Source organism: Pan troglodytes, chromosome 23, assembly GCF_028858775.2.
Source record: "Pan troglodytes isolate AG18354 chromosome 23, NHGRI_mPanTro3-v2.0_pri, whole genome shotgun sequence".
Taxonomy (NCBI): Eukaryota; Metazoa; Chordata; class Mammalia; order Primates; family Hominidae; genus Pan; species Pan troglodytes.
In genome coordinates, this window is record NC_086016.1 from 54,387,395 (window position 1) to 54,531,573 (window position 144,179).

Consider the following 144,179-nt stretch of genomic DNA (forward strand, 5'->3'; position numbering starts at 1 on the left):
CAGATAGCGCTGTAGATATTTCCATGTTTATACAGATCGCGTTGTAGATATTTCCATGTTTATACAGATAGCGGTGTAGTTATTTCCATGTTTTTACAGATATTGGTGTAGATATTTCCATGTTTACACAGATTGCGGTGTAGATATTTCCATCTTTCTACAGATGGCATTGTAGATATTTCCATGTTTATACAGATGGCGGTGTAGATATGTCCATGTTTATATAGATGGTGGTGTAGATATTACCATGTTTATACAGATAGCGGTGTAGATATTTCCAGGTTTATACAGATAGCGGTGTAGATATTTCCATGTTTATACAGATGGCGGTGTAGATATTTCCATGTTTATAGAGATGGCGGTGTAGATATTTCCATGTTTATACAGATATCGTTGTAAATATTTCCATGTTTATACAGATCACGGTGTAGGTATTTCCATGTTTATACAGATAGCGATGTATATATTTCCATGTTTATACAGATAGCGGTGTAGATATTTCCATGTTTATACAGACCACGGTGTAGATATTTCCATGTTTATACAGATAGCGGTGCAGATATTTCCATGTTTGTACAGATGGCGGTGTTGATATTTCCATCTATACACAGATGACCGTGTAGATATTTCCCTGTTTATACAGATGGCGGCGCAGATATTTCTATGGATATGTAGATGGCGGTGTAGATATTTCGATGTTTATAGAGATAGTAGTGGAGATATTTCCATGTTTATAGAGATAGCGGTGTAGATATTTCCACGTTTATACTGATCGCGGTGTAGTAATTTCCATGTTTATAGAGATAGCGGTGTGGATATTTCCATGTTTATACAGATAGGGGTGTAGATATTTCCATGTTTATAGAGATGGCGTTGTAGATATTTCCATGTTTATACAGATCACGGTGTAGATATTTCCTTGTTTATGCAAATAGCGGTGTAGTTATTTCCATGTTTATACTGATAGCGGTGTAGATATTTCCTTGTTTATACAAATAGCAGTGTAGATATTTCCATGTTTATACAGATCACAGTGTAGATATTTACTTGTTTATACAAATAGCGGTGTAGTTATTTCCATGTTTATACAGATAGCGGTGTAGATATTTCCATGTATATACAGATGGCTGTGTAGATATTTCCATGTTTATACAGGTGGCTGTGTAGATATTTCCATGTTTATACAGATGACTTGTAGGTATTTCCATGTCTATACAGATGGCGGTGTAGATATTTCCATGTTTATAGAGATAGCTGTGTAGATATTTCCATGTTTCTACAGATAGCGGTGTAGATATTTCCATGTTTATACAGATCGCGTTGTAGATATTTCCATGTTTATTCAGATCGCGGTGTAGATATTTCCATGTTTCTACAGATAGCGGTGTAGATATTTTCATGTTTATACAGATCGCGGTGTAGATATTTCCATGTTTATGCAGATCGCGGTATAGATATTTCCATGTTTATACAGATAGCGGTGTAGATATTTCCATGTTTTTACAGATATTGGTGTAGATATTTCCATGTTTACACAGATTGCGGTGTAGATATTTCCATCTTTCTACAGATGGCATTGTAGATATTTCCATGTTTATACAGATGGCGGTGTAGATATTTCCATGTTTATATAGATGGTGGTGTAGATATTACCATGTTTATACAGATAGCGGTGTAGATATTTCCAGGTTTATACAGATAGCGGTGTAGATATTTCCAGGTTTATACAGATGGCGGTGTAGATATTTCCATGTTTATACAGATGGCGGTGTAGATATTTCCATGTTTATAGAGATGGCGGTGTAGATATTTCCATGTTTATACAGATATCGTTGTAAATATTTCCATGTTTATACAGATCACGGTGTAGGTATTTCCATGTTTATACAGATAGCGATGTATATATTTCCATGTTTATACAGATAGCGGTGTAGATGTTTCCATGTTTATACAGACCACGGTGTAGATATTTCCATGTTTATACAGATAGCGGTGCAGATATTTCCATGTTTGTACGGATGGCGGTGTTGATATTTCCATCTATACACAGATGACCGTGTAGATATTTCCATGTTTATACAGATGGCGGCGCAGATATTTCTATGGAAATGTAGATGGCGGTGTAGATATTTCGATGTTTATAGAGATAGTAGTGGAGATATTTCCATGTTTATAGAGATAGCGGTGTAGATATTTCCACGTTTATACTGATCGCGGTGTAGTAATTTCCATGTTTATAGAGATAGTGGTGTGGATATTTCCATGTTTATACAGATAGGGGTGTAGATATTTCCATGTTTATAGAGATGGCGTTGTAGATATTTCCATGTTTATACAGATCACGGTGTAGATATTTCCTTGTTTATGCAAATAGTGGTGTAGTTATTTCCATGTTTATACAGATAGCGGTGTAGATATTTCCTTGTTTATACAAATAGCAGTGTAGATATTTCCATGTTTATACAGATCACAGTGTAGATATTTACTTGTTTATACAAATAGCGGTGTAGTTATTTCCATGTTTATACAGATAGCGGTGTAGATATTTCCATGTATATACAGATGGCTGTGTAGATATTTCCATGTTTATACAGGTGGCTGTGTATATATTTCCATGTTTCTACAGATGACTTGTAGGTATTTCCATGTCTATACAGATGGCGGTGTAGATATTTCCATGTTTATAGAGATAGCTGTGTAGATATTTCCATGTTTCTACAGATAGCGGTGTAGATATTTCCATGTTTATACAGATCGCGTTGTAGATATTTCCATGTTTATTCAGATCGCGGTGTAGATATTTCCATGTTTCTACAGATAGCGGTGTAGATATTTTCATGTTTATACAGATCGCGGTGTAGATATTTCCATGTTTATGCAGATCGCGGTATAGATATTTCCATGTTTATACAGATAGCGGTGTAGATATTTCCATGTTTTTACAGATATTGGTGTAGATATTTCCATGTTTACACAGATTGCGGTGTAGATATTTCCATCTTTCTACAGATGGCATTGTAGATATTTCCATGTTTATACAGATGGCGGTGTAGATATTTCCATGTTTATATAGATGGCGGTGTAGATATTACCATGTTTATACAGATAGCGGTGTAGATATTTCCAGGTTTATACAGATAGCGGTGTAGATATTTCCATGTTTATACAGATGGCGGTGTAGATATTTCCATGTTTATAGAGATGGCGGTGTAGATATTTCCATGTTTATACAGATATCGTTGTAAATATTTCCATGTTTATACAGATCACGGTGTAGGTATTTCCATGTTTATACAGATAGCGATGTATATATTTCCATGTTTATACAGATAGCGGTGTAGATATTTCCATGTTTATACAGACCACGGTGTAGATATTTCCATGTTTATACAGAAAGCGGTGCAGATATTTCCATGTTTGTACAGATGGCGGTGTTGATATTTCCATCTATACACAGATGACCGTGTAGATATTTCCATGTTTATACAGATGGCGGCGCAGATATTTCTATGGATATGTAGATGGCGGTGTAGATATTTCGATGTTTATAGAGATAGTAGTGGAGATATTTCCATGTTTATAGAGATAGCGGTGTAGATATTTCCACGTTTATACTGATCCCGGTGTAGTAATTTCCATGTTTATAGAGATAGCGGTGTGGATATTTCCATGTTTATACAGATAGGGGTGTAGATATTTCCATGTTTATAGAGATGGCGTTGTAGATATTTCCATGTTTATACAGATCACGGTGTAGATATTTCCTTGTTTATGCAAATAGCGGTGTAGTTATTTCCATGTTTATACAGATAGCGGTGTAGATATTTCCTTGTTTATACAAATAGCAGTGTAGATATTTCCATGTTTATACAGATCACAGTGTAGATATTTCCTTGTTTATACAAATAGCGGTGTATTTATTTCCATGTTTATACAGATAGCGGTGTAGATATTTCCATGTATATATAGATGGCTGTGTAGATATTTCCATGGTTATACAGATGGCTGTGTAGATATTTCCATGTTTATACAGATGACTTGTAGGTATTTCCATGTCTATACAGATGGCGGTGTAGATATTTCCATGTTTATAGAGATAGCTGTGTAGATATTTCCATGTTTCTACAGATAGCTGTGTAGATATTTCCATGTTTATACAGATCGCGTTGTAGATATTTCCATGTTTATTCAGATCGCGGTGTAGATATTTCCATGTTTCTACAGATAGCGGTGTAGATATCTTCATGTTTATACAGATCGCGGTGTAGATATTTCCATGTTTATGCAGATCGCGGTATAGATATTTCCATGTTTATACAGATAGCGGTGTAGATATTTCCATGTTTTTACAGATATTGGTGTAGATATTTCCATGTTTACACAGATTGCGGTGTAGATATTTCCATCTTTCTACAGATGGCATTGTAGATATTTCCATGTTTATACAGATGGCGGTGTAGATATTTCCATGTTTATATAGATGGTGGTGTAGATATTACCATGTTTATACAGATAGCGGTGTAGATATTTCCAGGTTTATACAGATAGCGGTGTAGATATTTCCAGGTTTATACAGATAGCGGTGTAGATATTTCCATGTTTATACAGATGGCGGTGTAGCTATTTCCATGTTTATAGAGATGGCGGTGTAGATATTTCCATGTTTATACAGATATCGTTGTAAATATCTCCATGTTTATACAGATCACGGTGTAGGTATTTCCATGTATATACAGATAGCGATGTATATATTTCCATGTTTATACAGATAGCTGTGTAGATATTTCCATGTTTATACATACCACTGTGTAGATATTTCCATGTTTATACAGATAGCGGTGCAGATATTTCCATGTTTGTACAGATGGCGGTGTTGATATTTCCATCTATACGCAGATGACCGTGTAGATATTTCCATGTTTATACAGATGGCGGCGCAGATATTTCTATGGATATGTAGATGGCTGTGTAGATATTTCGATGTTTATAGAGATAGTAGTGGAGATATTTCCATGTTTATAGAGATAGCGGTGTAGATATTTCCACGTTTATACTGATCGCGGTGTAGTAATTTCCATGTTTATAGAGATAGCGGTGTGGATATTTCCATGTTTATACAGATAGGGGTGTAGATATTTCCATGTTTATAGAGATGGCGTTGTAGATATTTCCATGTTTATACAGATCACGGTGTAGATATTTCCTTGTTTGTGCAAATAGCGGTGTAGTTATTTCCATGTTTATACAGATAGCGGTGTAGCTATTTCCTTGTTTATACAAATAGCAGTGTAGATATTTCCATGTTTATACAGATCACAGTGTAGATATTTACTTGTTTATACAAATAGCGGTGTAGTTATTTCCATGTTTATACAGATAGCGGTGTAGATATTTCCATGTATATACAGATGGCTGTGTAGATATTTCCATGTTTATACAGATGGCTGTGTATATATTTCCATGTTTATACAGATGACTTGTAGGTATTTCCATGTCTATACAGATGGCAGTGTAGATATTTCCATGTTTATAGAGATAGCTGTGTAGATATTTCCATGTTTCTACAGATAGCGGTGTAGATATTTCCATGTTTATACAGATCGCGTTGTAGATATTTCCATGTTTATTCAGATCGCGGTGTAGATATTTCCATCTTTCTACAGATAGCGGTGTAGATATTTTCATGTTTATACAGATCGCGGTGTAGATATTTCCATGTTTATGCAGATCGCGGTATAGATATTTCCATGTTTATACAGATAGCGGTGTAGATATTTCCATGTTTTTACAGATATTGGTGTAGATATTTCCATGTTTACACAGATTGCGGTGTAGATATTTCCATCTTTCTACAGATGGCATTGTAGATATTTCCATGTTTATACAGATGGCGGTGTAGATATTTCCATGTTTATATAGATGGTGGTGTAGATATTACCATGTTTATACAGATAGCGGTGTAGATATTTCCAGGTTTATACAGATAGCGGTGTAGATATTTCCATGTTTATACAGATGGCGGTGTAGATATTTCCATGTTTATAGAGATGGCGGTGTAGATATTTCCATGTTTATACAGATATCGTTGTAAATATTTCCATGTTTATACAGATCACGGTGTAGGTATTTCCATGTTTATACAGATAGCGATGTATATATTTCCATGTTTATACAGATAGCGGTGTAGATATTTCCATGTTTATACAGACCACGGTGTAGATATTTCCATGTTTATACAGATAGCGGTGCAGATATTTCCATGTTTGTACAGATGGCGGTGTTGATATTTCCATCTATACACAGATGACCGTGTAGATATTTCCATGTTTATACAGATGGCGGCGCAGATATTTCTATGGATATGTAGATGGCGGTGTAGATATTTCGATGTTTATAGAGATAGTAGTGGAGATATTTCCATGTTTATAGAGATAGCGGTGTAGATATTTCCACGTTTATACTGATCGCGGTGTAGTAATTTCCATGTTTATAGAGATAGCGGTGTGGATATTTCCATGTTTATACAGATAGGGGTGTAGATATTTCCATGTTTATAGAGATGGCGTTGTAGATATTTCCATGTTTATACAGATCACGGTGTAGATATTTCCTTGTTTATGCAAATAGCGGTGTAGTTATTTCCATGTTTATACAGATAGCGGTGTACATATTTCCTTGTTTATACAAATAGCAGTGTAGATATTTCCATGTTTATACAGATCACAGTGTAGATATTTACTTGTTTATACAAATAGCGGTGTAGTTATTTCCATGTTTATACAGATAGCGGTGTAGATATTTCCATGTATATACAGATGGCTGTGTAGATATTTCCATGTTTATACAGGTGGCTGTGTAGATATTTCCATGTTTCTACAGATGACTTGTAGGTATTTCCATGTCTATACAGATGGCGGTGTAGATATTTCCATGTTTATAGAGATAGCTGTGTAGATATTTCCATGTTTCTACAGATAGCGCTGTAGATATTTCCATGTTTATACAGATCGCGTTGTAGATATTTCCATGTTTATTCAGATCGCGGTGTAGATATTTCCATGTTTCTACAGATAGCGGTGTAGATATTTTCATGTTTATACAGATCGCGGTGTAGATATTTCCATGTTTATGCAGATCGCGGTATAGATATTTCCATGTTTATACAGATAGCGTTGTAGATATTTCCATGTTTTTACAGATATTCGTGTAGATATTTCCATGTTTACACAGATTGCGGTGTAGATATTTCCATCTTTCTACAGATGGCATTGTAGATATTTCCATGTTTATACAGATGGCGGTGTAGATATTTCCATGTTTATATAGATGGTGGTGTAGATATTACCATGTTTATACAGATAGCGGTGTAGATATTTCCAGGTTTATACAGATAGCGGTGTAGATATTTCCAGGTTTATACAGATGGCGGTGTAGATATTTCCATGTTTATACAGATGGTGGTGTAGATATTTCCATGTTTATAGAGATGGCGGTGTAGATATTTCCATGTTTATACAGATATCGTTGTAAATATTTCCATATTTATACAGATCACGGTGTAGGTATTTCCATGTTTATACAGATAGCGATGTATATATTTCCATGTTTATACAGATAGCGGTGTAGATATTTCCATGTTTATACAGACCACGGTGTAGATATTTCCATGTTTATACAGATAGCGGTGCAGATATTTCCATGTTTGTACGGATGGCGGTGTTGATATTTCCATCTATACACAGATGACCGTGTAGATATTTCCATGTTTATACAGATGGCGGCGCAGATATTTCTATGGACATGTAGATGGCGGTGTAGATATTTCGATGTTTATAGAGATAGTAGTGGAGATATTTCCATGTTTATAGAGATAGCGGTGTAGATATTTCCACGTTTATACTGATCGTGGTGTAGTAATTTCCATGTTTATAGAGATAGCGGTGTGGATATTTCCATGTTTATACAGATAGGGGTGTAGATATTTCCATGTTTATAGAGATGGCGTTGTAGATATTTCCATGTTTATACAGATCACGGTGTAGATATTTCCTTGTTTGTGCAAATAGTGGTGTAGTTATTTCCATGTTTATACAGATAGCGGTGTAGCTATTTCCTTGTTTATACAAATAGCAGTGTAGATATTTCCATGTTTATACAGATCACAGTGTAGATATTTCCTTGTTTATACAAATAGCGGTGTAGTTATTTCCATGTTTATACAGATAGCGGTGTAGATATTTCCATGTATATACAGATGGCTGTGTAGATATTTCCATGTTTATACAGATGGCTGTGTATATATTTCCATGTTTATACAGATGACTTGTAGGTATTTCCATGTCTATACAGATGGCGGTGTAGATATTTCCATGTTTATAGAGATAGCTGTGTAGATATTTCCATGTTTCTACAGATAGCGGTGTAGATATTTCCATGTTTATACAGATCGCGTTGTAGATATTTCCATGTTTATTCAGATCGCGGTGTAGATATTTCCATCTTTCTACAGATAGCGGTGTAGATATTTTCATGTTTATACAGATCGCGGTGCAGATATTTCCATGTTTACGCAGATTCCGGTGTAGATATTTCCATCTTTCTACAGATGGCATTGTAGATATTTCCATGTTTATACAGATGGCGGTGTAGATATTTCCATGTTTATATATATGGTGGTGTAGATATTACCATGTTTATACAGATAGCGGTGTAGATATTTCCAGGTTTATACAGATAGCGGTGTAGATATTTCCAGGTTTATACAGATAGCGGTGTAGATATTTCCATGTTTATACAGATGGCGGTGTAGATATTTCCATGTTTATAGAGATGGCGGTGTAGATATTTCCATGTTTATACAGATATCGTAAATATTTCCATGTTTATACAGATCACGGTGTAGGTATTTCCATGTTTATACAGATAGCGATGTATATATTTCCATGTTTATACAGATAGCGGTGTAGATATTTCCATGTTTATACAGACCACGGTGTAGATATTTCCATGTTTATACAGATAGCGGTGCAGATATTTCCATGTTTGTACAGATGGCGGTGTTGATATTTCCATCTATACACAGATGACCGTGTAGATATTTCCATGTTTATACAGATGGCGGCGCAGATATTTCTATGGATATGTAGATGGCTGTGTAGATATTTCGATGTTTATAGAGATAGTAGTGGAGATATTTCCATGTTTATAGAGATAGCGGTGTAGATATTTCCACGTTTATACTGATCGCGGTGTAGTAATTTCCATGTTTATAGAGATAGCGGTGTGGATATTTCCATGTTTATACAGATAGGGGTGTAGATATTTCCATGTTTATAGAGATGGCGGTGTAGATATTTCCATGTTTATACAGATCACGGTGTAGATATTTCCTTGTTTATGCAAATAGCGGTGTAGTTATTTCCATGTTTATACAGATAGCGGTGTAGATATTTCCTTGTTTATACAAATAGCAGTGTAGATATTTCCATGTTTATACAGATCACAGTGTAGATATTTACTTGTTTATACAAATAGCGGTGTAGTTATTTCCATGTTTATACAGATAGCGGTGTAGATATTTCCATGTATATACAGATGGCTGTGTAGATATTTCCATGTTTATACAGGTGGCTGTGTAGATATTTCCATGTTTATACAGATGACTTGTAGGTATTTCCATGTCTATACAGATGGTGGTGTAGATATTTCCATGTTTATAGAGATAGCTGTGTAGATATTTCCATGTTTCTACAGATAGCGGTGTAGATATTTCCATGTTTATACAGATCGCGTTGTAGATATTTCCATGTTTATTCAGATCGCGGTGTAGATATTTCCATCTTTCTACAGAAAGCGGTGTAGATATTTTCATGTTTATACAGATCGCGGTGTAGATATTTCCATGTTTATGCAGATCGCGGTATAGATATTTCCATGTTTATACAGATAGCGGTGTAGATATTTCCATGTTTTTACAGATATTGGTGTAGATATTTCCATGTTTACACAGATTGCGGTGTAGATATTTCCATCTTTCTACAGATGGCATTGTAGATATTTCCATGTTTATACAGATGGCGGTGTAGATATTTCCATGTTTATATAGATGGTGGTGTAGATATTACCATGTTTATACAGATAGCGGTGTAGATATTTCCAGGTTTATGCAGATAGCGGTGTAGATATTTCCATGTTTATACAGATGGCGGTGTAGATATTTCCATGTTTATAGAGATGGCGGTGTAGATATTTCCATGTTTATACAGATATCGTGGTAAATATTTCCATGTTTATACAGATCACGGTGTAGGTATTTCCATGTTTATACAGATAGCGATGTATATATTTCCATGTTTATACAGATAGCGGTGTAGATATTTCCATGTTTATACAGACCACGGTGTAGATATTTCCATGTTTATACAGATAGCGGTGCAGATATTTCCATGTTTATACAGACCACGGTGTAGATATTTCCATGTTTATACAGATAGCGGTGCAGATATTTCCATGTTTGTACAGATGGCGGTGTTGATATTTCCATCTATACACAGATGACCGTGTAGATATTTCCATGTTTATACAGATGGCGGCGCAGATATTTCTATGGATATGTAGATGGCTGTGTAGATATTTCGATGTTTATAGAGATAGTAGTGGAGATATTTCCATGTTTATAGAGATAGCGGTGTAGATATTTCCACGTTTATACTGATCGCGGTGTAGTAATTTCCATGTTTATAGAGATAGCGGTGTGGATATTTCCATGTTTATACAGATAGGGGTGTAGATATTTCCATGTTTATAGAGATGGCGTTGTAGATATTTCCATGTTTATACAGATCACGGTGTAGATATTTCCTTGTTTATGCAAATAGCGGTGTAGTTATTTCCATGTTTATACAGATAGCGGTGTACATATTTCCTTGTTTATACAAATAGCAGTGTAGATATTTCCATGTTTATACAGATCACAGTGTAGATATTTACTTGTTTATACAAATAGCGGTGTAGTTATTTCCATGTTTATACAGATAGCGGTGTAGATATTTCCATGTATATACAGATGGCTGTGTAGATATTTCCATGTTTATACAGGTGGCTGTGTAGATATTTCCATGTTTCTACAGATGACTTGTAGGTATTTCCATGTCTATACAGATGGCGGTGTAGATATTTCCATGTTTATAGAGATAGCTGTGTAGATATTTCCATGTTTCTACAGATAGCGCTGTAGATATTTCCATGTTTATACAGATCGCGTTGTAGATATTTCCATGTTTATACAGATAGCGGTGTAGTTATTTCCATGTTTTTACAGATATTGGTGTAGATATTTCCATGTTTACACAGATTGCGGTGTAGATATTTCCATCTTTCTACAGATGGCATTGTAGATATTTCCATGTTTATACAGATGGCGGTGTAGATATGTCCATGTTTATATAGATGGTGGTGTAGATATTACCATGTTTATACAGATAGCGGTGTAGATATTTCCAGGTTTATACAGATAGCGGTGTAGATATTTCCATGTTTATACAGATGGCGGTGTAGATATTTCCATGTTTATAGAGATGGCGGTGTAGATATTTCCATGTTTATACAGATATCGTTGTAAATATTTCCATGTTTATACAGATCACGGTGTAGGTATTTCCATGTTTATACAGATAGCGATGTATATATTTCCATGTTTATACAGATAGCGGTGTAGATATTTCCATGTTTATACAGACCACGGTGTAGATATTTCCATGTTTATACAGATAGCGGTGCAGATATTTCCATGTTTGTACAGATGGCGGTGTTGATATTTCCATCTATACACAGATGACCGTGTAGATAATTCCCTGTTTATACAGATGGCGGCGCAGATATTTCTATGGATATGTAGATGGCGGTGTAGATATTTCAATGTTTATAGAGATAGTAGTGGAGATATTTCCATGTTTATAGAGATAGCGGTGTAGATATTTCCACGTTTATACTGATCGCGGTGTAGTAATTTCCATGTTTATAGAGATAGCGGTGTGGATATTTCCATGTTTATACAGATAGGGGTGTAGATATTTCCATGTTTATAGAGATGGCGTTGTAGATATTTCCATGTTTATACAGATCACGGTGTAGATATTTCCTTGTTTATGCAAATAGCGGTGTAGTTATTTCCATGTTTATACAGATAGCGGTGTAGATATTTCCTTGTTTATACAAATAGCAGTGTAGATATTTCCATGTTTATACAGATCACAGTGTAGATATTTACTTGTTTATACAAATAGCGGTGTAGTTATTTCCATGTTTATACAGATAGCGGTGTAGATATTTCCATGTATATACAGATGGCTGTGTAGATATTTCCATGTTTATACAGGTGGCTGTGTAGATATTTCCATGTTTATACAGATGACTTGTAGGTATTTCCATGTCTATACAGATGGCGGTGTAGATATTTCCATGTTTATAGAGATAGCTGTGTAGATATTTCCATGTTTCTACAGATAGCGGTGTAGATATTTCCATGTTTATACAGATCGCGTTGTAGATATTTCCATGTTTATTCAGATCGCGGTGTAGATATTTCCATGTTTCTACAGATAGCGGTGTAGATATTTTCATGTTTATACAGATCGCGGTGTAGATATTTCCATGTTTATGCAGATCGCGGTATAGATATTTCCATGTTTATACAGATAGCGGTGTAGATATTTCCATGTTTTTACAGATATTGGTGTAGATATTTCCATGTTTACACAGATTGCGGTGTAGATATTTCCATCTTTCTACAGATGGCATTGTAGATATTTCCATGTTTGTACAGATGGCGGTGTAGATATTTCCATGTTTATATAGATGGTGGTGTAGATATTACCATGTTTATACAGATAGCGGTGTAGATATTTCCAGGTTTATACAGATAGCGGTGTAGATATTTCCAGGTTTATACAGATGGCGGTGTAGATATTTCCATGTTTATACAGATGGCGGTGTAGATATTTCCATGTTTATAGAGATGGCGGTGTAGATATTTCCATGTTTATACAGATATCGTTGTAAATATTTCCATGTTTATACAGATCACGGTGTAGGTATTTCCATGTTTATACAGATAGCGATGTATATATTTCCATGTTTATACAGATAGCGGTGAAGATGTTTCCATGTTTATACAGACCACGGTGTAGATATTTCCATGTTTATACAGATAGCGGTGCAGATATTTCCATGTTTGTACGGATGGCGGTGTTGATATTTCCATCTATACACAGATGACCGTGTAGATATTTCCATGTTTATACAGATGGCGGCGCAGATATTTCTATGGAAATGTAGATGGCGGTGTAGATATTTCGATGTTTATAGAGATAGTAGTGGAGATATTTCCATGTTTATAGAGATAGCGGTGTAGATATTTCCACGTTTATACTGATCGCGGTGTAGTAATTTCCATGTTTATAGAGATAGCGGTGTGGATATTTCCATGTTTATACAGATAGGGGTGTAGATATTTCCATGTTTATAGAGATGGCGTTGTAGATATTTCCATGTTTATACAGATCACGGTGTAGATATTTCCTTGTTTATGCAAATAGCGGTGTAGTTATTTCCATGTTTATACAGATAGCGGTGTAGATATTTCCTTGTTTATACAAATAGCAGTGTAGATATTTCCATGTTTATACAGATCACAGTGTAGATATTTACTTGTTTATACAAATAGCGGTGTAGTTATTTCCATGTTTATACAGATAGCGGTGTAGATATTTCCATGTATATACAGATGGCTGTGTAGATATTTCCATGTTTATACAGGTGGCTGTGTAGATATTTCCATGTTTATACAGATGACTTGTAGGTATTTCCATGTCTATACAGATGGCGGTGTAGATATTTCCATGTTTATAGAGATAGCTGTGTAGATATTTCCATGTTTCTACAGATAGCGGTGTAGATATTTCCATGTTTATACAGATCGCGTTGTAGATATTTCCATGTTTATTCAGATCGCGGTGTAGATATTTCCATGTTTCTACAGATAGCGGTGTAGATATTTTCATGTTTATACAGATCGCGGTGTAGATATTTCCATGTTTATGCAGATCGCGGTATAGATATTTCCATGTTTATACAGATAGCGGTGTAGATATTTCCATGTTTTTACAGATATTGGTGTAGATATTTCCATGTTTACACAGATTGCGGTGTAGATATTTCCATCTTTCTACAGATGGCATTGTAGATATTTCCATGTTTATACAGATGGCGGTGTAGATATTTCCATGTTTATATAGATGGTGGTGTAGATATTACCATGTTTATACAGATAGCGGTGTAGATATTTCCAGGTTTATACAGATAGCGGTGTAGATATTTCCAGGTTTATACAGATGGCGGTGTAGATATTTCCATGTTTATACAGATGGCGGTGTAGATATTTCCATGTTTATAGAGATGGCGGTGTAGATATTTCCATGTTTATACAGATATCGTTGTAAATATTTCCATGTTTATACAGATCACGGTGTAGGTATTTCCATGTTTATACAGATAGCGATGTATATATTTCCATGTTTATACAGATAGCGGTGTAGATGTTTCCATGTTTATACAGACCACGGTGTAGATATTTCCATGTTTATACAGATAGCGGTGCAGATATTTCCATGTTTGTACGGATGGCGGTGTTGATATTTCCATCTATACACAGATGACCGTGTAGATATTTCCATGTTTATACAAATGGCGGCGCAGATATTTCTATGGAAATGTAGATGGCGGTGTAGATATTTCGATGTTTATAGAGATAGTAGTGGAGATATTTCCATGTTTATAGAGATAGCGGTGTAGATATTTCCACGTTTATACTGATCGCGGTGTAGTAATTTCCATGTTTATAGAGATAGCGGTGTGGATATTTCCATGTTTATACAGATAGGGGTGTAGATATTTCCATGTTTATAGATTTGGCGTTGTAGATATTTCCATGTTTATACAGATCACGGTGTAGATATTTCCTTGTTTGTGCAAATAGCGGTGTAGTTATTTACATGTTTATACAGATAGCGGTGTAGCTATTTCCTTGTTTATACAAATAGCAGTGTAGATATTTCCATGTTTATACAGATCACAGTGTAGATATTTCCTTGTTTATACAAATAGCGGTGTAGTTATTTCCATGTTTATACAGATAGCGGTGTAGATATTTCCATGTATATACAGATGGCTGTGTAGATATTTCCATGTTTATACAGATGGCTGTGTATATATTTCCATGTTTCTACAGATGACTTGTAGGTATTTCCATGTCTATACAGATGGCGGTGTAGATATTTCCATGTTTATAGAGATAGCTGTGTAGATATTTCCATGTTTCTACAGATAGCGGTGTAGATATTTCCATGTTTATACAGATCGCGTTGTAGATATTTCCATGTTTATTCAGATCGCGGTGTAGATATTTCCATCTTTCTACAGATAGCGGTGTAGATATTTTCATGTTTATACAGATCGCGGTGTAGATATTTCCATGTTTATGCAGATCGCGGTATAGATATTTCCATGTTTATACAGATAGCGGTGTAGATATTTCCATGTTTTTACAGATATTGGTGTAGATATTTCCATGTTTACACAGATTGCGGTGTAGATATTTCCATCTTTCTACAGATGGCATTGTAGATATTTCCATGTTTATACAGATGGCGGTGTAGATATTTCCATGTTTATATAGATGGTGGTGTAGATATTACCATGTTTATACAGATAGCGGTGTAGATATTTCCAGGTTTATACAGATAGCGGTGTAGATATTTCCATGTTTATACAGATGGCGGTGTAGATATTTCCATGTTTATAGAGATGGCGGTGTAGATATTTCCATGTTTATACAGATATCGTTGTAAATATTTCCATGTTTATACAGATCACGGTGTAGGTATTTCCATGTTTATACAGATAGCGATGTATATATTTCCATGTTTATACAGATAGCGGTGTAGATATTTCCATGTTTATACAGACCACGGTGTAGATATTTCCATGTTTATACAGATAGCGGTGCAGATATTTCCATGTTTGTACAGATGGCGGTGTTGATATTTCCATCTATACACAGATGACCGTGTAGATATTTCCCTGTTTATACAGATGGCGGCGCAGATATTTCTGTGGATATGTAGATGGCGGTGTAGATATTTCGATGTTTATAGAGATAGTAGTGGAGATATTTCCATGTTTATAGAGATAGCGGTGTAGATATTTCCACGTTTATACTGATCGCGGTGTAGTAATTTCCATGTTTATAGAGATAGCGGTGTGGATATTTCCATGTTTATACAGATAGGGGTGTAGATATTTCCATGTTTATAGAGATGGCGTTGTAGATATTTCCATGTTTATACAGATCACGGTGTAGATATTTCCTTGTTTATGCAAATAGCGGTGTAGTTATTTCCATGTTTATACAGATAGCGGTGTAGATATTTCCTTGTTTATACAAATAGCAGTGTAGATATTTCCATGTTTATACAGATCACAGTGTAGATATTTCCTTGTTTATACAAATAGCGGTGTAGTTATTTCCATGTTTATACAGATAGCGGTGTAGATATTTCCATGTATATACAGATGGCTGTGTAGATATTTCCATGTTTATACAGGTGGCTGTGTAGATATTTCCATGTTTATACAGATGACTTGTAGGTATTTCCATGTCTATACAGATGGCGGTGTAGATATTTCCATGTTTATAGAGATAGCTGTGTAGATATTTCCATGTTTCTACAGATAGCGGTGTAGATATTTCCATGTTTATACAGATCGCGTTGTAGATATTTCCGTGTTTATTCAGATCGCGGTGTAGATATTTCCATGTTTCTACAGATAGCGGTGTAGATATTTTCATGTTTATACAGATCGCGGTGTAGATATTTCCATGTTTATGCAGATCGCGGTATAGATATTTCCATGTTTATACAGATAGCGGTGTAGATATTTCCATGTTTTTACAGATATTCGTGTAGATATTTCCATGTTTACACAGATTGCGGTGTAGATATTTCCATCTTTCTACAGATGGCATTGTAGATATTTCCATGTTTATACAGATGGCGGTGTAGATATTTCCATGTTTATATAGATGGTGGTGTAGATATTACCATGTTTATACAGATAGCGGTGTAGATATTTCCAGGTTTATACAGATAGCGGTGTAGATATTTCCATGTTTATACAGATGGCGGTGTAGATATGTCCATGTTTATATAGATGGTGGTGTAGATATTACCATGTTTATACAGATAGCGGTGTAGATATTTCCAGGTTTATACAGATAGCGGTGTAGATATTTCCATGTTTATACAGATGGCGGTGTAGATATTTCCATGTTTATAGAGATGGCGGTGTAGATATTTCCATGTTTATACAGATATCGTTGTAAATATTTCCATGTTTATACAGATCACGGTGTAGGTATTTCCATGTTTATACAGATAGCGATGTATATATTTCCATGTTTATACAGATAGCGGTGTAGATATTTCCATGTTTATACAGACCACGGTGTAGATATTTCCATGTTTATACAGATAGCGGTGCAGATATTTCCATGTTTGTACAGATGGCGGTGTTGATATTTCCATCTATACACAGATGACCGTGTAGATATTTCCCTGTTTATACAGATGGCGGCGCAGATATTTCTATGGATATGTAGATGGCGGTGTAGATATTTCGATGTTTATAGAGATAGTAGTGGAGATATTTCCATGTTTATAGAGATAGCGGTGTAGATATTTCCACGTTTATACTGATCGCGGTGTAGTAATTTCCATGTTTATAGAGATAGCGGTGTGGATATTTCCATGTTTATACAGATAGGGGTGTAGATATTTCCATGTTTATAGAGATGGCGTTGTAGATATTTCCATGTTTATACAGATCACGGTGTAGATATTTCCTTGTTTATGCAAATAGCGGTGTAGTTATTTCCATGTTTATACAGATAGCGGTGTAGATATTTCCTTGTTTATACAAATAGCAGTGTAGATATTTCCATGTTTATACAGATCACAGTGTAGATATTTACTTGTTTATACAAATAGCGGTGTAGTTATTTCCATGTTTATACAGATAGCGGTGTAGATATTTCCATGTATATACAGATGGCTGTGTAGATATTTCCATGTTTATACAGGTGGCTGTGTAGATATTTCCATGTTTATACAGATGACTTGTAGGTATTTCCATGTCTATACAGATGGCGGTGTAGATATTTCCATGTTTATAGAGATAGCTGTGTAGATATTTCCATGTTTCTACAGATAGCGGTGTAGATATTTCCATGTTTATACAGATCGCGTTGTAGATATTTCCATGTTTATTCAGATCGCGGTGTAGATATTTCCATGTTTCTACAGATAGCGGTGTAGATATTTTCATGTTTATACAGATCGCGGTGTAGATATTTCCATGTTTATGCAGATCGCGGTATAGATATTTCCATGTTTATACAGATAGCGGTGTAGATATTTCCATGTTTTTACAGATATTGGTGTAGATATTTCCATGTTTACACAGATTGCGGTGTAGATATTTCCATCTTTCTACAGATGGCATTGTAGATATTTCCATGTTTATACAGATGGCGGTGTAGATATTTCCATGTTTATATAGATGGTGGTGTAGATATTACCATGTTTATACAGATAGCGGTGTAGATATTTCCAGGTTTATACAGATAGCGGTGTAGATATTTCCAGGTTTATACAGATGGCGGTGTAGATATTTCCATGTTTATACAGATGGCGGTGTAGATATTTCCATGTTTATAGAGATGGCGGTGTAGATATTTCCATGTTTATACAGATATCGTTGTAAATATTTCCATGTTTATACAGATCACGGTGTAGGTATTTCCATGTTTATACAGATAGCGATGTATATATTTCCATGTTTATACAGATAGCGGTGTAGATGTTTCCATGTTTATACAGACCACGGTGTAGATATTTCCATGTTTATACAGATAGCGGTGCAGATATTTCCATGTTTGTACGGATGGCGGTGTTGATATTTCCATCTATACACAGATGACCGTGTAGATATTTCCATGTATATACAGATGGCGGCGCAGATATTTCTATGGAAATGTAGATGGCGGTGTAGATATTTCGATGTTTATAGAGATAGTAGTGGAGATATTTCCATGTTTATAGAGATAGCGGTGTAGATATTTCCACGTTTATACTGATCGCGGTGTAGTAATTTCCATGTTTATAGAGATAGCGGTGTGGATATTTCCATGTTTATACAGATAGGGGTGTAGATATTTCCATGTTTATAGAGATGGCGTTGTAGATATTTCCATGTTTATACAGATCACGGTGTAGATATTTCCTTGTTTATGCAAATAGCGGTGTAGTTATTTCCATGTTTATACAGATAGCGGTGTAGATATTTCCTTGTTTATACAAATAGCAGTGTAGATATTTCCATGTTTATACAGATCACAGTGTAGATATTTACTTGTTTATACAAATAGCGGTGTAGTTATTTCCATGTTTATACAGATAGCGGTGTAGATATTTCCATGTATATACAGATGGCTGTGTAGATATTTCCATGTTTATACAGGTGGCTGTGTAGATATTTCCATGTTTATACAGATGACTTGTAGGTATTTCCATGTCTATACAGATGGCGGTGTAGATATTTCCATGTTTATAGAGATAGCTGTGTAGATATTTCCATGTTTCTACAGATAGCGGTGTAGATATTTCCATGTTTATACAGATCGCGTTGTAGATATTTCCATGTTTATTCAGATCGCGGTGTAGATATTTCCATGTTTCTACAGATAGCGGTGTAGATATTTTCATGTTTATACAGATCGCGGTGTAGATATTTCCATGTTTATGCAGATCGCGGTATAGATATTTCCATGTTTATACAGATAGCGGTGTAGATATTTCCATGTTTTTACAGATATTGGTGTAGATATTTCCATGTTTACACAGATTGCGGTGTAGATATTTCCATCTTTCTACAGATGGCATTGTAGATATTTCCATGTTTATACAGATGGCGGTGTAGATATTTCCATGTTTATATAGATGGTGGTGTAGATATTACCATGTTTATACAGATAGCGGTGTAGATATTTCCAGGTTTATACAGATAGCGGTGTAGATATTTCCAGGTTTATACAGATGGCGGTGTAGATATTTCCATGTTTATACAGATGGCGGTGTAGATATTTCCATGTTTATAGAGATGGCGGTGTAGATATTTCCATGTTTATACAGATATCGTTGTAAATATTTCCATGTTTATACAGATCACGGTGTAGGTATTTCCATGTTTATACAGATAGCGATGTATATATTTCCATGTTTATACAGACCACGGTGTAGATATTTCCATGTTTATACAGATAGCGGTGCAGATATTTCCATGTTTGTACGGATGGCGGTGTTGATATTTCCATCTATACACAGATGACCGTGTAGATATTTCCATGTTTATACAGATGGCGGCGCAGATATTTCTATGGAAATGTAGATGGCGGTGTAGATATTTCGATGTTTATAGAGATAGTAGTGGAGATATTTCCATGTTTATAGAGATAGCGGTGTAGATATTTCCACGTTTATACTGATCGCGGTGTAGTAATTTCCATGTTTATAGAGATAGCGGTGTGGATATTTCCATGTTTATACAGATAGGGGTGTAGATATTTCCATGTTTATAGATTTGGCGTTGTAGATATTTCCATGTTTATACAGATCACGGTGTAGATATTTCCTTGTTTGTGCAAATAGCGGTGTAGTTATTTACATGTTTATACAGATAGCGGTGTAGCTATTTCCTTGTTTATACAAATAGCAGTGTAGATATTTCCATGTTTATACAGATCACAGTGTAGATATTTCCTTGTTTATACAAATAGCGGTGTAGTTATTTCCATGTTTATACAGATAGCGGTGTAGATATTTCCATGTATATACAGATGGCTGTGTAGATATTTCCATGTTTATACAGATGGCTGTGTATATATTTCCATGTTTCTACAGATGACTTGTAGGTATTTCCATGTCTATACAGATGGCGGTGTAGATATTTCCATGTTTATAGAGATAGCTGTGTAGATATTTCCATGTTTCTACAGATAGCGGTGTAGATATTTCCATGTTTATACAGATCGCGTTGTAGATATTTCCATGTTTATTCAGATCGCGGTGTAGATATTTCCATCTTTCTACAGATAGCGGTGTAGATATTTTCATGTTTATACAGATCGCGGTGTAGATATTTCCATGTTTATGCAGATCGCGGTATAGATATTTCCATGTTTATACAGATAGCGGTGTAGATATTTCCATGTTTTTACAGATATTGGTTTAGATATTTCCATGTTTACACAGATTGCGGTGTAGATATTTCCATCTTTCTACAGATGGCATTGTAGATATTTCCATGTTTATACAGATGGCGGTGTAGATATTTCCATGTTTATATAGATGGTGGTGTAGATATTACCATGTTTATACAGATAGCGGTGTAGATATTTCCAGGTTTATACAGATAGCGGTGTAGATATTTCCATGTTTATACAGATGGCGGTGTAGATATTTCCATGTTTATAGAGATGGCGGTGTAGATATTTCCATGTTTATACAGATATCGTTGTAAATATTTCCATGTTTATACAGATCACGGTGTAGGTATTTCCATGTTTATACAGATAGCGATGTATATATTTCCATGTTTATACAGATAGCGGTGTAGATATTTCCATGTTTATACAGACCACGGTGTAGATATTTCCATGTTTATACAGATAGCGGTGCAGATATTTCCATGTTTGTACAGATGGCGGTGTTGATATTTCCATCTATACACAGATGACCGTGTAGATATTTCCCTGTTTATACAGATGGCGGCGCAGATATTTCTGTGGATATGTAGATGGCGGTGTAGATATTTCGATGTTTATAGAGATAGTAGTGGAGATATTTCCATGTTTATAGAGATAGCGGTGTAGATATTTCCACGTTTATACTGATCGCGGTGTAGTAATTTCCATGTTTATAGAGATAGCGGTGTGGATATTTCCATGTTTATACAGATAGGGGTGTAGATATTTCCATGTTTATAGAGATGGCGTTGTAGATATTTCCATGTTTATACAGATCACGGTGTAGATATTTCCTTGTTTATGCAAATAGCGGTGTAGTTATTTCCATGTTTATACAGATAGCGGTGTAGATATTTCCTTGTTTATACAAATAGCAGTGTAGATATTTCCATGTTTATACAGATCACAGTGTAGATATTTCCTTGTTTATACAAATAGCGGTGTAGTTATTTCCATGTTTATACAGATAGCGGTGTAGATATTTCCATGTATATACAGATGGCTGTGTAGATATTTCCATGTTTATACAGGTGGCTGTGTAGATATTTCCATGTTTATACAGATGACTTGTAGGTATTTCCATGTCTATACAGATGGCGGTGTAGATATTTCCATGTTTATAGAGATAGCTGTGTAGATATTTCCATGTTTCTACAGATAGCGGTGTAGATATTTCCATGTTTATACAGATCGCGTTGTAGATATTTCCGTGTTTATTCAGATCGCGGTGTAGATATTTCCATGTTTCTACAGATAGCGGTGTAGATATTTTCATGTTTATACAGATCGCGGTGTAGATATTTCCATGTTTATGCAGATCGCGGTATAGATATTTCCATGTTTATACAGATAGCGGTGTAGATATTTCCATGTTTTTACAGATATTCGTGTAGATATTTCCATGTTTACACAGATTGCGGTGTAGATATTTCCATCTTTCTACAGATGGCATTGTAGATATTTCCATGTTTATACAGATGGCGGTGTAGATATTTCCATGTTTATATAGATGGTGGTGTAGATATTACCATGTTTATACAGATAGCGGTGTAGATATTTCCAGGTTTATACAGATAGCGGTGTAGATATTTCCAGGTTTATACAGATGGCGGTGTAGATATTTCCATGTTTATACAGATGGCGGTGTAGATATTTCCATGTTTATAGAGATGGCGGTGTAGATATTTCCATGTTTATACAGATATCGTTGTAAATATTTCCATGTTTATACAGATCACGGTGTAGGTATTTCCATGTTTATACAGATAGCGATGTATATATTTCCATGTTTATACAGATAGCGGTGTAGATGTTTCCATGTTTATACAGACCACGGTGTAGATATTTCCATGTTTATACAGATAGCGGTGCAGATATTTCCATGTTTGTATGGATGGCGGTGTTGATATTTCCATCTATACACAGATGACCGTGTAGATATTTCCATGTTTATACAGATGGCGGTGCAGATATTTCTATGGATATGTAGATGGCGGTGTAGATATTTCGATGTTTATAGAGATAGTAGTGGAGATATTTCCATGTTTATAGAGATAGCGGTGTAAATATTTCCACGTTTATACTGATCGCGGTGTAGTAATTTCCATGTTTATAGAGATAGCGGTGTGGATATTTCCATGTTTATACAGATAGGGGTGTAGATATTTCCATGTTTATAGAGATGGCGTTGTAGATATTTCCATGTTTATACAGATCACGGTGTAGATATTTCCTTGTTTGTGCAAATAGCGGTGTAGTTATTTCCATGTTTATACAGATAGCGGTGTAGCTATTTCCTTGTTTATACAAATAGCAGTGTAGATATTTCCATGTTTATACAGATCACAGTGTAGATATTTCCTTGTTTATACAAATAGCGGTGTAGTTATTTCCATGTTTATACAGATAGCGGTGTAGATATTTCCATGTATATACAGATGGCTGTGTAGATATTTCCATGTTTATACAGATGGCTGTGTATATATTTCCATGTTTCTACAGATGACTTGTAGGTATTTCCATGTCTATAAAGATGGCGGTGTAGATATTTCCATGTTTATAGAGATAGCTGTGTAGATATTTCCATGTTTCTACAGAGAGCGGTGTAGATATTTCCATGTTTATACAGATCGCGTTGTAGATATTTCCATGTTTATTCAGATCGCGGTGTAGATATTTCCATCTTTCTACAGATAGCGGTGTAGATATTTTCATGTTTATACAGATCGCGGTGTAGATATTTCCATGTTTATGCAGATCGCGGTATAGATATTTCCATGTTTATACAGATAGCGGTGTAGATATTTCCATGTTTTTACAGATATTGGTGTAGATATTTCCATGTTTACACAGATTGCGGTGTAGATATTTCCATCTTTCTACAGATGGCATTGTAGATATTTCCATCTTTATACAGATGGCGGTGTAGATATTTCCATGTTTATATAGATGGTGGTGTAGATATTACCATGTTTATACAGATAGCGGTGTAGATATTTCCAGGTTTATACAGATAGCGGTGTAGATATTTCCATGTTTATACAGATGGCGGTGTAGATATTTCCATGTTTATAGAGATGGCGGTGTAGATATTTCCATGTTTATACAGATATCGTTGTAAATATTTCCATGTTTATACAGATCACGGTGTAGGTATTTCCATGTTTATACAGATAGCGATGTATATATTTCCATGTTTATACAGATAGCGGTGTAGATATTTCCATGTTTATACAGACCACGGTGTAGATATTTCCATGTTTATACAGATAGCGGTGCAGATATTTCCATGTTTGTACAGATGGCGGTGTTGATATTTCCATCTATACACAGATGACCGTGTAGATATTTCCATGTTTATACAGATGGCGGTGCAGATATTTCTATGGATATGTAGATGGCGGTGTAGATATTTCGATGTTTATAGAGATAGTAGTGGAGATATTTCCATGTTTATAGAGATAGCGGTGTAGATATTTCCACGTTTATACTGATCGCGGTGTAGTAATTTCCATGTTTATAGAGATAGCGGTGTGGATATTTCCATGTTTATACAGATAGGGGTGTAGATATTTCCATGTTTATAGAGATGGCGTTGTAGATATTTCCATGTTTATACAGATCACGGTGTAGATATTTCCTTGTTTATGCAAATAGCGGTGTAGTTATTTCCATGTTTATACAGATAGCGGTGTAGATATTTCCTTGTTTATACAAATAGCAGTGTAGATATTTCCATGTTTATACAGATCACAGTGTAGATATTTCCTTGTTTATACAAATAGCGTTGTAGTTATTTCCATGTTTATACAGATAGCGGTGTAGATATTTCCATGTATATACAGATGGCTGTGTAGATATTTCCATGTTTATACAGGTGGCTGTGTAGATATTTCCATGTTTCTACAGATGACTTGTAGGTATTTCCATGTCTATACAGATGGCGGTGTAGATATTTCCATGTTTATAGAGATAGCTGTGTAGATATTTCCATGTTTCTACAGATAGCGGTGTAGATATTTCCATGTTTATACAGATCGCGTTGTAGATATTTCCGTGTTTATTCAGATCGCGGTGTAGATATTTCCATGTTTCTACAGATAGCGGTGTAGATATTTTCATGTTTATACAGATCGCGGTGTAGATATTTCCATGTTTATGCAGATCGCGGTATAGATATTTCCATGTTTATACAGATAGCGGTGTAGATATTTCCATGTTTTTACAGATATTCGTGTAGATATTTCCATGTTTACACAGATTGCGGTGTAGATATTTCCATCTTTCTACAGATGGCATTGTAGATATTTCCATGTTTATACAGATGGCGGTGTAGATATTTCCATGTTTATATAGATGGTGGTGTAGATATTACCATGTTTATACAGATAGCGTTGTAGATATTTCCAGGTTTATACAGATAGCGGTGTAGATATTTCCAGGTTTATACAGATGGCGGTGTAGATATTTCCATGTTTATACAGATGGCGGTGTAGATATTTCCATGTTTATAGAGATGGCGGTGTAGATATTTCCATGTTTATACAGATATCGTTGTAAATATTTCCATGTTTATACAGATCACGGTGTAGGTATTTCCATGTTTATACAGATAGCGATGTATATATTTCCATGTTTATACAGATAGCGGTGTAGATATTTCCATGTTTATACAGACCACGGTGTAGATATTTCCATGTTTATACAGATAGCGGTGCAGATATTTCCATGTTTGTACGGATGGCGGTGTTGATATTTCCATCTATACACAGATGACCGTGTAGATATTTCCATGTTTATACAGATGGCGGCGCAGATATTTCTATGGATATGTAGATGGCGGTGTAGATATTTCGATGTTTATAGAGATAGTAGTGGAGATATTTCCATGTTTATAGAGATAGCGGTGTAGATATTTCCACGTTTATGCTGATCGCGGTGTACTAATTTCCATGTTTATAGAGATAGCGGTGTGGATATTTCCATGTTTATACAGATAGGGGTGTAGATATTTCCATGTTTATAGAGATGGCGTTGTAGATATTTCCATGATTATACAGATCACGGTGTAGATATTTCCTTGTTTGTGCAAATAGCGGTGTAGTTATTTCCATGTTTATACAGATAGCGGTGTAGCTATTTCCTTGTTTATACAAATAGCAGTGTAGATATTTCCATGTTTATACAGATCACAGTGTAGATATTTCCTTGTTTATACAAATAGCGGTGTAGTTATTTCCATGTTTATACAGATAGCGGTGTAGATATTTCCATGTATATACAGATGGCTGTGTAGATATTTCCATGTTTATACAGATGGCTGTGTATATATTTCCATGTTTATACAGATGACTTGTAGGTATTTCCATGTCTATACAGATGGCGGTGTAGATATTTCCATGTTTATAGAGATAGCTGTGTAGATATTTCCATGTTTCTACAGATAGCGGTGTAAATATTTCCATGTTTATACAGATCGCGTTGTAGATATTTCCATGTTTATTCAGATCGCGGTGTAGATATTTCCATCTTTCTACAGATAGCGGTGTAGATATTTTCATGTTTATACAGATCGCGGTGTAGATATTTCCATGTTTACGCAGATTGCGGTGTAGATATTTCCATCTTTCTACAGATGGCATTGTAGATATTTCCATGTTTATACAGATGGCGGTGTAGATATTTTCATGTTTATATAGATGGTGGTGTAGATATTACCATGTTTATACAGATAGCGGTGTAGATATTTCCTTGTGTATGCAAATAGCGGTGTAGTTATTTCCATGTTTATGCAGATCGCGGTGTAGATATTTCCATGTTTATACAGATAGCGGTGTAGATATTTCCATGTTTTTGCAGATATTGGTGTAGATATTTCCATGTGTACACAGATTGCGGTGTAGATATTTCCATCTTTCTACAGATGGCATTGTAGATATTTCTATGTTTATACAGATGGCGGTGTAGATATTTTCATGTTTATATAGATGGTGGTGTAGATATTACCATGTTTATACAGATAGCGGTGTAGATATTTCCTTGTGTATGCAAATAGCGGTGTAGTTATTTCCATGTTTATACAGATAGCGGTGTAGATATTTCCTTGTTTATACAAATAGCAGTGTAGATATTTCCATGTTTATACAGATCACGGTGTAGATATTTCCTTGTTTATACAAATAGCGGTGTAGTTATTTCCATGTTTATACAGATAGCGGTGTAGATATTTCCATGTATATACAGATGGCTGTGTAGATATTTCCATGTTTATACAGATGGCTGTGTAGATATTTCCATGTTTATACAGATGACTTGTAGGTATTTCCATGTCTATACAGATGGCGGTGTAGATATTTCCATGTTTATAGAGATAGCTGTGTAGATATTTCCATGTTTCTACAGATAGCGGTGTAGATATTTCCATGTTTATACAGATCGCGGTGTAGATATTTCCATGTTTATTCAGATCGCGGTGTAGATATTTCCATGTTTCTACAGATAGCGGTGTAGATATATTGATGTTTATACAGATCGCTGTGTAGATATTTCCATGTTTATGCAGATCGCGGTATAGATTTTTCCATGTTTATACAGATTGTGGTGTAGATATTTCCATCTTTCTACAGATGGCATTGTAGATATTTCCATGTTTATTCAGATCGCGGTGTAGATATTTCCATGTTTCTACAGATAGCGGTGTAGATATTTTCATGTTTATACAGATCGCGGTGTAGATATTTCCTTGTTTATACAGACCACGGTGTAGATATTTCCATGTTTATACAGATAACGGTGCAGATATTTCCATATTTGTACAGATGGCGGTGTTGATATTTCCATCTATACACAGATGACCGTGAAGATATTTCCATGTTTATACAGATGGCGGCGCAGATATTTCTATGGATATGTAGATGGCGGTGTAGATATTTCGATGTTTATAGAGATAGTAGTGGAGATATTTCCATGTTTATAGAGATAGCGGTGTAGATATTTCCATGTATATACAGATGGCTGTGTAGATATTTCCATGTTTATACAGATGGCTGTGTAGATATTTCCATGTTTATACAGATGACTTGTAGGTATTTCCATGTCTATACAGATGGCGGTGTAGATATTTCCATGTTTATAGAGATAGCTGTGTAGATATTTCCATGTTTCTACAGATAGCGGTGTAGATATTTCCTTGTTTAAACAAATAGCAGTGTAGATATTTCCATGTTTATACAGATCACGGTGTATATATTTCTTTGTTTATACAAATAGCGTTGTAATTATTTCCATGTTTATACAGATAGCGGTGTAGGTATTTCCATGTATATACAGATGGCTGTGTAGATATTTCCATGTTTATACAGATGGCTGTGTAGATATTTCCATGTTTATACATATGACTTGTAGGTATTTCCATGTCTATACAGATGGCGGTGTAGATATTTCCATGTTTATAGAGATAGCTGTGTAGATATTTCCATGTTTCTACAGATAGCGGTGTAGATATTTCCATGTTTATACAGATCGCGGTGTAGATATTTCCATGTTTATGCAGATCGCGGTATAGATATTTCCATGTTTATAAATATAGCGGTGTAGATATTTCCATGTTTTTACAGATATTGGTGTAGATATTTCCATGTTTACACAGATTGCGGTGTAGATATTTCCATCTTTCTACAGATGGCATTGTAGATATTTCCATGTTTATTCAGACCGCGGTGTAGATATTTCCATGTTTCTACAGAGAGCGGTGTAGATATTTTCATGTTTCTACAGATCGCGGTGTAGATATTTCCATGTTTATGCAGGTCGCGGTATAGATATTTCCATGTTTATAAAGATAGCAGTGTAGATATTTCCATGTTTTTACAGATATTGGTGTAGATATTTCCATGTTTACACAGATTGCGGTGTAGATATTTCCATCTTTCTACAGATGGCATTGTAGATATTTCCAAGTTTATACAGATAGCGGTGTAGATATTTCCATGTTTATATAGATGGTGGTGTAGATATTACCATGTTTATACAGATAGCGTTGTAGATATTTCCAGGTTTATACAGATGGCGGTGTAGATATCTCCATGTTTATAGAGATGGCGGTGTAGATATTTCCATGTTTATACAGATATCGTTGTAAATATTTCCATGTTTATACAGATCACCGTGTAGGTATTTCCATGTTTATACAGATAGCGATGTATATATTTCCATGTTTATACAGATAGCGGTGTAGATATTTCCATGTTTTACAGACCACGGTGTAGATATTTCCATGTTTATACAGATAGCGGTGCAGATATTTCCATGTTTGTACAGATGGCGGTGTTGATATTTCCATCTATACACAGATGACCGTGTAGATATTTCCATGTTTATACAGATGGTGGCGCAGATATTTCTATGGATATGTAGATGGCGGTGTAGATATTTCCATGTATATACAGATAGCAGTGTTGTTATTTCCATGTTTATATGGAGAGCGGTGTAGATATTTCCATATATGTACACATGGCTGTGTAGATATTTCCATGTTTATACAGATAACTTTGTCAGTATTTCCATGTTTATACAGATGGCGGTGTAGATATTTCGATGTTTATATAGATAGTAGTGCAGATATTTCCATGTTTATAGAGATAGCGGTGTAGATATTTCCACGTTTATACTAATCGCGGTGTAATTATTTCCATGTTTATAGAGATAGCGGTGTGGATATTTCCATGTTTATACAGATAGGGGTGTAGATATTTCCATGTTTATAGAGATGGCGTTGTAGATATTTCCATGTTTATATAGATCACGGTGTAGATATTTCCTTGTTTATGCAAATAGCGGTGTAGTTATTTCCATGTTTATACAGATAGCGGTGTAGATATTTCCTTGTTTATACAAACAGCATTGTAGATATTTCCATGTTTATACAGATCACGGTGTAGATATTTCCTTGTTTATACAAATAGCGGTGTAGTTATTTCCATGTTTATACAGATAGCGGTGTAGATATTTCCGTGTATATACAGATGGCCCTGTAGATATTTCCATGTTTATACAGATGGCTGTGTAGATTTTTCCATGTTTATACAGATGACTTGTAGGTATTTCCATGTTTTTACAGATGGCGGTGTAGATATTTCCATGTTTATAGAGATAGTTGTGTAGATATTTCCATGTTTCTACAGATAGCGGTGTAGATATTTCCATGTTTATACAGCTCGCGGTGTAGATATTTCCATGTTTATACAGATCGCGGTGTAGATATTTCCATGTTTCTACAGATAGCGGTGTAGATATTTCCATATTTATACAGATCGCGGTGTAGATATTTCCATGTTTATGCAGATCGCGGTGTAGATATTTCCATGTTTATACAGATAGCGGTGTAGATATTTCCATGTTTTTGCAGATATTGGTGTAGATATTTCCATGTGTACACAGATTGCGGTGTAGATATTTCCATCTTTCTACAGATGGCATTGTAGATATTTCTATGTTTATACAGATGGCGGTGTAGATATTTTCATGTTTATATAGATGGTGGTGTAGATATTACCATGTTTATACAGATAGCGGTGTAGATATTTCCTTGTGTATGCAAATAGCGGTGTAGTTATTTCCATGTTTATACAGATAGCGGTGTAGATATTTCCTTGTTTATACAAATAGCAGTGTAGATATTCCCATGTTTATACAGATGACGGTGTAGATATTACCGTGTTTATACAGATAACTTTGTAAGAATTTCCATGTTTAAACAGATGGCGGTGTAGATATTTCGATGTTTTTAGAGATAGTAGTGGAGATATTTCCATGTTTATAGAGATAGCGGTGTAGATATTTCCACGTTTATACTGATCGCGGTGTAGTTATTTCCATGTTTATAGAGATAGCGGTGTGGATACTTCCATGTTTGTACAGATAGGGGTGTAGATATTTCCATGTTTATAGAGATGGCGTTGTAGATATTTCCATGTTTATACAGATCACGGTGTAGATATTTCCTTGTTTATGCAAATAGCGGTGTAGTTATTTCCATGTTTATACAGATAGCGGTGTAGATATTTCCTTGTTTATACAAATAGCAGTGTAGATATTTCCATGTTTATACAGTTCACAGTGTAGATATTTACTTGTTTATACAAATAGCGGTGTAGTTATTTCCATGTTTATACAGATAGCGGTGTAGATATTTCCATGTATATGCAGATGGCTGTGTAGATATTTCCATGTTTATACAGATGACTTGTAGGTATTTCCATGTCTATACAGATGGCGGTGTAGATATTTCCATGTTTAAAGAGATAGCTGTGTAGATATTTCCATGTTTCTACAGATAGCGGTGTAGATATATCCATGTTTATACAGATCGCGTTGTAGATATTTCCATGTTCATTCAGATCGCGGTGTAGATATTTCCATGTTTCTACAGCTAGCGGTGTAGATATTTTCATGTTTATACAGATCGCGGTGTAGATATTTCCATGTTTATGCAGATCGCGGTATAGATATTTCCATGTTTATACAGATAGCGGTGTAGATATTTCCATGTTTTTACAGATATTGGTGTAGATATTTCCATGTTTACACAGATTGCGTTGTAGATATTTCCATCTTTCTACAGATGGCATTGTAGATATTTCCATGTTTATACAGATGGCGGTGTAGATATTTCCATGTTTATATAGATGGTGGTGTAGATATTACCATGTTTATACAGATAGCGGTGTAGATATTTCCAGGTTTATACAGATAGCGGTGTAGATATTTCCATGTTTATACAGATGGCGGTGTAGATATTTCCATGTTTATAGAGATGGCGGTGTAGATATTTCCATGTTTATACAGATATCGTTGTAAATATTTCCATGTTTATACAGATCACGGTGTAGGTATTTCCATGTTTATACAGATAGCGATGTATATATTACCATGTTTATACAGATAGCGGTGTAGATATTTCCATGTTTATACAGACCACGGTGTAGATATTTCCATGTTTATACAGAAAGCGGTGCAGATATTTCCATGTTTGTACAGATGGCGGTGTTGATATTTCCATCTATACACAGATGACCGTGTAGATATTTCCATGTTTATACAGATGGCGGCGCAGATATTTCTATGGATATGTAGATGGCGGTGTAGATATTTCGATGTTTATAGAGATAGTAGTGGAGATATTTCCATGTTTATAGAGATAGCGGTGTAGATATTTCCACGTTTATACTGATCCCGGTGTAGTAATTTCCATGTTTATAGAGATAGCGGTGTGGATATTTCCATGTTTATACAGATAGGGGTGTAGATATTTCCATGTTTATAGAGATGGCGTTGTAGATATTTCCATGTTAATACAGATCACGGTGTAGACATTTCCTTGTTTATGCAAAAAGCGGTGTAGTTATTTCCATGTTTATACAGATAGCGGTGTAGATATTTCCTTGTTTATACAAATAGCAGTGTAGATATTTCCATGTTTATACAGATCACAGTGTAGATATTTACTTGTTTATACAAATAGCGGTGTATTTATTTCCATGTTTATACAGATAGCGGTGTAGATATTTCCATGTATATACAGATGGCTGTGTAGATATTTCCATGTTTATACAGATGGCTGTGTAGATATTTCCATGTTTATACAGATGACTTGTAGGTATTTCCATGTCTATACAGATGGCGGTGTAGATATTTCCATGTTTATAGAGATAGCTGTGTAGATATTTCCATGTTTCTACAGATAGCGGTGTAGATATTTCCATGTTTATACAGATCGCGTTGTAGATATTTCCATGTTTATTCAGATCGCGGTGTAGATATTTCCATGTTTCTACAGATAGCGGTGTAGATATTTTCATGTTTATACAGATCGCGGTGTAGATATTTCCATGTTTATGCAGATCGCGGTATAGATATTTCCATGTTTATACAGATAGCTGTGTAGATATTTCCATGTTTTTACAGATATTGGTGTAGATATTTCCATGTTTACACAGATTGCGGTGTAGATATTTCCATCTTTCTACAGATGGCATTGTAGATATTTCCATGTTTATACAGATGGCGGTGTAGATATTTCCATGTTTATATAGATGGTGGTGTAGATATTACCATGTTTATACAGATAGCGGTGTAGATATTTCCAGGTTTATACAGATAGCGGTGTAGATATTTCCAGGTTTATACAGATAGCGGTGTAGATATTTCCATGTTTATACAGATGGCGGTGTAGATATTTCCATGTTTATAGAGATGGCGGTGTAGATATTTCCATGTTTATACAGATATCGTTGTAAATATTTCCATGTTTATACAGATCACGGTGTAGGTATTTCCATGTATATACAGATAGCGATGTATATATTTCCATGTTTATACAGATAGCTGTGTAGATATTTCCATGTTTATACATACCACTGTGTAGATATTTCCATGTTTATACAGATAGCGGTGCAGATATTTCCATGTTTGTACAGATGGCGGTGTTGATATTTCCATCTATACACAGATGACCGTGTAGATATTTCCATGTTTATACAGATGGCGGCGCAGATATTTCTATGGATATGTAGATGGCTGTGTAGATATTTCGATGTTTATAGAGATAGTAGTGGAGATATTTCCATGTTTATAGAGATAGCGGTGTAGATATTTCCACGTTTATACTGATCGCGGTGTAGTAATTTCCATGTTTATAGAGATAGCGGTGTGGATATTTCCATGTTTATACAGATAGGGGTGTAGATATTTCCATGTTTATAGAGATGGCGTTGTAGATATTTCCATGTTTATACAGATCACGGTGTAGATATTTCCTTGTTTATGCAAATAGCGGTGTAGTTATTTCCATGTTTATACAGATAGCGGTGTAGATATTTCCTTGTTTATACAAATAGCAGTGTAGATATTTCCATGTTTATACAGATCACAGTGTAGATATTTACTTGTTTATACAAATAGCGGTGTAGTTATTTCCATGTTTATACAGATAGCGGTGTAGATATTTCCATGTATATACAGATGGCTGTGTAGATATTTCCATGTTTATACAGGTGGCTGTGTAGATATTTCCATGTTTCTACAGATTACTTGTAGGTATTTCCATGTCTATACAGATGGCGGTGTAGATATTTCCATGTTTATAGAGATAGCTGTGTAGATATTTCCATGTTTCTACAGATAGCGGTGTAGATATTTCCATGTTTATACAGATCGCGTTGTACATATTTCCATGTTTATTCAGATCGCGGTGTAGATATTTCCATGTTTCTACAGATAGCGGTGTAGATATTTTCATGTTTATACAGATCGCGGTGTAGATATTTCCATGTTTATGCAGATCGCGGTATAGATATTTCCATGTTTATACAGATAGCGGTGTAGATATTTCCATGTTTTTACAGATATTCGTGTAGATATTTCCATGTTTACACAGATTGCGGTGTAGATATTTCCATCTTTCTACAGATGGCATTGTAGATATTTCCATGTTTATACAGATGGCGGTGTAGATATTTCCATGTTTATATAGATGGTGGTGTAGATATTACCATGTTTATACAGATAGCGGTGTAGATATTTCCAGGTTTATACAGATAGCGGTGTAGATATTTCCAGGTTTATACAGATGGCGGTGTAGATATTTCCATGTTTATACAGATGGCGGTGTAGATATTTCCATGTTTATAGAGATGGCGGTGTAGATATTTCCATGTTTATACAGATATCGTTGTAAATATTTCCATATATATACAGATCACGGTGTAGGTATTTCCATGTTTATACAGATAGCGATGTATATATTTCCATGTTTATACAGATAGCGGTGTAGATATTTCCATGTTTATACAGACCACGGTGTAGATATTTCCATGTTTATACAGATAGCGGTGCAGATATTTCCATGTTTGTACGGATGGCGGTGTTGATATTTCCATCTATACACAGATGACCGTGTAGATATTTCCATGTTTATACAGATGGCGGCGCAGATATTTCTATGGATATGTAGATGGCGGTGTAGATATTTCGATGTTTATAGAGATAGTAGTGGAGATATTTCCATGTTTATAGAGATAGCGGTGTAGATATTTCCACGTTTATACTGATCGCGGTGTAGTAATTTCCATGTTTATAGAGATAGCGGTGTGGATATTTCCATGTTTATACAGATAGGGGTGTAGATATTTCCATGTTTATAGAGATGGCGTTGTAGATATTTCCATGTTTATACAGATCACGGTGTAGATATTTCCTTGTTTGTGCAAATAGCAGTGTAGTTATTTCCATGTTTATACAGATAGCGGTGTAGCTATTTCCTTGTTTATACAAATAGCAGTGTAGATATTTCCATGTTTATACAGATCACAGTGTAGATATTTCCTTGTTTATACAAATAGCGGTGTAGTTATTTCCATGTTTATACAGATAGCGGTGTAGATATTTCCATGTATATACAGATGGCTGTGTAGATATTTCCATGTTTATACAGATGGCTGTGTATATATTTCCATGTTTATACAGATGACTTGTAGGTATTTCCATGTCTATACAGATGGCGGTGTAGATATTTCCATGTTTATAGAGATAGCTGTGTAGATATTTCCATGTTTCTACAGATAGCGGTGTAGATATTTCCATGTTTATACAGATCGCGTTGTAGATATTTCCATGTTTATTCAGATCGCGGTGTAGATATTTCCATCTTTCTACAGATAGCGGTGTAGATATTTTCATGTTTATACAGATCACGGTGTAGATATTTCCATGTTTACGCAGATTGCGGTGTAGATATTTCCATCTTTCTACAGATGGCATTGTAGATATTTCCATGTTTATACAGATGGCGGTGTAGATATTTCCATGTTTATATATATGGTGGTGTAGATATTACCATGTTTATACAGATAGCGGTGTAGATATTTCCAGGTTTATACAGATAGCGGTGTAGATATTTCCAGGTTTATACAGATAGCGGTGTAGATATTTCCATGTTTATAGAGATGGCGTTGTAGATATTTCCATGTTTATACAGATCACGGTGTAGATATTTCCTTGTTTATGCAAATAGCGGTGTAGTTATTTCCATGTTTATACAGATAGCGGTGTAGATATTTCCTTGTTTATACAAATAGCAGTGTAGATATTTCCATGTTTATACAGATCACAGTGTAGATATTTACTTGTTTATACAAATAGCGGTGTAGTTATTTCCATGTTTATACAGATAGCGGTGTAGATATTTCCATGTATATACAGATGGCTGTGTAGATATTTCCATGTTTATACAGGTGGCTGTGTAGATATTTCCATGTTTCTACAGATGACTTGTAGGTATTTCCATGTCTATACAGATGGCGGTGTAGATATTTCCATGTTTATAGAGATAGCTGTGTAGATATTTCCATGTTTCTACAGATAGCGGTGTAGATATTTCCATGTTTATACAGATCGCGTTGTAGATATTTCCATGTTTATTCAGATCGCGGTGTAGATATTTCCATGTTTCTACAGATAGCTGTGTAGATATTTTCATGTTTATACAGATCGCGGTGTAGATATTTCCATGTTTATGCAGATCGCGGTATAGATATTTCCATGTTTATACAGATAGCGGTGTAGATATTTCCATGTTTTTACAGATATTCGTGTAGATATTTCCATGTTTACACAGATTGCGGTGTAGATATTTCCATCTTTCTACAGATGGCATTGTAGATATTTCCATGTTTATACAGATGGCGGTGTAGATATTTCCATGTTTATATAGATGGTGGTGTAGATATTACCATGTTTATACAGATAGCGGTGTAGATATTTCCAGGTTTATACAGATAGCGGTGTAGATATTTCCAGGTTTATACAGATGGCGGTGTAGATATTTCCATGTTTATACAGATGGCGGTGTAGATATTTCCATGTTTATAGAGATGGCGGTGTAGATATTTCCATGTTTATACAGATATCGTTGTAAATATTTCCATATTTATACAGATCACGGTGTAGGTATTTCCATGTTTATACAGATAGCGATGTATATATTTCCATGTTTATACAGATAGCGGTGTAGATATTTCCATGTTTATACAGACCACGGTGTAGATATTTCCATGTTTATACAGATAGCGGTGCAGATATTTCCATGTTTGTACGGATGGCGGTGTTGATATTTCCATCTATACACAGATGACCGTGTAGATATTTCCATGTTTATACAGATGGCGGCGCAGATATTTCTATGGATATGTAGATGGCGGTGTAGATATTTCGATGTTTATAGAGATAGTAGTGGAGATATTTCCATGTTTATAGAGATAGCGGTGTAGATATTTCCACGTTTATACTGATCGCGGTGTAGTAATTTCCATGTTTATAGAGATAGCGGTGTGGATATTTCCATGTTTATACAGATAGGGGTGTAGATATTTCCATGTTTATAGAGATGGCGTTGTAGATATTTCCATGTTTATACAGATCACGGTGTAGATATTTCCTTGTTTGTGCAAATAGCAGTGTAGTTATTTCCATGTTTATACAGATAGCGGTGTAGCTATTTCCTTGTTTATACAAATAGCAGTGTAGATATTTCCATGTTTATACAGATCACAGTGTAGATATTTCCTTGTTTATACAAATAGCGGTGTAGTTATTTCCATGTTTATACAGATAGCGGTGTAGATATTTCCATGTATATACAGATGGCTGTGTAGATATTTCCATGTTTATACAGATGGCTGTGTATATATTTCCATGTTTATACAGATGACTTGTAGGTATTTCCATGTCTATACAGATGGCGGTGTAGATATTTCCATGTTTATAGAGATAGCTGTGTAGATATTTCCATGTTTCTACAGATAGCGGTGTAGATATTTCCATGTTTATACAGATCGCGTTGTAGATATTTCCATGTTTATTCAGATCGCGGTGTAGATATTTCCATCTTTCTACAGATAGCGGTGTAGATATTTTCATGTTTATACAGATCACGGTGTAGATATTTCCATGTTTACGCAGATTGCGGTGTAGATATTTCCATCTTTCTACAGATGGCATTGTAGATATTTCCATGTTTATACAGATGGCGGTGTAGATATTTCCATGTTTATATATATGGTGGTGTAGATATTACCATGTTTATACAGATAGCGGTGTAGATATTTCCAGGTTTATACAGATAGCGGTGTAGATATTTCCAGGTTTATACAGATAGCGGTGTAGATATTTCCATGTTTATAGAGATGGCGTTGTAGATATTTCCATGTTTATACAGATCACGGTGTAGATATTTCCTTGTTTATGCAAATAGCGGTGTAGTTATTTCCATGTTTATACAGATAGCGGTGTAGATATTTCCTTGTTTATACAAATAGCAGTGTAGATATTTCCATGTTTATACAGATCACAGTGTAGATATTTACTTGTTTATACAAATAGCGGTGTAGTTATTTCCATGTTTATACAGATAGCGGTGTAGATATTTCCATGTATATACAGATGGCTGTGTAGATATTTCCATGTTTATACAGGTGGCTGTGTAGATATTTCCATGTTTCTACAGATGACTTGTAGGTATTTCCATGTCTATACAGATGGCGGTGTAGATATTTCCATGTTTATAGAGATAGCTGTGTAGATATTTCCATGTTTCTACAGATAGCGGTGTAGATATTTCCATGTTTATACAGATCGCGTTGTAGATATTTCCATGTTTATTCAGATCGCGGTGTAGATATTTCCATGTTTCTACAGATAGCGGTGTAGATATTTTCATGTTTATACAGATCGCGGTGTAGATATTTCCATGTTTATGCAGATCGCGGTATAGATATTTCCATGTTTATACAGATAGCGGTGTAGATATTTCCATGTTTTTACAGATATTCGTGTAGATATTTCCATGTTTACACAGATTGCGGTGTAGATATTTCCATCTTTCTACAGATGGCATTGTAGATATTTCCATGTTTATACAGATGGCGGTGTAGATATTTCCATGTTTATATAGATGGTGGTGTAGATATTACCATGTTTATACAGATAGCGGTGTAGATATTTCCAGGTTTATACAGATAGCGGTGTAGATATTTCCAGGTTTATACAGATGGCGGTGTAGATATTTCCATGTTTATACAGATGGCGGTGTAGATATTTCCATGTTTATAGAGATGGCGGTGTAGATATTTCCATGTTTATACAGATATCGTTGTAAATATTTCCATATTTATACAGATCACGGTGTAGGTATTTCCATGTTTATACAGATAGCGATGTATATATTTCCATGTTTATACAGATAGCGGTGTAGATATTTCCATGTTTATACAGACCACGGTGTAGATATTTCCATGTTTATACAGATAGCGGTGCAGATATTTCCATGTTTGTACAGATGGCGGTGTTGATATTTCCATCTATACACAGATGACCGTGTAGATATTTCCATGTTTATACAGATGGCGGCGCAGATATTTCTATGAATATGTAGATGGCTGTGTAGATATTTCGATGTTTTTAGAGATAGTAGTGGAGATATTTCCATGTTTATAGAGATAGCGGTGTAGATATTTCCACGTTTATACTGATCGCGGTGTAGTAATTTCCATGTTTATAGAGATAGCGGTGTGGATATTTCCATGTTTATACAGATAGGGGTGTAGATATTTCCATGTTTATAGAGATGGCGTTGTAGATATTTCCATGTTTATACAGATCACGGTGTAGATATTTCCTTGTTTATGCAAATAGCGGTGTAGTTATTTCCATGTTTATACAGATAGCGGTGTAGATATTTCCTTGTTTATACAAATAGCAGTGTAGATATTTCCATGTTTATACAGATCACAGTGTAGATATTTCCTTGTTTATACAAATAGCGGTGTAGTTATTTCCATGTTTATACAGATAGCGGTGTAGATATTTCCATGTATATACAGATGGCTGTGTAGATATTTCCATGTTTATACAGGTGGCTGTGTAGATATTTCCATGTTTATACAGATGACTTGTAGGTATTTCCATGTCTATACAGATGGCGGTGTAGATATTTCCATGTTTATAGAGATAGCTGTGTAGATATTTCCATGTTTCTACAGATAGCGGTGTAGATATTTCCATGTTTATACAGATCGCGTTGTAGATATTTCCATGTTTATTCAGATCGCGGTGTAGATATTTCCATCTTTCTACAGAAAGCGGTGTAGATATTTTCATGTTTATACAGATCGCGGTGTAGATATTTCCATGTTTATGCAGATCGCGGTATAGATATTTCCATGTTTATACAGATAGCGGTGTAGATATTTCCATGTTTTTACAGATATTGGTGTAGATATTTCCATGTTTACACAGATTGCGGTGTAGATATTTCCATCTTTCTACAGATGGCTTTGTAGATATTTCCATGTTTATACAGATGGCGGTGTAGATATTTCCATGTTTATATAGATGGTGGTGTAGATATTACCATGTTTATACAGATAGCGGTGTAGATATTTCCAGGTTTATGCAGATAGTGGTGTAGATATTTCCATGTTTATACAGATGGCGGTGTAGATATTTCCATGTTTATAGAGATGGCGGTGTAGATATTTCCATGTTTATACAGATATCGTTGTAAATATTTCCATGTTTATACAGATCACGGTGTAGGTATTTCCATGTTTATACAGATAGCGATGTATATATTTCCATGTTTATACAGATAGCGGTGTAGATATTTCCATGTTTATACAGACCACGGTGTAGATATTTCCATGTTTATACAGAGAGCGGTGCAGATATTTCCATGTTTGTACAGATGGCGGTGTTGATATTTCCATCTATACACAGATGACCGTGTAGATATTTCCCTGTTTATACAGATGGCGGCGCAGATATTTCTATGGATATGTAGATGGCGGTGTAGATATTTCGATGTTTATAGAGATAGTAGTGGAGATATTTCCATGTTTATAGAGATAGCGGTGTAGATATTTCCACGTTTATACTGATCGCGGTGTAGTAATTTCCATGTTTATAGAGATAGCGGTGTGGATATTTCCATGTTTATACAGATAGGGGTGTAGATATTTCCATGTTTGTAGAGATGGCGTTGTAGATATTTCCATGTTTATACAGATCACGGTGTAGATATTTCCTTGTTTATGCAAATAGCGGTGTAGTTATTTCCATGTTTATACAGAGAGCGGTGTAGATATTTCCTTGTTTATACAAATAGCAGTGTAGATATTTCCATGTTTATACAGATCACAGTGTAGATATTTACTTGTTTATACAAATAGCGGTGTAGTTATTTCCATGTTTATACAGATAGCGGTGTAGATATTTCCATGTATATACAGATGGCTGTGTAGATATTTCCATGTTTATACAGGTGGCTGTGTAGATATTTCCATGTTTATACAGATGACTTGTAGGTATTTCCATGTCTATACAGATGGCGGTGTAGATATTTCCATGTTTATAGAGATAGCTGTGTAGATATTTCCATGTTTCTACAGATAGCGGTGTTGATATTTCCATGTTTATACAGATCGCGTTGTAGATATTTCCATGTTTATTCAGATCGCGGTGTAGATATTTCCATGTTTCTACAGATAGCGGTGTAGATATTTTCATGTTTATACAGATCGCGGTGTAGATATTTCCATGTTTATGCAGATCGCGGTATAGATATTTCCATGTTTATACAGATAGCGGTGTAGATATTTCCATGTTTTTACAGATATTGGTGTAGATATTTCCATGTTTACACAGATTGCGGTGTAGATATTTCCATCTTTCTACAGATGGCTTTGTAGATATTTCCATGTTTATACAGATGGCGGTGTAGATATTTCCATGTTTATATAGATGGTGGTGTAGATATTACCATGTTTATACAGATAGCGGTGTAGATATTTCCAGGTTTATGCAGATAGCGGTGTAGATATTTCCATGTTTATACAGATGGCGGTGTAGATATTTCCATGTTTATAGAGATGGCGGTGTAGATATTTCCATGTTTATACAGATATCGTTGTAAATATTTCCATGTTTATACAGATCACGGTGTAGGTATTTCCATGTTTATACAGATAGCGATGTATATATTTCCATGTTTATACAGATAGCGGTGTAGATATTTCCATGTTTATACAGACCACGGTGTAGATATTTCCATGTTTATACAGAGAGCGGTGCAGATATTTCCATGTTTGTACAGATGGCGGTGTTGATATTTCCATCTATACACAGATGACCGTGTAGATATTTCCCTGTTTATACAGATGGCGGCGCAGATATTTCTATGGATATGTAGATGGCGGTGTAGATATTTCGATGTTTATAGAGATAGTAGTGGAGATATTTCCAAGTTTATAGAGATAGCGGTGTAGATATTTCCACGTTTATACTGATCGCGGTGTAGTAATTTCCATGTTTATAGAGATAGCGGTGTGGATATTTCCATGTTTATACAGATAGGGGTGTAGATATTTCCATGTTTATAGAGATGGCGTTGTAGATATTTCCATGTTTATACAGATCACGGTGTAGATATTTCCTTGTTTATGCAAATAGCGGTGTAGTTATTTCCATGTTTATACAGAGAGCGGTGTAGATATTTCCTTGTTTATACAAATAGCAGTGTAGATATTTCCATGTTTATACAGATCACAGTGTAGATATTTACTTGTTTATACAAATAGCGGTGTAGTTATTTCCATGTTTATACAGATAGCGGTGTAGATATTTCCATGTATATACAGATGGCTGTGTAGATATTTCCATGTTTATACAGGTGGCTGTGTAGATATTTCCATGTTTATACAGATGACTTGTAGGTATTTCCATGTCTATACAGATGGCGGTGTAGATATTTCCATGTTTATAGAGATAGCTGTGTAGATATTTCCATGTTTCTACAGATAGCGGTGTTGATATTTCCATGTTTATACAGATCGCGTTGTAGATATTTCCATGTTTATTCAGATCGCGGTGTAGATATTTCCATGTTTCTACAGATAGCGGTGTAGATATTTTCATGTTTATACAGATCGCGGTGTAGATATTTCCATGTTTATGCAGATCGCGGTATAGATATTTCCATGTTTATACAGATAGCGGTGTAGATATTTCCATGTTTTTACAGATATTGGTGTAGATATTTCCATGTTTACACAGATTGCGGTGTAGATATTTCCATCTTTCTACAGATGGCATTGTAGATATTTCTATGTTTATACAGATGGCGGTGTAGATATTTCCATGTTTATATAGATGGTGGTGTAGATATTACCATGTTTATACAGATAGCGGTGTAGATATTTCCAGGTTTATACAGATAGCGGTGTAGATATTTCCAGGTTTATACAGATGGCGGTGTAGATATTTCAATGTTTATACAGATGGCGGTGTAGATATTTCCATGTTTATAGAGATGGCAGTGTAGATATTTCCATGTTTATACAGATATCGTTGTAAATATTTCCATGTTTATACAGATCACGGTGTAGGTATTTCCATGTTTATACAGATAGCGATGTATATATTTCCATGTTTATACAGATAGCGGTGTAGATGTTTCCATGTTTATACAGACCACGGTGTAGATATTTCCATGTTTATACAGATAGCGGTGCAGATATTTCCATGTTTGTACGGATGGCGGTGTTGATATTTCCATCTATACACAGATGACCGTGTAGATATTTCCATGTTTATACAGATGGCGGCGCAGATATTTCTATGGATATGTAGATGGCGGTGTAGATATTTCGATGTTTATAGAGATAGTAGTGGAGATATTTCCATGTTTATAGAGATAGCGGTGTAGATATTTCCACGTTTATACTGATCGCGGTGTAGTAATTTCCATGTTTATAGAGATAGCGGTGTGGATATTTCCATGTTTATACAGATAGGGGTGTAGATATTTCCATGTTTATAGATTTGGCGTTGTAGATATTTCCATGTTTATACAGATCACGGTGTAGATATTTCCTTGTTTGTGCAAATAGCGGTGTAGTTATTTACATGTTTATACAGATAGCGGTGTAGCTAATTCCTTGTTTATACAAATAGCAGTGTAGATATTTCCATGTTTATACAGATCACAGTGTAGATATTTCCTTGTTTATACAAATAGCGGTGTAGTTATTTCCATGTTTATACAGATAGCGGTGTAGATATTTCCATGTATATACAGATGGCTGTGTAGATATTTCCATGTTTATACAGATGGCTGTGTATATATTTCCATGTTTCTACAGATGACTTGTAGGTATTTCCATGTCTATACAGATGGCGGTGTAGATATTTCCATGTTTATAGAGATAGCTGTGTAGATATTTCCATGTTTCTACAGATAGCGGTGTAGATATTTCCATGTTTATACAGATCGCGTTGTAGATATTTCCATGTTTATTCAGATCGCGGTGTAGATATTTCCATGTTTCTACAGATAGCGGTGTAGATATTTTCATGTTTATACAGATCGCGGTGTAGATATTTCCATGTTTATGCAGATCGCGGTATAGATATTTCCATGTTTATACAGATAGCGGTGTAGATATTTCCATGTTTTTACAGATATTGGTGTAGATATTTCCATGTTTACACAGATTGCGGTGTAGATATTTCCATCTTTCTACAGATGGCATTGTAGATATTTCCATGTTTATACAGATGGCGGTGTAGATATTTCCATGTTTATATAGATGGTGGTGTAGATATTACCATGTTTATACAGATAGCGGTGTAGATATTTCCAGGTTTATACAGATAGCGGTGTAGATATTTCCATGTTTATACAGATGGCGGTGTAGATATTTCCATGTTTATAGAGATGGCGGTGTAGATATTTCCATGTTTATACAGATATCGTTGTAAATATTTCCATGTTTATACAGATCACGGTGTAGGTATTTCCATGTTTATACAGATAGCGATGTATATATTTCCATGTTTATACAGATAGCGGTGTAGATATTTCCATGTTTATACAGACCACGGTGTAGATATTTCCATGTTTATACAGATAGCGGTGCAGATATTTCCATGTTTGTACAGATGGCGGTGTTGATATTTCCATCTATACACAGATGACCGTGTAGATATTTCCCTGTTTATACAGATGGCGGCGCAGATATTTCTATGGATATGTAGATGGCGGTGTAGATATTTCGATGTTTATAGAGATAGTAGTGGAGATATTTCCATGTTTATAGAGATAGCGGTGTAGATATTTCCACGTTTATACTGATCGCGGTGTAGTAATTTCCATGTTTATAGAGATAGCGGTGTGGATATTTCCATGTTTATACAGATAGGGGTGTAGATATTTCCATGTTTATAGAGATGGCGTTGTAGATATTTCCATGTTTATACAGATCACGGTGTAGATATTTCCTTGTTTATGCAAATAGCGGTGTAGTTATTTCCATGTTTATACAGATAGCGGTGTAGATATTTCCTTGTTTATACAAATAGCAGTGTAGATATTTCCATGTTTATACAGATCACAGTGTAGATATTTACTTGTTTATACAAATAGCGGTGTAGTTATTTCCATGTTTATACAGATAGCGGTGTAGATATTTCCATGTATATACAGATGGCTGTGTAGATATTTCCATGTTTATACAGGTGGCTGTGTAGATATTTCCATGTTTATACAGATGACTTGTAGGTATTTCCATGTCTATACAGATGGCGGTGTAGATATTTCCATGTTTATAGAGATAGCTGTGTAGATATTTCCATGTTTCTACAGATAGCGGTGTAGATATTTCCATGTTTATACAGATCGCGTTGTAGATATTTCCATGTTTATTCAGATCGCGGTGTAGATATTTCCATGTTTCTACAGATAGCGGTGTAGATATTTTCATGTTTATACAGATCGCGGTGTAGATATTTCCATGATTATGCAGATCGCGGTATAGATATTTCCATGTTTATACAGATAGCGGTGTAGATATTTCCATGTTTTTACAGATATTGGTGTAGATATTTCCATGTTTACACAGATTGCGGTGTAGATATTTCCATCTTTCTACAGATGGCATTGTAGATATTTCCATGTATATACAGATGGCGGTGTAGATATTTCCATGTTTATATAGATGGTGGTGTAGATATTACCATGTTTATACAGATAGCGGTGTAGATATTTCCAGGTTTATACAGATAGCGGTGTAGATATTTCCAGGTTTATACAGATGGCGGTGTAGATATTTCCATGTTTATACAGATGGCGGTGTAGATATTTCCATGTTTATAGAGATGGCGGTGTAGATATTTCCATGTTTATACAGATATCGTTGTAAATATTTCCATGTTTATACAGATCACGGTGTAGGTATTTCCATGTTTATACAGATAGCGATGTATATATTTCCATGTTTATACAGATAGCGGTGTAGATGTTTCCATGTTTATACAGACCACGGTGTAGATATTTCCATGTTTATACAGATAGCGGTGCAGATATTTCCATGTTTGTACGGATGGCGGTGTTGATATTTCCATCTATACACAGATGACCGTGTAGATATTTCCATGTTTATACAGATGGCGGCGCAGATATTTCTATGGATATGTAGATGGCGGTGTAGATATTTCGATGTTTATAGAGATAGTAGTGGAGATATTTCCATGTTTATAGAGATAGCGGTGTAGATATTTCCACGTTTATACTGATCGCGGTGTAGTAATTTCCATGTTTATAGAGATAGCGGTGTGGATATTTCCATGTTTATACAGATAGGGGTGTAGATATTTCCATGTTTATAGATTTGGCGTTGTAGATATTTCCATGTTTATACAGATCACGGTGTAGATATTTCCTTGTTTGTGCAAATAGCGGTGTAGTTACTTACATGTTTATACAGATAGCGGTGTAGCTATTTCCTTGTTTATACAAATAGCAGTGTAGATATTTCCATGTTTATACAGATCACAGTGTAGATATTTCCTTGTTTATACAAATAGCGGTGTAGTTATTTCCATGTTTATACAGATAGCGGTGTAGATATTTCCATGTATATACAGATGGCTGTGTAGATATTTCCATGTTTATACAGATGGCTGTGTATATATTTCCATGTTTCTACAGATGACTTGTAGGTATTTCCATGTCTATACAGATGGCGGTGTAGATATTTCCATGTTTATAGAGATAGCTGTGTAGATATTTCCATGTTTCTACAGATAGCGGTGTAGATATTTCCATGTTTATACAGATCGCGTTGTAGATATTTCCATGTTTATTCAGATCGCGGTGTAGATATTTCCATCTTTCTACAGATAGCGGTGTAGATATTTTCATGTTTATACAGATCGCGGTGTAGATATTTCCATGTTTATGCAGATCGCGGTATAGATATTTCCATGTTTATACAGATAGCGGTGTAGATATTTCCATGTTTTTACAGATATTGGTGTAGATATTTCCATGTTTACACAGATTGCGGTGTAGATATTTCCATCTTTCTACAGATGGCATTGTAGATATTTCCATGTTTATACAGATGGCGGTGTAGATATTTCCATGTTTATATAGATGGTGGTGTAGATATTACCATGTTTATACAGATAGCGGTGTAGATATTTCCAGGTTTATACAGATAGCGGTGTAGATATTTCCATGTTTATACAGATGGCGGTGTAGATATTTCCATGTTTATAGAGATGGCGGTGTAGATATTTCCATGTTTATACAGATATCGTTGTAAATATTTCCATGTTTATACAGATCACGGTGTAGGTATTTCCATGTTTATACAGATAGCGATGTATATATTTCCATGTTTATACAGATAGCGGTGTAGATATTTCCGTGTTTATACAGACCACGGTGTAGATATTTCCATGTTTATACAGATAGCGGTGCAGATATTTCCATGTTTGTACAGATGGCGGTGTTGATATTTCCATCTATACACAGATGACCGTGTAGATATTTCCATGTTTATACAGATGGCGGCGCACATATTTCTATGGATATGTAGATGGGGGTGTAGATATTTCGATCTTTATAGAGATAGTAGTGGAGATATTTCCATGTTTATAGAGATAGCGGTGTAGATATTTCCACGTTTATACTGATCGCGGTGTAGTAATTTCCATGTTTATAGAGATAGCGGTGTGGATATTTCCATGTTTATACAGATAGGGGTGTAGATATTTCCATGTTTATAGAGATGGCGTTGTAGATATTTCCATGTTTATACAGATCACGGTGTAGATATTTCCTTGTTTATGCAAATAGCGGTGTAGTTATTTCCATGTTTATACAGATAGCGGTGTAGATATTTCCTTGTTTATACAAATAGCAGTGTAGATATTTCCATGTTTATACAGATCACAGTGTAGATATTTCCTTGTTTATACAAATAGCGGTGTAGTTATTTCCATGTTTATACAGATAGCGGTGTAGATATTTCCATGTATATACAGATGGCTGTGTAGATATTTCCATGTTTATACAGGTGGCTGTGTAGATATTTCCATGTTTCTACAGATGACTTGTAGGTATTTCCATGTCTATACAGATGGCGGTGTAGATATTTCCATGTTTATAGAGATAGCTGTGTAGATATTTCCATGTTTCTACAGATAGCGGTGTAGATATTTCCATGTTTATACAGATCGCGTTGTAGATATTTCCATGTTTATTCAGATCGCGGTGTAGATATTTCCATGTTTCTACAGATAGCGGTGTAGATATTTTCATATTTATACAGATCGCGGTGTAGATATTTCCATGTTTATGCAGATCGCGGTATAGATATTTCCATGTTTATACAGATAGCGGTGTAGATATTTCCATGTTTTTACAGATATTCGTGTAGATATTTCCATGTTTACACAGATTGCGGTGTAGATATTTCCATCTTTCTACAGATGGCATTGTAGATATTTCCATGTTTATACAGATGGCGGTGTAGATATTTCCATGTTTATATAGATGGTGGTGTAGATATTACCATGTTTATAGAGATAGCGGTGTAGATATTTCCAGGTTTATACAGATAGCGGTGTAGATATTTCCAGGTTTATACAGATAGCGGTGTAGATATTTCCATGTTTATACAGATGGCGGTGTAGATATTTCCATGTTTATAGAGATGGCGGTGTAGATATTTCCATGTTTATACAGATATCGTTGTAAATATTTCCATGTTTATACAGATCACGGTGTAGGTATTTCCATGTTTATACAGATAGCGATGTATATATTTCCATGTTTATACAGATAGCGGTGTAGATATTTCCATGTTTATACAGACCACGGTGTAGATATTTCCATGTTTATACAGATAGCGGTGCAGATATTTCCATGTTTGTACAGATGGCGGTGTTGATATTTCCATCTATACACAGATGACCGTGTAGATATTTCCATGTTTATACAGATGGCGGCGCAGATATTTCTATGGATATGTAGATGGCTGTGTAGATATTTCGATGTTTATAGAGATAGTAGTGGAGATATTTCCATGTTTATAGAGATAGCGGTGTAGATATTTCCACGTTTATACTGATCGCGGTGTAGTAATTTCCATGTTTATAGAGATAGCGGTGTGGATATTTCCATGTTTATACAGATAGGGGTGTAGATATTTCCATGTTTATAGAGATGGCGTTGTAGATATTTCCATGTTTATACAGATCACGGTGTAGATATTTCCTTGTTTGTGCAAATAGCGGTGTAGTTATTTCCATGTTTATACAGATAGCGGTGTAGCTATTTCCTTGTTTATACAAATAGCAGTGTAGATATTTCCATGTTTATACAGATCACAGTGTAGATATTTAGTTGTTTATACAAATAGCGGTGTAGTTATTTCCATGTTTATACAGATAGCGGCGTAGATATTTCCATGTATATACAGATGGCTGTGTAGATATTTCCATGTTTATACAGGTGGCTGTGTAGATATTTCCATGTTTATACAGATGACTTGTAGGTATTTCCATGTCTATACAGATGGCGGTGTAGATATTTCCATGTTTATAGAGATAGCTGTGTAGATATTTCCATGTTTCTACAGATAGCGGTGTAGATATTTCCATGTTTATACAGATCGCGTTGTAGATATTTCCATGTTTATTCAGATCGCGGTGTAGATATTTCCATGTTTCTACAGATAGCGGTGTAGATATTTTCATGTTCATACAGATCGCGGTGTAGATATTTCCATGTTTATGCAGATCGCGGTATAGATATTTCCATGTTTATACAGATAGCGGTGTAGATATTTCCATGTTTTTACAGATATTGGTGTAGATATTTCCATGTTTACACAGATTGCGTTGTAGATATTTCCATCTTTCTACAGATGGCATTGTAGATATTTCCATATTTATACAGATGGCGGTGTAGATATTTCCATGTTTATATAGATGGTGGTGTAGATATTACCATGTTTATACAGATAGCGGTGTAGATATTTCCAGGTTTATACAGATAGCGGTGTAGATATTTCCATGTTTATACAGATGGCGGTGTATATATTTCCATGTTTATAGAGATGGCGGTGTAGATATTTCCATGTTTATACAGATATCGTTGTAAATATTTCCATGTTTATACAGATCACGGTGTAGGTATTTCCATGTTTATACAGATAGCGATGTATATATTTCCATGTTTATACAGATAGCGGTGTAGATATTTCCATGTTTATACAGATCACGGTGTAGATATTTCCATGTTTATACAGATAGCGGTGCAGATGTTTCCATGTTTGTACGGATGGCGGTGTTGATATTTCCATCTATACACAGATGACCGTGTAGATATTTCCATGTTTATACAGATGGCGGCGCAGATATTTCTATGGATATGTAGATGGCGGTGTAGATATTTCGATGTTTATAGAGATAGTAGTGGAGATATTTCCATGTTTATAGAGATAGCGGTGTAGATATTTCCACGTTTATACTGATCGCGGTGTAGTAATTTCCATGTTTATAGAGATAGCGGTGTGGATATTTCCATGTTTATACAGATAGGGGTGTAGATATTTCCATGTTTGTAGAGATGGCGTTGTAGATATTTCCATGTTTATACAGATCACGGTGTAGATATTTCCTTGTTTATGCAAATAGCGGTGTAGTTATTTCATTGTTTATACAGATAGCGGTGTAGATATTTCCTTGTTTATACAAATAGCAGTGTAGATATTTCCATGTTTATACAGATCACAGTGTAGATATTTCCTTGTTTATACAAATAGCGGTGTAGTTATTTCCATGTTTATAGAGATAGCGGTGTAGATATTTCCATGTATATACAGACGGCTGTGTAGATATTTCCATGTTTATACAGATGGCTGTGTATATATTTCCATGTTTATACAGATGACTTGTAGGTATTTCCATGTCTATACAGATGGCGGTGTAGATATTTCCATGTTTATAGAGATAGCTGTGTAGATATTTTCATGTTTCTACAGATAGCGGTGTAGATATTTCCATGTTTATACAGATCGCGTTGTAGATATTTCCATGTTTATTCAGATCGCGGTGTAGATATTTCCATCTTTCTACAGAGAGCGGTGTAGATATTTTCATGTTTATACAGATCGCGGTGTAGATATTTCCATGTTTACGCAGATTGCGGTGTAGATATTTCCATCTTTCTACAGATGGCATTGTAGATATTTCCATGTTTATACAGATGGCGGTGTAGATATTTCCATGTTTATATAGATGGTGGTGTAGATATTACCATGTTTATACAGATAGCGGTGTAGATATTTCCAGGTTTATACAGATAGCGGTGTAGATATTTCCAGGTTTATACAGATAGCGGTGTACATATTTCCATGTTTATACAGATGGCGGTGTAGATATTTCCATGTTTATAGAGATGGCGGTGTAGATATTTCCATGTTTATACAGATATCGTTGTAAATATTTCCATGTTTATACAGATCACGGTGTAGGTATTTCCATGTTTATACAGATAGCGATGTATATATTTCCATGTTTATACAGATAGCGGTGTAGATATTTCCATGTTTATACAGACCACGGTGTAGATATTTCCATGTTTATACAGATAGCGGTGCAGATATTTCCATGTTTGTACAGATGGCGGTGTTGATATTTCCATCTATACACAGATGACCGTGTAGATATTTCCATGTTTATACAGATGGCGGCGCAGATATTTCTATGGATATGTAGATGGCTGTGTAGATATTTCGATGTTTATAGAGATAGTAGTGGAGATATTTCCATGTTTATAGAGATAGCGGTGTAGATATTTCCACCTTTATACTGATCGCGGTGTAGTAATTTCCATGTTTATAGAGATAGCGGTGTGGATATTTCCATGTTTATACAGATAGGGGTGTAGATATTTCCATGTTTATAGAGATGGCGTTGTAGATATTTCCATGTTTATACAGATCACGGTGTAGATATTTCCTTGTTTGTGCAAATAGCGGTGTAGTTATTTCCATGTTTATACAGATAGCGGTGTAGCTATTTCCTTGTTTATACAAATAGCAGTGTAGATATTTCCATGTTTTTACAGATCACAGTGTAGATATTTACTTGTTTATACAAATAGCGGTGTAGTTATTTCCATGTTTATACAGATAGCGGCGTAGATATTTCCATGTATATACAGATGGCTGTGTAGATATTTCCATGTTTATACAGGTGGCTGTGTAGATATTTCCATGTTTATACAGATGACTTGTAGGTATTTCCATGTCTATACAGATGGCGGTGTAGATATTTCCATGTTTATAGAGATAGCTGTGTAGATATTTCCATGTTTCTACAGATAGCGGTGTAGATATTTCCATGTTTATACAGATCGCGTTGTAGATATTTCCATGTTTATTCAGATCGCGGTGTAGATATTTCCATGTTTCTACAGATAGCGGTGTAGATATTTTCATGTTCATACAGATCGCGGTGTAGATATTTCCATGTTTATGCAGATCGCGGTATAGATATTTCCATGTTTATACAGATAGCGGTGTAGATATTTCCATGTTTTTACAGATATTGGTGTAGATATTTCCATGTTTACACAGATTGCGTTGTAGATATTTCCATCTTTCTACAGATGGCATTGTAGATATTTCCATATTTATACAGATGGCGGTGTAGATATTTCCATGTTTATATAGATGGTGGTGTAGATATTACCATGTTTATACAGATAGCGGTGTAGATATTTCCAGGTTTATACAGATAGCGGTGTAGATATTTCCATGTTTATACAGATGGCGGTGTAGATATTTCCATGTTTATAGAGATGGCGGTGTAGATATTTCCATGTTTATACAGATATCGTTGTAAATATTTCCATGTTTATACAGATCACGGTGTAGGTATTTCCATGTTTATACAGATAGCGATGTATATATTTCCATGTTTATACAGATAGCGGTGTAGATATTTCCATGTTTATACAGATCACGGTGTAGATATTTCCATGTTTATACAGATAGCGGTGCAGATGTTTCCATGTTTGTACGGATGGCGGTGTTGATATTTCCATCTATACACAGATGACCGTGTAGATATTTCCATGTTTATACAGATGGCGGCGCAGATATTTCTATGGATATGTAGATGGCGGTGTAGATATTTCGATGTTTATAGAGATAGTAGTGGAGATATTTCCATGTTTATAGAGATAGCGGTGTAGATATTTCCACGTTTATACTGATCACGGTGTAGTAATTTCCATGTTTATAGAGATAGCGGTGTGGATATTTAAATGTTTATACAGATAGGGGTGTAGATATTTCCATGTTTATAGAGATGGCGTTGTAGATATTTCCATGTTTATACAGATCACGGTGTAGATATTTCCTTGTTTATGCAAATAGCGTTGTAGTTATTTCCATGTTTATACAGATAGCGGTGTAGATATTTCCTTGTTTATACAAATAGCAGTGTAGATATTTCCATGTTTATACAGATCACAGTGTAGATATTTCCTTGTTTATACAAATACCGGTGTAGTTATTTCCATGTTTATAGAGATAGCGGTGTAGATATTTCCATGTATATACAGACGGCTGTGTAGATATTTCCATGTTTATACAGATGGCTGTGTATATATTTCCATGTTTATACAGATGACTTGTAGGTATTTCCATGTCTATACAGATGGCGGTGTAGATATTTCCATGTTTATAGAGATAGCTGTGTAGATATTTTCATGTTTCTACAGATAGCGGTGTAGATATTTCCATGTTTATACAGATCGCGTTGTAGATATTTCCATGTTTATTCAGATCGCGGTGTAGATATTTCCATGTTTCTACAGATAGCGGTGTAGATATTTTCAGGTTTATACAGATCACGGTGTAGATATTTCCATGTTTATGCAGATCGCGGTATAGATATTTCCATGTTTATACAGATAGCGGTGTAGATATTTCCATGTTTTTACAGATATTGGTGTAGATATTTCCATGTTTACACAGATTGCGTTGTAGATATTTCCATCTTTCTACAGATGGCATTGTAGATATTTCCATGTTTATACAGATGGCGGTGTAGATATTTCCATGTTTATATAGATGGTGGTGTAGATATTACCATGTTTATACAGATAGCGTTGTAGATATTTCCAAGTTTATACAGATAGCGGTGTAGATATTTCCATGTTTATATAGATGGCGGTGTAGATATTTCCATGTTTATAGAGATGGCGGTGTAGATATTTCCATGTTTATACAGATATCATTGTAAATATTTCCATGTTTATACAGATCACGGTGTAGGTATTTCCATGTTTCTACAGATAGCGATGTATATATTTCCATGTTTATACAGATAGCGGTGTAGATATTTCCATGTTTATACAGACCACGGTGTAGATATTTCCATGTTTATGCAGATGGCGTCGCAGATATTTTTATGGATATGTAGATGGCGGTGTAGATATTTCGATGTTTATAGAGATAGTAGTGGAGATATTTCCATGTTTATAGAGATAGCGGTGCAGATATTTCCACGTTTATACTGATCGCGGTGTAGTAATTTCCATGTTTATAGAGATAGCGGTGTGGATATTTCCATGTTTATACAGATAGGGGTGTAGATATTTCCATGTTTATAGAGATGGCGTTGTAGATATTTCCATGTTTATACAGATCACGGTGTAGATATTTCCTTGTTTATGCAAATAGCGGTGTAGTTATTTCCATGTTTATACAGATAGCGGTGTAGAGATTTCCTTGTTTATACAAATAGCAGTGTAGATATTTCCACGTTTATACAGATCACAGTGTAGATATTTACTTGTTTATACAAATAGCGGTGTAGTTATTTCCATGTTTATACAGATAGCGGTGTAGATATTTCCATGTATATACAGATGGCTGTGTATATATTTCCATGTTTATACAGATGGCTGTGTATATATTTCCATGTTTATACAGATGACTTGTAGGTATTTCCATGTCTATACAGATGGCGTTGTTGATATTTCCATGTTTATTCAGATCGCGGTGTAGATATTTCCATGTTTCTACAGATAGCGGTGTAGATATTTTCATGTTTATACAGATCGCGGTGTAGATATTTCCATGTTTATGCAGATCGCGATATAGATATTTCCATGTTTATACAGATAGAGGTGTAGATATTTCCATGTTTTTACAGATATTGGTGTAGATTTTTCCATGTTTACACAGATTGCGGTGTAGATATTTCCATCTTTCTACAGATGGCATTGTAGATATTTCCATGTTTAAACAGATGGCGGTGTAGATATTACCATGTTTATATAGATGGTGGTGTAGATATTACCATGTTTATACAGATAGCGGTGTAGATATTTCCAGGTTTATACAGATAGCGGTGTAGATATTTCCATGTTTATACAGATGGCGGTGTAGATATTTCCATGTTTATAGAGATGGCGGTGTAGATATTTCCATGTTTATACAGATATCGTTGTAAATATTTCCATGTTTATACAGATCACGGTGTAGTTATTTCCATGTTTATACAGATAGCGATGTATATATTTCCATGTTTATACAGATAGCGGTTTAGATATTTCCATGTTTATACAGACCACGGTGTAGATATTTCTATGTTTATACAGATAGCGGTGCAGATATTTCCATGTTTGTACAGATGGCGGTGTTGATATTTCCATCTATACACAGATGACCGTGCAGATATTTCCATGTTTATACAGATGGCGGCGCAGATATTTCTATGGATATGTAGATGGCGGTGTAGATATTTCGATGTTTATAGAGATAGTAGTGGAGATATTTCCATGTTTATAGAGATAGCGGTGTAGATATTTCCACGTTTATACTGATCGCGGTGTAGTAATTTCCATGTTTATAGAGATAGCGGTGTGGGTATTTCCATGTTTATACAGATAGGGGTGTAGATATTTCCATGTTTATATAGATGGTGGTGTAGATATTACCATGTTTATACAGATAGCGGTGTAGATATTTCCAGGTTTATACAGATAGCGGTGTAGATATTTCCATGTTTATACAGATGGCGGTGTAGATATTTCCATGTTTATAGAGATGGCGGTGTAGATATTTCCATGTTTATACAGATATCGGTGTAAATAGTTCCATGTTTATACAGATCACGGTGTACATATTTCCATGTTTATTGAGATGGCGGTGTATATATTTCCATGTTTATACAGATAGCGGTGCAGTTATTTCCATGTTTGTACAGATGGCTGTGTTGATATTTCCATCTATACACAGATGACCGTGTAGATATTTCCATGTTTATACAGATGGCGGCGCAGATATTTCTATGGATATGTAGATGGCGGTGTAGATATTTCCATGTATATACAGATAGCGGTGTAGTTATTTCCATGTTTATATAGATAGCGGTGTAGATATTTCCATATATGTACACATGGCTGTGTAGATATTTCCATGTTTATACAGATGGCGGTGTAGATATTTCCATGTTTATACAGATAACTTTGTAAGTATTTCCATGTTTATACAGATGGCGGTGTAGATATTTCGATGTTTATAGAGATAGTAGTGGAGATATTTCCATGTTTATAGAGATAGCGGTGTAGATATTTCCACGTTTATACTGACCGTGGTGTAGTTATTTCCATGTTTATAGAGATAGCGGTGTGGATATTTCCATGATTATACAGATAGGGGTGTAGATATTTCCATGTTTATAGAGATGGCGGTGTAGATATTTCCATGTTTATACAGATCACGGTGTAGATATTTCCTTGTTTACGCAAATAGCGGTGTAGTTATTTCCATGTTTATACAGATAGCGGTGTAGATATTTCCTTGTTTATACAAATAGCAGTGTAGATATTTCCATGTTTATACAGATCACAGTGTAGATATTTCCTTGTTTATAGAAATAACGGTGTAGTTATTTCCATGTTTATACAGATAGCGGTGTAGATATTTCCATGTATATACAGATGGCTGTGTAGATATTTCCATGTTTATACAGATGGCTGTGTATATATTTCCATGTTTATACAGATGACTTGTAGGTATTTCCATGTCTATACAGATGGCGGTGAAGATATTTCCATGTTTATAGAGATAGCTGTGTAGATATTTCCATGTTTCTACAGATAGCGGTGTAGATATTTCCATGTTTATACAGATCGCGTTGCAGATATTTCCATGTTTATTCAGATCGCGGTGTAGATATTTCCATGTTTCTACAGATAGCGGTGTAGATATTTTCATGTTTATACAGATCGCGGTGTAGATATTTCCATGTTTATGCAGATCGCGGTATAGATATTTCCATGTTTATACAGATAGCGGTGTAGATATCTCCATGTTTTTACAGATATTGGTGTAGATATTTCCATGTTTACACAGATTGCGGTGTAGATATTTCCATCTTTCTACAGATGGCATTGTAGATATTTCCATGTTTATACAGATGGCGGTGTAGATATTTCCATGTTTATAGAGATGGCGGTGTAGATATTTCCATGTTTATACAGATATCGTTGTAAATATTTCCATGTTTATACAGATCACGGTGTAGGTATTTCCATGTTTATACAGATAGCGATGTATATATTTCCATATTTATACAGATATCGCTGTAGATATTTCCATGTTTTTACAGACCACGGTGTAGATATTTCCACGTTTATACAGATAGCGGTGCAGATATTTCCATGTTTGTACAGATGGCGGTGTTGATATTTCCATCTATACACAGATGACCGTGTAGATATTTCCATGTTTCTACAGATAGCGGTGTAGATATTTCCATGTTTATATAGATGGTGGTGTAGATATTACCATGTTTATACAGATAGCGTTGTAGATATTTCCAGGTTTATACAGAAAGCGGTGTAGATATTTCCATGTTTATACAGATGGCAGTGTAGATATTTCCATGTTTATAGAGATGGCGGTGTAGATATTTCCATGTTTATACAGATAGCGGTGCAGATATTTCCATGTTTGTACAGATGGCGGTGTTGATATTTCCATCTATACACAGATGACCGTGTAGATATTTCCATGTTTATACAGATGGCGGCGCAGGTATTTCTATGGATATGTAGATGGCGGTGTAGATATTTCCATGTATATACAGAGAGCGGAGTAGTTATTTCCATGTTTATATAGAGAGCGGTGTAGATATATCCATATATGTACACATGGCTGTGTAGATATTTCCATGTTTATACAGATGGCGGTGTAGATATTTCCATGTTTATACAGATAACTTTGTAAGTATTTCCATGTTTATACCGATGGCGGTGTAGAAATTTCGATGTTTATAGAGATAGCAGTGGAGATATTTCCATGTTTATAGAGATAGCGGTGTGGATATTTCCACGTTTATACTGAGCACGGTGTAGTTATTTCCATGTTTTTAGAGATAGCGGTGTGGATATTTCCATGTTTATACAGATAGGGGTGTAGATATTTCCATGTATATACAGATGGCTGTGTAGATATTTCCATGTTTATACAGATGGCTGTGTAGATATTTTCATGTTTATACAGATGACTTGTAGGTATTTCCATGTTTATACAGATGGCGGTGTAGATATTTCCATGTTTATAGAGAAAGCTGTGTAGATATTTCCATGTTTCTACAGATAGCGGTGTAGATATTTCCATGTTTATATAGATGGTGGTGTAGATATAACCATGTTTATACAGATAGCGTTGTAGATATTTCCAGGTTTATACAGAAATCGGTGTAGATATTTCCATGTTTATACAGATGGCAGTGTAGATATTTCCATGTTTATAGAGATGGCGGTGTAGATATTTCCATGTTTATACAGATATCGTTGTAAATATTTCCATGTTTATACAGATCACGGTGTAGGTATTTCCATGTTTATACAGATAGCGATGTATATATTTCCATGTTTATACAGATAGCGGTGTAGATATTTCCATGTTTTTACAGACCACGGTGTAGATATTTCCATGTTTATACAGATAGCGGTGCAGATATTTCCATGTTTGTACAGATAGCGGTGTTGATATTTCCATCTATACACAGATGACCGTGTAGATATTTCCATGTTTATACAGATGGCGGCGCAGATATTTCTATGGATATGTAGACGGCGGTGTAGATATTTCCGTGTATATACAGAGAGCGGTGTAGTTATTTCCATGTTTATATAGAGAGCGGTGTAGATATATCTATATATGTACACATGGCTGTGTAGATATTTCCATGTTCATACAGATGGCGGTGTAGATATTTCCATGTTTATACAGATAACTTTGTCAGCATTTCCATGTTTATACAGATGGCGTTGTAGATATTTCGATGTTTATAGAGATAGCAGTGGAGATATTTCCATGTTTATAGAGATAGCGGTGTGGATATTTCCACGTTTATACTGATCATGGTGTAGTTATTTCCATGTTTTTAGAGATAGCGGTGTGGATATTTCCATGTTTATACAGATAGGGGTGTAGATATTTCCATGTTTATAGAGATCGCGTTGTAGATATTTCCATGTTTATACAGATCACGGTGTAGATATTTCCTTGTTTATGCAAATAGCGGTGTAATTATTTCCATGTTTATGCAGATAGCGGTGTAGATATTTCCTTGTTTATACAAATAGCAGTGTAGATATTTCCATGTTTATACAGATCACAGTGTAGATATTTACTTGTTTATACAAATAGCGGTGTAGTTATTTCCATGTTTATACAGATAGCGGTGTAGATATTTCCATGTATATACAGATGGCTGTGTAGATATTTCCATGTTTATACAGATTGCTGTGTATATATTTCCATGTTTATACAGATGACTTGTAGGTATTTCCATGTCTATACAGATGGCGGTGTAGATATTTCCATGTTTATAGAGATAGCTGTGTAGATATTTCCATGTTTCTACAGATAGCGGTGAAGATATTTCCATGTTTATACAGATCGCGTTGTAGATATTTCCATGTTTATTCAGATCGCGGTGTAGATATTTCCAAGTTTCTACAGATAGCGGTGTAGATATTTTCATGTTTATACAGATCGCGGTGTAGATATTTCCATGTTTATGCAGATCGCGGTATAGACATTTCCATGTTTATACAGATAGCGGTGTAGATATTTCCATGTTTTTACAGATATTGGTGTAGATATTTCCACGTTTACACAGATTGCGGTGTAGATATTTCCATCTATCTACAGATGGCATTGTAGATATTTCCAAGTTTATACAGATGGCGGTGTAGATATTTCCATGTTTATATAGATGGTGGTGTAGATATTACCATGTTTATACAGATAGCGGTGTAGATATTTCCAGGTTTATACAGATAGCGGTGTAGATATTTCCATGTTTATACAGATGGCGGTGTAGATATTTCCATGTTTATAGAGATGGCGGTGTAGATATTTCCATGTTTATACAGATATCGTTGTAAATATTTCCATGTTTATACAGATCACGGTGTAGGTATTTCCATGTTTATACAGATAGCGATGTATATATTTCCATATTTATACAGATAGCGGTGTAGATATTTCCATGTTTTTACAGACCACGCTGTAGATATTTCCATGTTTATAGAGATAGCGGTGCAGATATTTCCATGTTTGTACAGATTGCGGTGTTGATATTTCCATCTATACACAGATGACCGTGTAGATATTTCCATGTTTATACAGATGGCGGCGCAGATATTTCTATGGATATGTAGATGGCGGTGTAGATATTTCCATGTATATACAGAGAGCGGTGTAGTTATTTCCATGTTTATATAGAGAGCGGTGTAGTTATTTCCATATATGTACACATGGCTGTGTAGATATTTCCATGTTTATACAGATGGCGGTGTAGATATTTCCATGTTTATACAGATAACTTTGTTAGTATTTCCATGTTTATACAGATGGCGGTGTAGATATTTCGATGTTTATAGAGATAGCAGTGGAGATATTTCCATGTTTATAGAGATAGCGGTGTGGATATTTCCACGTTTATACTGATCACGGTGTAGTTATTTCCATGTTTTTAGAGATAGCGGTTTGGATATTTGCATGTTTATACAGATAGGTGTGTAGATATTTCCATGTTTATAGAGATGGCGTTGTAGATATTTCCATGTTTATACAGATCACGGTGTAGATATTTCCTTGTTTATGCAAATAGCCGTGTAGTTATTTCCATGTTTATACAGATAGCGGTGTAGATATTTCCTTGTTTATACAAATAGCATTGTAGATATTTCCATGTTTATACAGATCACGGTGTAGATATTTCCTTGTTTATACAAATAGCGGTGTAGTTATTTCCATGTTTATACAGATAGCGGTGTAGATATTTCCATGTATATACAGATGGCTGTGTAGATATTTCCATGTTTATACAGATGACTTGTAGGTATTTCCATGTTTACACAGATGGCGGTGTAGATATTTCCATGTTTATAGAGATAGCTGTGTAGATATTTCCATGTTTCTACAGATAGCGGTGTAGATATTTCCATGTTTATACAGATCGCGGTGTAGATATTTCAATGTTTATACAGATCGCGGTGTAGATATTTCCATGTTTCTACAGATAGCGGTGTAGATATTTCCATATTTATACAGATCGCGGTGTAGATATTTCCGTGTTTATGCAGATCGCGGTGTAGATATTTCCATGTTTATACAGATAGCGGTGTAGATATTTCCATGTTTTTACAGATATTGGTGTAGATATTTCCATGTTTACACAGATTGCAGTGTAGATATTTCCATCTTTCTACAGACGGCATTGTAGATATTTCCATGTTTATACAGATGGCGGTGTAGATATTTCCATGTTTATATAGATGGTGGTGTAGATATTACCATGTTTATACAGATAGCGGTGTAGATATTTCCAGGTTTATACAGATGGCGGTGTAGATATTTCCATGTTTATAGAGATGGCGGTGTAGATATTTCCATGTTTATACAGATATCAGTGTAAATAGTTCCATGTTTATACAGATCACGGTGTATATATTTCCATGTTTATAGAGATGGCGGTGTATATATTTCCATGTTTATACAGATAGCGGTGTAGATATTTCCATGTATATACAGACCACGGTGTAGATATTTCCATGTTTATACAGATGGCGGCGCAGATATTTCTATGGATATGTAGATGGCGGTGTAGATATTTCCATGTATATACAGAGAGCGGTGTAGTTATTTCCATGTTTATATAGAGAGCGGTGTAGTTATTTCCATATATGTACACATGGCTGTGTAGATATTTCCATGTTTATACAGATGGCGGTGTAGATATTTCCATGTTTATACAGATAACTTTGTTAGTATTTCCATGTTTATACAGATGGCGGTGTAGATATTTCGATGTTTATAGAGATAGCAGTGGAGATATTTCCATGTTTATAGAGATAGCGGTGTGGATATTTCCACGTTTATACTGATCACGGTGTAGTTATTTCCATGTTTTTAGAGATAGCGGTTTGGATATTTGCATGTTTATACAGATAGGTGTGTAGATATTTCCATGTTTATAGAGATGGCGTTGTAGATATTTCCATGTTTATACAGATCACGGTGTAGATATTTCCTTGTTTATGCAAATAGCCGTGTAGTTATTTCCATGTTTATACAGATAGCGGTGTAGATATTTCCTTGTTTATACAAATAGCATTGTAGATATTTCCATGTTTATACAGATCACGGTGTAGATATTTCCTTGTTTATACAAATAGCGGTGTAGTTATTTCCATGTTTATACAGATAGCGGTGTAGATATTTCCATGTATATACAGATGGCTGTGTAGATATTTCCATGTTTATACAGATGACTTGTAGGTATTTCCATGTTTACACAGATGGCGGTGTAGATATTTCCATGTTTATAGAGATAGCTGTGTAGATATTTCCATGTTTCTACAGATAGCGGTGTAGATATTTCCATGTTTATACAGATCGCGGTGTAGATATTTCAATGTTTATACAGATCGCGGTGTAGATATTTCCATGTTTCTACAGATAGCGGTGTAGATATTTCCATATTTATACAGATCGCGGTGTAGATATTTCCGTGTTTATGCAGATCGCGGTGTAGATATTTCCATGTTTATACAGATAGCGGTGTAGATATTTCCATGTTTTTACAGATATTGGTGTAGATATTTCCATGTTTACACAGATTGCAGTGTAGATATTTCCATCTTTCTACAGACGGCATTGTAGATATTTCCATGTTTATACAGATGGCGGTGTAGATATTTCCATGTTTATATAGATGGTGGTGTAGATATTACCATGTTTATACAGATAGCGGTGTAGATATTTCCAGGTTTATACAGATGGCGGTGTAGATATTTCCATGTTTATAGAGATGGCGGTGTAGATATTTCCATGTTTATACAGATATCAGTGTAAATAGTTCCATGTTTATACAGATCACGGTGTATATATTTCCATGTTTATAGAGATGGCGGTGTATATATTTCCATGTTTATACAGATAGCGGTGTAGATATTTCCATGTATATACAGACCACGGTGTAGATATTTCCATGTTTATACAGATAGCGGTGTAGATATTTCCATGTTTTTACAGATATTGGTGTAGATATTTCCATGTTTACACAGATTGCGGTGTAGATATTTCCATCTTTCTACAGATGACATTGTAGATATTTCCATGTTTATACAGATGACGGTGTAGATATTTCCATGTTTATATAGATGGTGGTGTATATATTACCATGTTTATACAGATAGCGTTGTAGATATTTCCAGGTTTATACAGATAGCGGTGTAGATATTTCCATGTTTATACAGATGGCGGTGTAGATATTTCCATGTTTATACAGATGGCGTTGTAGATATTTCCATGTTTATACAGATATCGTTGTAAATATTTCCATGTTTATGCAGATCACGGTGTAGGTATTTCCATGTTTATACAGATAGCGATGTATATATTTCCATGTTTATACAGATAGCGGTGTAGATATTTCCATGTTTTTACAGACCACGGTGTAGATATTTCCATGTTTATACAGATAGCCTGGCAGATATTTCCATGTTTGTACAGATGGCTGTGTTGATATTTCCATCTATACACAGCTGACCGTGTAGATATTTCCATGTTTATACAGATGGCGGCCCAGATATTTCTATGGATATGTAGATGGCAGTGTAGATATTTCCATGTATATACAGATAGCGGTGTAGTTATTTCCATGTTTATAAAGAGAGCGGTGTAGATATTTCCATATATATACACATGGCTGTGTAGATATTTCCATGTTTATACAGATGGCGGTGTAGATATTTCAATGTTTATACAGATAACTTTGTAAGTATTTCCATGTTTATACAGATGGCGGTGTAGATATTTCGATGTTTATAGAAATAGCAATGGAGATATTTCCATATTTTTAGAGATAGCGGTGTAGATATTTCCACATTTATACTGATCACGGTGTAGTTATTTCCATGTTTTTAGAGATAGCGGTGTGGATATTTCCATGTTTATACAGAAAGGGGTGTAGATATTTCCATGTTTATAGAGATGTCGTTGTAGATATTTCCATGTTTATACAGATCACGGTGTAGATATTTCCTTGTTTATGCAAATAGCGGTGTAGTTATTTCCATGTTTATACAGATAGCGGTGTAGATATTTCCGTGAATATACAGATGGCTGTGTAGATATTTCCATGTTTATACAGATGGCTGTGTATATATTTCCATGTTTATACAGATGACTTGTAGGTATTTCCATGTCTATACAGATGGCGGTGTAGATATTTCCATGTTTATAGAGATAGCTGTGTAGATATTTCCATGTTTCTACAGATAGCGGTGTAGATATTTCCATGTTTATACAGATCGCGTTGTAGATATTTCCATGTTTATTCAGATCGCGGTGTAGATATTTCCATGTTTCTTCAGATAGCGGTGTAGATATTTTCATGTTTATACAGATCGCGGTGTAGATATTTCCATGTTTATGCAGATCGCGGTATAGATATTTCCATGTTTATACAGATAGCGGTGTAGATATTTCCATGTTTTTACAGATATTGGTGTAGATATTTCCATGTTTACACAGATTGCGGTGTAGATATTTCCATCTTTCTACAGATGGCATTGTAGATATTTCCATGTTTATACAGATGGCGGTGTAGATATTTCCATGTTTATATAGATGGTGGTGTAGATATTACCATGTTTATACAGATGGCGGTGTAGATATTTCCATGTTTATGGAGATGGCGGAGTAGATATTTCCAAGTTTATACAGATATCGTTGTAAATATTTCCATGTTTATACAGATCACGTGTAGGTATTTCCATGTTTATACAGATAGCGATGTATATATTTCCATATTTATACAGATAGCGGTGTAGTTATTTCCATGTTTTTACAGACCATGGTGTAGATATTTCCATATTTATACAGATAGCGGTGCAGATATTTCCATGTTTGTACAGATGGCGGTGTTGATATTTCCATCTATACACAGATGACCGTGTAGATATTTCCATGTTTATACAGATGGCGGCGCAGATATTTCTATGGATATGTAGATGTCGGTGTAGATATTTCCATGTATATACAGATAGCGGTGTAGTTATTTCCATGTTTATATAGAGAGCGGTGTAGATATTTCCATATATGTACACATGGCTGTGTAGATATTTCCATGTTTATACAGATGGCGGTGTAGATATTTCCATGTTTATACAGATAATTTTGTAAGTATTTCCTTGTTTATACAGATGGCGGTGTAGATATTTCGATGTTTATAGAGATAGCAGTGGAGATATTTCCATGTTTTTAGAGATAGCGGTGTAGATATTTCCACATTTATACTGATCACGGTGTAGTTATTTCCATGTTTTTAGAGATAGCGGTGTGGATATTTCCATGTTTATACAGAAAGGGGTGTAGATATTTCCAGGTTTATAGAGATGTCGTTGTAGATATTTCCATGTTTATACAGATCACGGTGTAGATATTTCCTTGTTTATGCAAATAGCGGTGTAGTTATTTCCATGTTTATACAGATAGCGGTGTAGATATTTCCTTGTTTATACAAATAGCATTGTAGATATTTCTATGTTTATACAGATCACAGTGTAGATATTTCCTTGTTTATACAAATAGCGGTGTAGTTATTTACATGTTTATACAGAGAGCGGTGTAGATATTTCCGTGAATATACAGATGGCTGTGTAGATATTTCCATGTTTATACAGATGGCTGTGTATATATTTCCATGTTTATGCAGATGACTTGTAGGTATTTCCATGTCTATACAGATGGCGGTGTAGATATTTCCATGTTTATAGAGATAGCTGTGTAGATATTTCCATGTTTCTACAGATAGCGGTGTAGATATTTCCATGTTTTTACAGATCGCGTTGTAGATATTTCCATGTTTATTCAGATCGCGTTGTAGATATTTCCATGTTTCTACAGATAGCGGTGTAGATATTTTCATGTTTATACAGATCGCGGTGTAGATATTTCCATGTTTATGCAGATCGCGGTATAGATATTTCCATGTTTATACAGATAGCGGTGTAGATATTTCCATGTTTTTACAGATATTGGTGTAGATATTTCCATGTTTACACAGATTGCGGTGTAGATATTTCCATCTTTCTACAGATGGCATTGTAGATATTTCCATGTTTATACAGATGGCGGTGTAGATATTTCCATGTTTATATAGATGGTGGTGTAGATATTACCATGTTTATACAGATAGCGGTGTAGATATTTCCATGTTTATACAGATGGCGGTGTAGATATTTCCATGTTTATGGAGATGGCGGAGTAGATATTTCCTAGTTTATACAGATATCGTTGTAAATATTTCCATGTTTATACAGATCACGGTGTAGGTATTTCCATGTTTATACAGATAGCGGTGTAGATATTTCCATGTTTATACAGATCGCGGTGTAGATATTTCCATGTTTCTACAGATAGCGGTGTAGATATTTCCATATTTATACAGATCGCGGTGTAGATATTTCCATGTTTATGCAGATCGCGGTGTAGATATTTCCATGTTTATACAGATAGCGGTGTAGATATTTCCATGTTTTTACAGATATTGGTGTAGATATTTCCATGTTTACACAGATTGCAGTGTAGATATTTCCATCTTTCTACAGACGGCATTGTAGATATTTCCATGTTTATACAGATGGCGGTGTAGATATTTCCATGTTTATATAGATGGTGGTGTAGATATTACCAGGTTTATACAGATAGCGGTGTAGATATTTCCAGGTTTATACAGATAGCGGTGTAGATATTTCCATGTTTATACAGATGGCGGTGTAGATATTTCCACGTTTATAGAGATGGCGGTGTAGATATTTCCATGGTTATACAGATATCGGTGTAAATAGTTCCATGTTTATACAGATCACGGTGTACATATTTCCATGTTTATAGAGATGGCGGTGTATATATTTCCATGTTTATACAGATGGCGGCGCAGATATCTCTATGGATATGTAGATGGCGGTGTAGATATTTCCATGTATATACAGATAGCGGTGTAGTTATTTCCATGTTTATGTAGAGAGCGGTGTAGATATTTCCACATATGTACACATGGCTGTGTAGATATTTCCATGTTTATACAGATAACTTTGTCAGTATTTCCATGTTTATACAGATGGCTGTGTAGATATTTCGATGTTTATAGAGATAGTAGTGGAGATATTTGCATGTTTATAGAGATAGCGGTGTAGATATTTCCACGTTTATACTGATCGCGGTGTAGTTATTTCCATGTTTATAGAGATAGCAGTGTGGATATTTCCATGTTTATACAGATAGGGGTGTAGATATTTCCATGTTTATAGAGATGGCGTTGTAGATATTTCCATGTTTATACAGATCACGGTGTAGATATTTCCTTGTTTATGCAAATAGCGGTGTAGTTATTTCCATGTTTATACTGATAGCGGTGTAGATATTTCCTTGTTTATACAAATAGCCGTGTAGATATTTCCATGTTTATACACATCACGGTGTAGATATTTCCTTGTTTATACAAATAGCGTTGTAGTTATTTCCATGTTTATACAGATAGCGGTGTAGATATTTCCATGTATATACAGATGGCTGTGTAGATATTTCCATGTTTATACAGATGGCTGTGTAGATGTTTCCATGTTTATACAGATGACGTTTAGGTATTTCCATGTTTATACAGATGGCGGTGTAGATATTTCCATGTTTATAGAGATAGCTGTGTAGATATTTGCATGTTTCTACAGATAGCGGTGTAGATATGCCCATGTTTATGCAGATCGCGGTGTAGATATTTCCTTGTTTATGCAGATAGCGGTGTAGATATTTCCAAGTTTTTACAGATATTGGTGTAGGTATTTCCATGTTTACACCGATTGCAGTGTAGATATTTCCATCTTTCTACAGATAGCATTGTAGATATTTCCATGTTTATAAAGATGGCGGTGTAGATATTTCCATGTATATATAGATGGTGGTGTAGATATTACCATGTTTATACAGATAGCTCTGAAGATATTTCCATGTTTATATAGAAAGCGGTGTAGATATTTCCATGTTTATACAGATGGCGTTGTAGATATTTTCATGTTTATAAAGATGGCGGTGTAGATATTTCCATGTTTATACAGATATCGGTTTAAATATTTCCATGTTTATACAGATCACGGTGTAGATATTTCCATGCTTATACAGATAGCGGTGCAGATATTTCCATGTGTGTACAGATGGCGGTGTTGATATTTCCATCTATACACAGATGACCGTGTAGGTATTTCCATGTTTATACAGATGGCGGCGCAGATATTTCCATAGATATGTAGATGGCGGTGTAGATATTTCCATGTATATACAGATGGCTGTGTAGATATTTCCATGTTTATACAGATGGCTGTGTAGATATTTCCATGTTTATATAGATGACTTGAAGGTATTTCCATGTTTATAGAGATGGCGGTGTAGATATTTCCATGTTTCAACAGATAGCGGTGTAGATATGTACATGTTTATACAGATCGCGGTGTAGATATTTACGTCTTTATACAGATTGCGGTGGAGATATTTCCATGTTTATGCAGATCGCGGTGGAGATATTTCCATGTTTCTACAGATAGCGGTGTAGATATTTCCATTTTTCTACAGATCGCGGAGTAGATATTTCCATGTTTATGCAGATTGCGGTGTAGATATTTCCATGTTTATATAGATAGCGGTGTAGATATTTCCATGTTTTTACAGACATTGGTGTAGATATTTCCATGTTTACACACATTGCGGTGTAGATATTTCCATCTTTCTATAGATGGCATTGTAGATATTTCCATCTTTCTATAGATGGCATTGTAGATATTTCCATGTTTATACAGATGGCCGTGTAGATATTTCCATGTTTATTTAGATGGTGGTGTAGATATTTCCAGGTTTATACAGATAGCGGTGTAGATATTTACATGTTTATACACATGGCGGTGTAGATATTTCCATGTTTATAGATATGGCGGTGTAGATATTTCCATGTTTATATAGATGGTGGTGTAGATATTACCATGTTTATACAGATAACTCTGAAGATATTTCCATATTTATACAGATAGCGGTGTAGATATTTCCATGTTTATACAGGGGGCGGTGTAGATATTTCCATGTTTATAGAGATGGCGGTGTAGATATTTCCATGTTTATATAGATATCGGTGTAAATATTTCCATGTTTATACAGATCACGGTGTAGATATTTCCTTGTTTATACAAGTAGCGGTGTAGTTATTTCCATGTTTATACAGATAGCGGTGTAGATATTTCCATGTATATACAGATGGCTGTGTAGATATTTCCATGTTTATACTGATGGCTGTGTAGATGTTTCCATGTTTATACAGATGACTTGTAGGTATTTCCATGTTTATACAGATGGCGGTGTAGATATTTCCATGATTATAGAGATAGCTATGTAGATATTTCCATGTTTCTACAGATAGCGGTGTAGATATTTCCATGTTTATGCAGATCGCGGTGTAGATATTTCCATGCTTATGCATGTCGCGGTGTAGATATTTCCATCTTTATACAGATAGCGGTGTATATATTTCCAAGTTTTTACAGATATTGGTGTAGGTATTTCCAAGTTTACACAGATTGCAGTGTAGATATTTCCATCTTTCTACAGATAGCATTGTAGATATTTCCATGTTTATACAGGTGGCGGTGTAGATATTACCATGTTTATATAGATGGTGGTGTAGATATTACCATGTTTATACAGATAGCTCTGAAGATATTTCCATGTTTATACAGATAGCGGTGTAGATATTTCCATGTTTATACAGGGGGCGGTGTAGATATTTCCATGTTTATAGAGATGGCGGTGTAGATATTTCCATGTTTATACAGATATTGGTGTAAATATTTCCATGTTTATACAGATCACGGTGTAGATATTTCCATGTTGATAGAGATAGCAGTGTATATATTTCCTTGTTTATACAGATAGCGGTGTAGATATTTCCATGTTTATACAGACCACGGTGTAGGTATTTCCATGTTTATGCAGATAGCGGTGCAGAGATTTCCATGTTTGTACAGATGGCGGTGTTGATATTTCCAACTATACACAGATGACCGTGTAGATATTTCCATGTTTATACAGATGGCGGCGCAGATATTTCCATGGATATGTAGATGGCGGTGTAGATATTTCCATGTATATACAGAGAGCGGTGTAGTTATTTCCATGTTTATATAGAGAGCGGTGTAGATATTTCCATATATGTACACATGGCTGTGTAGATATTTCCATGTTTATACAGATGGCTGTGTAGATATTTCCATGTTTATACAGATGACTTGTAGGTATTTCCATGTTTATAGAGATGGCGGTGTAGATATTTCCATGTTTATAGAGATAGCTGTGTAGATATTTCCATGTTTCTACAGATAGCGGTGTAGATATTTACATGTATATACAGATCGCGGTGTAGATATTTACATGTTTATACAGATCGCGGTGTAGATATTTCCATGTTTATGCAGATCGCGGTGTAGATATTTCCATGTTTATACAGATAGCGGTGTAGATATTTCCATGTTTATACAGACCACGGTGTAGATATTTCCATGTTTATACAGATAGCGGTGCAGATATTTCCATGTTTGTACAGATGGCGGTGTTGATATTTCCATCTATACACAGATGACCGTGTAGATATTTCCATGTTTATACAGATGGCGGCGCAGATATTTCTATGGATATGTAGATGGCGGTGTAGATATTTCCATGTATATATAGATAGCGGTGTAGTTATTTCCATGTTTATATAGAGAGCGGTGTAGATATTTCCATGTATGTACACATGGCTGTGTAGATATTTCCATGTTTATACAGATGGCGGTGTAGATATTTCCATGTTTATACAGATAACTTTGTAAGTATTTCCATGTTTATACAGATGGCGGTGTAGATATTTCGATGTTTATAGAGATAGCAGTGGAGATATTTCCATGTTTATAGAGATAGCGGTGTAGATATTTCCACGTTTATACTGATCGCGGTGTAGTTATTTCCATGTTTATAGAGATAGCCGTGTGGATATTTCCATGTTTATACAGATAGGGGTGTAGATATTTCCATGTTTATAGAGATGGCGTTGTAGATATTTCCATGTTTATACAGATCACGGTGTAGATACTTCCTTGTTTATGCAAATAGCGGTGTAGATATTTCCATGTTTATACAGATCACGGTTTAGATACTTCCTTGTTTATGCAAATAGCGGTGTAGTTATTTCCATGTTTATACAGATAGCGGTGTAGATATTTCCATGTATATACATATGGCTGTGTAGATATTTCCATGCTTATACAGTTGGCTGTGTAGATATTTACATGTTTATACAGATGACTTGTAGTTATTTCCATGTTTATACAGATGGCGGTGTAGATATTTCCATGTTTATACAGATAGCTGTGTAGATATTTCCATGTTTCTACAGATAGCGGTGTAGGTATTTACATGTTTATACAGATCGCGGTGTAGATATTTCCTTGTTTATGCAGATAGCGGTGTAGATATTTCCATGTTTCTACAGATAGCGGTGTAGATATTTCCATGTTTATACAGATCGCGGTGTAGATATTTCCATGTTTATGCAGATCGCGTTGTGGATATTTCCAAGTTTATACAGATAGCGGTGTAGATATTTCCATGTTTTTACAGATATCGGTGTAGATATTTCCACGTTTACACAGATTGCGGTGTAGATATTTCCATCTTTCTACAGATGGCATTGTAGATATTTCCATGTTTATACAGATGGCGGTGTAGATATTTCCATGTTTATATAGATGGTGGTGTAGATATTACCATGTTTATACAGATAGCGGTGTAGATACTTCCAGGTTTATACAGATAGCGGTGTAGATATTTCCTTGTTTATACAAATAGCAGTGTAGATATTTCCATGTTTATACAGATCACCGTGTAGATATTTCCTTGGTTATACAAATAGCGGTGTAGTTATTTCCATGTTTATACAGGTAGCTGTGTAGATATTTCCATGTATAAACAGATGGCTGTGTAGATATTTCCATGTTTATACAGATGGCTGTGTAGATATTTCCATCTTTATACAGATGACTTGTAGGTATTTCCATGTTTATAGAGATGGCGGTGTAGATATTCCCATGTTTATAGAGATAGCTGTGTAGATATTTCCACGTTTCTACAGATAGCGGTGTAGATATTTACATGTTTATACAGATCGCGGTGTAGATATTTACATGTTTATGCAGATCGCGGTGGAGATATTTCCATGTTTATGCAGATCGCGGTGGAGATATTTCCATGTTTCTACAGATAGCGGTGTAGATATTTCCATTTTTATACAGATCGCGGAGTAGATATTTCCATGTTTATGCAGATTGCGGTGTAGATATTTCCATGTTTATACAGATCACGGTGTAAATATTTCCATGTTTATAGAGATAGCGGTGTATATATTTCCATGTTTATACAGATAGCGGTGTAGATATTTCCATGTTTATACAGAACACGGTGTAGATATTTCCATATTTATACAGATAGCGGTGCAGATATTTCCATATTTGTACAGATGGCGGTGTTGATATTTCCATCTATACACAGATGACCGTGTAGATATTTCCATGTGTATACAGATTTCGGCGCAGATATTTCTACGGATATGTAGATGGCGGTGTAGATATTTCCATGTATATACAGATAGCGGTGTAGTTATTTCCATGTTTATATAGAGAGCGGTGTAGATATTTCCATGTATGTACACATGGCTGTCTAGATATTTCCATGTTTATACAGATGGCGGTGTAGATATTTCTATGTTTATACTGATAACTTTGTAAGTATTTCCATGTTTATACAGATGGCGGTGTAGATATTTCAATGTTTATAGAGATAGCAGTGGAGTTATTTCCATGTTTATAGAGATAGAGGTGTAGATATTTCCACGTTTATACTGATCTCAGTGTAGTTATTTCCATGTTTATAGAGATAGCGGTGTGGATATACCCATGTTTCTACAGATAGTGGTGTAGATATTTCCATGTTTATAGAGATGGCGTTGTAGCTATTTCCATGTTTATACAGATCACGGTGTAGATATTTCCTTGTTTATGCAAATAGCGGTGTAGTTATTTCCATATTTATACAGATAGCGGTGTAGACATTTCCTTGTTTATACAAATAGCAGTGTAGATATTTCCATGTTTATACAGATCACGGTGTAGATATTTCCTTGTTTATACAAATAGTGGTGTAGTTATTTCCATGTTTATACAGATAGCGGTGTAGATATTTCCTTGTTTATACAAATAGCAGTGAAGATATTTCCATGTTTATACAGATCACGGTGTAGATATTTCCTTGTTTATACAAATAGCGGCGTAGTTATTTCCATGTTTATACAGATAGCGGTGTAGATATTTCCATATATATACAGATGGCTGTGTAGATATTTCCATGTTTATACAGATGGCTGTGTAGATATTTCCATGTTTATACAGATGACTTGTAGGTATTTCCATGTTTATACAGATTTCGGTGTAGATACTTCCATGTTTATAGAGATAGCTGTGTAGATATTTCCATGTTTCTACAGATAGCGGTGTAGTTATTTCCATGTTTATACAGATCGCGGTGTAGATATTTCCATGTTTATGCAGATCGCGGTGTAGATATTTCCATGTTTCTACAGATAGCAGTGTAGATATTTCCATGTTTATGCAGATCGCGGTGTAGATATTTCCATGCTTATGCAGATCGCGGTGTAGATATTTCCATCTTTATACAGATAGCGGTGTAGATATTTCCATGTTTTTACAGAGATTGGTGTAGATATTTCCATGTTTACACAGATTGCAGTGTAGATATTTCCATGTTTCTACAGATGGCATTGTAGATATTTCCGTGTTTATACAGATGGCGGTGTAGATATTTCCATGTTTATATAGATGGTGGTGTAGATATTACCATGTTTATACAGATAGCGGTGTAGATATTTCCAGGTTTATACAGATAGCGGTGTAGATATTTCCAGGTTTATACAGATGGCGGTGTAGATATCTCCATGTTTATAGAGATGGCGGTGTAGATATTTACATGTTTATACACATATCGGTGTAAATATTTCCATGTTTATACAGATGGCGGTGTAGATATTTCCATGTTTATACAGATAGCTGTGTAGATATTTCCATGTTTCTACAGATAGCGGTGTAGGTATTTACATGTTTATACAGATCGCGGTGTAGATATTTCCTTGTTTATGCAGATAGCGGTGTAGATATTTCCATGTTTCTACAGATAGCGGTGTAGATATTTCCATGTTTATACAGATCGCGGTGTAGATATTTCCATGTTTATGCAGATCGCGTTGTGGATATTTCCATGTTTATACAGATAGCGGTGTAGATATTTCCATGTTTTTACAGATATCGGTGTAGATATTTCCACGTTTACACAGATTGCGGTGTAGATATTTCCATCTTTCTACACATGGCATTGTAGATATTTCCATGTTTATACAGATGGCGGTGTAGATATTTCCACGTTTATATAGATGGTGGTGTAGATATTACCATGTTTATACAGATAGCGGTGTAGATACTTCCAGGTTTATACAGATAGCGGTGTAGATATTTCCTTGTTTATACAAATAGCAGTGTAGATATTTCCATGTTTATACAGATCACCGTGTAGATATTTCCTTGGTTATACAAATAGCGGTGTAGTTATTTCCATGTTTATACAGGTAGCGGTGTAGATATTTCCATGTATAAACAGATGGCTGTGTAGATATTTCCATGTTTATACAGATGGCTGTGTAGATATTTCCATGTTTATACAGATGACTTGTAGGTATTTCCATGTTTATAGAGATGGCGGTGTAGATATTCCCATGTTTATAGAGATAGCTGTGTAGATATTTCCATGTTTCTACAGATAGCGGTGTAGATATTTACATGTTTATACAGATCGCGGTGTAGATATTTACATGTTTATGCAGATCGCGGTGGAGATATTTCCATGTTTATGCAGATCGCGGTGGAGATATTTCCATGTTTCTACAGATAGCGGTGTAGATATTTCCATTTTTATACATATCGCGGAGTAGATATTTCCATGTTTATGCAGATTGCGGTGTAGATATTTCCATGTTTATACAGATCACGGTGTAAATATTTCCATGTTTATAGAGATAGCGGTGTATATATTTCCATGTTTATACAGATAGCGGTGTAGATATTTCCATGTTTATACAGAACACGGTGTAGATATTTCCATATTTATACAGATAGCGGTGCAGATATTTCCATATTTGTACAGATGGTGGTGTTGATATTTCCATCTATACACAGATGACCGTGTAGATATTTCCATGTGTATACAGATTTCGGCGCAGATATTTCTACGGATATGTAGATGGCGGTGTAGATATTTCCATGTATATACAGATAGCGGTGTAGTTATTTCCATGTTTATATAGAGAGCGGTGTAGATATTTCCATGTATGTACACATGGCTGTCTAGATATTTCCATGTTTATACAGATGGCGGTGTAGATATTTCTATGTTTATACTGATAACTTTGTAAGTATTTCCATGTTTATAGAGATGGCGGTGTAGATATTCCCATGTTTATAGAGATAGCTGTGTAGATATTTCCATGTTTCTACAGATAGCGGTGTAGATATTTACATGTTTATACAGATCGCGGTGTAGATATTTACATGTTTATGCAGATCGCGGTGGAGATATTTCCATGTTTATGCAGATCGCGGTGGAGATATTTCCATGTTTCTACAGATAGCGGTGTAGATATTTCCATTTTTATACAGATCGCGGAGTAGATATTTCCATGTTTATGCAGATTGCGGTGTAGATATTTCCATGTTTATAGAGATCACGGTGTAAATATTTCCATGTTTATAGAGATAGCGGTGTATATATTTCCATGTTTATACAGATAGCGGTGTAGATATTTCCATGTTTATACAGAACACGGTGTAGATATTTCCATATTTATTCAGATAGCGGTGCAGATATTTCCATATTTGTACAGATGGCGGTGTTGATATTTCCATCTATACACAGATGACCGTGTAGATATTTCCATGTGTATACAGATGGCGGCGCAGATATTTCTACGGATATGTAGATGGCGGTGTAGATATTTCCATGTATATACAGATAGCGGTGTAGTTATTTCCATGTTTATATAGAGAGCGGTGTAGATATTTCCATGTATGTACACATGGCTGTCTAGATATTTCCATGTTTATACAGATGGCGGTGTAGATATTTCTATGTTTATACTGATAACTTTGTAAGTATTTCCATGTTTATACAGATGGCGGTGTAGGTATTTCAATGTTTATAGAGATAGCAGTGGAGTTATTTCCATGTTTATAGAGATAGAGGTGTAGATATTTCCACGTTTATACTGATCTCAGTGTAGTTATTTCCATGTTTATAGAGATAGCGGTGTGGATATACCCATGTTTCTACAGATAGTGGTGTAGATATTTCCATGTTTATAGAGATGGCGTTGTAGCTATTTCCATGTTTATACAGATCACGGTGTAGATATTTCCTTGTTTATGCAAATAGCGGTGTAGTTATTTCCATATTTATACAGATAGCGGTGTAGACATTTCCTTGTTTATACAAATAGCAGTGTAGATATTTCCATGTTTATACAGATCACGGTGTAGATATTTCCTTGTTTATACAAATAGTGGTGTAGTTATTTCCATGTTTATACAGATAGCGGTGTAGATATTTCCTTGTTTATACAAATAGCAGTGTAGATATTTCCATGTTTATACAGATCACGGTGTAGATATTTCCTTGTTTATACAAATAGCGGTGTAGTTATTTCCATGTTTATACAGATAGCGGTGTAGATATTTCCATATATATACAGATGGCTGTGTAGATATTTCCATATTTATACAGATGGCTGTGTAGATATTTCCATGTTTATACAGATGACTTGTAGGTATTTCCATGTTTATACAGATGGCGGTGTAGATATTTCCATGTTTATAGAGATAGCTGTGTAGATATTTCCATGTTTCTACAGATAGCGGTGTAGTTATTTCCATGTTTATACAGATCGCGGTGTAGATATTTCCATGTTTATGCAGATCGCGGTGTAGATATTTCCATGTTTCTACAGATAGCAGTGTAGATATTTCCATGTTTATGCAGATCGCGGTGTAGATATTTCCATGCTTATGCAGATCGCGGTGTAGATATTTCCATCTTTATACAGATAGCGGTGTAGATATTTCCATGTTTTTACAGATATTGGTGTAGATATTTCCATGTTTACACAGATTGCAGTGTAGATATTTCCATCTTTCTACAGATGGCATTGTAGATATTTCCGTGTTTATACAGATGGCGGTGTAGATATTTCCATGTTTATATAGATGGTGGTGTAGATATTACCATGTTTATACAGATAGCGGTGTAGATATTTCCAGGTTTATACAGATAGCGGTGAAGATATTTCCAGGTTTATACAGATGGCGGTGTAGATATCTCCATGTTTATAGAGATGGCGGTGTAGATATTTCCATGTTTATACACATATCGGTGTAAATATTTCCATGTTTATACAGATCGCGGTGTAGATATTTAAATGTTTATAGAGATAGCGGAGTAGATATTTCCATGTTTATACAGATAGCGGTGTAGATATTTCCATGTTCATACAGATCACGGTGTATATTTTTCCTTGTTTATACAAATAGCGGTGTAGTTATTTCCATGTTTATACAGATAGCGGTGTAGATATTTCCAAGTTTATGCAGATCGTGGTGTAGATATTTCCATGCCTATGCAGATCGCGGTGTAGATATTTCCATCTTTAAACAGATAGCGGTGTAGGTATTTCCATGTTTTTACAGATATTGGTGTAGGTATTTCCATGTTTACACAGATTGCAGTGTAGATATTTCCATCTTTCTACAGATGGCATTGAAGATATTTCCATGTTTATACAGATGGCGGTGTAGATATTTCCATGTTTATATAGATGGTGGAGTAGTTATTACCATGTTTATACAGATAGCGGTGTAGATATTTCCAGGTTTATACAGATAGCTGTGTAGTTATTTCCATGTTTATACAGATAGCGGTGTAGATATTTCCATGTATATACAGATGGCTGTGTAGATATTTCCATGTTTATACAGATGGCTGTGTAGATATTTCCATGTTTATACAGATGACTTGTAGGTATTTCCATGTTTATACAGATGGCGGTGTAGATATTTCCATGTTTAAAGAGATAGCTGTGTAGATATTTCCATGTTCCTACAGATAGCGGTGTAGTTATTTCCATGTTTATACAGATCGCGGTGTAGATATTTCCATGTTTATGCAGATCGCGGTGTAGATATTTCCATGTTTCTACAGATAGCGGTGTAGTTATTTCCATGTTTATACAGACCACGGTGTAGATATTTCCATGTTTATACAGATAGCGGTGCAGATATTTCCATGTTTGTACAGATTGCGGTGTTGATATTTCCATCTATACACAGATGACCGTGTAGATATTTCCATGTTTATATAGATGGCGGCGCAGATATTTCTATGGATATGTAGAACGGCGGTGTAGATATTTCCATGTATATACAGATAGCGGTGTAGTTATTTCCATGTTTATATAGAAAGCGGTGCAGATATTTCCATGTATGTACACATGGCTGTGTAGATATTTCCATGTTTATACAGATGGCGGTGTAGATATTTCCATGTTTATACAGATAACTTTGTAAGAATTTTCATGTTTATACAGATGGCGGTGTAGATATTTCGATGTTTATAGAGATAGCATTGGAGATATTTCCATGTTTATAGAGATAGCGGTGTAGATATTTCCACGTTTATACTGATCGTGGTGTAGTTATTTCCATGTTTATAGAGATAGCAGTGTGGATATTTCCATGTTTATACAGATAGGGGTGTAGATATTTCCATGTTTATAGAGATGACGTTGTAGATATTTCCATGTTTATACAGATCACGGTGTAGATATTTCCTTGTTTATGCAAATAGCGGTGTAGTTATTTCCACGTTTACACAGATCACGGTGTAGATATTTCCTTGTTTATACAAATAGCGGTGTATATATTTCCATGTTTATACAGATAGCGGTGTAGATATTTCCATGTTTATACAGACCACGGTGTAGATATTTCCATGTTTATACAGATAGCAGTGCAGATATTTCCATGTTTGTACAGATTGTGGTGTTGATATTTCCATCTATACACAGATGACCGTGTAGATATTTCCATGTTTATACAGATGGCGGCGCAGATATTTCTATGGATATGTAGATGGCGGTGTAGATATTTCCATGTATATACAGATAGCGGTGTAGTTATTTCCATGTTTATATAGAGAGCGGTGTAGATATTTCCATATATGTACACATGGCTGTGTAGATATTTCCATGTTTATGCAGATGGCGGTGTAGATATTTCCATGTTTATACAGATAACTTTGTAAGTATTTCCATGTTTATACAGATGGCGGTGTAGATATTTCGATGTTTATAGAGAAAACAGTGGAGATATTTCCATGTTTATAGAGATAGCGGTGTAGATATTTCCACGTTTATACTGATCGCGGTGTAGTTATTTCCATGTTTATAGAGATAGCGGTGTGGATATTTCCATGTTTATACACATAGGAGTGTAGATATTTCCATGTTTATAGAGATGGTGTTGTAGATATTTCCATGTTTATACAGATCACGGTGTAGATATTTCCTTGTTTATGCAAATAGCGGTGTAGTTATTTCCATGTTTATAGAGATGGCGTTGTAGATATTTCCATATTTATACAGATCACGGTGTAGATATTTCCTTGTTTATGCAAATAGCGGTGTAGTTATTTCCATGTTTATACAGATAGCGGTGTAGACATTTCCTTTTTTATACAAATAGCAGTGTAGTTATTTCCATGTTTATACAAATCACGGTGTAGATATTTCCTTGTTTATACAAATAGCGGTGTAGTTATTTCCATGTTTATACAGATAGCGGTGTAGATATTTCCATGTATATACAGATGGCTGTGTAGATATTTCCATGTTTATACAGATGGCTGTGTAGATATTTCCATGTTTATACAGATGACTTGTAGGTATTTCCATGTTTATACAGATGGCGGTGTAGATATTTCCATGTTTATAGAGATAGCTGTGTAGATATTTCCATGTTTATACAGATGGTGGTGTAGATATTTCCATGTTTATACAGATAACTTTGTAAGAATTTGCATGTTTATACAGATGGCGGTGTAGATATTTCCACATTTATACTGATCGCGGTGTAGTTATTTCCATGTTTATAGAGATAGCGGTGTGGATATTTCCATGTTTATACAGATAGGGGTGTAGATATTCCCATGTTTATAGAGATGGCGTTGTAGATATTTCCATGTTTATACAGATCACGGTGTAGATATTTCCTCGTTTATGCAAACAGCGGTGTAGTTATTTCCATGTTTATACAGATAGCGGTGTAGATATTTCCTTGTTTATACAAATAGCAGTGTAGATATTTCCATGTTTATACAGATCACGGTGTAGATGTTTCCTTGTTTATACAAACAGCGGTGTAGTTATTTCCATGTTTATACAGATAGCGGTGTAGATATTTCCATGTATATACAGATGGCTGTTTAGATATTTCCATGGTTATACAGATGGCTGTGTAGATATTTCCATGTTTATACAGATGACTTGTAGGTATTTCCATGTTTATACAGACGGCGGTGTAGATATTTCCATGTTTATAGAGATAGCTGTGTAGATATTTCCATGTTTCTACAGATAGCGGTGTAGATATTTCCATGTTTATACAGATCACGGTGTAGATATTTCCTCGTTTATGCAAACAGCGGTGTAGTTATTTCCATGTTTATACAGATGGCGGTGTAGATATTTCGATGTTTATAGAGATAGCAGTGGAGATATTTCCATGTTTATAGAGATAGCGGTGTAGATATTTCCACGTTTATACTGATCGCGGTGTAGTTATTTTCATGTTTATACAGATCGCGGTGTAGATATTTCCATGTTTATGCAGATCGCGGTATAGATATTTCCATGTTTATACAGATAGCGGTGTAGATATTTCCATGTTTTTACAGATATTGGTGTAGATATTTCCATGTTTACACAGATTGCGGTGTAGATATTTCCATCTTTCTACAGATGGCATTGTAGATATTTCCATGTTTATACAGATGGCGGTGTAGATATTTCCATGTTTATATAGATGGTGGTGTAGATATTACCATGTTTATACAGATGGCGGTGTAGATATTTCCATGTTTATGGAGATGGCGGAGTAGATATTTCCAAGTTTATACAGATATCGTTGTAAATATTTCCATGTTTATACAGATCACGTGTAGGTATTTCCATGTTTATACAGATAGCGATGTATATATTTCCATATTTATACAGATAGCGGTGTAGTTATTTCCATGTTTTTACAGACCATGGTGTAGATATTTCCATATTTATACAGATAGCGGTGCAGATATTTCCATGTTTGTACAGATGGCGGTGTTGATATTTCCATCTATACACAGATGACCGTGTAGATATTTCCATGTTTATACAGATGGCGGCGCAGATATTTCTATGGATATGTAGATGTCGGTGTAGATATTTCCATGTATATACAGATAGCGGTGTAGTTATTTCCATGTTTATATAGAGAGCGGTGTAGATATTTCCATATATGTACACATGGCTGTGTAGATATTTCCATGTTTATACAGATGGCGGTGTAGATATTTCCATGTTTATACAGATAATTTTGTAAGTATTTCCTTGTTTATACAGATGGCGGTGTAGATATTTCGATGTTTATAGAGATAGCAGTGGAGATATTTCCATGTTTTTAGAGATAGCGGTGTAGATATTTCCACATTTATACTGATCACGGTGTAGTTATTTCCATGTTTTTAGAGATAGCGGTGTGGATATTTCCATGTTTATACAGAAAGGGGTGTAGATATTTCCAGGTTTATAGAGATGTCGTTGTAGATATTTCCATGTTTATACAGATCACGGTGTAGATATTTCCTTGTTTATGCAAATAGCGGTGTAGTTATTTCCATGTTTATACAGATAGCGGTGTAGATATTTCCTTGTTTATACAAATAGCATTGTAGATATTTCTATGTTTATACAGATCACAGTGTAGATATTTCCTTGTTTATACAAATAGCGGTGTAGTTATTTACATGTTTATACAGAGAGCGGTGTAGATATTTCCGTGAATATACAGATGGCTGTGTAGATATTTCCATGTTTATACAGATGGCTGTGTATATATTTCCATGTTTATGCAGATGACTTGTAGGTATTTCCATGTCTATACAGATGGCGGTGTAGATATTTCCATGTTTATAGAGATAGCTGTGTAGATATTTCCATGTTTCTACAGATAGCGGTGTAGATATTTCCATGTTTTTACAGATCGCGTTGTAGATATTTCCATGTTTATTCAGATCGCGTTGTAGATATTTCCATGTTTCTACAGATAGCGGTGTAGATATTTTCATGTTTATACAGATCGCGGTGTAGATATTTCCATGTTTATGCAGATCGCGGTATAGATATTTCCATGTTTATACAGATAGCGGTGTAGATATTTCCATGTTTTTACAGATATTGGTGTAGATATTTCCATGTTTACACAGATTGCGGTGTAGATATTTCCATCTTTCTACAGATGGCATTGTAGATATTTCCATGTTTATACAGATGGCGGTGTAGATATTTCCATGTTTATATAGATGGTGGTGTAGATATTACCATGTTTATACAGATAGCGGTGTAGATATTTCCATGTTTATACAGATGGCGGTGTAGATATTTCCATGTTTATGGAGATGGCGGAGTAGATATTTCCTAGTTTATACAGATATCGTTGTAAATATTTCCATGTTTATACAGATCACGGTGTAGGTATTTCCATGTTTATACAGATAGCGGTGTAGATATTTCCATGTTTATACAGATCGCGGTGTAGATATTTCCATGTTTCTACAGATAGCGGTGTAGATATTTCCATATTTATACAGATCGCGGTGTAGATATTTCCATGTTTATGCAGATCGCGGTGTAGATATTTCCATGTTTATACAGATAGCGGTGTAGATATTTCCATGTTTTTACAGATATTGGTGTAGATATTTCCATGTTTACACAGATTGCAGTGTAGATATTTCCATCTTTCTACAGACGGCATTGTAGATATTTCCATGTTTATACAGATGGCGGTGTAGATATTTCCATGTTTATATAGATGGTGGTGTAGATATTACCAGGTTTATACAGATAGCGGTGTAGATATTTCCAGGTTTATACAGATAGCGGTGTAGATATTTCCATGTTTATACAGATGGCGGTGTAGATATTTCCACGTTTATAGAGATGGCGGTGTAGATATTTCCATGGTTATACAGATATCGGTGTAAATAGTTCCATGTTTATACAGATCACGGTGTACATATTTCCATGTTTATAGAGATGGCGGTGTATATATTTCCATGTTTATACAGATGGCGGCGCAGATATCTCTATGGATATGTAGATGGCGGTGTAGATATTTCCATGTATATACAGATAGCGGTGTAGTTATTTCCATGTTTATGTAGAGAGCGGTGTAGATATTTCCACATATGTACACATGGCTGTGTAGATATTTCCATGTTTATACAGATAACTTTGTCAGTATTTCCATGTTTATACAGATGGCTGTGTAGATATTTCGATGTTTATAGAGATAGTAGTGGAGATATTTGCATGTTTATAGAGATAGCGGTGTAGATATTTCCACGTTTATACTGATCGCGGTGTAGTTATTTCCATGTTTATAGAGATAGCAGTGTGGATATTTCCATGTTTATACAGATAGGGGTGTAGATATTTCCATGTTTATAGAGATGGCGTTGTAGATATTTCCATGTTTATACAGATCACGGTGTAGATATTTCCTTGTTTATGCAAATAGCGGTGTAGTTATTTCCATGTTTATACTGATAGCGGTGTAGATATTTCCTTGTTTATACAAATAGCCGTGTAGATATTTCCATGTTTATACACATCACGGTGTAGATATTTCCTTGTTTATACAAATAGCGTTGTAGTTATTTCCATGTTTATACAGATAGCGGTGTAGATATTTCCATGTATATACAGATGGCTGTGTAGATATTTCCATGTTTATACAGATGGCTGTGTAGATGTTTCCATGTTTATACAGATGACGTTTAGGTATTTCCATGTTTATACAGATGGCGGTGTAGATATTTCCATGTTTATAGAGATAGCTGTGTAGATATTTGCATGTTTCTACAGATAGCGGTGTAGATATGCCCATGTTTATGCAGATCGCGGTGTAGATATTTCCTTGTTTATGCAGATAGCGGTGTAGATATTTCCAAGTTTTTACAGATATTGGTGTAGGTATTTCCATGTTTACACCGATTGCAGTGTAGATATTTCCATCTTTCTACAGATAGCATTGTAGATATTTCCATGTTTATAAAGATGGCGGTGTAGATATTTCCATGTATATATAGATGGTGGTGTAGATATTACCATGTTTATACAGATAGCTCTGAAGATATTTCCATGTTTATATAGAAAGCGGTGTAGATATTTCCATGTTTATACAGATGGCGTTGTAGATATTTTCATGTTTATAAAGATGGCGGTGTAGATATTTCCATGTTTATACAGATATCGGTTTAAATATTTCCATGTTTATACAGATCACGGTGTAGATATTTCCATGCTTATACAGATAGCGGTGCAGATATTTCCATGTGTGTACAGATGGCGGTGTTGATATTTCCATCTATACACAGATGACCGTGTAGGTATTTCCATGTTTATACAGATGGCGGCGCAGATATTTCCATAGATATGTAGATGGCGGTGTAGATATTTCCATGTATATACAGATGGCTGTGTAGATATTTCCATGTTTATACAGATGGCTGTGTAGATATTTCCATGTTTATATAGATGACTTGAAGGTATTTCCATGTTTATAGAGATGGCGGTGTAGATATTTCCATGTTTCAACAGATAGCGGTGTAGATATGTACATGTTTATACAGATCGCGGTGTAGATATTTACGTCTTTATACAGATTGCGGTGGAGATATTTCCATGTTTATGCAGATCGCGGTGGAGATATTTCCATGTTTCTACAGATAGCGGTGTAGATATTTCCATTTTTCTACAGATCGCGGAGTAGATATTTCCATGTTTATGCAGATTGCGGTGTAGATATTTCCATGTTTATATAGATCGCGGTGTAGATATTTCCATGTTTTTACAGACATTGGTGTAGATATTTCCATGTTTACACACATTGCGGTGTAGATATTTCCATCTTTCTATAGATGGCATTGTAGATATTTCCATCTTTCTATAGATGGCATTGTAGATATTTCCATGTTTATACAGATGGCCGTGTAGATATTTCCATGTTTATTTAGATGGTGGTGTAGATATTTCCAGGTTTATACAGATAGCGGTGTAGATATTTACATGTTTATACACATGGCGGTGTAGATATTTCCATGTTTATAGATATGGCGGTGTAGATATTTCCATGTTTATATAGATGGTGGTGTAGATATTACCATGTTTATACAGATAACTCTGAAGATATTTCCATATTTATACAGATAGCGGTGTAGATATTTCCATGTTTATACAGGGGGCGGTGTAGATATTTCCATGTTTATAGAGATGGCGGTGTAGATATTTCCATGTTTATATAGATATCGGTGTAAATATTTCCATGTTTATACAGATCACGGTGTAGATATTTCCTTGTTTATACAAGTAGCGGTGTAGTTATTTCCATGTTTATACAGATAGCGGTGTAGATATTTCCATGTATATACAGATGGCTGTGTAGATATTTCCATGTTTATACTGATGGCTGTGTAGATGTTTCCATGTTTATACAGATGACTTGTAGGTATTTCCATGTTTATACAGATGGCGGTGTAGATATTTCCATGATTATAGAGATAGCTATGTAGATATTTCCATGTTTCTACAGATAGCGGTGTAGATATTTCCATGTTTATGCAGATCGCGGTGTAGATATTTCCATGCTTATGCATGTCGCGGTGTAGATATTTCCATCTTTATACAGATAGCGGTGTATATATTTCCAAGTTTTTACAGATATTGGTGTAGGTATTTCCAAGTTTACACAGATTGCAGTGTAGATATTTCCATCTTTCTACAGATAGCATTGTAGATATTTCCATGTTTATACAGGTGGCGGTGTAGATATTACCATGTTTATATAGATGGTGGTGTAGATATTACCATGTTTATACAGATAGCTCTGAAGATATTTCCATGTTTATACAGATAGCGGTGTAGATATTTCCATGTTTATACAGGGGGCGGTGTAGATATTTCCATGTTTATAGAGATGGCGGTGTAGATATTTCCATGTTTATACAGATATTGGTGTAAATATTTCCATGTTTATACAGATCACGGTGTAGATATTTCCATGTTGATAGAGATAGCAGTGTATATATTTCCTTGTTTATACAGATAGCGGTGTAGATATTTCCATGTTTATACAGACCACGGTGTAGGTATTTCCATGTTTATGCAGATAGCGGTGCAGAGATTTCCATGTTTGTACAGATGGCGGTGTTGATATTTCCAACTATACACAGATGACCGTGTAGATATTTCCATGTTTATACAGATGGCGGCGCAGATATTTCCATGGATATGTAGATGGCGGTGTAGATATTTCCATGTATATACAGAGAGCGGTGTAGTTATTTCCATGTTTATATAGAGAGCGGTGTAGATATTTCCATATATGTACACATGGCTGTGTAGATATTTCCATGTTTATACAGATGGCTGTGTAGATATTTCCATGTTTATACAGATGACTTGTAGGTATTTCCATGTTTATAGAGATGGCGGTGTAGATATTTCCATGTTTATAGAGATAGCTGTGTAGATATTTCCATGTTTCTACAGATAGCGGTGTAGATATTTACATGTATATACAGATCGCGGTGTAGATATTTACATGTTTATACAGATCGCGGTGTAGATATTTCCATGTTTATGCAGATCGCGGTGTAGATATTTCCATGTTTATACAGATAGCGGTGTAGATATTTCCATGTTTATACAGACCACGGTGTAGATATTTCCATGTTTATACAGATAGCGGTGCAGATATTTCCATGTTTGTACAGATGGCGGTGTTGATATTTCCATCTATACACAGATGACCGTGTAGATATTTCCATGTTTATACAGATGGCGGCGCAGATATTTCTATGGATATGTAGATGGCGGTGTAGATATTTCCATGTATATATAGATAGCGGTGTAGTTATTTCCATGTTTATATAGAGAGCGGTGTAGATATTTCCATGTATGTACACATGGCTGTGTAGATATTTCCATGTTTATACAGATGGCGGTGTAGATATTTCCATGTTTATACAGATAACTTTGTAAGTATTTCCATGTTTATACAGATGGCGGTGTAGATATTTCGATGTTTATAGAGATAGCAGTGGAGATATTTCCATGTTTATAGAGATAGCGGTGTAGATATTTCCACGTTTATACTGATCGCGGTGTAGTTATTTCCATGTTTATAGAGATAGCCGTGTGGATATTTCCATGTTTATACAGATAGGGGTGTAGATATTTCCATGTTTATAGAGATGGCGTTGTAGATATTTCCATGTTTATACAGATCACGGTGTAGATACTTCCTTGTTTATGCAAATAGCGGTGTAGATATTTCCATGTTTATACAGATCACGGTTTAGATACTTCCTTGTTTATGCAAATAGCGGTGTAGTTATTTCCATGTTTATACAGATAGCGGTGTAGATATTTCCATGTATATACATATGGCTGTGTAGATATTTCCATGCTTATACAGTTGGCTGTGTAGATATTTACATGTTTATACAGATGACTTGTAGTTATTTCCATGTTTATACAGATGGCGGTGTAGATATTTCCATGTTTTTACAGATAGCTGTGTAGATATTTCCATGTTTCTACAGATAGCGGTGTAGGTATTTACATGTTTATACAGATCGCGGTGTAGATATTTCCTTGTTTATGCAGATAGCGGTGTAGATATTTCCATGTTTCTACAGATAGCGGTGTAGATATTTCCATGTTTATACAGATCGCGGTGTAGATATTTCCATGTTTATGCAGATCGCGTTGTGGATATTTCCAAGTTTATACAGATAGCGGTGTAGATATTTCCATGTTTTTACAGATATCGGTGTAGATATTTCCACGTTTACACAGATTGCGGTGTAGATATTTCCATCTTTCTACAGATGGCATTGTAGATATTTCCATGTTTATACAGATGGCGGTGTAGATATTTCCATGTTTATATAGATGGTGGTGTAGATATTACCATGTTTATACAGATAGCGGTGTAGATACTTCCAGGTTTATACAGATAGCGGTGTAGATATTTCCTTGTTTATACAAATAGCAGTGTAGATATTTCCATGTTTATACAGATCACCGTGTAGATATTTCCTTGGTTATACAAATAGCGGTGTAGTTATTTCCATGTTTATACAGGTAGCTGTGTAGATATTTCCATGTATAAACAGATGGCTGTGTAGATATTTCCATGTTTATACAGATGGCTGTGTAGATATTTCCATCTTTATACAGATGACTTGTAGGTATTTCCATGTTTATAGAGATGGCGGTGTAGATATTCCCATGTTTATAGAGATAGCTGTGTAGATATTTCCACGTTTCTACAGATAGCGGTGTAGATATTTACATGTTTATACAGATCGCGGTGTAGATATTTACATGTTTATGCAGATCGCGGTGGAGATATTTCCATGTTTATGCAGATCGCGGTGGAGATATTTCCATGTTTCTACAGATAGCGGTGTAGATATTTCCATTTTTATACAGATCGCGGAGTAGATATTTCCATGTTTATGCAGATTGCGGTGTAGATATTTCCATGTTTATACAGATCACGGTGTAAATATTTCCATGTTTATAGAGATAGCGGTGTATATATTTCCATGTTTATACAGATAGCGGTGTAGATATTTCCATGTTTATACAGAACACGGTGTAGATATTTCCATATTTATACAGATAGCGGTGCAGATATTTCCATATTTGTACAGATGGCGGTGTTGATATTTCCATCTATACACAGATGACCGTGTAGATATTTCCATGTGTATACAGATTTCGGCGCAGATATTTCTACGGATATGTAGATGGCGGTGTAGATATTTCCATGTATATACAGATAGCGGTGTAGTTATTTCCATGTTTATATAGAGAGCGGTGTAGATATTTCCATGTATGTACACATGGCTGTCTAGATATTTCCATGTTTATACAGATGGCGGTGTAGATATTTCTATGTTTATACTGATAACTTTGTAAGTATTTCCATGTTTATACAGATGGCGGTGTAGATATTTCAATGTTTATAGAGATAGCAGTGGAGTTATTTCCATGTTTATAGAGATAGAGGTGTAGATATTTCCACGTTTATACTGATCTCAGTGTAGTTATTTCCATGTTTATAGAGATAGCGGTGTGGATATACCCATGTTTCTACAGATAGTGGTGTAGATATTTCCATGTTTATAGAGATGGCGTTGTAGCTATTTCCATGTTTATACAGATCACGGTGTAGATATTTCCTTGTTTATGCAAATAGCGGTGTAGTTATTTCCATATTTATACAGATAGCGGTGTAGACATTTCCTTGTTTATACAAATAGCAGTGTAGATATTTCCATGTTTATACAGATCACGGTGTAGATATTTCCTTGTTTATACAAATAGTGGTGTAGTTATTTCCATGTTTATACAGATAGCGGTGTAGATATTTCCTTGTTTATACAAATAGCAGTGAAGATATTTCCATGTTTATACAGATCACGGTGTAGATATTTCCTTGTTTATACAAATAGCGGCGTAGTTATTTCCATGTTTATACAGATAGCGGTGTAGATATTTCCATATATATACAGATGGCTGTGTAGATATTTCCATGTTTATACAGATGGCTGTGTAGATATTTCCATGTTTATACAGATGACTTGTAGGTATTTCCATGTTTATACAGATTTCGGTGTAGATACTTCCATGTTTATAGAGATAGCTGTGTAGATATTTCCATGTTTCTACAGATAGCGGTGTAGTTATTTCCATGTTTATACAGATCGCGGTGTAGATATTTCCATGTTTATGCAGATCGCGGTGTAGATATTTCCATGTTTCTACAGATAGCAGTGTAGATATTTCCATGTTTATGCAGATCGCGGTGTAGATATTTCCATGCTTATGCAGATCGCGGTGTAGATATTTCCATCTTTATACAGATAGCGGTGTAGATATTTCCATGTTTTTACAGAGATTGGTGTAGATATTTCCATGTTTACACAGATTGCAGTGTAGATATTTCCATGTTTCTACAGATGGCATTGTAGATATTTCCGTGTTTATACAGATGGCGGTGTAGATATTTCCATGTTTATATAGATGGTGGTGTAGATATTACCATGTTTATACAGATAGCGGTGTAGATATTTCCAGGTTTATACAGATAGCGGTGTAGATATTTCCAGGTTTATACAGATGGCGGTGTAGATATCTCCATGTTTATAGAGATGGCGGTGTAGATATTTACATGTTTATACACATATCGGTGTAAATATTTCCATGTTTATACAGATGGCGGTGTAGATATTTCCATGTTTATACAGATAGCTGTGTAGATATTTCCATGTTTCTACAGATAGCGGTGTAGGTATTTACATGTTTATACAGATCGCGGTGTAGATATTTCCTTGTTTATGCAGATAGCGGTGTAGATATTTCCATGTTTCTACAGATAGCGGTGTAGATATTTCCATGTTTATACAGATCGCGGTGTAGATATTTCCATGTTTATGCAGATCGCGTTGTGGATATTTCCATGTTTATACAGATAGCGGTGTAGATATTTCCATGTTTTTACAGATATCGGTGTAGATATTTCCACGTTTACACAGATTGCGGTGTAGATATTTCCATCTTTCTACACATGGCATTGTAGATATTTCCATGTTTATACAGATGGCGGTGTAGATATTTCCACGTTTATATAGATGGTGGTGTAGATATTACCATGTTTATACAGATAGCGGTGTAGATACTTCCAGGTTTATACAGATAGCGGTGTAGATATTTCCTTGTTTATACAAATAGCAGTGTAGATATTTCCATGTTTATACAGATCACCGTGTAGATATTTCCTTGGTTATACAAATAGCGGTGTAGTTATTTCCATGTTTATACAGGTAGCGGTGTAGATATTTCCATGTATAAACAGATGGCTGTGTAGATATTTCCATGTTTATACAGATGGCTGTGTAGATATTTCCATGTTTATACAGATGACTTGTAGGTATTTCCATGTTTATAGAGATGGCGGTGTAGATATTCCCATGTTTATAGAGATAGCTGTGTAGATATTTCCATGTTTCTACAGATAGCGGTGTAGATATTTACATGTTTATACAGATCGCGGTGTAGATATTTACATGTTTATGCAGATCGCGGTGGAGATATTTCCATGTTTATGCAGATCGCGGTGGAGATATTTCCATGTTTCTACAGATAGCGGTGTAGATATTTCCATTTTTATACATATCGCGGAGTAGATATTTCCATGTTTATGCAGATTGCGGTGTAGATATTTCCATGTTTATACAGATCACGGTGTAAATATTTCCATGTTTATAGAGATAGCGGTGTATATATTTCCATGTTTATACAGATAGCGGTGTAGATATTTCCATGTTTATACAGAACACGGTGTAGATATTTCCATATTTATACAGATAGCGGTGCAGATATTTCCATATTTGTACAGATGGTGGTGTTGATATTTCCATCTATACACAGATGACCGTGTAGATATTTCCATGTGTATACAGATTTCGGCGCAGATATTTCTACGGATATGTAGATGGCGGTGTAGATATTTCCATGTATATACAGATAGCGGTGTAGTTATTTCCATGTTTATATAGAGAGCGGTGTAGATATTTCCATGTATGTACACATGGCTGTCTAGATATTTCCATGTTTATACAGATGGCGGTGTAGATATTTCTATGTTTATACTGATAACTTTGTAAGTATTTCCATGTTTATAGAGATGGCGGTGTAGATATTCCCATGTTTATAGAGATAGCTGTGTAGATATTTCCATGTTTCTACAGATAGCGGTGTAGATATTTACATGTTTATACAGATCGCGGTGTAGATATTTACATGTTTATGCAGATCGCGGTGGAGATATTTCCATGTTTATGCAGATCGCGGTGGAGATATTTCCATGTTTCTACAGATAGCGGTGTAGATATTTCCATTTTTATACAGATCGCGGAGTAGATATTTCCATGTTTATGCAGATTGCGGTGTAGATATTTCCATGTTTATAGAGATCACGGTGTAAATATTTCCATGTTTATAGAGATAGCGGTGTATATATTTCCATGTTTATACAGATAGCGGTGTAGATATTTCCATGTTTATACAGAACACGGTGTAGATATTTCCATATTTATTCAGATAGCGGTGCAGATATTTCCATATTTGTACAGATGGCGGTGTTGATATTTCCATCTATACACAGATGACCGTGTAGATATTTCCATGTGTATACAGATGGCGGCGCAGATATTTCTACGGATATGTAGATGGCGGTGTAGATATTTCCATGTATATACAGATAGCGGTGTAGTTATTTCCATGTTTATATAGAGAGCGGTGTAGATATTTCCATGTATGTACACATGGCTGTCTAGATATTTCCATGTTTATACAGATGGCGGTGTAGATATTTCTATGTTTATACTGATAACTTTGTAAGTATTTCCATGTTTATACAGATGGCGGTGTAGGTATTTCAATGTTTATAGAGATAGCAGTGGAGTTATTTCCATGTTTATAGAGATAGAGGTGTAGATATTTCCACGTTTATACTGATCTCAGTGTAGTTATTTCCATGTTTATAGAGATAGCGGTGTGGATATACCCATGTTTCTACAGATAGTGGTGTAGATATTTCCATGTTTATAGAGATGGCGTTGTAGCTATTTCCATGTTTATACAGATCACGGTGTAGATATTTCCTTGTTTATGCAAATAGCGGTGTAGTTATTTCCATATTTATACAGATAGCGGTGTAGACATTTCCTTGTTTATACAAATAGCAGTGTAGATATTTCCATGTTTATACAGATCACGGTGTAGATATTTCCTTGTTTATACAAATAGTGGTGTAGTTATTTCCATGTTTATACAGATAGCGGTGTAGATATTTCCTTGTTTATACAAATAGCAGTGTAGATATTTCCATGTTTATACAGATCACGGTGTAGATATTTCCTTGTTTATACAAATAGCGGTGTAGTTATTTCCATGTTTATACAGATAGCGGTGTAGATATTTCCAGGTTTATACAGATAGCTGTGTAGTTATTTCCATGTTTATACAGATAGCGGTGTAGATATTTCCATGTATATACAGATGGCTGTGTAGATATTTCCATGTTTATACAGATGGCTGTGTAGATATTTCCATGTTTATACAGATGACTTGTAGGTATTTCCATGTTTATACAGATGGCGGTGTAGATATTTCCATGTTTAAAGAGATAGCTGTGTAGATATTTCCATGTTCCTACAGATAGCGGTGTAGTTATTTCCATGTTTATACAGATCGCGGTGTAGATATTTCCATGTTTATGCAGATCGCGGTGTAGATATTTCCATGTTTCTACAGATAGCGGTGTAGTTATTTCCATGTTTATACAGACCACGGTGTAGATATTTCCATGTTTATACAGATAGCGGTGCAGATATTTCCATGTTTGTACAGATTGCGGTGTTGATATTTCCATCTATACACAGATGACCGTGTAGATATTTCCATGTTTATATAGATGGCGGCGCAGATATTTCTATGGATATGTAGAACGGCGGTGTAGATATTTCCATGTATATACAGATAGCGGTGTAGTTATTTCCATGTTTATATAGAAAGCGGTGCAGATATTTCCATGTATGTACACATGGCTGTGTAGATATTTCCATGTTTATACAGATGGCGGTGTAGATATTTCCATGTTTATACAGATAACTTTGTAAGAATTTTCATGTTTATACAGATGGCGGTGTAGATATTTCGATGTTTATAGAGATAGCATTGGAGATATTTCCATGTTTATAGAGATAGCGGTGTAGATATTTCCACGTTTATACTGATCGTGGTGTAGTTATTTCCATGTTTATAGAGATAGCAGTGTGGATATTTCCATGTTTATACAGATAGGGGTGTAGATATTTCCATGTTTATAGAGATGACGTTGTAGATATTTCCATGTTTATACAGATCACGGTGTAGATATTTCCTTGTTTATGCAAATAGCGGTGTAGTTATTTCCACGTTTACACAGATCACGGTGTAGATATTTCCTTGTTTATACAAATAGCGGTGTATATATTTCCATGTTTATACAGATAGCGGTGTAGATATTTCCATGTTTATACAGACCACGGTGTAGATATTTCCATGTTTATACAGATAGCAGTGCAGATATTTCCATGTTTGTACAGATTGTGGTGTTGATATTTCCATCTATACACAGATGACCGTGTAGATATTTCCATGTTTATACAGATGGCGGCGCAGATATTTCTATGGATATGTAGATGGCGGTGTAGATATTTCCATGTATATACAGATAGCGGTGTAGTTATTTCCATGTTTATATAGAGAGCGGTGTAGATATTTCCATATATGTACACATGGCTGTGTAGATATTTCCATGTTTATGCAGATGGCGGTGTAGATATTTCCATGTTTATACAGATAACTTTGTAAGTATTTCCATGTTTATACAGATGGCGGTGTAGATATTTCGATGTTTATAGAGAAAACAGTGGAGATATTTCCATGTTTATAGAGATAGCGGTGTAGATATTTCCACGTTTATACTGATCGCGGTGTAGTTCTTTCCATGTTTATAGAGATAGCGGTGTGGATATTTCCATGTTTATACACATAGGAGTGTAGATATTTCCATGTTTATAGAGATGGTGTTGTAGATATTTCCATGTTTATACAGATCACGGTGTAGATATTTCCTTGTTTATGCAAATAGCGGTGTAGTTATTTCCATGTTTATAGAGATGGCGTTGTAGATATTTCCATATTTATACAGATCACGGTGTAGATATTTCCTTGTTTATGCAAATAGCGGTGTAGTTATTTCCATGTTTATACAGATAGCGGTGTAGACATTTCCTTTTTTATACAAATAGCAGTGTAGTTATTTCCATGTTTATACAAATCACGGTGTAGATATTTCCTTGTTTATACAAATAGCGGTGTAGTTATTTCCATGTTTATACAGATAGCGGTGTAGATATTTCCATGTATATACAGATGGCTGTGTAGATATTTCCATGTTTATACAGATGGCTGTGTAGATATTTCCATGTTTATACAGATGACTTGTAGGTATTTCCATGTTTATACAGATGGCGGTGTAGATATTTCCATGTTTATAGAGATAGCTGTGTAGATATTTCCATGTTTATACAGATGGTGGTGTAGATATTTCCATGTTTATACAGATAACTTTGTAAGAATTTGCATGTTTATACAGATGGCGGTGTAGATATTTCCACATTTATACTGATCGCGGTGTAGTTATTTCCATGTTTATAGAGATAGCGGTGTGGATATTTCCATGTTTATACAGATAGGGGTGTAGATATTCCCATGTTTATAGAGATGGCGTTGTAGATATTTCCATGTTTATACAGATCACGGTGTAGATATTTCCTCGTTTATGCAAACAGCGGTGTAGTTATTTCCATGTTTATACAGATAGCGGTGTAGATATTTCCTTGTTTATACAAATAGCAGTGTAGATATTTCCATGTTTATACAGATCACGGTGTAGATGTTTCCTTGTTTATACAAACAGCGGTGTAGTTATTTCCATGTTTATACAGATAGCGGTGTAGATATTTCCATGTATATACAGATGGCTGTTTAGATATTTCCATGGTTATACAGATGGCTGTGTAGATATTTCCATGTTTATACAGATGACTTGTAGGTATTTCCATGTTTATACAGACGGCGGTGTAGATATTTCCATGTTTATAGAGATAGCTGTGTAGATATTTCCATGTTTCTACAGATAGCGGTGTAGATATTTCCATGTTTATACAGATCACGGTGTAGATATTTCCTCGTTTATGCAAACAGCGGTGTAGTTATTTCCATGTTTATACAGATGGCGGTGTAGATATTTCGATGTTTATAGAGATAGCAGTGGAGATATTTCCATGTTTATAGAGATAGCGGTGTAGATATTTCCACGTTTATACTGATCGCGGTGTAGTTATTTCCATGTTTATAGAGATTGCGGTGTGGATATTTCCATGTTTATACAGATAGGGGTGTAGATATTTCCATGTTTGTAGAGATGGCGTTGTAGATATTTCCATGTTTATACAGATCAGGGTGTAGATATTTCCATGTATATCCAGATAGCGGTGTAGTTATTTCCATGTTTATATAGACAGCGGTGTAGATATTTCCAAGTATGTACACATGGCTGTGTAGATATTTAAATGTTTATACAGATGGTGGTGTAGATATTTCCATGTTTATACAGATAACTTTGTAAGTATTTCCATGTTTATACAGATGGTGGTGTAGATATTTCGATGTTTGTAGAGATAGCAGTGGAGATATTTCCATGTTTAAAGAGAGAGCGGTGTAGATATTTCCACGTTTATACTGATCGCGGTGTGGTTATTTCCATGTTTATAGAGATAGCGGTGTGGATATTTCCATGTTTATACACATCTGGGTGTAGATATTTCCATGTTTATAGAGATGGCGTTATAGATATTTCCATGTTTATTCAGATCACGGTGTAGATATTTCCTTGTTTATGCAAATAGCGGTGTAGTTATTTCCATGTTTACACAGATAGCGGTGTAGATATTTCCTTGTTTATACAAATAGCAGTGTAGATATTTCCATGTTTATACAAATCACGGTGTAGATATTTCCTTCTTTATACAAATAGCGCTGTAGTTATTTCCAAGTTTATACAGATAGCGGTGTAGATATTTCCATGTATATACAGATGGCTGTGTAGATATTTCCATGTTTATACAGATGGCTGTGTAGATATTTCCATGTTTATACAGATGACTTGTAGGTATTTCCATGTTTATACATATGGCGGTATAGATATTTCCATGTTTATAATGATAGCTGTGTAGATATTTCCATGTTTCTACAGATAGTGGTGTAGATATTTCCATGTTTATGCAGATCGCGGCGAAGATATTTCCATCTTTCTACAGATGGCATTGTAGATATTTCCATGTTTATACAGATGGCGGTGTAGATATTTCCATATTTATATAGATGGTGGTGTAGATATTACCATGTTTATACAGATAGCAGTGTAGATATTTCCAGGTTTATACAGATAGCGGTGTAGATATTTCCATGTTTATACAGATGGCGGTGTAGATATTTCCATGTTTATACAGATGGCGGTGTAGATATTTCCATGTTTATACAGATATCGGTGTAAATATTTCCATGTTTATACAGATCACGGTGTAGATATTTCCATGTTTATAGAGATAGCAGTGTATATATTTCCATGTTTATACAGATAGCGGTGTAGATATTTCCATGTATATGCAGACCACAGTGTAGATATTTCCATGTTTATACAGATAGCGGTGCAGATATTTCCATGTTTGTACAGATGGCGGTGTTGATATTTCCATCTATACACAGATGACCGTGTAGATATTTCCATGTTTATACAGATGGCGGCGCAGATATTTCTATGGATATGTAGATGGCGGTGTAGATATTTCCATGTATATACAGATAGCGGTGTAGTTATTTCCATGTTTATATAGAGAGCGGTGTAGATATTTCCAAGTATGTACACATGGCTGTGTAGATATTTAAATGTTTATACAGATGGTGGTGTAGATATTTCCATGTTTATACAGATAACTTTGTAAGTATTTCCATGTTTATACAGATGGGGGTGTAGATATTTCGATGTTTGTAGAGATAGCAGTGGAGATATTTCCATGTTTATAGAGATAGCGGTGTAGATATTTCCATGTTTATACTGATCGCGTTGTGGATATTTCCATGTTTATAGAGATAGCGGTGTGGATATTTCCATGTTTATACACATAGGGGTGTAGATATTTCCATGTTTATAGAGATGGCATTGTAGATATTTCCATGTTTATACAGATCACGGTGTAGATATTTCCTTGTTTATGGAAATAGTGGTGTAGTTATTTCCATGTTTATACAGATAGCGGTGTAGATATTTCCTTGTTTATACAAATAGCGGTGTAGTTATTTCCATGTTTATACAGATAGTGGTGTAGATATTTCCATGTATATACAGATGGCTGTGTAGATATTTCCATGTTTATACAGATGGCTGTGTAGATATTTCCATGTTTATACAGATGACTTGTAGGTATTTCCATGTTTATACAGATGGCGGTGTAGATATTTCCATGTTTATAGAGATAGCTTTGTAGAAATTTCCATGTTTCTACAGATAGCGGTGTAGATATTTCCATGTTTATAAAGATCGCGGTGTAGATATTTCCATGTTTATGCAGATCGCGGTGTAGATACTTCCATGTTTCTACAAATAGCGGTGTAGATATTTCCATGTTTATACAGATCGCGGTGTAGATATTTCCATGTTTAAACAGATAGCGGTGTAGATATTTCCATGTTTTTACACATATTGGTGTAGATATTTCCATGTTTACACAGATTGCGGTGTAGATATTTCCATCTTTCTACAGATGGCATTGTAGATATTTGCATGTTTATAGAGATGGCGGTGTAGATATTTCCATGTTTATATAGATGGTGGTGTAGATATTACCATGTTTATACAGATAGCGATGTAGATATTTCCAGGTTTATACAGATAGCCGTGTAGATATTTCCATGTTTATACAGATGGCTGTGTAGATATTTCGATGTTTATAGACATAGCAGTGGAGATATTTCCATGTTTATAGTGATAGAGGTGTAGATATTTCCACGTTTATACTGACCACGGTGTAGTTATTTGCATGTTTATAGAGATAGAGGTGTGGATATTTCCATGTTTATACAGATAGGGGTGTAGATAATTCCATGTTTGTAGAGACGGCGTTGTATATATTTCCATGTTTATACAGATCACGGTGTAGATATTTCCTTGTTTATGCAAATAGCGGTGTAGTTATTTCCATGTTTATACAGATAGCGGTGTAGATATTTCCTTGTTTATACAAATAGCAGTGTAGATATTTCCATGTTTATACAGATCACGGTGTGGATAATTCCTTGTTTATAAAAATAGCGATGTAGTTATTTCCATGTTAATACAGATAGCGGTGTAGATATTTCCATGTATATACAGATGGCTGTGTAGATATTTCCATGTTTATACAGATGACTTGTAGGTATTTCCATGTTTATGCTGATGACGGTGTAGATATTTCCATGTTTATAGAGATAGCTGTGTAGATATTTCCATGTTTCTACAGTTAACTTTGTAAGTATTTCCAAGTTTATACAGATGGCTGTGTAGATATTTCGATGTTTATAGAGATAGCAGTGGAGATATTTCCATGTTTATAGAGATAGCGGTGTAGATATTTCCACGTTTATACTGATCGCGGTGTAGTAATTTCCATATTTATAGAGATAGCGGTGTGGATATTTCCATGTTTGTACACATAGGAGTGTAGATATTTCCATGTTTATAGAGATGGCGTTGTAGATATTTCCATGTTTATACAGATCATGGTGTAGATATTTCCTTGTTTATGCAAATAGCGGTGTAGTTATTTCCATGTTTATAGAGATGGCGTTTTAGATATTTCCATGTTTATACAGATCACGGTGTAGATATTTCCTTGTTTATGCAAATAGCAGTGTAGATATTTCCATGTTTATACAGATAGCGGTGTAGATATTTCCTTGTTTATACAAATAGCAGTGTAGATACTTCCATGTTTATACAAATCACGGTGTAGATATTTCCTTCTTTATACAAATAGCGGTGTAGTTATTTCCATGATTATACAGATAGCGGTGTAGATATTTCCATGAATATACAGATGGCTGTGTAGATATTTCCATGTTTATACAGATGGCTGTGTAGATATTTCCATGTTTATACAGATGGCTGTGTAGATATTTCCATGTTTATACAGATGACTTGTAGGTATTTCCATGTTTATACAGATGGCGGTGTAGATATTTCCATGTTTATAGAGATAGCTGTGTAGATATTTCCATGTTTCTACAGATAGTGGTGTAGATATTTCCATGTTTATGTAGACCGCGGTGTAGATATTTCCATCTTTCTACAGATGGCATTGTAGATATTTCCATGTTTATACAGATGGCGGTGTAGATATTTCCATGTTTATATAGATGGTGGTGTAGATATTACCATGTTTATACAGATAGCAGTGTAGATATTTCCAGGTTTATACACATAGCGGTGTAGATATTTCCATGTTTATACAGATGGCGGTGTAGATATTTCCATGTTTATAGAGATGGCGGTGTAGATATTTCCATGTTTATACAGATATCGGTGTAAATATTTCCATGTTTATACAGATCGCGGTGTAGATATTTCCATGTTTATAGAGATAGCGGTGTATATATTTCCATGTTTATACAGATAGCGGTGTAGATATTTCCATGTATATACAGACCACGGTGTAGATATTTCCATCTTTATACAGATAGCGGTGCAGATATTTCCATGTTTGTACAGATGGCGGTGTTGATATTTCCATCTATACACAGATGACCGTGTAGATATTTCCATGTTTATACAGATGGCGGCGCAGATATTTCTATGGATATGTAGATGGCGGTGTAGATATTTCCATGTATATATAGATAGCGGTGTAGTTATTTCCATGTTTATATAGAGAGCGGTGTAGATATTTCCAAGTATGTACACATGGCTGTGTAGATATTTAAATGTTTATACAGATGGTGGTGTAGATATTTCCATGTATATACAGATAACTTTGTAAGTATTTCCATGTTTATACAGATGTGGGTGTAGATAATTCGATGTTTGTAGAGATAGCAGTGGAGATATTTCCATGTTTATAGAGATAGCGGTGTAGATATTTCCACGTTTATACTGATCGCGGTGTGGTTATTTCCATGTTTAGAGAGATAGCGGTGTGGATATTTCCATGTTTATACACATAGGGGTATAGATATTTCCATGTTTATTGAGATGGCGTTGTAGATATTTCCATGTTTATACAGATCACGGTGTAGATATTTCCTTGTTTACGGAAATAGCGGTGTAGTTATTTCCATGTTTCTACAGATGACTTTGTAAGTATTTCCATGTTTACACAGATCACGGGGTAGATATTTCCTTCTTTATACAAATAGCGGTGTAGTTATTTCCATGTTTATACAGATAGCGGTGTAGATATTTCCTTGTTTATACAAATAGCAGTGTAGATATTTCCATGTATATACAGATGGCTGTGTAGATATTTCCATGTTTATACAGATGGCTGTGTAGATATTTCCATGTTTATACAGATGACTTGTAGGTATTTCCATGTTTATACAGATTGCGGTGTAGATATTTCCATGTTTATATAGATGGTGGTGTAGATATTACCATGTTTATACAGATAGCAGTGTAGATATTTCCAGGTTTATACACATAGCGGTGTAGATATTTCCATGTTTATACAGATGGCGGTGTAGATATTTCCATGTTTATAGAGATGGCGGTGTAGATATTTCCATGTTTATACAGATATCGGTGTAAATATTTCCATGTTTATACAGATCGCGGTGTAGATATTTCCATGTTTATAGAGATAGCGGTGTATATATTTCCATGTTTATACAGATAGCGGTGTAGATATTTCCATGTATATACAGACCACGGTGTAGATATTTCCATCTTTATACAGATAGCGGTGCAGATATTTCCATGTTTGTACAGATGGCGGTGTTGATATTTCCATCTATACACAGATGACCGTGTAGATATTTCCATGTTTATACAGTTGGCGGCGCAGATATTTCTATGGATATGTAGATGGCGGTGTAGATATTTCCATGTATATATAGATAGCGGTGTAGTTATTTCCATGTTTATATAGAGAGCGGTGTAGATATTTCCAAGTATGTACACATGGCTGTGTAGATATTTAAATGTTTATACAGATGGTGGTGTAGATATTTCCATGTATATACAGATAACTTTGTAAGTATTTCCATGTTTATACAGATGTGGGTGTAGATAATTCGATGTTTGTAGAGATAGCAGTGGAGATATTTCCATGTTTATAGAGATAGCGGTGTAGATATTTCCACGTTTATACTGATCGCGGTGTGGTTATTTCCATGTTTAGAGAGATAGCGGTGTGGATATTTCCATGTTTATACACATAGGGGTATAGATATTTCCATGTTTATTGAGATGGCGTTGTAGATATTTCCATGTTTATACAGATCACGGTGTAGATATTTCCTTGTTTACGGAAATAGCGGTGTAGTTATTTCCATGTTTCTACAGATGACTTTGTAAGTATTTCCATGTTTACACAGATCACGGGGTAGATATTTCCTTCTTTATACAAATAGCGGTGTAGTTATTTCCATGTTTATACAGATAGCGGTGTAGATATTTCCTTGTTTATACAAATAGCAGTGTAGATATTTCCATGTATATACAGATGGCTGTGTAGATATTTCCATGTTTATACAGATGGCTGTGTAGATATTTCCATGTTTATACAGATGACTTGTAGGTATTTCCATGTTTATACAGATTGCGGTGTAGATATTTCCATGTTTATAGAGATAGCTGTGTAGATATTTCCATGTTTCTACAGATAGCGGTGTAGATATTTCCATGTTTATACAGATCGCGGTGTAGATATTTCCATGTTTATGCAGATCGCGGTGTAGTTATTTCCATGTTTCTACAGATAGCGGTGTAGATATTTCCATGTTTATACAGATCACGGTGTAGATATTTCCATGTTTTTGCAGATCGTGGTGTAGATATTTCCATGTTTATACAGATAGCGGTGTAGATATTTCCATGTTTTTACAGATATTGGTGTAGATATTTCCATGTTTACACAGATTGCGGTGTAGATATTTCCAAATTTCTACAGATGGCATTGTAGATATTTCCATGTTTATACAGATGGCGGTGTAGATATTTCCATGTTTATATTGATGGTGGTGTAGATATTACCATGTTTATACAGATAGCGGTGTAGATATTTCCAGGTTTATACAGATAGCGGTGTAGATATTTCCATGTTTATACAGATGGCGGTGTAGATATTTCCATGTTTATAGAGATGGCGGTGTAGATATTTCCATGATTATACAGATATCGGTGTAAATATTTCCATCTTTATACAGATCACGGTGTAGATATTTCCATGTTTATAGAGATAGCGGTGTATATATTTCCATGTTTATACAGATATCGGTGTAGATATTTCCATGTTTATACAGACCACGGTGTAGATATTTCCATGTTTATACAGATAGCGGTGCAGATATTTCCATGTTTGTACAGATTGTGGTGTTGATATTTCCATCTATAGACAGATGACCGTGTAGATATTTCCATGTTTATACAGATGGCGGCGCAGATATTTCTATGGATATGTAGATGGCGGTGTACATATTTCCATGTATATACAGATAGCGGTGTTGTTATTTCCATGTTTATATAGAGAGCGGTGTAGATATTTCCATGTATGTACACATGGCTGTGTAGATAATTCCATGTTTATACAGATGGCGGTGTAGATATTTCCATGTTTATACAGATAACTTTGTAAAAATTTTCATGTTTATACAGATGGCGGTGTAGATATTTCGATGTTTATAGAGATAGCGGTGGAGATATTTCCATGTTTATAAAGATAGCGGTGTAGATATTTCCATGTTTATACAGATCGCGGTGTAGATATTTCCATGTTTATGCAGATCGCGGTGTAGATATTTCCATGTTTCTACAGATAGCGGTGTAGATATTTCCATGTTTATACAGATCGCGGTGTAGATATTTCCATGTTTATGCAGATCGCGGTGTAGATATTTCCATGTTTCTACAGATAGCGGTGTAGATATTTCCATGTTTATACAGATCGCGGTGTACATATTTCCATGTTTATGCAGATCGCGGTGTAGATATTTCCATGTTTCTACAGATAGCGGTGTAGATATTTCCATGTTTTTCAGATATTGGTGTAGATATTTCCATGTTTACACAGATTGCGGTGTAGATATTTCCATCTTTCTACAGATGGCATTGTAGATATTTGCATGTTTATACAGATAGCGATGTAGATATTTCCAGGTTTATACAGATAGCGGTGTAGATATTTCCATGTTTATACAGATCGCGGTGTAGATATTTCCATGTTTATGCAGGTCGCGATGTAGATATTTCCATGTTTTTACAGATAGCGGTGTAGATATATCCATGTTTTTACAGATATTGGTGTAGATATTTCCATGTTTACACAGATTGCGGTGTAGATATTTCCATCTTTCTACAGATGGCACTGTAGATATTTCCATGTTTATACAGATGGCAGTGTAGATATTAACATGTTTATATAGATGGTGGTGTAGATATTACCATGTTTATACAGATAGCGGTGTAGATATTTCCAGGTTTATACAGATAGCGGTGTAGATATTTCCATGTTTAAACAGATGGCGGTGTAGATATTTCCATGTTTATAGAGATGGCGGTGTAGATATTTCCATGTTTATACAGATATCGGTGTAAATATTTCCATGTTTATACAGATCACGGTGTAGATATTTCCATGTTTATAGAGATAGCGGTGTATATATTACCATGTTTATACAGATAGCGGTGTAGTTATTTCCATGTTTATATAGAGTGCGGTGTAGATATTTCCATGTTTCTACAGATAGCGGTGTATATATTTCCATGTTTATACAGATAGCGGTGTAGATATTTCCATGTATATACGGATGGCTTTGTAGATATTTCCATGTTTATTAAGATAGCTGTGTAGGTATTTCCATGTTTCTACAGATGGCGGTGTAGATATTTCCATCTTTCTACAGATGGCATTGTAGATATTTCCATGTTTATACAGATGGTGTTGTAGATATTTCCATGTTTACACAGATTGCAGTGTAGATATTTCCATCTTTCTACAGATGGCATTGTAGATATTTCCATGTTTATAGAGATGGCGTTGTAGATATTTCCATGTTTATACAGATCACGGTGTATATATTTCCTTATTTATGCATATAGCGGTGTAGTTATTTCCATGTTTATACAGATAGCGGTGTAGATATTTTCTTGTTTATACAAATAGCATTGTAGATATTTCCATGTTTATACAGATCACGGTGTAGATATTTCCTTGTTTATACAAATAGCGGTGTAGTTATTTCCATGTTTATACAGATAGCGGTGTAGGTATTTCCATGTATATACAGATGGCTGTGTAGATATTTCCATGTTTTTTCAGATGGCTGTGTAGATATTTCCATGTTTATACAGATGACTTGTAGGTATTTCCATGTTTATACAGATGGCGGTGTAGATATTTCCATGTTTATAGAGATAGCTGTGTAGATATTTCCATGTTTCTACAGATAGCGGTGTAGATACTTCCATGTTTATACAGCTCGCGGTGTAGATATTTCCATGTTTATACAGATCGCGGTGTAGATATTTCCATGTTTCTACAGATGGCGGTGTAGATATTTCCATATTTATAAAGATCGCGGTGTAGATATTTCCATGTTTATGCAGATCGCAGTGTAGGTATTTCCATGTGTATACAGATAGCGGTGTAGATATTTCCATGTTTTTGCAGATATTGGTGTAGATATTTCCATGTTTACACAGATTGAGGTGTAGACATTTCCATCTTTCTACAGATGGCATTGTAGATATTTCCATGTTTATACAGATGGCGGTGTAGATATTTTCATGTTTATATTGATGGTGGTGTACATATTACCATGTTTATACAGATAGCGGTGTAGATATTTCCACGTTTATACAGATAGCGGTGTAGATATTTCCATGTTTATGCAGATGGCGGTGTAGATATTTCCATGTTTATAGAGATGGCGGTGTAGATATTTCCATGTTTATACAGATATCGGTGTAAATATTTCCATGGTTATACAGATCACGGTGTAGATATTTCCATGTTTATAGAGATAGCGTTGTATATATTTCCATGTTTATACAGATAGCGGTGTAGATATTTCCATGTTTATACAGATAGCGGTGTAGATATTTCCATGTTTATGCACATCGCAGTGTAGATATTTCCATGTTTCTACAGATAGCGGTGTAGATATTTCCACGTTTATACTGATCGCGGTGTAGTTATTTCCATGTTTATATAGAGAGAGTGTAGATATTTCCATTTATGTACACACGGCTGTGTAGATATTTCCATGTTTATACAGATGGCGGTGTACATATTTCCATGAGTATACAGATATCTTTGTAAGTATTTCCATGTTTATACAGATGGCGGTGTAGATATTTCGATATTTATAGAGATAGCAGTGGAGATATTTCCATGTTTATAGAAATAGCGGTGTAGATATGTCCACGTTTATACAGAAAGGGTGTAGATATTTCCATGTTTATAGAGATGGCGTTGTAGATATTTCCATCTTTATAGAGATCACGGTGTAGATAATTCCTTGTTTATGCAAATAGCGTTGAAGTTATTTCCATGTTTATACAGATCACGGTGTAGATGTTTCCTTGTTTATACAAATAGCGGTGTAGTTATTTCCATGTTTATACAGATAGCGGTGTGGATATTTCCATGTATATACAGATGGCTGTGTAGATATTTCCATGTTTATACAGGTGGCTGTGTAGATACTTCCATGTTTATACAGATGACTTGTAGGTATTTCCATGTTTATACAGATGGCGGTGTAGATATTTCCATGTTTATAGAGATAGCTTTGTAGATATTTCCATGTTTCTACAGAGAGCGGTGTAGATATTTCCATGTTTATACAGATGGCGGTGTAGATATTTCCATGTTTTTACAGATATTGGTGTAGATATTTCCATGTTTACACAGATTGCGGTGTAGATATTTCCATCTTTCTACAGATGGCATTGTAGATATTTCCATGTTTATACAGATGGCGGTGTAGATATTTCCATGTTTATAGAAATATCCGTGTAAATATTTCCATGTTTATACAGATCACGGTGTAGATATTTACATGTTTATAGAGATAGCGGTGTATATATTTCCATGTTTATACAGATAGCGGTATAGATATTTCCATGTTTATACAGACCGCGGTGTAGATATTTCCATGTTTATACAGATAGCGGTGCAGATATTTCCATCTTTGTACAGATGGCGGTGTTGATATTTCCATTTATACACAGATGACCGTGTAGATATTTCCATGTTTATACAGATGGCGGCGCAGATATTTCTATGGATATGTAGATGGCGGTGTAGATATTTCCATGTACATACAGATAGCGGTGTAGTTATTTCCATGTTTATATAGAGAGCGGTGTAGATATTTCCATGTATGTACACATGGCTGTGTAGATATTTCCATGTTTATACAGATGGCAGTGTAGATATTTCCATGTGTATACAGATAACTTTGTACGTATTTCCATGTTTATACAGATGGCGGTGTAGATATTTTGATGTTTATAGAGATAGCAATGGAGATATTTCCATGTTTATAGTGATAGCGGTGTAGATATTTCCACGTTTATACTGATCGCGGTGTAGTTATTTCCCTGTTTATAGAGATAGCGGTGTGGATATTTCCATGTTTATACAGATGGCTGTGTAGATATTTCCATGTTTATACAGATGGCTGTGTAGATATTTCCATGTTTATACAGATGACTTGTAGGTATTTCCATGTTTATACTGATTGCGGTGTAGATATTTCCATGTTTATAGAGATAGCTGTGTAGATATTTGCATGTTTCTACAGATCGCGGTGTAGATATTTCCATGTTTCTACGGATCGCGGTGTAGATATTTCCATGTTTATGCAGATCGCGGTGTAGATATTTCCATGTTTCTACAGATAGCGGTGTAGATATTTCCATGTTAATACAGATCGCGGTGTAGATATTTCCATGTTTATGCAGATCGCGGTGTAGATACTTCCATGTTTATACAGATAGCGGTGTGGATATTTCCATGTTTTTACAGATATTGGTGTAGATATTTCCATGTTTACACAGATTGCGGTGTAGATATTTCCATCTTTCTACAGATGGCATTGTAGATATTTCCATGTTTGTACAGATGGCGGTGCAGATATTTCTATGTTTATATAGATGGTGGTGTAGGTATTACCATGTTTATACAGATAGCGGTGTAGATATTTCCAGGTTTATACAGATAGCTGTGTAGATATTTCCATGTTTATACAGATGGCGGTGTAGATATTTCCATGTTTATAGAGATGGAGTTGTAGATATTTCCATCTTTATAGAGATCACGGTGTAGATATTTCCTTGGTTATACAAATAGCGGTGTAGTTATTTCCATGTTTATACAGGTAGCGGTGTAGATATTTCCATGTATATACATATGGCTGTGTAGATATTTCCATGTTTATACAGATGGCTGTGTAGATATTTCCATCTTTATACAGATGACTTGTAGGTATTTCCATGTTTATAGAGATGGCGGTGTAGATATTTCCATGTTTATAGAGATAGCTGTGTAGATATTTCCATGTTTCTACAGATAGCGGTGTAGATATTTACATGTTTATACAGATCACGGTGTAGATATTTACATGTTTATACAGATCGCGGTGGAGATATTTCCATGTTTATGCAGGTCGCGGTGGAGATATTTCCATGTTTCTACAGATAGCGTTGTAGATATTTCCATTTTTATACAGATCGCGGAGTAGATATATCCATGTTTATGCAGATTGTGGTGTAGATATTTCTATGTTTATACTGATAGCGGTGTAGATATTTCCATGGTTTTACAGACATTGTTGTAGATATTTCCATGTTTATACAGATCGCGGTGTAGATATTTAAATGTTTATACAAATCGCGGTGTAGATATTTCCACGTTTATGCAGATCGCGGAGCAGATATTTCCATGTTTCTACAGATAGCAGTGTAGATATTTCCATGTTTCTACAGATAGCGGTGTAGATATTTCCATGTTTATGCAGATCGCGGTGTAGATATTTCCATGCTTATGCATGTCGCGGTGTAGATATTTCCATCTTTATACAGATAGCGGTGTAGATATTTCCAAGTTTTTACAGATATTGGTGTAGGTATTTCCATGTTTACACAGTTTGCAGTGTAGATATTTCCATCTTTCTACAGATAGCATTGTAGATATTTCCATGTTTATACAGAAGGCGGTGTAGATATTTCCATGTTTATATAGATGGTGGTGTAGATATTACCATGTTTATACAGATAGCTGTGAAGATATTTCCATGTTTATACACATAGCGGTGTAGATATTTCCATGTTTATACAGGTGGCGGTGTAGATATTTCCATATTTATAGAGATGGCGGTGTAGATATTTCCATGTTTATACAGATATCGGTGTAAATATTTCCATGTTTATACAGATCACGGTGAAGATATTTCCATGTTTATACAGATGGCGGTGTAGATATTTCCATGTTTATGCAGATCGCGGTGTAGATATTTCCATGCTTATGCATGTCGCGGTGTAGATATTTCCATCTTTATACAGATAGCGGTGTAGATATTTCCAAGTTTTTACAGATATTGGTGAAGGTATTTCCATGTTTACACAGTTTGCAGTGTAGATATTTCCATCTTTCTACAGATAGCATTGTAGATATTTCCATGTTTATACAGATGGCGGTGTAGATATTTCCATGTTTATATAGATGGTGGTGTAGATATTACCATGTTTATACAGATAGCTGTGAAGATATTTCCATGTTTATACACATAGCGGTGTAGATATTTCCATGTTTATACAGGTGGCGGTGTAGATATTTCCATGTTTATAGAGATGGCGGTGTAGATATTTCCATGTTTATACAGATATCGGTGTAAATATTTCCATGTTTATACAGATCACGGTGTAGATATTTCCATGTTTATACAGATGGCGATGTAGATATTTCCATGTTTATTTAGATGGTGGTGTAGATATTACCATGTTTATACAGATAGCGGTGCAGATATTTCCAGGTTTATTCAGATAGCGGTGTAGATATTTCCATGTTTATACAGATGGCGGTGTAGTTATTTCCATTTTTATAGAGATGGCGGTGTAGATATTTCCATGTTTATACAGATATCGGTGTAAATATTTCCATGTTTATACAGATCACGGTGTAGGTATTTCCATGTTTATAGAGATAGCGGTGTATATATTTCCATGTTTATACAGATAGCGGTGTAGATATTTCCATGTTTATACAGACCACGGTGTAGTTATTTCCATGTTTATACAGATAGCGTTGCAGATATTTCCATGTTTGTACAGATGGCGGTGTTGATATTTCCATCTATACACAGATGACCGTTTAGATATTTCCATGTTTGTACAGATGGCGGTGCAGATATTTCTATGAATATGTAGATGGCGGTGTAGATATTTCCATGTATATACAGATAGCGTTGTAGTTATTTCCATGTTTATATAGAGAGCGGTGTAGATATTTGCACGTATGTACACATGGTTGTGTAGGTATTTCCATGTTTATACAGATGGCGGTGTAGATATTTCCATGTTTATACAGATAACTTTGTAATTATTTCCATGTTTATACAGATGGCTGTGTAGATATTTCGATGTTTATAGAGATAGCAGTGGAGATATTTCCATGTTTATAGAGATAGCGGTGTAGATATTTCCACGTTTATACTGATCGCGGTGTAGTTATTTCCATGTTTATAGAGATAGCGGTGTGGATATTTCCATGTTTATACAGATAGGGGTGTAGATATTTCCATGTTTATAGAGATGGCGTTGTAGATATTTCCATGTTTATACAGATCACGGTGTAGATATTTCCTTGTTTATGCAAATAGCGGTGTAGTTATTTCCATGTTTATACTGATAGCGGTGTAGATATTTCCTTGTTTATACAAATAGCTGTGTAGATATTTCCATGTTTATACAGATGGCTGTGTAGATGTTTCCATGTTTATAGAGATGACTTGTAGGTATTTCCATGTTTATACAGATGGCGGTGTAGATATTTCCATGATTATAGAGATAGCTGTGTAGATATTTCCATGTTTCTACAGAAAGCGGTGTAGATATTTCCATGTTTATTCAGATCGCGGTGTAGATATTTCCATGCTTATGCATGTCGCGGTGTAGATATTTCCAAGTTTATGCAGTTGGCGGTGTAGATATTTCCATGTTTATAGAGATGGCGGTGTAGATATTTCCATGTTTATACAGATATCGGTGTAAATATTTCTATGTTTATACAGATCACGGTGTAGATATTTCCATGTTTATACAGATAGTGGTGTAGATATTTCCATGTTTATACAGACCACGGTGTAGATATTTCCATGTTTATACAGATAGCGGTGCAGATATTTCCATGTTTGTACAGATGGCGGTGTTGATATTTCCATCTATACACAGATGACCGTGTAGGTATTTCCATGTTTATACAGATGGCGGCGCAGATATTTCTATGGATATGTAGATGGCGGTGTAGATATTTCCATGTATATACAGATAGCGGTGCAGTTATTTCTATGTTTATATAGAGAGCGGTGTAGATATTTCCATGTTTTTACAAATATTGGTGTAGATATTTCCATGTTTACACAGATGGCGGTGTAGGTATTTCCATGTTTTTACAAATATTGGTGTAGATATTTCCATGTTTACACAGATTGCGGTGTAGATATTTCCATCTTTCTACAGATGGCATTGTAGATATTTCCATGTTTATACAGATGGCGGTGTAGATATTTCCATATTTATATAGATGGTGGTGTAGATATTACCATGTTTATACAGATAGCGGTGCAGATATTTCCAGGTTTATTCAGATAGCGGTGTGGATATTTCCATGTTTATACAGATGGCGGTGTAGATATTTCCATGTTTATATAGAGAGCGGTGTAGATATTTCCATGTATGTACACATGGCTGTGTAGATATTTCCATGTTTATACAGATGGCGGTGTAGCTATTTCCATCTTTATACAGATAACTTTGTAAGTATTTCCATGTTTATACAGATGGCGGTGTAGATATTTCGATGTTTATAGAGATAGCAGTGGAGATATTTCCATGTTTATAGAGATAGCGGTGTAGATATTTCCACGTTTATACTGATCGCGGTGTAGTTATTTTCATGTTTATAGAGATAGCGGTGTGGATATTTCCATGTTTATACAGATAGGGGTGTAGATATTTCCATGTTTATAGAGATGGCGTTGTAGATATTTCCATGTTTATACAGATCACGGTGTAGATATTTCCCTGTTTATGCAAATAGCGGTGTAGTTATTTCCATGTTTATACAGATAGCGGTGTAGATATTTCCTTGTTTATACAAATAGCAGTGTAGATATATCCATGTTTATACAGATCACGGTGTAGATATTTCCTTGTTTATACAAATAGCGGTGTAGTTATTTCCATGTTTATACAGATAGCGGTGTAGATATTTCCATGTATATACAGATGGCTGTGTAGATATTTCCATGTTTATACAGATTTCTGTGTAGATATTTCCATGTTTATACAGATGACTTGTAGGTATTTCCATGTTCATACAGATGGCGGTGTAGATATTTCCATGTTTATAGAGATAGCTGTGTAGATATTTCCATGTTTCTACAGATAGCGGTGTAGGTATTTACATGTTTATACAGATCGCGGTGTAGATATTTCCTTGTTTATGCAGATAGCGGTGTAGATATTTCCATGTTTCTACAGATAGCGGTGTAAATATTTCCATGTTTATACAGATCGCAGAGTAGATATTTCCATGTTTATGCAGATGGCGGTGTAGATATTTCCATGTTTATACAGATAGCGGTGTAGATATTTCCATGTTTTTACAGATATTGGTGTAGATATTTCCACGTTTACACAGATTGCGGTGTAGATATTGCCATCTTTCTACAGATGGCATTGTAGATATTTCCATGTTTATAAAGATGGTGGTGTAGATATTTCCATGTTTATATTGATGGTGGTGTACATATTACCATGTTTATAAAGATAGCGGTGTAGATATTTCCAGGTTTATACAGATAGCGGTGTAGATATTTCCATGTTAATACAAATGGCGGTGTAGATATTTCCATGTTTATAGAGATGGAGGTGTAGATATTTCCATGTTTGTACAGATATCGGGGTAAATATTTCCATGTTTATACAGATCATGGTGTAGATATTTCCATGTTTATAGAGATTGCGGTGTATATATTTCCATGTTTATACAGATAGCGGTGTAGATATTTCCATGTTTATACAGACCACGGTATAGTTATTTCCATGTTTATACAGATAGCGGTGCAGATATTTCCATGTTTGTACAGACGGCGGTGTTGATATTTCCATTTATACACAGATGACCGTGTAGATATTTGCATGTTTATACAGATGGAGGCACAGATATTTCTATGGATATGTAGATGGCGGTGTAGAGATTTCCATGTATATACAGATAGCGGTGTAGTTATTTCCATGTTTATATAGAGAGCGGTGTAGATATTTCCATGTATGTACACATGGCTGTCTAGATATTTCCATGTTTATACAGATGGCGGTGTAGATATTTCCATGTATATACTGATAACTTTGTAAGTATTTCCATGTTTATACAGATAGCGGTGTAGATATTTCCTTATTTATAGAAATAGCAGTGTAGATATTTCCATCTTTAAACAGATCACGGTGTAGATATTTCCTTCTTTATACAAATAGCGGTGTAGTTATTTCCATGTTTATACAGGTAGCGGTGTAGATATTTCCATGTATATACAGATGGCTGTGTAGATATTTCCATGTTTATACAGATGGCTGTGTAAATATTTCCATGTTTATACAGATGACTTGTAGGTATTTCCATGTTTATAGAGATGGCGGTGTAGATATTTCCATGTTTATAGAGATACCTGTGTAGATATTTCCATGTTTCTACAGATAGCGGTGTAGATATTTACATGTTTATACAGATCGCGGGGTAGGTATTTACATGTTTATACAGATCGCGCTGTAGATATTTCCATGTTTATGCAGATGGCGGTGTAGATATTTCCATGTATCTACAGATAGCGGTGTAGATATTTCCATCTTTATACAGATCGCGGAGTAGATATTTCCATGTTTATGCAGATTGCGGTGTAGATATTTCCATGTTTTTACAGATAGCGGTGTAGATATTTCCATGTTTTTACAGACATTGGTTTAGATATTTCCATGTTTACACAGATTGCGGTGTAGATATTTCCATCTTTCTACACATGGCATTGTAGATATTTCCATGTTTATACAGATGGCGGTGTAGATATTTCCATGTTTATTTAGATGGTGGTGTAGATATTACCATGTTTATATGGATAGCCGTGTAGATATTTCCAGGTTTATACAGATAGCGGTGTAGATATTTCCATGTTTATACAGATGGCGGTGTAGATATTTCCATGTTAATAGAGATGGCGGTGTAGATATTTCCATGTTTATACAGATATCGGTGTAAATATTTCCATGTTTATACAGATCACGGTGTAGATATTTCAATGTTTATAGAGATAGCGGTGTATATATTTCCATGTTTATACAGATAGCGGTGTAGATATTTCCATGTTTATACAGACCTCGGTGTAGATATTTCCATGTTTATACAGATAGCGTTGCAGATATTTCCATGTTTGTACAGATGGCGGTGTTGATATTTCCATCTATACACAGATGACCGTGTAGATATTTCCATGTTTATACAGATGCCGGCGCAGAGATTTCTATGGATATGTAGATAGCGGTGTAGATATTTACATGTTTATACAGATCGCGGTGTAGATATTTACATGATTATACAGATCGCGGTGTAGATATTTTCATGTTTATGCAGATCGCGGTGTTGATATTTAAATGTTTGTACAGATAGCGGTGTAGATATTTCCATGTTTATACAGATCGCGGAGTAGATATTTCCATGTTTATGCTGATTGCGGTGTAGATATTTCCATGTTTATACAGAGAGCGGTGTAGATATTTCCATGTTTTTACAGACATTGGTGTAGATATTTCCATGTTTACACAGATTGCGGTGTAGATATTTCCATCTTTCTACAGATGGCATTGTAGATATTTCCATGTTTATACAGATGGCGGTGTAGATATTTCCATGTTTATTTATATGGTGGTGTAGATATTACCATGTTTATACAGATAGCGTTGAAGATATTTCCAGGATTATACAGATAGCGGTGTAGATATTTCCATGTTTATACAGATGGCAGTGTAGATATTTCCAGGTTTATAGAGATGGCGGTGTAGATATTTCCATGTTTATACAGATATCGGTGTAAATATTTCCATGTTTATACAGATCACGGTGTAGATATTTACATGTTTATAGAGATAGCGGTGTATATATTTCCATGTTTATACAGATAGTGGTGTATATATTTCCATGTTTATACAGATAGCGGTGCAGATATTTCCATGTTTGTACAGATGGCGGTGTTGATATTTCCATCTATACACAGATGACCGTGTAGATATTTCCATGTTTATACAGATGGCGGCGCAGATATTTCTATGGATATGTAGATGGCGGTGTAGGTATTTCCATGTATATACAGATAGCTGTGTAGTTATTTCCATGTTTATATATAGAGCGGTTTAGATATTTCCATGTATGTACACATGGCTGTGTAGATATTTCCATGTTTATACAGATGGCAGTGTAGATATTTCCATGTTTATACAGATAACTTTGTAAGTATTTCCATGTTTATACAGATGGCGGTGTAGATATTTCGATGTTTATAGAGATAGCAGTGGAGATATTTCCATGTTTATAGAGATAGCGGTGTAGATATTTCCAAGTTTATACTGATCGCAGTGTAGTTATTTCCATGTTTATAGAGATAGCCGTGTGGATATTTCCATGTTTATACAGATAGGGGTGTAGATGTTTCCATGTTTATAGAGATGGCGTTGTAGATATTTCCATGTTTATACAGATCACGGTGTAGATATTTCCTTGTTTATGCAAATACCGGTGTAGTTATTTCCATGTTTATACTGATAGCCTTGTAGATATATCCTTGTTTATAGAAATAGCAGTGTAGATATTTCCATGTTTATACAGATCACGGTGTAGATATTTCCTTGTTTATACAAATAGCGGTGTAGTTATTTCCATGTTTATTCAGATAGCGGTGTAGATATTTCCATGTATATACAGATGGCTGCGTAGATATTTCCATGTTTATACAGATGGCTGTGTAGATATTTCCATGTTTATACAGATGACTTGTAGGTATTTCCATGTTTATACAGATGGCGGTGTAGATATTTCCATGTTTATAGAGATAGCTGTGTAGATATTTCCATGTTTGTACAGATAGCGGTTTAGATATTTACATGTTTATACAGATCGCAGTGTAGATATTTAAATGTTTATACAGATCGCGGTGTAGATATTTCCATGTTTATGCAGATCGCGGTGCAGATATTTCCATGTTTCTACAGATAGCAGTGTACATATTTCCATGTTTATACAGATCGCGGTGTAGGTATTTCCATGTTTATGCAGATCGCGGTGTAGATATTTCCATGTTTATACAGATAGCGGTGTAGATATTTCCATGTTTTTACAGACATTGGTGTATATATTTCCATGTTTACACAGATTGCCGAGCAGATATTTCCATCTTTCTACAGATGGCATTGTAGATATTTCCATGTTTATACAGATGGCGGTGTAGATATTTCCATGTTTATTTAGATGGCGGTGTAGATATTACCATGTTTATACAGATAGCGGTGCAGATATTTCCAGGTTTATTCAGATTGCGGTGTAGATATTTCCATGTTTATACAGATGGCGGTGTAGATATTTCCATGTTTATAGAGATGGCGGTGTAGATATTTCCATGTTTATACAGATATCGGTGTAAATATTTCCATGTTTATACAGATCACGGTGTAGATATTTCCATGTTTATAGAGATAGCGGTGTATATATTTCCATGTTTATAAAGACCACGGTGTAGATATTTCCATGTTCATACAGATAGCGGTGCAGATATTTCCATGTTTGTACAGATGGCGGTGTTGATATTTCCATATATACACAGATGACCGTGTAGGTATTTCTCTGTTTGTACAGATGGCGGTGCAGATATTTCTATGAATACGTAGACGGCGGTGTAGATATTTCCATGTATATACAGATAGCAGTGTAGTTATTTCCATGTTTATATAGAGAGCGGTGAAGATATTTGCATGTATGTACACATGGCTGTGTAGGTATTTCCATGTTTATACAGATGGCGGTGTAGATATTTCCATGTTTATACAGATAACTTTGTAAATATTTCCATGTTTATACAGATGGCGGTATTGATATTTCCTTGTTTATGCAAATAGCGGTGTAGTTATTTCCATATTTATACAGATAGCGGTGTAGATATTTCCGTGTTTATACAAATAGCAGTGTAGATATTTCCATGTTTATACAGATCACGGTGTAGTTATTTCCTTGTTTATACAGATGGCGGTGTAGATATTTTGATGTTTATAGAGATAGCAGTGGAGATATTTCCATGTTTATAGAGATAGCGGTGTAGATATTTCCACGTTTATACTGATCGCGGTGTAGTTATTTCCATGTTTATAGAGATAGCGGTGTGAATATTTACATGTTTATACAGATAGGGGTGTAGATATTTCCATGTTTATAGAGATGGCGTTGTACATATTTCCATGTTTATACAGATCACGGTGTAGATATTTCCTTGTTTATGCAAATAGCGGTGTAGTTATTTCCATATTTATACAGATAGCGGTGTAGATATTTCCTTGTTTATACAAATAGCATTGTAGATATTTCCATGTTTATACAGATCACAGTGTAGATATTTCCTTGTTTATACAAATAGCGGTGTAGTTATTTCCATGTTTATACAGATAGCGGTGTAGATATTTCCGTGAATATACAGATGGCTGTGTAGATATTTCCATGTTTATACAGATGGCTGTGTAGATATTTCCATGTTTATACAGATGACTTGTAGGTATTTCCATGTTTATACAGATGGCGGCGTAGATATTTCCATGTTTATAGAGATAGCTGTGTAGATATTTCCATGTTTCTACAGATAGCGGTGTAGATATTTCCATGTTTATACAGATCGCGGTGTAGATATTTCCATGTTTATACAGATCGCGGTGTAGATATTTCCATGTTTCTACAGATAGCGGTGGAGATATTTCCATATTTATACAGATCGCGGTGTAGATATTTCCATGTTTATGCAGATCACGGTGTAGATATTTCCATGTTTATACAGATAGCGGTGTAGTTATTTCCATGTTTTTACAGATCTTGGTGTAGATATTTCCATGTTTACACAGATTGCAGTGTAGATATTTCCATCTTTCTACAGACGGCATTGTAGATATTTCCATGTTTATATAGATGGCGGTGTAGATATTTCCATGTTTATATAGAAGGTGGTGTAGATATTACCATGTTTATACAGATAGCGGTGTAGGTATTTCCAGGTTTATACAGATAGCGGTGTAGATATTTCCATGTTTATACAGATGGCGGTGTAGATATTTCCATGTTTATAGAGATGGCGGTGTAGACATTTACATGTTTATACAGATATCGGTGTAAATAGTTCCATGTTTATACAGATCACGGTGTACATATTTCCATGTTTATAGAGATGGCGGTGTATATATTTCCATGTTTATACAGATAGCGGTGTAGACATTTCCATGTTTATACAGACCACGGTGTAGATATTTCCAAGTTTATACAGATAGCGGTGCAGATATTTCCATGTTTGTACAGATGGCGGTGTTGATATTTCCATCTATACACAGATGACCGTGTAGATATTTCCATGATTGTACAGATGGCGGCGCAGATATTTCTATGGATATGTAGATGGCGGTGTAAATATTTCCATGTATATACAGATAGCGGTGTAGTTATTTCCATGTTTATACAGATAGCGGTGTAGATATTTCCTTGTTTATACAAATAGCAGTGTAGATATTCCCATGTTTATACAGATGACGGTGTAGATATTACCGTGTTTATACAGATAACTTTGTAAGAATTTCCATGTTTAAACAGATGGTGGTGTAGATATTTCGATGTTTTTAGAGATAGTAGTGGAGATATTTCCATGTTTATAGAGATAGCGGTGTAGATATTTCCACGTTTATACTGATCGCGGTGTAGTTATTTCCATGTTTATAGAGATAGCGGTGTGGATACTTCCATGTTTGTACAGATAGGGGTGTACATATTTCCATGTTTATAGAGATGGCGTTGTAGATATTTCCATGTTTATACAGATCACGGTGTAGATATTTCCTTGTTTATGCAAATAGCGGTGCAGTTATTTCCATGTTTATACAGATAGCGGTGTAGATATTTCCTTGTTTATACAAATAGCAGTGTAGATATTTCCATGTTTATACAGATCACAGTGTAGATATTTACTTGTTTATACAAATAGCGGTGTAGTTATTTCCATGTTTATACAGATAGCGGTGTAGATATTTCCATGTATATACAGATGGCTGTGTAGATATTTCCATGTTTATACAGATGACTTGTAGGTATTTCCATGTCTATACAGATGGCGGTGTAGATATTTCCATGTTTATAGAGATAGCTGTGTAGATATTTCCATGTTTCTACAGATAGCGGTGTAGATATTTCCATGTTTATACAGATCGCGTTGTAGATATTTCCATGTTTATTCAGATCGTGGTGTAGATATTTCCATGTTTCTACAGCTAGCGGTGTAGATATTTTCATGTTTATACAGATCGCGGTGTAGATATTTCCATGTTTATGCAGATCGCGGTATAGATATTTCCATGTTTATACAGATAGCGGTGTAGATATTTCCATGTTTTTACAGATATTGGTGTAGATATTTCCATGTTTACACAGATTGCGTTGTAGATATTTCCATCTTTCTACAGATGGCATTGTAGATATTTCCATGTTTATACAGATGGCGGTGTAGATATTTCCATGTTTATATAGATGGTGGTGTAGATATTACCATGTTTATACAGATAGCGGTGTAGATATTTCCAGGTTTATACAGATAGCGGTGTAGATATTTCCATGTTTATACAGATGGCGGTGTAGATATTTCCATGTTTATAGAGATGGCGGTGTAGATATTTCCATGTTTATACAGATATCGTTGTAAATATTTCCATGTTTATACAGATCACGGTGTAGGTATTTCCATGTTTATACAGATAGCGATGTATATATTTCCATGTTTATACAGATAGCGGTGTAGATATTTCCATGTTTGTACAGATGGCGGTGTTGATATTTCCATGTTTATTCAGATCGCGGTGTAGATATTTCCATGTTTCTACAGATTGCGGTGTAGATATTTTCATGTTTATACAGATCGCGGTGTAGATATTTCCATGTTTATACAGACCACGGTGTAGATATTTCCATGTTTATACAGATAGCGCTGCAGATATTTCCATGTTTGTACAGATGGCGGTGTTGATATTTCCATCTATACACAGATGACCGTGTAGATATTTCCATGTTTATACAGATGGCGGCGCAGATATTTCTATGGATATGTAGATGGCTGTGTAGATATTTCGATGTTTATAGAGATAGTAGTGGAGATATTTCCATGTTTATAGAGATAGCGGTGTAGATATTTCCACGTTTATACTGATCGCGGTGTAGTAATTTCCATGTTTATAGAGATAGCGGTGTGGATATTTCCATGTTTATACAGATAGGGGTGTAGATATTTCCATGTTTATACAGATCACGGTGTAGATATTTCCTTGTTTGTGCAAATAGCGGTGTAGTTATTTCCATGTTTATACAGATAGCGGTGTAGCTATTTCCTTGTTTATACAAATAGCAGTGTAGATATTTCCATGTTTATACAGATCACAGTGTAGATATTTACTTGTTTATACAAATAGCGGTGTAGTTATTTCCATGTTTATACAGATAGCGGTGTAGATATTTCCATGTATATACAGATGGCTGTGTAGATATTTCCATGTTTATACAGATGGCTGTGTATATATTTCCATGTTTATTCAGATGACTTGTAGGTATTTCCATGTCTTTACAGATGGCGGTGTAGATATTTCCATGTTTATAGAGATAGCTGTGTAGATATTTCCATGTTTCTACAGATAGCGGTGTAGATATTTCCATGTTTATACAGATCGCGTTGTAGATATTTCCATGTTTATTCAGATCGCGGTGTAGATATTTCCATCTTTCTACAGATAGCGGTGTAGATATTTTCAGGTTTATACAGATCGCGGTGTAGATATTTCCATGTTTATGCAGATCGCGGTATAGATATTTCCATGTTTATACAGATAGCGGTGTAGATATTTCCATGTTTTTACAGATATTGGTGTAGATATTTCCATGTTTACACAGATTGCGGTGTAGATATTTCCATCTTTCTACAGATGGCATTGTAGATATTTCCATGTTTATACAGATGGCGGTGTAGATATTTCCATGTTTATATAGATGGTGGTGTAGATATTACCATGTTTATACAGATAGCGGTGTAGATATTTCCAGGTTTATACAGATAGCGGTGTAGATATTTCCATGTTTATACAGATGGCGGTGTAGATATTTCCATGTTTATAGAGATGGCGGTGTAGATATTTCCATGTTTATACAGATATCGTTGTAAATATTTCCATGTTTATACAGATCACGGTGTAGGTATTTCCATGTTTATACAGATAGCGATGTATATATTTCCATGTTTATACAGATAGCGGTGTAGATATTTCCATGTTTATACAGACCATGGTGTAGATATTTCCATGTTTATACAGATAGCGGTGCAGATATTTCCATGTTTGTACAGATGGCGGTGTTGATATTTCCATCTATACACAGATGACCGTGTAGATATTTCCATGTTTATACAGATGGCGGCGCAGATATTTCTATGGATATGTAGATGGCGGTGTAGATATTTCGATGTTTATAGAGATAGTAGTGGAGATATTTCCATGTTTATAGAGATAGCGGTGTAGATATTTCCACGTTTATACTGATCGCGGTGTAGTAATTTCCATGTTTATAGAGATAGCGGTGTGGATATTTCCATGTTTATACAGATAGGGGTGTAGATATTTCCATGTTTATAGAGATGGCGTTGTAGATATTTCCATGTTTATACAGATCACGGTGTAGATATTTCCTTGTTTATGCAAATAGCGGTGTAGTTATTTCCATGTTTATACAGATAGCGGTGTAGATATTTCCTTGTTTATACAAATAGCAGTGTAGATATTTCCATGTTTATACAGATCACAGTGTAGATATTTACTTGTTTATACAAATAGCGGTGTAGTTATTTCCATGTTTATACAGATAGCGGTGTAGATATTTCCATGTATATACAGATGGCTGTGTAGATATTTCCATGTTTATACAGGTGGCTGTGTAGATATTTCCATGTTTATACAGATGACTTGTAGGTATTTCCATGTCTATACAGATGGCGGTGTAGATATTTCCATGTTTATAGAGATAGCTGTGTAGATATTTCCATGTTTCTACAGCTAGCGGTGTAGATATTTCCATGTTTATACAGATCGCGTTGTAGATATTTCCATGTTTATTCAGATCGCGGTGTAGATATTTCCATGTTTCTACAGATAGCGGTGTAGATATTTTCATGTTTATACAGATCGCGGTGTAGATATTTCCATGTTTATGCAATTCGCGGTATAGATATTTCCATGTTTATACAGATAGCGGTGTAGATATTTCCATGTTTTTACAGATATTGGTGTAGATATTTCCATGTTTACACAGATTTCGGTGTAGATATTTCCATGTTTACACAGATTTCGGTGTAGATATTTCCATCTTTCTACAGATGGCATTGTAGATATTTCGATGTTTATACAGATGGCGGTGTAGATATTTCCATGTTTATATAGATGGTGGTGTAGATATTACCATGTTTATACAGATAGCGGTGTAGATATTTCCAGGTTTATACAGATAGCGGTGTAGATATTTCCAGGTTTATACAGATGGCGGTGTAGATATTTCCATGTTTATACAGATGGCGGTGTAGATATTTCCATGTTTATAGAGATGGCGGTGTAGATATTTCCATGTTTATACAGATATCGTTGTAAATATTTCCATGTTTATACAGATCACGGTGTAGGTATTTCCATGTTTATACAGATAGCGATGTATATATTTCCATGTTTATACAGATAGCGGTGTAGATATTTCCATGTTTATACAGACCACGGTGTAGATATTTCCATGTTTATACAGATAGCGGTGCAGATATTTCCATGTTTGTACGGATGGCGGTGTTGATATTTCCATCTATACACAGATGACCGTGTAGATATTTCCATGTTTATACAGATGGCGGCGCAGATATTTCTATGGATATGTAGATGGCGGTGTAGATATTTCGATGTTTATAGAGATAGTAGTGGAGATATTTCCATGTTTATAGAGATAGCGGTGTAGATATTTGCACGTTTATACTGATCGCGGTGTAGTAATTTCCATGTTTATAGAGATAGCGGTGTGGATATTTCCATGTTTATACAGATAGGGGTGTAGATATTTCCATGTTTATAGAGATGGCGTTGTAGATATTTCCATGTTTATACAGATCACGGTGTAGATATTTCCTTGTTTGTGCAAATAGCGGTGTAGTTATTGCCATGTTTATACAGATAGCGGTGTAGCTATTTCCTTGTTTATACAAATAGCAGTGTAGATATTTCCATGTTTATACAGATCACAGTGTAGATATTTCCTTGTTTATACAAATAGCGGTGTAGTTATTTCCATGTTTATACAGATAGCGGTGTAGATATTTCCATGTATATACAGATGGCTGTGTAGATATTTCCATGTTTATACAGATGTCTGTGTATATATTTCCATGTTTATACAGATGACTTGTAGGTATTTCCATGTCTATACAGATGGCGGTGTAGATATTTCCATGTTTATAGAGATAGCTGTGTAGATATTTCCATGTTTCTACAGATAGCGGTGTAGATATTTCCATGTTTATACAGATCGCGTTGTAGATATTTCCATGTTTATTCAGATCGCGGTGTAGATATTTCCATCTTTCTACAGATAGCGGTGTAGATATTTTCATGTTTTTACAGATCGCGGTGTAGATATTTCCATGTTTACGCAGATTGCGGTGTAGATATTTCCATCTTTCTACAGATGGCATTGTAGATATTTCCATGTTTATACAGATGGCGGTGTAGATATTTCCATGTTTATATAGATGGTGGTGTAGATATTACCATGTTTATACAGATAGCGGTGTAGATATTTCCAGGTTTATACGGATAGCGGTGTAGATATTTCCAGGTTTATACAGATAGCGGTGTAGATATTTCCATGTTTATGCAGATCACGGTATAGATATTTCCATGTTTATACAGATAGCGGTGTAGATATTTCCATGTTTTTACAGATATTGGTGTAGATATTTCCATGTTTACACAGATTGCGGTGTAGATATTTCCATCTTTCTACAGATGGCATTGTAGATATTTCCATGTTTATACAGATGGCGGTGTAGATATTTCCATGTTTATATAGATGGTGGTGTAGATATTACCATGTTTATACAGATAGCGGTGTAGATATTTCCAGGTTTATACAGATAGCGGTGTAGATATTTCCATGTTTATACAGATGGCGGTGTAGATATTTCCATGTTTATAGAGATGGCGGTGTAGATATTTCCATGTTTATACAGATATCGTTGTAAATATTTCCATGTTTATACAGATCACGGTGTAGGTATTTCCATGTTTATACAGATAGCGATGTATATATTTCCATGTTTATACAGATAGAGGTGTAGATATTTCCATGTTTATACAGACCACGGTGTAGATATTTCCATGTTTATACAGATAGCGGTGCAGATATTTCCATGTTTGTACAGATGGCGGTGTTGATATTTCCATCTATACACAGATGACCGTGTAGATATTTCCATGTTTATACAGATGGCGGCGCAGATATTTCTATGGATATGTAGATGGCGGTGTAGATATTTCGATGTTTATAGAGATAGTAGTGGAGATATTTCCATGTTTATAGAGATAGCGGTGTAGATATTTCCACGTTTATACTAATCGCGGTGTAGTAATTTCCATGTTTATAGAGATAGCGGTGTGGATATTTCCATGTTTATACAGATAGGGGTGTAGATATTTCCATGTTTATAGAGATGGCGTTGTAGATATTTCCATGTTTATACAGATCACGGTGTACATATTTCCTTGTTTATGCAAATAGCGGTGTAGTTATTTCCATGTTTATACAGATAGCGGTGTAGATATTTCCTTGTTTATACAAATAGCAGTGTAGATATTTCCATGTTTATACAGATCACAGTGTAGATATTTCCTTGTTTATACAAATAGCGGTGTAGTTATTTCCATGTTTATACAGATAGCGGTGTAGATATTTCCATGTATATACAGATGGCTGTGTAGATATTTCCATGTTTATACAGGTGGCTGTGTAGATATTTCCATGTTTATACAGATGACTTGTAGGTATTTCCATGTCTATACAGATGGCGGTGTAGATATTTCCATGTTTATAGAGATAGCTGTGTAGATATTTCCATGTTTCTACAGATAGCGGTGTAGATATTTCCATGTTTATACAGATCGCGTTGTAGATATTTCCATGTTTATTCAGATCGCGGTGTAGATATTTCCATGTTTCTACAGATAGCGGTGTAGATATTTTCATGTTTATACAGATCGCGGTGTAGATATTTCCATGTTTATGCAGATCGCGGTATAGATATTTCCATGTTTATACAGATGGCGGTGTAGATTTTTCCATGTTTTTACAGATATTCGTGTAGATATTTCCATGTTTACACAGATTGCGGTGTAGATATTTCCATCTTTCTACAGATGGCATTGTAGATATTTCCATGTTTATACAGATGGCGGTGTAGATATTTCCATGTTTATATAGATGGTGGTGTAGATATTACCATGTTTATACAGATAGCGGTGTAGATATTTCCAGGTTTATACAGATAGCGGTGTAGATATTTCCATGTTTATACAGATGGCGGTGTAGATATTTCCATGTTTATACAGATGGCGGTGTAGATATTTCCATGTTTATAGAGATGGCGGTGTAGATATTTCCATGTTTATACAGATATCGTTGTAAATATTTCCATGTTTATACAGATCACGGTGTAGGTATTTCCATGTTTATACAGATAGCGATGTATATATTTCCATGTTTATACAGATAGCGGTGTAGATATTTCCATGTTTATACAGACCACGGTGTAGATATTTCCATGTTTATACAGATAGCGGTGCAGATATTTCCATCTTTGTACGGATGGCGGTGTTGATATTTCCATCTATACACAGATGACCGTGTAGATATTTCCATGTTTATACAGATGGCGGCGCAGATATTTCTATGGATATGTAGATGGCGGTGTAGATATTTCGATGTTTATAGAGATAGTAGTGGAGATATTTCCATGTTTATAGAGATAGCGGTGTAGATATTTGCACGTTTATACTGATCGCGGTGTAGTAATTTCCATGTTTATAGAGATAGCGGTGTGGATATTTCCATGTTTATACAGATAGGGGTGTAGATATTTCCATGTTTATAGAGATGGCGTTGTAGATATTTCCATGTTTATACAGATCACGGTGTAGATATTTCCTTGTTTGTGAAAATAGCGGTGTAGTTATTTCCATGTTTATACAGATAGCGGTGTAGCTATTTCCTTGTTTATACAAATAGCAGTGTAGATATTTCCATGTTTATACAGATCACAGTGTAGATATTTCCTTGTTTATACAAATAGCGGTGTAGTTATTTCCATGTTTATACAGATAGCGGTGTAGATATTTCCATGTATATACAGATGGCTGTGTAGATATTTCCACGTTTATACAGATGTCTGTGTATATATTTCCATGTTTATACAGATGACTTGTAGGTATTTCCATGTCTATACAGATGGCGGTGTAGATATTTCCATGTTTATAGAGATAGCTGTGTAGATATTTCCATGTTTCTACAGATAGCGGTGTAGATATTTCCATGTTTATACAGATCGCGTTGTAGATATTTCCATGTTTATTCAGATCGCGGTGTAGATATTTCCATCTTTCTACAGATAGCGGTGTAGATATTTTCATGTTTATACAGATCGCGGTGTAGATATTTCCATGTTTACGCAGATTGCGGTGTAGATATTTCCATCTTTCTACAGATGGCATTGTAGATATTTCCATGTTTATACAGATGGCGGTGTAGATATTTCCATGTTTATATAGATGGTGGTGTAGATATTACCATGTTTATACAGATAGCGGTGTAGATATTTCCAGGTTTATACAGATAGCGGTGTAGATATTTCCAGGTTTATACAGATAGCGGTGTAGATATTTCCATGTTTATACAGATGGCGGTGTAGATATTTCCATGTTTATAGAGATGGCGGTGTAGATATTTCCATGTTTATACAGATATCGTTGTAAATATTTCCATGTTTATACAGATCACGGTGTAGGTATTTCCATGTTTATACAGATAGCGATGTATATATTTCCATGTTTATACAGATAGCGGTGTAGATATTTCCATGTTTATACAGACCACGGTGTAGATATTTCCATGTTTATACAGATAGCGGTGCAGATATTTCCATGTTTGTACAGATGGCGGTGTTGATATTTCCATCTATACACAGATGACCGTGTAGATATTTCCATGTTTATACAGATGGCGGCGCAGATATTTCTATGGATATGTAGATGGCGGTGTAGATATTTCGATGTTTATAGAGATAGTAGTGGAGATATTTCCATGTTTATAGAGATACCGGTGTAGATATTTCCACGTTTATACTGATCGCGGTGTAGTAATTTCCATGTTTATAGAGATAGCGGTGTGGATATTTCCATGTTTATACAGATAGGGGTGTAGATATTTCCATGTTTATAGAGATGGCGTTGTAGATATTTCCATGTTTATACAGATCACGGTGTAGATATTTCCTTGTTTGTGCAAATAGCGGTGTAGTTATTTCCATGTTTATACAGATAGCGGTGTAGCTATTTCCTTGTTTATACAAATAGCAGTGTAGATATTTCCATGTTTATACAGATCACAGTGTAGATATTTCCTTGTTTATACAAATAGCGGTGTAGTTATTTCCATGTTTATACAGATAGCGGTGTAGATATTTCCATGTATATACAGATGGCTGTGTAGATATTTCCATGTTTATACAGGTGGCTGTGTATATATTTCCATGTTTATACAGATGACTTGTAGGTATTTCCATGTCTATACAGATGGCGGTGTAGATATTTCCATGTTTATAGAGATAGCTGTGTAGATAATTCCATGTTTCTACAGATAGCGGTGTAGATATTTCCATGTTTATTCAGATCGCGGTGTAGATATTTCCATGTTTATGCAGATCGCGGTGTAGATATTTCCATGTTTATACAGATAGCGGTGTAGATATTTCCATGTTTTTACAGATATTGGTGTAGATATTTCCATGTTTACGCAGATTGCAGTGTAGATATTTCCATCTTTCTACAGATGGCATTGTAGATATTTCCATGTTTATACAGATGGCGGTGTAGATATTTCCATGTTTATATAGATGGTGGTGTAGATATTACCATGTTTATACAGATAGCGGTGTAGATATTTCCAGGTTTATACAGATAGCGGTGTAGATATTTCCATGTTTATACAGATGGCGGTGTAGATATTTCCATGTTTATAGAGATGGCGGTGTAGATATTTCCATGTTTATACAGATATCGTTGTAAATATTAACATGTTTATACAGATCACGGTGTAGGTATTTCCATGTTTATACAGATAGCGATGTATATATTTCCATGTTTATACAGATAGCGGTGTAGATATTTCCATGTTTATACAGACCACGGTGTAGATATTTCCATGTTTATACAGATAGCGGTGCAGATATTTCCATGTTTGTACAGATGGCGGTGTTGATATTTCCATCTATACACAGATGACCGTGTAGATATTTCCATGTTTATACAGATGGCGGCGCAGATATTTCTATGGATATGTAGATGGCGTTGTAGATATTTCGATGTTTATAGAGATAGTAGTGGAGATATTTCCATGTTTATAGAGATAGCGGTGTAGATATTTGCACGTTTATACTGATCGCGGTGTAGTAATTTCCATGTTTATAGAGATAGCGGTGTGGATATTTCCATGTTTATACAGATAGGGGTGTAGATATTTCCATGTTTATAGAGATGGCGTTGTAGATATTTCCATGTTTATACAGATCACGGTGTAGATATTTCCTTGTTTATGCAAATAGCGGTGTAGTTATTTCCATGTTTATACAGATAGCGGTGTAGATATTTCCTTGTTTATACAAATAGCAGTGTAGATATTTCCATGTTTATACACATCACAGTGTAGATATTTACTTGTTTATACAAATAGCGGTGTAGTTATTTCCATGTTTATACAGATAGCGGTGTAGATATTTCCATGTATATACAGATGGCTGTGTAGATATTTCCATGTTTATACAGGTGGCTGTGTAGATATTTCCATGTTTATACAGATGACTTGTAGGTATTTCCATGTCTATACAGATGGCGGTGTAGGTATTTCCATGTTTATAGAGATAGCTGTGTAGATATTTCCATGTTTCTACAGATAGCGGTGTAGATATTTCCATGTTTATACAGATGGCATTGTAGATATTTCCATGTTTATACAGATGGCGGTGTAGATATTTCCATGTTTATATAGATGGTGGTGTAGATATTACCATGTTTATACAGTTAGCGTTGTAGATATTTCCAGGTTTATACAGATAGCTGTGTACATATTTCCATGTTTATACAGATGGCGGTGTAGATATTTCCATGTTTATAGAGATGGCGGTGTAGATATTTCCATGTTTATACAGATATCGTTGTAAATATTTCCATGTTTATACAGATCACTGTGTAGGTATTTCCATGTTTCTACAGATAGCGATGTATATATTTCCATGTTTATACAGATAGCGGTGTAGATATTTCCATGTTTATACAGACCACGGTGTAGATATTTCCATGTTTATACAGATAGCGGTGCAGATATTTCCATGTTTGCACAGATGGCGGTGTTGATATTTATATCTATACACAGATGACCGTGTAGATATTTCCATGTTTATACAGATGGCGGCGCAGATATTTCTATGGATATGTAGATGGCGGTGTAGATATTTCGATGTTTATAGAGATAGTAGTGGAGATATTTCCATGTTTATAGAGATAGCGGTGTAGATATTTCCACGTTTATACTGATCGCGGTGTAGTAATTTCCATGTTTATAGAGATAGCGGTGTGGATATTTCCATGTTTATACAGATAGGGGTGTAGATATTTCCATGTTTATAGAGATGGCGTTGTAGATATTTCCATGTTTATACAGATCACGGTGTAGATATTTCCTTGTTTGTGCAAATAGCGGTGTAGTTATTTCCATGTTTATACAGATAGCGGTGTAGCTATTTCCTTGTTTATACAAATAGCAGTGTAGATATTTCCATGTTTATACAGATCCCAGTGTAGATATTTACTTGTTTATACAAATAGCGGTGTAGTTATTTCCATGTTTATACAGATAGCGGTGTAGATATTTCCATGTATATACAGACGGCTGTGTAGATATTTCCATGTTTATACAGATGGCTGTGTATATATTTCCATGTTTATTCAGATGACTTGTAGGTATTTCCATGTCTATACAGATGGCAGTGTAGATATTTCCATGTTTATAGAGATAGCTGTGTAGATATTTCCATGTTTCTACAGATAGCGGTGTAGATATTTCCATGTTTATACAGATCGCGTTGTAGATATTTCCATGTTTATTCAGATCGCGGTGTAGATATTTCCATCTTTCTACAGATAGCGGTGTAGATATTTTCATGTTTATACAGATCGCGGTGTAGATATTTCCATGTTTATGCAGATCGCGGTATAGATATTTCCATGTTTATACAGATAGCGGTGTAGATATTTCCATGTTTTTACAGATATTGGTGTAGATATTTCCATGTTTACACAGATTCCGTTGTAGATATTTCCATCTTTCTATAGATGGCATTGTAGATATTTCCATGTTTATACAGATTTCGGTGTAGATATTTCCATGTTTATTTAGATGGTGGTGTAGATATTACCATGTTTATACAGATAGCGTTGTAGATATTTCCAGGTTTATACAGATAGCTGTGTACATATTTCCATGTTTATACAGATGGCGGTGTAGATATTTCCATGTTTATAGAGATGGCGGTGTAGATATTTCCATGTTTATACAGATATCGTTGTAAATATTTCCATGTTTATACAGATCACGGTGTAGGTATTTCCATGTTTATACAGATAGCGATGTATATATTTCCATGTTTATACAGATAGCGGTGTAGATATTTCCATGTTTATACAGACCACGGTGTAGATATTTCCATGTTTATACAGATAGCGGTGCAGATATTTCCATGTTTGTACGGATGGCGGTGTTGATATTTCCATCTATACACAGATGACCGTGTAGATACTTCCATGTTTATACAGATGGCGGCGCAGATATTTCTATGGATATGTAGATGTCGGTGTAGATATTTCGATGTTTATAGAGATAGTAGTGGAGATATTTCCATGTTTATAGAGATAGCGGTGTAGATATTTCCACGTTTATACTGATCGCGGTGTAGTAATTTCCATGTTTATAGAGATAGCGGTGTGGATATTTCCATGTTTATACAGATAGGGGTGTAGATATTTCCATGTTTATAGAGATGGCGTTGTAGATATTTCCATGTTTATACAGATCACGGTGTAGATATTTCCTTGTTTATGCAAATAGCGGTGTAGTTATTTCCATGTTTATACAGATGGCGGCGCAGATATTTTTATGGATATGTAGATGGCGGTGTAGATATTTCGATGTTTATAGAGATAGTAGTGGAGATATTTCCATGTATATAGAGATAGCGGTGCAGATATTTCCACGTTTATACTGATCGCGGTGTAGTAATTTCCATGTTTATAGAGATAGCGGTGTGGATATTTCCATGTTTATACAAATAGGGGTGTAGATATTTCCATGTTTATAGAGATGGCGTTGTAGATATTTCCATGTTTATACAGATCACGGTGTAGATATTTCCTTGTTTATGCAAATAGCGGTGTAGTTATTTCCATGTTTATACAGATAGCGGTGTAGATATTTCCTTGTTTATACAAATAGCAGTGTAGATATTTCCATGTTTATACAGATCACAGTGTAGATATTTACCTGCTTATACAAATAGCGGTGTAGTTATTTCCATGTTTATACAGATAGCGGTGTAGATATTTCCATGTATATACAGATGGCTGTGTAGATATTTCCATGTTTATACAGATGGCTGTGTATATATTTCCATGTTTATACAGATGACTTGTAGGTATTTCCATGTCTATACAGATGGCGGTGTAGATATTTCCATGTTTATAGATATCGCGTTGTAGATATTTCCATGTTTATTCAGATCGCGGTGTAGATATTTCCATGTTTCTACAGATAGCGGTGTAGATATTTTCATGTTTATACAGATCGCGGTGTAGATATTTCCATGTTTATGCAGATCGCGGTATAGATATTTCCATGTTTATACAGATAGCGGTGTAGATATTTCCATGTTTTTACAGATATTGGTGTAGATATTTCCATGTTTACACAGATTGCGGTGTAGATATTTCCATCTTTCTACAGATGGCATTGTAGATATTTCCATGTTTATACAGATGGCGGTGTAGATATTTCCATGTTTATATAGATGGTGGTGTAGATATTACCATGTTTATACAGATAGTGGTGTAGATATTTCCATGTTTATACAGATGGCGGTGTAGATATTTCCATGTTTATGGAGATGGCGGAGTAGATATTTACAAGTTTATACAGATATCGTTGTAAATATTTCCATGTTTATACAGATCACGTGTAGGTATTTCCATGTTTATACAGATAGCGATGTATATATTTCCATATTTATACAGATAGCGGTGTAGTTATTTCCATGTTTTTACAGACCACGGTGTAGATATTTCCATATTTATAGAGATAGCGGTGCAGATATTTCCATGTTTGTACAGATGGCGGTGTTGATATTTCCATCTATACACAGATGACCGTGTAGATATTTCCATGTTTATACAGATGGCGGCGCAGATATTTCTATGGATATGTAGATGTCGGTGTAGATATTTCCATGTATATACAGATAGCGGTGTAGTTATTTCCATGTTTATATAGAGAGCGGTGTAGATATTTCCATATATGTACACATGGCTGTGTAGATATTTCCATGTTTATACAGATGGCGGTGTAGATATTTCCATGTTTATACAGATAATTTTGTAAGTATTTCCTCGTTTATACAGATGGCGGTGTAGATATTTCGATGTTTATAGAGATAGCAGTGGAGATATTTCCATGTTTATAGAGATAGCGGTGTAGATATTTCCACGTTTATACTGATCACGGTGTAGTTATTTCCATGTTTTTAGAGATAGCGGTGTGGATATTTCCATGTTTATACAGACAGGGGTGTAGATATTTCCATGTTTATAGAGATGGCGTTGTAGATATTTCCATGTTTATACAGATCACGGTGTAGATATTTCCTTGTTTATGCAAATAGCGGTGTAGTTATTTCCATGTTTATACAGATAGCGGTGTAGATATTTCCTTGTTTATACAAATAGCATTGTAGATATTTCCATGTTTATACAGATCACGGTGTAGATATTTCCTTGTTTATACAAATAGCGGTGTAGATATTTCCATGTTTATAGAGATAGCAGTGGAGATATTTCCATGTTTATGCAGATCGCGGTATAGATATTTCCATGTTTATACAGATAGCGGTGTAGATATTTCCATGTTTTTACAGATATTGGTGTAGATATTTCCATGTTTACACAGATTGCGGTGTAGATATTTCCATCTTTCTACAGATGGCATTGTAGATATTTCCAAGTTTATACAGATGGCGGTGTAGATATTTCCATGCTTATACAGATGGCGGTGTAGATATTTCCATGTTTATACAGATATCGTTGTAAATATTTCCATGTTTATGCAGATCACGGTGTAGGTATTTCCATGTGTATACAGATAGCGATGTATATATTTCCATGATTATACAGATAGCGGTGTAGATATTTCCATGTTTTTACAGACCACGGTGTAGATATTTCCATGTTTATACAGATAGCCTGGCAGATATTTCCATGTTTGTACAGATGGCTGTGTTGATATTTCCATCTATACACAGCTGACCGTGTAGATATTTCCATGTTTATACAGATGGCGGCGCAGATATTTCTATGGATATGTAGATGGCAGTGTAGATATTTCCATGTATATACAGATAGCGGTGTAGTTATTTCCATGTTTATATAGAGAGCGGTGTAGATATTTCCATATATGTACACATGGCTGTGTAGATATTTCCATGTTTATACAGATGGCGGTGTAGATATTTCAATGTTTATACAGATAACTTTGTAAGTATTTCCATGTTTATACAGATGGCGGTGTAGATATTTCGATGTTTATAGAAATAGCAGTGGAGATATTTCCATGTTTATAGAGATAGCGGTGTAGATATTTCCACATTTATACTGATCACGGTGTAGTTATTTCCATGTTTTTAGAGATAGCGGTGTGGATATTTCCATGTTTATACAGAAAGGGGTGTAGATATTTCCATGTTTATAGAGATGTCGTTGTAGATATTTCCATGTTTATACAGATCACGGTGTAGATATTTCCTTGTTTATGCAAATAGCGGTGTAGTTATTTCCATGTTTATACAGATAGCGGTGTAGATATTTCCTTGTTTATACAAATAGCATTGTAGATATTTCTATGTTTATACAGATCACAGTGTAGATATTTCCTTGTTTATACAAATAGCGGTGTAGTTATTTACATGTTTATACAGAGAGCGGTGTAGATATTTCCGTGAATATACAGATGGCTGTGTAGATATTTCCATGTTTATACAGATGGCTGTGTATATATTTCCATGTTTATACAGATCACTTGTAGGTATTTCCATGTCTATACAGATGGCGGTGTAGATATTTCCATGTTTATAGAGATAGCTGTGTAGATATTTCCATGTTTCTACAGATAGCGGTGTAGATATTTCCATGTTTATACAGATCGCGTTGTAGATATTTCCATGTTTATTCAGATCGCGGTGTAGATATTTCCATGTTTCTACAGATAGCGGTGTAGATATTTTCATGTTTATACAGATCGCGGTGTAGATATTTCCATGTTTATGCAGATCGCGGTATAGATATTTCCATGTTTATACAGATAGCGGTGTAGATATTTCCATGTTTTTACAGATATTGGTGTAGATATTTCCATGTTTACACAGATTGCGGTGTAGATATTTCCATCTTTCTACAGATGGCATTGTAGATATTTCCATGTTTATACAGATGGCGGTGTAGATATTTCCATGTTTATATAGATGGTGGTGTAGATATTACCATGTTTATACAGATAGTGGTGTAGATATTTCCATGTTTATACAGATGGCGGTGTAGATATTTCCATGTTTATGGAGATGGCGGAGTAGATATTTCCAAGTTTATACAGATATCGTTGTAAATATTTCCATGTTTATACAGATCACGTGTAGGTATTTCCATGTTTATACAGATAGCGATGTATATATTTCCATATTTATACAGATAGCGGTGTAGTTATTTCCATGTTTTTACAGACAACGGTGTAGATATTTCCATATTTATACAGATAGCGGTGCAGATATTTCCATGTTTGTACAGATGGCGGTGTTGATATTTCCATCTATACACAGATGACCGTGTAGATATTTCCATGTTTATACAGATGGCGGCGCAGATATTTCTATGGATATGTAGATGTCGGTGTAGATATTTCCATGTATATACAGATAGCGGTGTAGTTATTTCCATGTTTATATAGAGAGCGGTGTAGATATTTCCATATATGTACACATGGCTGTGTAGATATTTCCATGTTTATACAGATGGCGGTGTAGATATTTCCATGTTTATACAGATAATTTTGTAAGTATTTCCTTGTTTATACAGATGGCGGTGTAGATATTTCGATGTTTATAGAGATAGCAGTGGAGATATTTCCATGTTTATAGAGATAGCGGTGTAGATATTTCCACGTTTATACTGATCACGGTGTAGTTATTTCCATGTTTTTAGAGATAGCGGTGTGGATATTTCCATGTTTATACATACAGGGGTGTAGATATTTCCATGTTTATAGAGATGGCGTTGTAGATATTTCCATGTTTATACAGATCACGGTGTAGATATTTCCTTGTTTATGCAAATAGCGGTGTAGTTATTTCCATGTTTATACAGATAGCGGTGTAGATATTTCCTTGTTTATACAAATAGCATTGCAGATATTTCCATGTTTATACAGATCACGGTGTAGATATTTCCTTGTTTATACAAATAGCGGTGTAGATATTTCCATGTTTATACAGATAGCTGTGTAGATATTTCCATGTATATACAGATGGCTGTGTAGATATTTCCATGTTTACACAGATGGCTGTGTAGATATTTCCATGTTTATACAGATTACTTGTAGGTATTTCCATGTTTATACAGATGGCGGTGTAGATATTTCCATGTTTATAGAGATAGCTGTGTAGATATTTCCATGTTTCTACAGATAGCGGTGTAGATATTTCCAGGTTTATACAGATCGCGGTGTAGATATTTCCATGTTTATACAGATCGTGGTGTAGATATTTCCATGTTTCTACAGATAGCGGTGTAGGTATTTCCATATTTATACAGATCGCGGTATAGATATTTTCATGTTTATGCAGATCGCGGTGTAGATATTTCCATGTTTATACAGATAGCGGTGTAGATATTTCCATGTTTTTACAGATATTGGTGTAGATATTTCCATGTTTACACAGATTGCAGTGTAGATATTTCCATCTTTCTACAGACGGCATTGTAGATATTTCCATGTTTATACAGATGGCGGTGTAGATATTTCCATGTTTATATAGATGGTGGTGTAGATATTACCAGGTTTATACAGATAGCGGTGTAGATATTTCCAGGTTTATACAGATGGCGGTGTAGATATTTCCATGTTTATACAGTTGGCGGTGTAGATATTTCCATGTTTATAGAGATGGCGGTGTAGATATTTCCATGTTTATACAGATATCGGTGTAAATAGTTCCATGTTTATACAGATCATGGTGTACATATTTCCATGTTTATAGAGATGGCGGTGTATATATTTCCATGTTTATACAGATATCGGTGTAGATATTTCCATGTTTATACAGACCACGGTGTAGGTATTTCCATGTTTATAAAGATAGCGGTGCAGATATTTCCATGTTTGTACAGATGGCGGTGTTGATATTTCCATGTTTATACAGATGGCGGCGCAGATATTTCTATGGATATGTAGATGGCGGTGTAGATATTTCCATGTATATACAGATAGCGGTGTAGTTATTTCCATATTTATATAGAGAGCGGTGTAGATATTTCCATATATGTACACATGGCTGTGTAGATATTTCCATGTTTATACAGATGAAGGAGTAGATATTTCCATGTTTATACAGATAACTTTGTAAGTATTTCCATGTTTATACAGATGGCGGTGTAGATATTTCGATGTTTATAGAGATAGCAGTGGAGATATTTCCATGTTTATGCAGATCGCGGTACAGATATTTCCATGTTTATACAGATAGCGGTGTAGATATTTCCATGTTTTTACAGATATTGGTGTAGATATTTCCATGTTTACACAGATTGCGGTGTAGATATTTCCATCTTTCTACAGATGGCATTGTAGATATTTCCAGGTTTATACAGATAGCGGTGTAGATATTTCCATGTTTATACAGATGGCGGTGTAGATATTTCCATGTTTATAGAGATGGCGGTGTAGATATTTCCATGTTTATACAGATATCGTTGTAAAGATTTCCATGTTTATACAGATCACGGTGTGGGTATTTCCATGTTTATACAGATAGCGATTTATATATTTCCATGTTTATACAGATAGCGGTGTAGATATTTCCATGTTTTTACAGACCACGGTGTAGATATTTCCATGTTTATACAGATAACTTTGTAAGTATTTCCATGTTTATACAGATGGCGGTGTAGATATTTCGATGTTTATAGAAATAGCAGTGGAGATATTTCCATGTTTATGGAGATAGCGGTGTAGATATTTCCACGTTTATACTGATCACGGTGTAGTTATTTCCAGGTTTTTAGAGATAGCGGTGTGGATATTTCCATGTTTATACAGATAGGGGTGTAGATATTTCCATGTTTATAGAGATGTCGTTGTAGATATTTCCATGTTTATACAGATCACGGTGTAGATATTTCCTTGTTTATGCAAATAGCGGTGTAGTTATTTCCATGTTTATACAGATAGCGGTGTAGATATTTCCTTGTTTATACAAATAGCATTGTAGATATTTCCATGTTTATACAGATCACGGTGTAGATATTTCCTTGTTTATACAAATAGCGGTGTAGTTATTTCCATGTTTATACAGATAGCGGTGTAGATATTTCCGTGAATATACAGATGGCTGTGTAGATGTTTCCATGTTTATACAGATGGCTGTGTAGATATTTCCATGTTTATACAGATGACTTGTAGGTATTTCCATGTTTATACAGATGGCGGTGTAGATATTTCCATGTTTATACAGATCGCAGTGTAGATATTTCCATGTTTCTACAGATGGCGGTGTAGATATTTCCATATTTATACAGATCGAGGTGTAGATATTTCCATGTTTATGCAGATCGCGGTGTAGATATTTCCATGTTTATACAGATAGCGGTGTAGATATTTCGTTGTTTTTACAGATATTGGTGTAGATATTTCCATGTTTTCACAGATTGCAGTGTAGATATTTCCATCTTTCTACAGACGGCATTGTAGGTATTTCCATGTTTATGCAGATAACTTTGTAAGTATTTCCATGTTTATACACATGGCGGTGTAGATATTTCGATGTTTATAGAGATAGCAGTGGAGATATTTCCATGTTTATAGAGATAGCGGTGTAGATATTTCCTCGTTTATACTGATCGCGGTGTAGTTATTTCCATGTTTATAGAGATAGCGGTGTGGATATTTCCATGTTTATACAGATAGGGGTGTAGATATTTCCATTTTTATAGAGATGGCGTTGTAGATATTTCCATGTTTATACAGATCACGGTGTAGATATTTCCTTGTTTATGCAAATAGCGGTATAGTTATTTCCATGTTTATACAGATAGCGGTGTAGATATTTCCTTGTTTATAGAAATAGCAGTGTAGATATTTCCATGTTTATACAGATCACGGTGTAGATATTTCCTTGTTTATACAAATAGTAGTGTAGTTATTTCCATGTTTATACAGATAGCGGTGTAGGTATTTCCATGTATATACAGATGGCTGTGTAGACATTTCCATGTTTATATAGATGGCTGTGTAGATATTTCCATGTTTATACAGATGACTTGTAGGTATTTCCACGTTTATACAGATGGCGGTGTAGGTATTTCCATGTATATACAGATGGCTGTGTAGACATTTCCATGTTTATATAGATGGCTGTGTAGATATTTCCATGTTTATACAGATGACTTGTAGGTATTTCCACGTTTATACAGATGGCGGTGTAGATATTTCCATGTTTATATAGATAGCTGTGTAGATAATTCCATGTTTCTACAGATAGCGGTGTAGATATTTCCATGTTTATGCAGAATGCGGTGTAGATATTTCCATGTTTATGCAGATCGCGGTGTAGATATTTCCATGTTTCTACAGATAGCGGTGCAGATATTTCCATGTTTATACAGATCGTGGTGTAGATATTTCCATGTTTATGCAGATCGCGGTGTAGATATTTCCATGTTTCTACAGATAGCGGTGTAGATATTTCCATGTTTTTACAGATATTGGTGTAGATATTTCCATGTTTACACAGATTGCCGTGTAGATATTTCCATCTTTCTACAGATGGCATTGTAGATATTTCCATGTTTATACAGATGGCGGTGTAGATATTTCCATGTTTATATAGATGGTGGTGTAGATATTACCATGTTTATACAGATAGCGGTGTAGATATTTCCATGTTTCTACAGATAGCGGTGTAGATATTTCCATGTTTTTACAGATATTGGTGTAGATATTTCCATGTTTACACAGATTGCCGTGTAGATATTTCCATCTTTCTACAGATGGCATTGTAGATATTTCCATGTTTATACAGATGGCGGTGTAGATATTTCCATGTTTATATAGATGGTGGTGTAGATATTACCATGTTTATACAGATAGCGGTGTAGATATTTCCAGGTTTATACAGATAGCGGTGTAGATATTTCCATGTTTATACAGATGGCGGTGTAGATATTTCCATGTTTATAGAGATGGCGGTGTAGATATTTCCATGTTCATAAAGATATCGTTGTAAATATTTCCATGTTTATGCAGATAACGGTGTAGATATTTCCATGTTTATAGAGATAGCGGTGTATATATTTCCATGTTTATACAGACAGCGGTGTAGATATTTCCATGTTTATAGAGAACACGGTGCACATATTTCCATGTTTATACAGATAGCGGTGCAGATATTTCCATGTTTATACAGATCGCGGTGTAGATATTTCCATGTTTCTACAGATAGCGGTGTAGATATTTCCATATTTATACAGATCGCGGTGTAGATATTTCCATGTTTATGCAGATCGCGGTGTAGATATTTCCATGTTTATACAGATAGCGGTGTAGATATTTCCATGTTTTTACAGATATTGGTGTAGATATTTCCATGTTTACACAGATTGCAGTGTAGATATTTCCATCTTTCTACAGACGGCATTGTAGATATTTCCATGTTTATACAGATGGCGGTGTAGATATTTCCATGTTTATATAGATGGTGGTGTAGATATTACCATGTTTATACAGATAGCGGTGTAGATATTTCCAGGTTTATACAGATAGCGGTGTAGATATTTCCATGTTTATACAGATGGCGGTGTAGATATTTCCATGTTTATAGAGATGGCGGTGTAGATATTTCCATGTTTATACAGATATCAGTGTAAATAGTTCCATGTTTATACAGATCACGGTGTATATATTTCCATGTTTATAGAGATGGCGGTGTATATATTTCCATGTTTATACAGATAGCGGTGTAGATATTTCCATGTATATACAGACCACGGTGTAGATATTTCCATGTTTATACAGATAGCGGTGCAGATATTTCCATGTTTGTACAGATGGCGGTGTTGATATTTCCATCTATACACAGATGACCGTGTAGATATTTCCATGTTTATACAGATGGCGGCGCAGATATTTCTATGGATATGTAGATGGCGGTGTAGATATTTCCATGTATATACAGATAGCGGTGTAGTTATTTCCATGTTTATATAGAGAGCGGTGTAGATATTTCCATATATGTACACATGGCTGTGTAGATATTTCCATGTTTATACAGATGACGGTGTAGATATTTCCATGTTTATACAGATAACTTTGTAAGTATTTGCATGTTTATACAGATGGCGGTGTAGATATTTCGATGTTTATAGAGATAGCAGTGGAGATATTTCCATGTTTATAGAGATAGCGGTGTGGATATTTCCACGTTTATACTGATCACGGTGTAGTTATTTCCATGTTTTTATAGATAGCGGTGTGGATATTTCCATGTTTATACAGATAGGGGTATAGATATTTCCATGTTTATAGAGATGGCATTGTAGATATTTCCATGTTTATACAGATCACGGTGTAGATAATTCCTTGTTTATGCAAATAGCGGTGTAGTTATTTCCATGTTTATACAGATAGCGGTGTAGATATTTCCTTGTTTATACAAATAGCATTGTAGATATTTCCATGTTTATACAGATCACGGTGTAGATATTTCATTGTTTATACAA